The sequence below is a fragment of the Euphorbia lathyris genome, chromosome 3, assembly GCF_963576675.1.
Source record: "Euphorbia lathyris chromosome 3, ddEupLath1.1, whole genome shotgun sequence".
In the NCBI taxonomy this organism is placed as follows: Eukaryota; Viridiplantae; Streptophyta; class Magnoliopsida; order Malpighiales; family Euphorbiaceae; genus Euphorbia; species Euphorbia lathyris.
In genome coordinates this window covers 100,172,725-100,304,036 of record NC_088912.1, presented here as the reverse complement: position 1 = coordinate 100,304,036, position 131,312 = coordinate 100,172,725, and the positions used below count along the sequence as shown (strand labels likewise).

Sequence of the window (131,312 nt, the reverse complement as noted above, 5' to 3'; positions counted from 1 at the left end):
GTGTTTTTCTTCCTGGGACGAGAAGACTCCGTATCTGCATTATTCTTTCGCTTCCTAGTTAAAGGAAGGTCCTCAGAAACAGAAGTGGGACCTTGTGAAACGGAAGCGATTGGAAGGGAAGCCGCCTCAACAGAAGGAGCCGCCCCCACAGGAGAATTCGCCCCTGCAACAGAAGTTGTTCCCTCCATCCGCTTCTTCCTTCTTGCTAGAGCTTTCGCCTCCCGATCTGCAGCGAGTTGAGATAAAGGATCACCCCTGCAAAGGGTTAAAAGAAATCATCAACTTGGAAATGAAAAAAAAGAAAAGTACCTTGAACAAAAACGCGATAAGGGATATAGACAACGCGATCTCCCTCGCGGTAGGCAATCGCCACTCGGCTTCTTAGCATGTGGAAGGCCTGATCATACGTCCATACAAAAGGAGGCGTACTCTTCAAGAACTTTATAACAGCGGATTCTTCCTCACTGGGGTAACCGAAGTTCAAACTCTTTACATTGGGCCGGCCCCAGCAGCGAAGGAAGTTTGGATTCCCTTCATTAAACTTGATAAAGAAGTAAGATCGGTCCCACTCGCGGATCTTGTTCAGCTTCTCGTCGAAACCATAGTAACCGCTCTGACGGATGAAAGTGAAATACCCTGCCGAACTCTTGAAATGATGAAGCTTGGAGAAAATTTTGAGCGAGAAGGGAACCTCCAAACAATCCGCCAGAAATTTATCCAGAGTTAAGTCGGCCCATCCATTGGGATGCAATTGACCGGGTGCGATTCTGTAACCGCCCAGGACGGAAGCAATCTCATCCGCCAGCGGATACGTGAAACCGCAGATAATCTGGGCGACGAAAATGGTGAAATACCCCTTTGGGTAGTCGCCCGGTCCTCTATCCTCCCCGGGAATGATGGTCTCGAGACCTTGAAGCCAAGGATACTGCTCCCGCAAATCATCAATTGTCTCGCGACAAACTAGGCTTCCTGACCGGTCCTTCTTCGGTAATAAACGGGGGGTTGGGACAGGTGGCGGAATCAACTTCTTAGGGTCAAAACCTAGACCCTCATCGGTTGTATTCGCTAGGTGGAGGAAGTCGGCGGGATGGGAATCAGACCCAGGAGAGCTGGTTGAAGCTTCATCAACCATCTCATCGACCTCATGAGACACCTCGCGGACGTAATTTTCGTCGAACGGTGCGAAATCGAGGTCAAGGTTCGACATATTGATGAAGAAAAATGAACAGAAGTAAAGAGCCGAACGAATTACAAGTAACGGAAAGGAAAACTTACATGTGGGAAAGAATACAGAGAAGAACGAACACTAAGGGGTTGACGCTGGAGAAGAAATGACAGGAGAAGGAAAGAACAACTTTCGAATTTTGAAAGAACAACTTTCGAATATCCAGACAAAGACGAAGAGTCCCCTATAACATGTGAAAAGACCCTAAATGGCTCTTGCCAAACTAAAGGGGAGGCATGTGATGATCCGCGAAGCCAAAACGGGCCGAATCATAAACACGGGCCCAATCTACACTTAGACCCATGGTCCAAGATCAAACGGGCTCCGAATAAAGGAAGCGGGTAAAGCGAATAACCACCCCGACATCCTAAACGGAGCATTAAAACTCCCACTCAAACACGTTTGTTGCCACGTAAGGGACGTGGCCTAGAAGGAGTAACCGCCCTCGGCGGTTACTTCAGAACACTTATAAAAAGCCATAAGGCCAGAGGGGGAGGTACGTTCATATTTTTCCAGCAATACTATTATCAATTTACCAACCCTCCTACAAAAACTGACTTGATCGTCGGAGAGTTTTCCCGGAGATCCTGTCTCCGGTTCTGTTTTGCAGGTAACTACGGTGGAGATCATCTAATCGGATCCAGCAAGTTATCACCGTTGCTACCAATTTAGCGGTCATAGGAGTAGGGAGGCAGGGACAATCACCCTAGATGGGAGAGTTGTTCAGGCTTCGGATTGCTTCCGGTATTTAGGATCTATTATCCAAACGGATGGAGAAGTAGATGGAGATGTTGCTCATAGGATTAAAGCTGGTTGGTCGAAGTGGAAGAGTGTTACGTACGGGTTTCCTTTGTGACCCCGGCATGCCTAATAGATTGAAGGGAAAATTCTACCGGACGGCAATTAGACCAGCATTGTTATATGGTACGAAGTGTTGGGCAGTGAAACACTTCCACATCCATAAGATGTCGGTGGCGGATATGCGTATGTTGAGATGGATGTGTGGTTATACGAGAAAGGATCGGGTGAGTAATGAAATAATTAGGACAAAAGTAGGGATCACATCTATTGAGAATAAAATGAGAGAAAACCGACTAAGGTGGTTTGGCCATGTGAGACGTAGAGCGCTTGATGCGCCGGTTAGGAGAACCGAAGAGTGGCAAAGGGATGTAGTGGTGAGGGGTAGGGGAAGACCTAAGCAAACTTGGAGGAGGATGATCGAGAGTGATATGAGTTTGATGGGAATTGAGGAAAATATAGTAGTGGATAGGACGGAGTGGAGAGAGCGAATTTGTGTCGTTGACACGACTTGATTTCACGGTTTGATATGATGGTTCATGTTAGCCGATCCCGGATCATTTCGGGACTAAGGCTTTGTTGTTGATGTTGTTTATTGGTAAAAAGTATCATGAATGAAGCCCGAATGATTTTTGTCATTATTTTGTGTATTAAACTGTTGATTTTTTCAATGTTTTAAAAATCGGACCGGCTGTCGAACCGGTGTGATAAAGGTTCAGGGATCAATGGGTTTAACCGGTTGATCCGGACTGATTGAACCAGAAATAATATATAAAAAAAATATTAAATATATATATAAAAAATAAATGGAAAGTTCGACCAAACCAGCAAAATGTTAAAATTATTGGCATTCTTATTTTTATGACTATCTAACTAGATTTGTGATGCTTTAAAAAAAACAGAGGTTTCCATGAAAATAATTACAGCTGCAAAATCACATCAAGTAGTCATTAAAACTAGATTTTGATTCAAATTTGTAAATACATCCCTAAGCACTAATATCTTCAAACTCTCATCAAGATCAAATACAGAAATCTCTAAATAAACGGGAAAGAGAAATCGAAGGAGAAACCGGGAAAGAGAAAATGCATCTAAAGGAGTAATGAGCGACGCTGCTGGCCGGCTTTGAGGCTGCAACAGTGACGCCGGTGCCCGGGGAAGATGCAGAAGCCCAAGTCTAGGGTTCGGCGTTTGTGTCGCAGGGCAGGGGAAGAAAGCAAAACGAAAGAGAAAGAGAGAGAAAGGAAACTGGCCGGCTAATTTGGGTTTTGCAGTGAGCTGCTATACCGCCGTTAAATTCCTTTTCACCGCCACTTTTGGACTTTTATGCCATTCTCATAATTTTGATCAAAAACTGAAAATTTTCTCTCCAAAATCATAAACCCGAACAACAATAATTGAAATTTTGAAAATAATTGATGTGTGACAATCCGAACTCCGAAAATGGATGATTACGAGTCGGAGACATTAAGATTTACATCTTTTTATCAAAGAACTCATGAAAATAATACATATTTTTCATGACGATTTTGTATTTTTCGTCACAAAAAATAGGAGAATTTTTAATTTTTCCTCACAAAAAATTGAATGATTTAGTATTTTTCGTCACTAAAAATTTTACGATTTTGCATATTTCAAAATTTAGCCTAAACGGATGCGGCATTTGTACCCGCCATGGTGCGGCATACCGTTCCCACCATGGCGGGAATGGTATGCCGCATCCGTTTAGGCTAAAATTTGAATTTTCTCTCGAAATTTTTTTTCCCCAATTTTGACAAATTTTTTATGCCAAGGGCAAAATGGTCCAATGAGTGCAGTGATAATGAATTCGGGTGCGGTATATAGCAATACCCTTTTTAATTGAGTGTAATATGGGTCTTCAAATTTTTAATTCAGATTGTTTAAATAAACCCGGGTGAAACCGGTTTCGCCCGGTTTGCGAGGGTCACTCCTGTATATATAGGATAACCGAACTGGATGCCTAGCCGGTTCCGATTAACCCGGTCTGATCAGCCGGTCTGGTCCGGTTTTTAAAACCATTGATTTTTTATTTAAACACATTAAACATCTGATCATTTATTTTTGTAATATTAGACCCTTACTTATCAAATTAGTTAATTGTAAATATCTAATTCAGTTAAAAAAGTTCATAAAAAAAATCAGTTTAAAAAGAGTTATATATTTTAGGGTAAATTTCAAATAAAGCCTTTATGGTTTCACTAATTTTCAGATAAAGGACTATGATTTACTTTTTTTCAAAGTAAGGACTGAGGTTTTCAACTTTAGCAAAATAAGGACTTTTTCGATTGATACTATTAAAATCACCCTTGACGACTTCAAAAAAGACATATTTTAAGAACTACTAATATTCTAAACAACTTTAATTCTTCAACTTTTTTTATTTTGAGATTATTTAGATGATGTTTAGTAAAGAGAGAGAAAGTTAATGTTTAGAGAGAGAAAGTTCCAAAAAAATATGATTTGCGAAGATCGAAAATGTAGTTCTATAGCAAATATGACATTGAACAACTTTAATTCTTAAAAATTTTCATTTTCAGATCGTTAAAGATGGTTTAATAGCATTAATCCAAAATGTCTTTGTTTTCTTAAAAGTGTGAAACATCAATCCTCGTTTTGACAAAAAGTAAACCATAGTCCTTTATCTGAAAATTAGTGAAACCACAAGGATTTTATTTGAAATTTACCCTATATCTTATTTATGTTTGAAATTATATTTTTTACAACTCGAAATAAGGGTTTTACATTTTTTATAGTCATATTACATATATTAAAAATTGTTTTGAACTGTTAAAATAAAAAATTTGAAAGCATGTGAAACGAATAATACTTTGTTAGCTGAGTTTTATATTCAAAAAATATACAGTATTTTGTATGAGTTGGACAAAAAAAAAATTAAAAATTTCACCGAATTTAAAATTATTAATCTCTAATTTAATTATTAAATTTGAAAATAACAAATATGAAATTGGTGTAAAATAATGAATAAATTATGTACGTTGTATAATGATGTCTAAAATTGTCTCAACTTACCAATTATTAAAGGTAAAATTATTTTTGACGGTCAATATGAAGGATAAAATTGTAACATTTTAGACGTTAGTGATAAAATTGTTTATGAATATAAACGTCAGAGGTATTTATTTCATAGTTTTGAATTTTGAATTGTGGAAAAACAAAATTAGTTTTAGCTAATTTTTCAAATAATGTTTTGGCACTTCAAATTTGAAACGTATACCAAGATTGGTATGATATTTAATGAAGATCTAAAAGTTTTCAAATCACGAAATGTAATTTTATTACAAATTCCAAAGATTGAGGAGAAAAATGTTGTTAGCTCGAGGTATGGAACTAACTAAACTGACACATTTTAAATTTATATGTCCGAAATAGCAAGCGTGAAGTCCACGCGCAGCTATTTTAATATAAGTGTCTCCTCCGACCATGGTCCTATTATACAGGACTAAGGTCTAATGTCGTCCTCATTGTCTGCTACTTCCTCTCTTTTCGCATACTTTCTCTCTCTACACTTCAATTTTATGATTTTCTAAACGTTTTTAAACCCGAACCAGTGTTTGGTTGCTCATTTTCATGTTTCTATTTGCTTTTTTATTTAAAAATGAAGAGTTTTATGTACTCCCTCCATTTCAAAATAATTGTCACTTTTAATCAAATTTTTCGATTTCATATTATTTGTCAGGTTTAGTTTCCAATGCAACTTTTTCCTATTTTACCCCTATTAATTACACTTTTTACTATTTTAAGTTTTCAGTGTATGGAGAGAGGTTCAATTTAATGAGAGACACAAAAAATGGTAATTATTAATGAAGAGAGATAGAGGGTATTCTAGTCCATGTTGCATAAATTTAATGCAAATCAATCATTTCCTTAATATGTGTGCTTTGGTCAAATGTGACAATTATTTTGAAATGGAGGGAGTATTTGGTTAGTGACCTCTCGTTTACTTTTTACATCTGAAAAGCAGCATTGAGTGTTTGGTTAGTGATCTCCTGTTTGCCTTTTATACCCGAAAAGCAGCCTTTTACAAAAGCAGAGAATATATGCTTTTTGGAAAAACAGTTTTTTCAAACAGCAAACAGCAAACCGTAATAGCAACAGCAAATAACAACCCGTAACAGCAAACAGCAAGCAGTAGGTAAAACAAACGGACCCTTAAAAAGGATGAGGTACTAAAATAGTCTGTGGTTTTTGGGAAGTATCAATTTAAATTTCACGTATAAAATGGTACAAATGTAGGTTTAGGGGGTGTTTGGTTGCTCCTTTTCATGCTCCTTTTTGCCTTTTCATTTCAAAAGGGAGAGTTTTATGTGTTTGGTTAGTGATCTCCTGTTTGCCTTTTACATCTAAAAAGCAACATTAGATGTTTGGTTAGTGATCTCCTGTTTGCCTTTTACACCCGAAAAGCAGCTTTTTACAAAAGCAGAGAATCTCTGCTTTTTGGAAAAACAGCTTTTTCCAACAGCAAACAGCAAACCGTAACAGGAAACAGCAAACCGTAACAGCAAACAGCAACAACAAACAGTAGGTTAAACAAACAAGCCCTTAATGTTTTAAAAAAATAGTACTAATTTAGGTTTTGATAACGAAATGTGACACGTCATTCATATTATTTCGTTAAGATTTGTCAATTGTATGTGAAGAGATAAATAATAACTTAATGGAATAATATGAAAGATTTGTCACATTTTGTTATCGAGACCTAAATTGATACTTTTTTAAAATATTAAGTTTATATTGGTGTTATTTTTGTACGTAGAGACTAAATTGATACTTTTTCAAAACCATAGACATATTTTGGTACCTTATTCCTATTTAAAATTGTGCAATTTTATTTATAATGTTCGCAGTCAAGAACATTTGTGCAATTTTATTTATAACGTTCGCAGTCAAGAACAATTTTACCCCTAACATTAATAAGTTAGGTCAATTTGAGAAATAATTTATCAAATTGTCTTATCTATCATGAATCTTATCATCTACGTTTCTTAAATGTCTAAAATGGTACAATTTTATCCATAACTTTGACAGCCAAGAACAATTTTACTCCTAACATTAATAAGTTGGGTCAGTTTGACAAATATTTTATCAAACTGTCTTATTAGTCATGAATCTTGCCACCTACACTTCCTACGTGCTTCATTTTTTTTATCACTAATTAGTAACAAATCACAAACATATGATTAGATGTGAAGAAAAATAAGAAAAATTAAAGAAATATACGGTATTTTGTATGAGTTGGACAAAAAAAATTAAATATTTTACCGAATTTAAAAATATAAATCTTAAATTCTATTATTTTATTTTTTTTAATAAAAATGTCATATATCATTCCATTAGATTAAAAATACAGATACAATGAATAAGACCCCTCATCCATATAGGCTACAGCCAGTACAAGATCCATAAAGGGAATAAAAGAGACTAGAAAGAGCAATAAAAAGACTATAAAGAGCAATAAAACAAAAAGTACAAATACAATAAAAAATAGAAATCATATCCTTCTCGTAAGTCAAATCTCGTTGAAAAAACGTTGTAACCCATACATCATTATTTAGGCTTTCCGGACGTTCAGATCTCGTTTTTTTTTTTTTTTGCAACCACATAGATATATAAATCTACAGACGAGATGGACTTTTTCCACTCTTACTAAGACAAACAAAAAAATAAATAAAAGAAATATAGCTAACAAGTGTAGATTTGACGGAAAAAGAAGTTCAATAAGGAATATAAATTTCAAGCTAACAAGAAAAAGTAGATCTGAACCTAAAAACTAAATCTAAACCTAAATGCTTCCTTCTTCTTCCTCTAAGAGTAAACCTGGTTAACAAGCAAGATCAGAAACATTGAGCGGCAGTGATAATGGTAGGAATCTGAAAGAATGGGATATTTAGAATAGAAAAAAGGCAGAAGATTACCAAAAATCAGAGAGAAGCTCTCTCACTAGAAATGTGAATATCTCAAATTCTATTATTAAATCACAACAAAATATGAATTTTTTTTAGGAACAATGGTTATGCAACTGGTGTAGCATAAAGAACAAAATATCTATGTTTTATAATGATGTCTAAAATTGACCCAACTTGTCAATATTAGGGATACAATTGCTCTTAGCTGTCAATATTATGAGTAAAATTACATCATTTTAGATGGTAGGAGTAAAATTGCATTATTTTAGATGTTAGGGGTTCTGGTGAGTGTCTCGGAAAGGAACGTGATCGCTCCCTACCTCGATACTACCCTCAATTGTATTCTGGCGAGCATCTCGACGTGGTTGTGATCTGTCACGATTTTGAGGATGTTCAACACCCATCACGTTGCTAGGCGCCGCTTTTTTCCTACGAGGACCCTCTGGATCATGGAGCAATCGCCTTGGCATAACGGCATGTCTCGTCTCTGTGAAAGTGGCATTCATCGTACTACGTTGAATTTGAGAGCTCTCTCTTTGCTCCAAAAAAGAAGAAAGATGAGCCCCTGTTCCCAATATAAATCCCTAGGATCCTGGATTTGTTAGGTCATCCTAATGCCTTTGGTTATTTCCAGCTCCAAATTGTCCTCCATGGCCATAGGCTGGGGGTCTGCCGCTTATTGCTCCTCCTACGGGTGGATTTGCCAACATTAATCTTACATGTTCGGCGGCTTGGTGACCCAAATTGTTTGCTATTGTAACGACTTGTTCATGGAAGGATTGAGGTGAGAATTCATGTGTTGGTCGAATTACAGGGTCCTCCGGGAGAGTGTGATTCCCTATGAAATTTGTATTATTCCCAGCAGAGGGTGGAATGGTAGTCCCACCAGTGGAAGGGGTCGGTCCCTCCGAGGTCATTATGCTCGTGGTGAAAACTCTATTAAGCTTAGAGCTCCACCTTCACCGCACCAATTGATATTCACAGAATTTCCTTTCACCAGAATGCTTCCATGTGAGGCGTTGTTAGTTTCGGCCGGGGACACTTCGATGCTTAAGTCAGTAATGATTCTAGAGAGAATAAACTATAAGCACAAAATAGAGATTTAGAAAGTGTACCTTGAATATTTCGTAGTAGAGGTATTTTACTAAATTCCATAACCATCAAAGCAATCCTTCATTTAATGCCCTTTAATGTGTCTTAACGCTACATTCTTTATGTCAGACCGTTAGTGCTTTTAAGGAACCATTTAATACTATTAATTGTGACGGTTTCCTTGATAACAACTTGGTGACATTAGAAACAGATCTACTTCGGATGGCGTGTTTATGTCTGCTTGGCGGATGTGGATCCTTTATGGCGAATGGTATTTACGAGACGTATCCACGTGGCAAAGACTTTATGGCGTATGGCTTCTGGCGTATGCCTTGACCTGACGGATCTCCTTTAGTGACATAATTGATTCTTCTACTTGTGGATTTTTATGGTTTTGCCCCAAGGATAATATCTGGATGTTATGAGTTAATGTTAACATACTAATCTAAAATGACATAAAATATTTAAAAATGATACCAAATCTTTTTTTACTCTTATATTTTTAAAAGTTATTATTAATATATAGGCATGAAAAATGATAATTACAAGTAGATGTCATGTGGTTACATGGATTTGCAGATGGATACCTATGATATTTTTTGTTACAAACATAATCCTATGGTTTGTAAAATTTTCATTTTTTGTACTCTTCCAAATTTAGCAGCCAACGAACTCAAAATGATTTTTTTAAGAATTAAACTTGTTTAATATCATAGTAAGAACCATATTTTTAATTTTTCAAAATCATCATTTTTGGAGTTTTCTCTCTCTAAACGTTATCTTTCTCTCATAAAAAAAACATTTAAATGACCTCAAAACTAAAAATTTGAAGAATTAAAGTTGTTTAAAATATCATTTAACTATTGCGAATTTTTATTTTGAGATCGTTATCGGCCAAATTTGGCAAAATAAAAAAATTGAAAATTTTACAAACCATAAAACATAAGGTTGCGTTTGTAATGAAAAATACTACTAGTATCCATTTGTAAATCCGTGTAACCACAGAGGATCTACTTATAATTAACCCTAAGAAAATTACATGTAACAAAAAAATACGACACGAAATCGACATTAATCCGAATAGGTTAATCCGATTGTAACACGAAAGTTTTTTATTGAGTTTGAATCTACTCTTTTTAATACGAACCAAAAAATAACACGATATAAGTACGACGGTTTTGATCACATGGACCTTAATGACCATACAGTATTTAGTCATTCACCATTAGGTCTAGACTCATTAGAATCTTAAGAGCATCTCCAACAGCCTCTTAAATTGGCTCTTAAGTTAAACTTGTACTAACCCCAGCCCCATTTTCACACTTCCAGCCCCCGAAAAAGACGTAACCGCCTTTAACCAAAAACCAAAAATTTGAATCCCTCCCAAACTCTCTCAAAGTCTCCCAAATACATTTTCATCCGATTCAAAGACAACACGTTTGATGGAAGACAATCCGTTATCACCGAGAGGAGACGGGAGTGATGCTGTGTCTGAATTCGAGGTATTTTTCCGATTCAACATCCTTGCATTTCTGAAATTTCAATTTAAAAAAGATTGCTGGTTCGGCACTCGGGCGTGTGAGCATCACGCCTCGCCATATGGTGAGGCGTATGAACATCACACCCCACCACATGGTGAGGCGTGATAGCCCCACGCCCGACCATGTGGTGAGGCGTGATGTTCAAACGCCCCACCATGTGGTCGGGCGTGATACTCATACGCCCCACCATGTGGTGAGGCGTGATGCTCACACGTCCGAGCATAGTTGTGGCTGTTTTTCGGTTTTAGACACCGAAAGTGGTAGAAATGTCACGTTTTGGAATGTAATGCTCGTTATTTATCATGTACAGGAGGCTTCGTGGGAACAATTTGACGGAAACGGCATAGATTACAGCTCGCAGCTTTTTTCCAAACAAACGTTCCAAACATATAATGAAGCTGTTAACTGGGCAAAACAGACGGCAATTGGGATCGGGTTCGAGTTAACCACAGCATCGCACAAGACGGGGCGTAAGTCAAAGTGGATATTGGTTAAATGTGCTCGTGGTGTTAAGAATTATAAAAGGCAAAAGGAGATGGATGAGGATGTTATACTTAGGAAGAATACAAAAACAAAGTACTGTGGTTGCAAATTCCAGATAAAGGTTATGGAAATCGCTGAATTGGGCGGTTGGGTGGTGAATGGGATTCCTGGAGAGAGAGGACAGCACTGTCATCAGTTGGCTGTATATCGTCAGGGCTACAGACAGATGAGCGGACTAAGCCCTGCTTCTAAAAAACTTGTTCGTGAAATGAGTTCAGCTCAAGCTAAGCCTTGTGCTATTTTTGCTGCAATCAAAGAAAAACATCTGGAGGATTGCCCGACACAAAGACATATCTATAATTATAGGGAGAAAATAAGGACTGAGAGCTTTGAGGGTCGGGATGTAATCGGTCAGTTTTATCGACTTGCTATAGCTAAGGACTACATACATTGGACGCAAGCGGTGCCGGGCAGCAATGTCGTGACTCATTTATTTATGGCACATCCAACATCGATCACACAGTTCCGATCTTATTACTTGTTTGTTGGTATGGATTCAACATATAAAACAAACAAGTATAAGATGCCATTCTTTGAAATCATTGGAATGACGCCTTCAAACAAAAATTTCTTGATCGCCTATGCAATCATGAAGGATGAAACTGAGGGTAGTTATATGTGGGTGTTACAAAAATTGAAGCTTTTGCTCCAACCTGATGTGCATCCGACAGCCATTGCTACAGACCGGGAGTTAGGACTGATGCGGCCGGTTCATGAGGTATTTCCACATTCTCATCATTTATTGTGCACATGGCATATTAATAAAGATGTGGAGGATAGAGTAGGCAAGTTGAGTGGAATGAAGAAGTTTGGTGAAATTTTTAAGAATTCCAAATGGAAACGTATTATTGAAGCCCCGATAGTAGCCGAATATGAGGCGGCAGTAGTAGCCATGAAGAATACTACTGGCAATTGGCCTGGTGTGATTAAGTACGTGGAGACCACGTGGCTAGTGCATAAAGAGAAGTTTTATCGAGCATGGACGAACAAGGTGTTGCACTTAGGAAACACCACAACCTGTCGAGTGGAGAGTTCACATGCACAGTTGAAACAGTGGTTGAATTCATCTACTGGTGCACTCGATACAGTGTGGGCGAAGGTGCACAAAGACATTGAGGCTCAGATCGAGGCGATCAAGTAAGACATTTATTCTGTTATTTGCTTTAATCTTTTAAAATTTAATACATTAGTTTTGTAATCCTTCACTGTATATAATCAGATACTCACTCGAGGACTCAAGAAGATGATCTGCGGTGAATCACTGTGGAGCAACTTTTGAGTATCTCGACTTACACATTTCACATTACTGCTTGGCTGTACTAAATGATGAGCTCAAGCGTATGCAGGGATTGAGTATGGATGTGGTAAGTGAATGCGGATGCGTGTTGCCCATGACTCATGGCATTCCGTGTGCATGTGAGCTTAAAACATATATTGACACCGATGAATCGGTCCGTGTTGACCGCATCCATCCTTTTTGGAGATCTCTTGTGTTTAAAGGGTTGAGTGACATACCAGTTATTGCTCCAGAATATGCTGACGGGTCTGAGGATCACCGGTTGAAAAATTAGATCCTTCAATGGTGCGTAGCATATCGATGATGATTCATGATCAGATAAACCCGGAACAAAGTGGCTTCAAAGAACCTGAGGTCAAAGACACCGTTAGGGGTAGACCAAAGGGAAATTCATCAACAAAATGAAATCCGAGTGCATGGGAGTACAATCAGGCACCACGAGGTCGAGCACGGTCCTCAGGATCGAGGAGTAGTCGAAGTCGAGACCGTTCCTCATCCTCATCTGTGCATAACAGCCAAATGCCGGGTATATTTTATTTCATTTATATATATGTTGAAGTTTAAGTAAATATTTTTTTATTGATAAATTTCATATATTAATATTTTCAGTCGGATTTGATGCGGATATCGCCGGTTACCAGCATTTACATCGGGTCCAAAGTCTCATCGTACCATTTATTACTGGATTCCATGATGTTGTAGCAGATGGTAACTGTGGATTTCGTGTTTTAGCCGATGCCATCATCTATAACCAAGAGGAGTGGAAGCTGATGAGAGTGCTCATAGAGAATGAGATGCGGGCAAACCGTGATCTTTATGCGCCAGTGTACGGGAACAGATTTGATGCTGCCGTCACACGTATTAAATGGGCAGGAGCAGGTTGTGGTGAGTCCCACTGGATGGTGAGTCCGGATGACTTATTTGCTGCTGCATCTGCATTGAACGCAATAATTTTCTTCTTTGCTACACAACAATTAGGATGTTGCACTATACTGTCGATGCGTTCGGACGATGGAAGACCACCAGAGCGAGAGATCGTGCTTTGTCATTTGGGGAGTTATCGTCACTACATACGTCTTTATTTACATCCTGCGTTTCCAGTGCCTCCCATTGCCACCCAATGGCGTTTATTTTGTCATCCGAGTGTTCGTCACTTGGAGAATCTATACGCTGAAAGGAGGGAGGCTTGGACTAGATTATATTAGTTTTATATGTTGTGATTAATAATATTTATTAATTTACTTATATTATTTTTAGGTTTTAAGTACAATTCTGTATATACGGGTTTAACGGACTATTTACGGGGTTAACGGACTATTTACGGGTTTAACAAACTATTTACGGGGTTAAAAAGCTATTTTTTTTGCCAATCCGACCCGCGGGCGTGTGGCTATCACGCCTCACCGCGTGGTCGGACGTGACAGCCACACGCCCGACCTTGCGGTGAGGCGTGGGGCTATCATGCCCAACCACACGGTGAGGCGTGATATTTATACGCCCGACCGCGAGGTGAGGCGTGATGGCCACACGCCCGCGTGTCGGATTGACAAAAAAAATATCTTTTCCCCTCCTCAAAACCCATGAAAGGGCAATTTCGTCCTTTTAAAGGGCTAGGGGTGGGAAAATGGGGCTGGGTTTAACAACACCCTTAAACTTTGAGGAGAGAGAGTAAAAATCATCTCCAACAGCTTCTTAGTGGCTTCTCAAACCACTAAGAGCCTCTTCATCATCTCTATTAATAGAGAACATCTCTCCACCTCTTAGTGTGTCATAACTTCATTTTTTTTATCAATAATTTATTATTGAGGTGTCGCTCTCCTCACACCGTTGGTACATATAACAATAAATAATAATCTTAATAATATAATAATAAATAAGGAGTGGATATAGAGAGCATTATTGGAGATGATATATCTTAGTCACTCTTAAATCACTAAGAGTCAATTATTTATATTATTTTTAGAGAATACACTAAGAGTCTCTTGGAGATGCTCTAAGGTGGAGATTCAAAATATCATACGACTTAGATTAAATAAACCTAGATCTATCAGTGAATGAACAAATTCACTTGATCATTAAAGTCCATGTAAATATTAAAGATAAATACAATAATTGTCAAGTCTAATAACAACAAACATGATCCAATGAACCAAACCAACCCTTATTTATATTTTGCATTTATGAAGTATTCAAAATAGGAAAACGTATAGGAATATTTCATACGGTAAATAACACGCAAGATATCTTCCCAAATAAGCCTTTATATCCTAAGAAAAACGTCCGTTTAAACTTGGAAGGACCCACAAATACAATACCTTAATAGGTAAATTACATCCATGACCACTAAATTTTACCCAGTTTAATATTATAACCACTAAATTTCAATTTTTAACGATATAATTATTGAACTTTACACTTTTTAATATCGTTGTCCACTCAATTTTAACTAACTCATCAAAATGACCGTTAAAAATCTCAAAAAAAAATATATATTCAAAAACTAAAGTTGTTTAGAACGACATTTATCATGAAATTACATTTTTTATTTTTCAAAATCATATTTTTGGAGCTTTTACTCTCATAACCAAACAACACCTAAATAACGTCAAAATGAAAATTTTCAAGAATTAACGTTTCTTAAAATATCATTACCTTTTCAGATTTTTTATTTTAAAGTCGTTAACGGTCGTTTTGAAGCGTTGAGTATCCACCAATGTTAAAAAATCTAAAGTTTAGGGGGTGTTTGTTTACCTAATTTTCACATCCTCTTTGCCTTTTTCATTTTAAAAGACAGAGTTTTAGGTGTTTGGTTAGACTTCTCCTGTTTGCCTTTTACAGTTGAAAAGCAGCATTAAGTGTTTGGTTAATGACATCCTGTTTGCCTTTTACACCTGAAAAGCAGCCTTTTGCAAAAGCAGAGAATCTCTGCTTTTTGGAAAATTAGCATTTTCCAACAGTAAACAGCAAACCGTAACAGCAAACAGTAGGTAAAACAAACGGGCCCTTAGTAGCTATATCGTTAAAAATTGAAGTTCAGTAGCCACAATATTAAGGGCCCGTTTGGTTTATCTACTGTTTGCTATTGGAAAAACTATTTAAAAAAAAAACAGAGATCCGCTATTTTTTATAAACTGCTACTTTTAAGATATAAAAGATAAATAAGAGGTTACTAACTAAACACCTGAAACACTCCAAAAAGATACTCATTTGATTCCATTATATAAGTCATTCTAGTAAATTACTAGTTTTTTACCTAAATATAAGTCATTTTAGGATTCCAAAAACTTTTAATTTAGTGTTTTGATCCAAATATTAAATTTTTTGTATTAATATATGTGTTTTTTAATATCCCAATATTTATTACCCAATAGTGACATGAAAGAGAATTTTTTTACCCTAAAATGACTTATATAATGGAATAGAGGGAGTAAATACGAAACACCCCTAAAAGGAGTAAATACGAAACACCCCTAAAATAAGTAAAATTTAGTGGCCATAGATGTAATTTACCCAATAGTAATACGCAAACGTCCGGTTAAAACGACGACGGGACCCACAAATACAATACTACCTCATTTTTTTTTTTGTATTTTCTCAAGAAATTTCTGTTTCCTATTCTGCCCCCGGTCTTTCGTTCTTCTCTCTACACGCTCCTCTCTATGACTTTAATTTGAAAAACTTCCGATTCTCTCTCTGCAATTACGCGGATTTCTTCGCGTTTCTTGTTATTTATTGCGTTACCATTCAATACTCGGACACACATTTACCCATTCTCCTCTCTTTCTCCTCCGTTTCTCTTTGATTTTCCCCTCAATGTCTCCTTCTGCAGCGAGTTCTGGTTTCAGAATCTTCTTCAGAGGTACCTCCCCTTTCACCTGTTGATCTATTGTTGTCTCTATTGGTTCGTTACTTTTGGAATATTCGAGATCTGTTGAAGATTTTTCTGTAGGTTTTGATTTGGGGGTTTCTTTTATACTGAAATTTCGGGAAGTTTAGTTTAGACGATCTTCGTTTTGGACACTTAATGTTTTGATTCTATCGAATTAATGATGCGGTATGGTCTGGATAAGTGTAGTTGAACTGGGTTTTGTTCAGTTTTACTCTATCTTTGCTAATGGAAATTAAAATTTTCTTTTGTCGCAAAAGCTTGATTGGGCCTAAACTTGTAAAGAGTGTTTTAGCACTCTCAAATTGCTTAAACTAACCTATTTGTTACCTGTGTTTTTTTTTAGGGGCATATTGCCCTTCTGAACTTGTGGTATACGTAAAATTCAAAACTTAAAAAATGAATTGCTAATTTGTGATTCTAAATCATTGAAACAAATTAACTTTCTACTTTTTACACCTTTATGGAATTTTTATAGATTTAGAGACTTAATCACACACTTTAAGCAAGTTTAGGGGCTAAGGAGACACTATGCAAGTTTGAGGGCAACTGATGCATGTAAGTTCATGGCCAGTGAAGCTTTTTGGACAAGTTAGGGCAGCTGATGCATTAAGCCTCCGTTTTAGACAAATCATGTTTTGATTCTATCAAATTAATGTTTCGGTATCTTTCGAGTAAGAGTAGTTGAACTGGTTGTTATTTACTTGTGCTCTATCTTTGCTAATTGAATTTAAATTTCTCTTTCCTGTGCTGTGAAAGAGTGATTGTTTCAGTCTTTCCGACATTCTCTTAGTGGAAAAAATCTGTGAGTTGATGTTCATTGTATTTTTGTGTCGCTTGATAAGCTTGCATTGTGTATTATGTTCTATGTTAGACTGAAATTTTGATTTTAGAACGTTTCATGTTTTGGTATCTGTTTTAGAAATCGAATACTTTGGAAACTTGGACTTAATATTCGGGCCACAATTCTGTAATTTAAGAAAATTGGGAACTCTTTTCCTAGAATGTAATCTGTTTTCAGAAGACAGAAGTTCATCCACTGGTGATTGGGGGGCCAATTTTCATCTGCCTATATGAAATTTGTTTTTCCACTCTATCTTCACACCCCCAATCCCAATCTTCTATAGAAAGGGGCAGTAACTATCCCTAAAAGGGGTGATTCTGTCGGTTGTGGGATGGGGCCTCTCTAGGCCCATGTCTTCGCTCCTGAGTTCATCAATGTAAATTCCTAATTTTTTTTAGATCATCTTCTATAAGCTTTCAAAATAAATGATTCTTTTTCTTTTTCTATAACTTGTATGTAATTTTTTTTGTGACGTCTATATATATATATATATTTATAATTAAACAGACATCATTATAATTTTAAAAGTTTATAGATATACCTTTGTATTTTCTTATTTAGACATTTTCCTCATGTTTCTGTTTTCTATAGTTTTTGCAAATATTGTTCTTGGTTTCTGTTACAATTTTCGTATCCATATCCATTTCCATGTTAAATAGATGTTAAGTTTTTCTTTTGTGATGAATCTTGTTAGTAGGTTGAAGAAACACTTGTCAAGACCTTTCAACAAATCAAGCAAGAAGATTTAGTTGGGAAGAAGATTTGTTGGTAAGAGTGGTTAAATTAGCATGGCATCTGCGACTCTGTTTTTCGAAGATTTGCGAATTAAGCCAGAGGTTATTGATCCTCCTCAAAATGAAGACATGTTGGATGTTGAGGAAAGTGTGATTGATCCTGCACTACCAACACTGAAACCAACTTTGACTGTTTCGAGCAGTGTTCGTGAGCTATTGGAGTGCCCTGTCTGTTTAAATGCCATGTATCCTCCCATTCACCAGGTTTGCTTCTAGCTTGTGTTGTTTTCTTGTACCTCGACGTGTCTTTTGTGCACCGAAGACACAATAGATGTATTTACAATTTGGATTCATTGGTCATTCTTTTCCTTTGGCAGTGCATGAACGGTCACACATTATGTTCCGGATGCAAACCCCGAGTTCATAATAGGTGCCCAACTTGCAGGCATGAACTTGGCAATATCAGATGTCTTGCATTAGAGAAGGTTGCTGCTTCTCTTGAACTTCCTTGTAAATATCAGAATTTTGGCTGCATTGGCATATACCCGTACTACAGCAAGCTAAAGCACGAATCGCAATGTGCATATAGACCGTACAGTTGCCCTTATGCTGGATCTGAATGCACTGTCATTGGCGATATTCCTGATCTGGTGGCCCATCTGAAAGATGATCACAAAGTTGACATGCATAGCGGCAGTACTTTTAACCATCGATATGTCAAATCTAATCCACATGAAGTCGAGAATGCAACTTGGATGCTAACGGTATGGTTTAATAATTTGAGCTATATTTCAACTGCAAAATGTCATAGCTTTCCATTGAGCCTGTCTTAACCCTATAATTTCGTTTGATTCATTTAAGTCAGAGTTAGTACGTAACGTAGTACACATTGATTATTTTATTCCTGCAAATTTATGCCTGTCTAAGAATGAATCTTTGAGTTAAACTTTCAAAATTTCATGTGCATTTGTCGATGGACTCAAATCGGAACTAACATCATTGTATGCTAGAATAACCGTGGAAGTTCTTCAAATAGATTCTTTTCCAAAACTATAATCACGAGTGTGCCATTTTTTTTTGTTTTTGACACTTTTATATGTTCCATTTGCAGGTCTTCAGCTGCTTTGGTCAGTACTTTTGTCTACATTTCGAAGCATTCCAGCTCGGAATGGCTCCCGTCTACATAGCATTCTTGAGGTTCATGGGCGACGACAACGAGGCAAAGAACTACAGCTACAGCCTCGAGGTGGGTGGGAGCGGAAGGAAAATGATATGGCAAGGGGTACCTAGGAGCATAAGAGACAGCCACAGAAAGGTCCGAGACAGTTTCGATGGCCTCATCATACAACGCAATGTGGCTCTTTTCTTCTCTGGTGGCGATCGGAAGGAACTGAAGCTTCGAGTTACCGGACGCATTTGGAAAGAACAGTAACTCCTGGACGTTCCCCTACTGTTTTAGGACCAGGTTTTGAGTAGATTGAAGTCTTCGGTTCATGTATTTTTTGAATTATAGGAAGCAAGCAAGCTCTTTTTGCTTTTCCAAGCATTGAATACAGAGCTTTTCCAAGCATTGAATACATGGGTGTGAAGATACTGACTGGTTGCATTATTTTGCATAGAGGATTTAGGTAATTAAGTAGCTGTTTAGTCAGTAATTAGGTGGTAATTACTTGAAGCTTTCTGTTCAGGATTTCATTATTATTGATTTAAATTTTTTGGTAAATCTTGTTCCAATTTGCATCTACTTTATAATTGAATTATGGAACAGTTAGCTATTTGTCGATAATCATGGAGTTCATTTATCATAGGACTGCTAATTTTGGGTTGTTGTCGTCTACTTTTATTGTATTAACTTTCGAGACATTAACTCTTAAACTTGATGATTCGAGTCATAACTTGTTGGGGTGGAACTAGGGAAGAATCCTTTTTGTAGGTGGAAACATCTCGTTTAATGTTGGGTGTTATTGGCGGATCAAAATATTCTGCTATAAACGTTACCTTGATGTTTCAAGTTATAACTTGCTACTTTTAGAGGGAGACAGAGGATCAAGATATTTCCCTAAAACCGAGCAAGATAAGGGATCAAGATATTTCCCACCAATCGTCCCTTATGATTTAAGTCATAACTTTAAATTTTAGGGAGACTTGGGCAAGGTTGTAAAAAACGCTAGGCGCTAGTCGGGCGGACATAGCCCTCGAGGATTAATCAGGGATTAGTCGGAGATTAATCGGCGATTAATCGGATTTGTATTTTTGTATTTTTTACTTATTAACCAACAAATTATTGTATAAATTCAATTAAAATATGTGTTATATTATCTAAAAATCATAATATAAAATTATTTAATATAGAAAAACACGTATATTTGCAACATATATCTTTAAAATTGCACAAACATCAACATTTTAACAACAATATCATTAAAACAACCTAAAAGTGAATTATAATAAAGCAAAAAATAAATTCACAATAAAAAATGCTTTTGTTCATTATCGTTTAGCCGGTACCTAGACGGTCTGGGTGGTGTCGAGGTGGCCTAGGCGGAGCCCAGGCGGTTGAAAATCACATAGAAGTCAATAAAACGCCTAAAGGGACTAATTGTAGAAAATCGGAACGGATTCTCGATTTCGAGCGCCTAGGCGGAGCCTAGGCGTTGCAGACGGCCTTCATTTCGAACAGTGGACTTGGGTAATTATGGAAAGTTGAAATGATAATTTTTAGGGGAAGAGTCCTTTTTGTAGGTGGAAACATCTTGCTATTGGTGGGTTGAGATATTCTCTTACGATGATGATTCAAGTCATAACTTGCTAGGGAATGGAGGATCTAGATATTTCCTTAACATCATCCCACGTTATTTAAATCATAACTCGTTAATAATGACAAATTTTACCAACAATGACAATTTTTAGGGGGACATGTGGTATTATAGAAAGCCAACGTCGCAATTTTTAGGGGAAAAGAGTCATTTTTGTAGTGAAAACATCTCGCTTCTTCGATGGAACGTTGGTGTTATTGGCGGATCAAGATATTCTTCTACAACTATCGCCCTAATGATACAAGTTATAACTTGCTAACAGTGACAATTTTTAGGGGCAGATGGGGAGGTCAAGATATTTCCTTACAACCGTTGTCTATGATGGTTCAAGTTATAACTTGCTAATAAATGACAATTTTTTAGAAAGATGGGAGATCATAGAAAGCCAACGAGTGTTAAACACTCTTCTTGGCATACAAAAATATCTTGAATTGAATTAGACAATGGATGCTATTGACGTATCAAGTGTTTCCTGTAACCGCTTCAGATGATTCAAGTCATAACTTGATAGAGCAAAATTAGGATAATTTTTTGGGGGTCTTAAAGGAAATGAGGCTTATAGAAGGCTTAAGTAGCTATGATCGGAGTGTTGGTGGTTTTTTTTCCAGGGATGACCGGATTCGCCCAAGACTTGTTGGGATTGCGACATGTGTCGCAAAATCTAATGTGGCGACAATGTCAGAATCCCAACAGGTCCTAGAGAGGATCGGTCATCCTTAAAATTTCCCCTATAGGTGGAAGCATCGGTTGTAGAAAGTTGAAGTAGCCATGATTGGAGTGTGAAATAGTTCACATAGTAGGAGGAATCATCTTTTGTATTAGGTGGAACGATAACTGTCGTTGGCGGATCAAGATATTTCCAGTAACCCTTCATGATGATTCAAGTCATAGCTTGATAGTGTGAAACTATGACACTTTTTAAAGGGTGTTAAAAGGAAATGAGGGCTTATAGCGGGTTGAAGCAACCACAGTTGGAGAACTAAACAATCTTCTCTATCTATAGGCGGAAGCATTTCCTCCCTCGGGTGGAACTCCGGGTGTCACTAGCGGATCTGGATGTTTCTTTGAAAATTGGCATTGATTGTCTATTTTTTTTATGGTTTATCTGATTTCTCGGTTTGAGGCTCGTCAGACACTATTTAGATAAATCCTCAACCAATTAAAGTTTTCTACGTATGCTAGAACTCGAACTCAAGATCTCCAACTTAAACGATTTAAGACCCTTAATCACTCAAGTCAATCTTTTTTTTTGGAGCAAAACTCAATAAAATTTCATAAATGAAGCAAACATACATCCGCCGACCGTATGTGCTTAAAAAAGCAGGCTCCGATTACCAGACTGGCCTCACTAGCTAAGCAATGCGTCACTTGGTTAGCTGGCTATAATTAAAAATGACAGACATATCACAACTACCCACAAGAAGTCGTTTACGGGACACGATTAAGACCCCAAACTCGTTTAGATCCTCGTCCTCCATGTGGATGGCAAGCACAACTTCCTTCGCGTCCATTTCAACACCCATTCCCCGTCAACTCCTATCGTGGACGAACTGCAAAGCTCTCTTCAAACCCAACCCTTCCACCATACGAGGCAACAACAAACCCGATTTTGATTCAGCAAACGCGAACAAGAAACGCCCCTCATGGTTACACAAAATACCGCCCAGGCCAAACCGTTGTTGGTCCTATTTGCAAGCAACTTCGATGTCAAGTCAACCTTAATTAGTATTGTACATTTCTTTTAATATATCATTTGCACATAATTTTCAAATATTCTTATGTTGATTAACTAGTTTTATGCAATCAACTCCATAAATAATTAAAGATTCTTTTTGGACAAGTTGTTTGACCCATATAAGCTTAAAGGTCAGTTTGTATTATTAGCTATAGAAAAATTGATAGCCTTATTGGGTGGTCCAAGACTAAATTTCAGTCTTCATTAATGCTTTTGAGATAAGGGTCAATTTTAAGGTTATATAAAAGAATAAAGGTAAAAAAAAATATTTTAAGTAATTTTATCTTTATATTGGATGTGAAGAGAAATTTTACTTCTAATATTGACAAGTTGAATCAATTTAATAAATAATATCAAACCGTCTTTTCAATTATGAATATTGTCATCTACATGTCACATTACGTCATTTTATCACTTATTAGTATTAGATTACAAACATATGAATAGACGTGAAAAAAGTAAACTTTTTAAACAAAATTATACTATATTTTGTACGAGTTGGATAAAAAATCCAAATATTTTCTCGAATTTAATATTCAATTCTATTATTAAATCATAAAAAAATGTATTGATATGGAATAGGTGCAGAATAAGGAGCATTTTTTGTGTGTGTTTTATAATGATGTCTGGAATTGTCTTAGCTTGCCAATGATAGAGGTAAAATCACATCATATTAGACGTTAGAAGTAAAATTGCTACTCATTGTCAATTTTAAAGGTATTTTTGCATCTTATCTCTTTAAAAAATAATCAATTTTCTTCTAATGAAAGAAATTCTAACTTAATTTTTTTTTCTTAACACCTCCGTCGCTTCCTGAATTTGTCCCGTTTTGTCACTTAACCCCTTCTACTTAGGTCCCTCTACTTAGTGACCAATCTATTAGTCATCTCAACTCAATAAATTTAATACTTCGTACCTCTTTATGTGCCTATATGATATTAATTAGTCTTCTCAATTCATCATGTGCATCTTATTAGCTCTCTCAACTTACTAAATATAACACTTCGTGCCTCTTAGGTTTTTATGCAAAGCAATGAAGGAAAAGTTCACACCAGAATCTAGAATGTGTATTATAATGGATACAGAAGGTGTTTTGGGAGGTGTCAATGCCGTGTAGCAGAAATGTTCATATGGACCTTAATGACCAAATTGAATTTGGAAATTCACCGTTAAATATTTATCAACATATATTTAGAAAAGGCAAAAAGTATCATTAGACCTTTGATCTTTCATTTTTTGATTCATTAAACTCTTGATCTTTTATTTGGTATATTAAGCTCCTGATGATTTTTTTTTTGTCTCATTAAGCATTTGATGACCAAATTAGTCAGTTGTGAACATCTAATTCTGTTAAATATACGTTATTAACTTCATCTGTATTTGAAATTATTAAAAAATATATTTTTTACAGTTTGAATTAAGGTTTTTTTTATAGTTTTTCTATAACCACGTTACACATCCAAAACTGCTTTCAAACAGTGAAAAAATACAAAATTCAAATGTAGGTACAATGAATAACAATCTGATAACCGAATTTTATGTTCAAAATTACTTTTTTGGTCATCAATGGTTTAATGAGACCAAAAATAAATGATCATGGACTTAATATATCCAAATAAAAGATCTAAGACTTAATAAACTAAAAAATGAAAGATCAGGAACTTAACGATGTTTTTTGCCTATAGAAATTATAAGATCGAACTAGATATTTTTATTTGATTTGAAGTTGAATTCTCCGCTCCTAAAATTTAATCCTCATCGGATCTATGATTTATTCAAACATTAGGAATGAGTAAATACCCTTATCTAAACCTTAAAAAAAACTAAACATTTATTTAGAAAATTATAAAATGACTCTTAAAAGTAAAATTAGACTATTTGTGCAACGAAAGATAAATATGTGCATTATTTTACCACTCATTAGTAATAGATCACAAACATAGAATTTATACGTGAAAACAAATACTTTCTTTTTGTACGAGTCAGACAAAAAAATTCAAATATTATTCCGAATTTATAAATATTAATATCCGATTCTATTATTAAATCACAAAAATATGATTTTTTTGAACCAACAGGTATGCAATTAATGCAAAAAAAAAAACCAAAATATTTGTGTTTTATAATAATGGCTGAAATTCGACCCAACTTGCTAACGTTAGGGGTAAAATTGCTCATGATTGTAAATATTAGGGGTATTTTTGTACCTTTTAATCCCATTAATTTTTTAAAGTAGTAAGTACCAAAAATACCCTCAAAGTCGTTGAAGAAGTGCTAATGTAGCCACAACATACAAAATAGCACCATTTTATCTTCAACATTCGTGTAATAGTGTAATGTAGTGTAATTATAGTCTCGAGTAATGGAACTTATTTAGTACTCCCTCTGTTTCACAATACATTTATTTTACGATTAAGAAAAAAAATTAAGAAATGTAATTAATTTTAACTAAAAGATTTTGTTACCCTTATGCACTAATTAATTTTTGTCTATTTTCAAATTAAAAAGACGACTTAAATATGAGTATATTTGATAAAATCAATTAATATGCATGTATTCAATCAAAATGTCATGTATTATGGAACAAAAAAAGTTTTATAGACATGCATTGTGGAATGGAGGGAGTACCATTTTACAAACATTGAGACGTCAAATTCCATTATCCAGAGCTATAATAGCCAAGGTTATCAAAACCGGACCGACCCGACCAAAGAAACGGTAAGAACAAAGGGTTAAGGGTTTATAGTTCAACTAGGGTTGAATCGGGGTTCAAAAAGATCCCGTAAAAACTAATATTTTTTTTATGAAAATAAAAACTAATATTTTTAGTTTTATTTAATCTTTTTAACATAGTAAAATATTAATGATATCAATAAAAATTTACACTAATAGTTATAATCATGTTATTTAATACCAAAAAATAAAATAGCATACCAAAATAATAAGTTCATAATAGAAAAACATCAAGTTTAATACCATACTACTAAAATGATAATCAATGTAGTAAACTACTAACTGATAGATAAATGTCTTTATTGACTCGAGCCTTATCATGATCAAATCAAGTTCTACAACTAAAAAAATTTCTCTCGTTGTTTGCAAAGAGTAGATCAAATGAAGCCAACTCAACATTCTAATTGCTAATTTTTTTAAACATGAAACATTAACTCCAAATAATTTTTACTATTCATTTATACAGTTAAATAAAAAATTAAATTATATCAACTGATAAAAGATAAACCTATAATTCATAAAGACATTATTTAAAACTAAAAAGATATTTAAAAAAAGTTGTTGAAATGAATAATTATAAACTAGTATATGGAGAGACCAATCGTTGGTTGGCGCAGTGGTAGCATGAGGCTGCGCTTGGTAGGGAGGTCTTAGGATCGATCCCCCACAACGGCGATTGGGAGGGGTTTAAATACCGTAATCTTTGGACCCGCCCCGAATCCGGATTAATCGGCCTAATGTGGTTCGGAGACCGGATGGTTTAACCAAAAAATAAACTAGTATATGGAGAGAAAAAATTGAAGAAAAAATTTAAAGCGGAGGAGAAGAAGAAATTCATTGGAAAACTAGGAAAGCAAGTAGTTCAAGAAAAGAATGGAAGTCTAAAGAATACCTAAAATCTAATTAATTTTTCAAAATTTCAACAACAACAACGGTTCCCTTAACATTAATTATAATTCTAATTATTAATTAATTCATAACTAATAAATTAATGAGTTAATAATTTAAACTGAATCTAATTTTTTAAATAATAAATTTTGGACCGGTGAAACCCGTTAACCCGTGACCGATTTAACGGTTCACTGGTTCAACCGGCCGATTAAACGGGTTTGAGACATGTGGTTTTTTAGTACATCCGGACCGGTTTACCTACCGAGTTCGGTTCAACCGGGTTGACCTAGTCAGGTCGGTCCAGTTTTTATAACCTTATTCATATCATAATCGTGTTAACCTGTTCAGGTTAGTGTTGATTTCATGTTGTATTTTTCGGGTTACATGTAATTTTGTTATACATATATGTTAATGACAACTTTTAAAAGTATAAGAAATATAATACTATTTTGAAATACTTTATGTCATTTTTAGATTAATAGGTTAACACTAACCATCAAAAAGTCCGTTAATATCATGTTAGCAAGTTATGTAATGTTTTTAAAACAAATTAGAAGATTTGAATCATATTTACAAGTAATTATTACAATTTTATTATCTTTATTAATAAAATGACATGTAAAAATATGAGAGAATATAACAATAATTTTAAATATTCGTGTTAGCACATCAACCCTAACCCAACTAAAAATTAGGAGATTCGAATCATATTTGCAAATAATTATTACAATTTTATTATTTTTATTAATAAAATGACACGTAAAAATACAAAAGAATATAACAATAATTTTAAAGGCTTAATACATCATTTGCCCCCTGAACTTGTCCAAAAAGCTTGATTGGCCCCTGAACTTTCAAAGTGTCATAATAGCCCCCTGAACTTGTATAAAATGTTTAGTTAGCCCCCTGAACTTGCGTAAAATGTAATCAATTGATCACTCGGTCGCAAAAAAGTACGTTAAATGCGGAAGATGTATTCCACGAGTCTTAAAAAATATAAAACGACCAAAATCGGGGTATACAACTCTAATATAAGAGAAGACAAGTTGTATAGTTGAGCAAGTAATAACTTTATTTTTAATTTATTTTTGAATTATGTAATAACTTTCTAAGATGCATGAAATACATCTTCCGCATTTAACGTACTTTTTTGCGACCGAGTGATCAATTGATTACATTTTACGCAAGTTCAAGGGGCTAACTAAACATTTTATACAAGTTCAGGGGCTATTAGGACACTTTGAAAGTTCAGGGAGCCAATCAAGCTTTTTGGACAAGTTCAGGGAGCAAATGATGTATTAAGCCAATTTTAAATATCCATATCCCTTCACGCCCCGCGTACCCCTCTGGGAATCCGAATTCTTCTTGGATTCCCTCCCCCTCTCACCAATAAATAACCTATCCCTCTCCCTCTTCTTTCCTCACTCTTCTACCCACCCATTCCCAACTCCTTCCTCAAGTCTTCCCATTTCACCTCTTCACCATGACCCGAAGCAAACGTGCCGCCACTAACACCCCCCTCGACCAACAAATGCAAGCTCACCGAGCTCGCTCCTCTCGTTCTTCCCGGTCCACACCAGCACAACAACCACCGTCACCCAATCGGGAAGACGCTCCTCCTCTCACCCGCCCTACTAAGCTAAACCCGAACACTAAAATTGTGTGTCGTGTGTACTTTTGCCACCTCTATATTCCTATATTTGCACGCGGACATGTCAAAATGTGTAAAATTAGACCCCGGTGTAGCAGGCAAGCAGTTAGTCTTGTATTCGCCATTGCCCATGTCAAAATGTGCATAAGGTCCTCCATGCTGGAAATAATAACTCTTTTGACCTCAACAATTGAAATTTCAGATTCTTATGAGGAATAAAATTGAGAATGCTATAAATTCAACAGTAAATTCTGCCGATTCTTATATCTGTTATTTGAGTCCTCTAAAAAGTAGAGTTCAACCAGCAAAGTTAGAAGAAGCAAACACAAGCTGAAAAACTAAAAAAATGGTAGCTCATGTTTTCCGGAAACAAAAAACAATACTAGCATTTGAAAACGAAGGGAGGGACGCTGACCAAAACGCATCTCACACGCATTTAGCCAAGTACGCATCCCATCCTTGAAGACGATATTCTCGAGCTGTATCTGCAGGATTTGGGGCTTTTATAATTCCTCGGCCAACAATGATGATATCGCTACCCCTATCGTTAATCACCTGGAAAATCGAGCATACAGTTGTTAAAGCCGAGAGATTAGGGGAGTTTCGCGAAGAAGCAAACAATGAATGCGCTCGGAATTTACCGAGAATGGTGTATTATATTGCTGGCCAAGGTTATCTCCACCGGTCACCTTCTGAACCCCTGGGGTTGCCTGAATAAATGCTGGATTTACCGGAGCCCCTGGCCATGATGCTGGATTAACTGAGATGAAGCCGATTACAAAATCCGAATGTTGTTCTGCGATCTTTACAGCTGCAGCTGTGTACTCTCCGGTTGCAAAGTTACCAGCTGAACTCATTTCAGCAAGCAGTAACAAGCCCCTTCCGCAAGGCAAACCCTAAATTAACATACAAACGAACCATCAAATGTTAGGTACATACAAAGAAGGTATGATCTACATTGCACGGAAACAGAACGTTTTTTCTAAAGTATAGCCTTTAAATGGAAACTGAAACGCAGAAATGCTAATGAAGAGGGGTTTCCGTGCTACAAACCTTTAATTTCAGTCCATCCACTATCCCTGGACCGGATATAATGTGAGCATTAACAATATCAGCCCATTCCAATATATGGAAAACACCACTGTAAATAACAAAGATAAGAACCTCAGGCGATGAAAAAGACACCAACTAGAGAAGGAAAACGTGAACAATGGAAAAGATAAAAAACACATAACAACTGAGTCTCACCTCTCGTACTGCATTGTCACAGTGTTTCCAATGTCTGCAAACTTGCGATCTTCAAAAATTAAGAAGTTATACTTGTCTGCAATCTTCAGTATGCAAAAGACAATAACAAGAAATTAACGACTTCTACGAGCCAAAAATTCCAGACAGTGCCTTTACCGATATCACGTTATATCAAAGGTTAGGTGACAAGATGAAAATTAAATTGAGTAATGGATTATTAGAGACGCGGTGACTAATTAAATATGTTGTAAGCATAGTTATAAAGGCGCAAGGCCCGTTAAGGTTGGACCCCTAAAAAACACTCCATGCCTTATAAATTTGCGCCTAGGTGTAGGCTCAAACGACTGTCTCTTGAACACAGCCTGCCTTTTGGCTTCTCAGGCGACATGCCTCAAGCCTAGCGCATTTAGCACCTAAGACGCACCTTTGATAACTATGGTTGTGAGACGGAGAAAATATGTCAAATGTAGGTTATTTTCTATGCTACGCATAGCAAAAGCACATAAGACCCCAACGATCTAAAAGAATCCATGGACTTTCAAATTAATTATTTCTAGGAACTAAAAAAGAAAAAATGCATATATCATAAGATCATTTTTACATGTAACTGAATACTGATCAAACAAAAATGGAGAAGCAATCAGGAAATGCACCATTAATGCGCCAACTATAAACAATTTAAGAACTATGCTGCCATGATGAAGCAGATGAACTAGATATCATATTGTTAAAGGCGTGCCTGAGGCAAGGCTCAGGGGTCAGCGCCACTGTGTCTGAGGCAGGTGATATCAGTTAGGTGCACGCCTTGCCTAGCCTCGTGCCTTGAGTGGGGCGCGCCTAGGCGTAATTGTAGGGTTCTTTAGGGTTTTTTAAGCTTCTAACCACAGCCATACAAAGTCCTTATGATGAAGGATTCCGATTAAGCTAGAAAAAGAAACAGAACAAGACCAAGAAAATAAGAAAGGAAAGGAAAGAGATGGGCTGGAATTCTAAAGCACAGAAAATGCAAAACAAACAAACGCAAAATGAGACTGAGAATGAGAACCTTGAAGAAGAATATGATGACGGAGATGCTAGTGATGATGGTGATTTTGATGATGAACAGGGACTATAAAGACTAAAAGTTTAGTTTTGCTTGAGGAAAATTTATTATTAGACTAAAAGTTATTAACTTAGTGTCTAGTTGAGGTTGAACTTTGGTCTTTAGATTTAAATTTCATTATGAATTATAATGACATTTTACTAGTTAATTAGAATTTATCTCAAGCATTTTATGATATTGTTATTCGACTATTCGTGTCATTTTAGAAATGTCATCTGTTGTTATTTATAATTTTATATGTTATGTTGTTTTGGTGCCCGCCTTGTGTCGCCTGATTGCGACTAGGCTCCAAGGCCCCCTTGCAGCCTTTCCCAACTATGCTAGACATTCGTCGCATATATTATGTAATGGAAACGGACACTAAATGCAGAAAACAGAGTCAAACAATAATAACTCAAAGAACTTTGTCAAAATTCAGGTAAATAAGAGGTATACCTTGCGAAGCCTAGAACCAAAATCAGAGGTGAAATCAGGCAGTATGTCCACATGAGTTTTCAACATGCATATCTCTGGTCCAACCTATACAACAAATTGAAATTAAGATTCGAAACAAGAAAACAATAGAATTTTAAATTTCTCTAATATGCAAAATCTCACTTTCTCTGCAAGATCAAGCAATTCAGCAGCAGTCCCAACATCAGCAGCCAAACACAAATTACTCTCCTTCTTCACCATCACTTCAAACAATCTCTTCCCCGTAGGATTCTTAGCCAATTTCGCCCTCTCTTCAAACGGCAAAGCTTTAACCCTAACTTTCTCCATTGCCGGCGCCGCCACTTTCTTATTCTCCTCCAGAAACTTCATCACCATTCTCTCCATATCCTCATCCAATTTCCCTTTCTCCCTCAAAATCCTAACCATCTCACTCAATTTAATAATCGCGTGCAATTTAATCCCATTAGCCTCCAAATTCTCCCTCCCACCTTGCTCTCTATCAATCAAAACAACAGCATCCGTCACATTCAGTCCCGCAGCACGCAGAGGAGCCGCCGTCTCGAGAACAGATGTGCCGCTGGTAACAAGGTCTTCAACAATAAGGCAAGTTTGGCCGGATTTGAAGACGCCTTCAATGGCCTTGGCAGTCCCGTAGTCTTTAACCTCCTTGCGGCGCATGACCATTGGGATGTTATTGGAGAGGGAGACGCAGGTGGCGATTGGGAGAGCGGTGTAAGGGACGCCGCAGATGACATCGAAGGAGGTGGAAGAGACCGAGGAGATTAGGGTTTGGGAGATGCTGCTGAGGAGGGAAGGGTAGGAAATGATGAGGCGAAGGTCGATGTAGATTGGGGAGGAGATGCCGGATTTGAGCTTGAAGTTGCCGAATTTAACGGCGGAAATCTCGTGGAGCTTGAGGATGAGAGACTCCATTGACGACATTGGAAGCGACAGAGAAAGTGAAACAGAGTGTGAGTATATGCGGGAGAAGAAAGCACTAATCAAGAAGCTAATGTTTCGATTTCTTTATTTTTATTTGGCTTAATACATCATTTGCCCACTTAACTTGTCCAAAATAATTGATTAGCGCCCTGAATTTTCAAAGTGTCTCGATAGTCCCCTGAACTTACATAAAATATTCAACTAGCTTCTTGAACTTGCATAAAATGTATTCAATTAATCACTCAGTTGTAAAAAAGTAAGTTAAATGCGAAAGATATGTTGCACGCATCTTAAAAAAAGTAAAACGACCAAGGTCGAGATATGCGATTATAATATTAGAGAATAAAATGTTTTATAGTTGAATAAGTAAGAAATTCTTTTTTAACATGTTTTAATCTATTTTGTGAAGTATGTAATAATATTCTAAGGCATTTATAACATATCTTCCGCATTTAACTTACTTTTTTCGAACTGAATGATTAATTGATTACATTTTACGCAAGTTTAGAGGGCTAACTGAACATTTTATGCAAGTTCAAGGAGCTATTGAGACACTTTAAAAGTTCAGGGGGGCAATCAACCATTTTGAACAAGTTCAGAGGACAAATGATATATTAAGCCTTTTTATTTTTATTTTTAAATTCATATTTTTGCTATTTCATTTTGCACCCAAACCTTTTTTTTCCCTTTAAGTTTAGGCTTAATACATTATTTGCCCCCTGAACTTGTTCAAAAAGCTTGATTGACCCCCTGAACTTTTAAAGTGTTCTGATAGCCACCTGAACTTGTATAAAATGTTAAGTTAGCCCCCTAAACTTGCAAAAAATGTAATCAATTGATCACTCGGTCGCAAAAAAAGTAAGTTAAATACGAAAGATGTATTTCACGTATCTTAGAATGTTATTACATAATTCAAAAATAAATTAAAAATGAAGTTATTACCTGCTTAACTATACTTGTCTTCTCTTATATTAAAACTGTATATCCCAATTTTGGTCGTTTTATTTTTTTTAAGGCTCATGGAATACATATTCCGCATTTAACTTACTTTTTTGCGACCGAGTTATCAATTGATTACATTTTACACAAATTCAGAGGCTAACTAAACATTTTATACAAGTTCAGGGGGCTATCGGGACACTTTGAAAGTTCAAGGGGCCAATCAACCTTTTTGAGCAAGTTCAGGGGGCAAATGATGTATTAAGCCTTAAGTTTATGTGCCTTATGAATGTAAACCGAGCGGGCGGAACGGGGTGGGCGAGACGGGAAATACATTTTCCATCCCTGTCGCCCAATTAATCAAGGATTCCTTATCTCTGTCTCTATGAGTTAAACAGAGACATATTTGTCTCTGTTTTCGTCTCCGCATAGATCCTCATCCCCGTTTATAGATATTCAAAATAACATTTTTCCCATTCTACAGAAAATCACTATTTATATTTAAAAAATTCAATATATACTAAAACTTTTAAGAAATACTAAAAATAAATAATCATTCTAAAAATAAAATTGTTTTTATGGCATTGACACCTCTAAGTTAGGAGGAATAAAGATAGATAGAAAAAGATCTCATTTAGTCCCTGGTTAATATTTAGTTTATCACATTTATTTTTTTGGAAGATAAGTTCATTTAATTTAATTTAAAAGTAATAAATTATAATAATTAAAGTTAAATTTAATTATCACGAAAAATAATTAGGGATCTATCGGGGATTAACGGGACATGGATCCTCGTGGGAGCAGGGACAATATTTCTCTTCCCCACCCCATCCCTGCTACGGGGATACAAAAGTATCCTCATCCCCGTTCCATGGGAATTTTTATTGGTGATTCTCCATCTCCGCCGGAACATGTCACCAATAGGGACGAGGAATCCCTACCCTATTTGCATCCCTAATGAGCCTAATGATTAGATATCTCTCTACATTCTATTAGCCCCTCAATTCACCAAATCTAACATTCTGTGCCCTTAGGTTTTTATTTCACGGTGAATATAAGATTGATTTGTTAGGGGCTAAATTTATATGTGTGTGTAAATATTTTTTTTCCTAAATCGAATTCACTCATTTTTTTTTTGCGTATATACAAACTTAGGAAAATTTATTGTATTTATCAAGTTGGATTTTGTGACACAAATTCGATGAGTTAATTAACCATTTCGAACCTTAATTTGTTAGAAACAAGAGGATCAGAATCATCCATGATAGGGACAGTTCCAACAATTCGTGGTAGGGGTGGTTCCAGCGGCCGGGGCTTGGCCTCTCTAGGCCCTTTGTTGTCTTCCCCATTGTTTTTATATCTATTTCAAAGCAACGAAAGAAAAGATACATAAGATGTATTAGAATATATAAAAAAAAAATGTGTATTTGGAGATGTATCCAATCCTATGTAGATACAGAATGGATCAAATATATGATAATATTTTAATTTGGTCACTAAATAGACAGGACTAAGTTATTTATTTTATTTTTTTAAAGAAAAATGCTTGTATTTTCATTACATGATAGAAAAAGTACAACAAACAAAATATAAAGAATAAAACTTCACACAAGTAGAGGCTAAAGCCAATACAAGATCCACGAAGGAATGAAAAAGACTACAAAGAGCAAATAAAACCATAAAAGGTATAAAAAAACATCAAACAACAATATACCATATACTTTTCGTAAATCAAAATCTGTAGAAAAGCATCTGCAATCCAAATTTTATCCTTTAAGCCATTCCGAACATTCGGATCTGAGTCATTTTTGTTGTTGTAACCACGCAGATTTATTGATCCACAGATAAGATAAACCGTTTCCGCTTTTGTTAAATCCGAGAAAGGTATAAACAACATAATAATAGAGAGTAGATACAATTCAGACGGATAAAGAAAATCAGATAAAATATATGATACAGACAAAACAAAAAAACAATAATAACAAAAATTACAGAAACCTAACCTGATAGAAGGAGGAAAAAGGAAGATAAACTTCCTTTATCCCCTCGTAATAGATCAACAAAACAGAAAATTTTGAGTGATAGGACTAAGTTACTAAACGATAGTAGATGTATTAAATATTTTATTTCCTATTTTAAAATAATCTTTTTTTGGTGTCTTTTAAAATAATCTTTTTTATTATCTCAATTTTTTTAAAATAATAATTTCTGACTTTAACTTGTGAAAAATATTAGGATTGCGTATGTTTTTGAAGGTTAAATAATGGAAAGTTAATAATCTAATGGAAAAAAGTATAAAAATATATTTATAGTTTGATTGATTTATAAATATAATTTGCTTGATTTAAAATTGATAAGTATATATATTTTGATGTTGATTCTGTTAGAAAAACAACGATAAATAATTTATTAGTCCATAAGTTTGAACCTATTATATTAGTTAGTCTCTATGTTTTCAAAAACACACTATAAAGTCCATTAATTTTGACGAAAACTAACTATTTGCTCCCTTCATCCATAAATTTTATGTAAATGATAAATTTATCCTTCCACCATTAATTAATCTATATAGATTTTTTTGGAAGAGTCCATATAGATTTTGTTGAATTATTTTTATATAAAAAAATTATTATATTAATACAAATTTGAAAGTAATACTATTTATAATATTATATTATTATTTAGTATATTTTTAATTAAAAATAATCAACCAATTTGTTTTTCATATATTTATTTTATGTGATATTTGTAATTGATGTTTGTAATTGATGTACCATTGTATAAATAATCAAGTAATATATGAAAAAGAAATATTTTAATATATAATTATAAACAAAATGATAAATCTATAAATTATGTTTAATGTTTTATAATGTTGGATAAATCAATATATTAGTAAAAAACTAATAATGTAAAATTTAATTATTTTTTATTAAATCAATTAATGTTTGCTTGAGTGGCTAATAATTTTAAGTTACTTAAATTAGAAATATCGACTTCGAGTTTTAGTTTACATAAAAAAAACTTTAATTAGAAGAGGAGTCACTTAAAGGGTGTCTAACGAATCTCGAACCGAAAAAATACAAAATACTACGTAAAATAGATATTATATGACTATCTATTTTTTAAAATAGTGCATATATAACAAATACCACGTAAAATATATATCATATGAAAGGTGAATTTAAATTTAAATATTAAATTATCATAAAATTGATTATCTATTTTAATTAATAATATAATTATATTACTAATATTACTTTTCACTATTATATCAATATAAATAAATAATATTACTTTTCACTATTATATCAATATAAATAAATAAAAGTATGTAACCTTAAATGAAAGACATTACATTTATTTGGATGCCTAAACTAAAGTTTTAAAGTCAATTAGAACCTAAACTATCAAAATCATTAATTAGGTCTTTGAACTAAGCAAAAATCATTAATTGAGTCCCTATTCTATCCTAAAATCAAAAACCGTGACTATTTATTATAAACTGTAATAATCTCTCTATTGGATCCCTAAACTAATGTTCATACGCCCGACCTATGGTTCCGGCGTGATGTTCATTCGTCCGAGGGTTTTTGAATTTTTTTTAAAAGAAAAATTATATTTACATTTTAATTAAATTGTTAAATGTTTAGATTAATTTGGGGCTTAATTTATATGTGAAATTTTGATATTAATTTGATTATAATTTATATGTTAGATTTTTAGATTAATTTAGTGTAATTTTGTAGATTTTTAGTTAAATTTAATTAAATTTTTATAATTTTTCGTTTGTTTAATTTAGTTTAGCTAAATCTTTATTTTGTTAAATTTAGCTAAATTTTTATTTTGTTAATTCAGGTATTTACGGGATTAATTCAATAGCGAACTAATTTTTTTACGGGTTTAATTCAACAACGGACTAATTTTTTTTACGTAACAGGTATTTACGGGTTTAATTCAATGGCGGACTAATTTTTTTTTTGCCCTCCCGACACGCGGGCGTGTGGTTATCACGCCCCACCGTGAGGTCGGGCGTGTGGCTATCACGCCTCATCGTATGGTCGGGCGTGATAGCCCCACGCCTCACCTTGTGGTCGGGCGTGTAGCTTAACACCGTTAAAAACCTAACGTGGCACATGGGTAAAATTGAAAAAAAAAATCGATTTTTCAATTTTACCCCTGTGCCACGTCAGCTTTTTTAACGGTGTTAAGCCATTTTCCGTTTTTCGGGTGACGGCGTATAACATAGTCCTTTTTTTTTGTAATAACAAACCAGAGGGGTTTTTTTGGAAATATGTGAAATCACAGAGGTTTTTTTTTGGAATTTACCCAAGATAAAAATACCATTTTGAATTTAGGCTTAATACTTTGCAAACCTTCTCAAGTTGTCTTAATACTGTAATTGATCTCATCAACTTAGATTTGTGACAACTAACTCCCTCAACTTGTTTATTTCGGAAGTTTATTTCCCTTTAGTCAATGTATTAGTAGATTATTTAGATGTAACAACTGATATTTTGAAATCTTTTATTCTGAAATAATATTATGTTGAATGTTTTTTTTTTTGGATTTAGGAGTTATTTGCTCAAATTGAGCAATTTGAGAGATTATTTGTTCCAAATAAGCAAGTTGAGACGGTTAGTTGTTACAATAAGTTTGGAAGATCAGTTGCAGTATTGGGACAACTTGAGGGGATGAGAAGCTATTAAGCCTTGAATTTATGATCAGATTTGTCATGTCATCCTTTTCTAATGGTGTTAACAATCTTTGCTAACGAAATGAATTTCAAGGTACGTGTTTGTCAACTTTTAAACCACGCAGATTATAATTGCAAATCCGCCAAACCACAAAGTTTATTTTTATACTTTTTCCTAATCTAATCATGCTTGGAAAGGGTTAAATGCATTGTCGGTCATTAAAGTTTTATGGTTGTTCAAAATTATCACTCAACTTCATTTTGTCTCAGTAAAATAATTCAATTTTAAATTTTATCTTAATAAAGTCATTCTAGGGACTTCAAGAGCAAAAATACCATTAATATGATGCGACTTTCACGTCAACACTAGTCAACTTTCATTGTTGACCAAAACGACATGTGACATCCACCTAGTTGACTGAAACGATACGTGGATACTACCTAGCTGGCATGTGTTGTTTCGGTCGACTAGGCGACAGTCACTTATCATTTCAGTCAGTGGTAAAAGTTGACTACTGCTGATGTGACAACCACATTAGGGGTGTATATTAGTTCAACATCGAACCGAACCAAACTGAATCGAACCGATAAAACTGAATATAGAAATTACTAAGATAATTCACACCGATACCAAATCAAATAACATATAAAACCGAAATATAATCGAACCAAAATATTTGGTTCGGTTCGGTTTTAAACCGAACAAACCGAATTTAATTAAAAAAGAAAAACAATAAATAAAAATCACTATATTTCATCATTAAATTTACATCAACAATAAAAAAGAAATACTTTCAAAATATATTTATATTAATTTATTATCTCAACAACAATAAAAAAAATTAAACTTGAAAATTCAAACATATGTATATATATAAAATAATATAGAATATGTGTAATTTGGTGTGGCTTTGTTTTTCACATTTTTTTCAAACCAAACCGAATACCGAAATGCATAAAAAAACAAAACTAATGCCAAACTGAAATGTAAAAAAAGAAAAAACAAATCGAAAAACCGAATTCAATCGGTTTGGTTCGGTATGCGGATTAAACAGTACCGATCAACAACTCTATTCCCAATTAGCTCTTCTAGTATCAAAACCGCGTCATTTGACTTCAACAAGTAAAAATAAAAGGCAAAAAGCACCATTAGACTCCTGATTTTTCATTTTTTGGTTCATTAAGTCATTGATCTTTTATTTGAATACATTAGACCCTTGATCATTTATTTTTGGTCTTACTAAGCCCTTGATGACCAAAAAAGTAATTTTGAACATAAATTTTGGTTCATTAAAATAAAAACATAAATTTTGGTTAACATATTGCTATTCATTGCACATGCATTCGAAATTTGTAAATTTTCACTATTTGAAAGCAGTTTTTTGATGTGTAATTTGGCTATAAGAAAACTGTAAAAACCTTAATTCAAGTTGTAAAAAATATATATTTTTTAATACATATGAAGTTAATAACGTCTTTTTAACAGAATTACGTATTCACAACTTACTAATTTGGTCATCAAGGGTTTAATGAGACTAAAAATAAAAGATCAGGGGATTAATATATACAAATAAAAGATTAAGGGCTTAATGAACCAAAAATTGAAAAATCATGGGCTTAATGATACTTTTTGCCAAAATAAAATAAAAGCATACTAAAAAGTAAAAATATATATAAAAAAAAACAGGCTCCAGTGAATAGTTCTATTTTTTTTTACCCTCCACAGGCGAAAACGACACCGTTTTGGCTCTTGATGGGCTGGACTGCTTTAAATACGTTTTTTCCCAAGGCATGTTGTGTGTTATCATTTCATAAATTTTTAATCAAAATCGTATTTTCCTTATTTTCCTTTTTGTGGATCTATTTGAGGATTCTTTCTCTCTCCTCCAACAACCGTGTTAGATTTTTTGTATTTTTTTTGAAGTATTTTTTTAGTCGGTGTTCGTATATTTTATCGGATCTTTTTATCTGTTTAAATTGTAATTGCTCTCTATTATTCTGGTATTTACACTTTTTCAGATTTAGCAAGAGCGGAAATGATTTATTTTGTCCATGGATCAATATATCTATGTGGTCAGATCCGAATGTTCTAAAGGACCTAAATGATGAAGATTCGATTCCTATTGCTTTACCACCCTTAAATTCCTTACTACCGCCATCTTTTGACAATTTTATCCTTTGCATAATTTTTGATTCAAAATTTGAGAAAAAAAATTTGAGAGAAAAATTTAAAATTTGGCCTAAACGGATGCGGCATCCGTTCGGCCCATGGTGGGGGCGGACGCGGCACTCCGACCGACCCATGGCAAGAACGGATGGCGCATCCGCCCCCACCATGGGCCGGGCGGATGCGCCATCCGTTCTCACCATTGGTGTGGCGGAGTGCCACGTCCGCCCCCACCATGGGCCGAACGGATGCCGCATCCGTTTAGGCCAAATTTTGAATGTGCAAAATCGTAAAATTTTTAGTGATGAAAAATACTAAATCGTTCAATTTTTTATGACGAAAAATGCAAAATTCCCCAATTTTTTGTGACAAAAAATACAAAATCGTCATGAAAAATATGTATTATTTTCATGAGTTCTTTGATAAAAAAAACATAAATTTTAATGTTTCCGACTCGTAATCGTCCATTTTCGTGGTTCAGGTTGTTACACATCAATTATTTTCATAATTTCAATTATTGTTTTTCGGGTTTATGATTTTGGAGAGAGAATTTTTAGTTTTTGATCAAAATTATGAGAAGGGCAAAAAAGTCCAAATGAAGGCGGTGATAGTAATTTGAGTGCGGTATTTAGCTGCTCACCTTTTTTAGGGATTTGAATTTCCATGAAGTATATGTTTTTTTTTTATGTTTTATACTTTTTATGACTTTTTTTTGTAATAATTTTCATTTCTTTTGTAGATTTTGTGATTTTTTTTACCCATTTCTTGGCGTACTTGTTTTTTCCCATCTAGTAAAGTTATAAGCATTTTGATATAAAAAATAAAAAATATATTTTTTAGACAAAATAAAATATATTCAAAATTAAGATTCATCATTTTATTAATTTTTAAAAAATAAGAGATATATAAATTAATATTTAATTTAATTCTTAATAACTATATTAATTGAGACGTCAGAGAGTGGTTGCGGAGCTGTGGTGTGGGACGAGTTTGGCAGATTTCTGTAGTTCCGTAGCAGCAGAATTACAGGGACCCCGGAGCCAAAGATGGTTGAGGTAATAGCCCTCCGAGAGAGTATAATATGGATGAGCAATAAGGGTGAACATAGAGTTCAATTTGAGACAGATGCTGAGCTACTAAAAAAAACAGTCCTTAGCCGACAGAATTTTTTTGCTTTAGCGACAGTCTAAACCGTCGGTAAAAATGTTATCGACGCTGTTTAAAACCGTCCGAAATGTGTTGTTAATGCTGGCGTTGCAAATGTTACCGGATGGGTCATAATGATGTTAGGAAACAAACAAGTTTTAAGTACACAAATAAATAGAAGGAGAATTGTATAAACCACGAGCCAAATTTTATCACTAACGTTTACAACCAAGAACAATTTTATAAACCTCTGACGTCTAAAATAATAGTACAATTTTATCACCAACGTTGAAATCCAATAGCAATTTTACTCCTAACATTAATAAGTTAGATCAATTTGAAAAAACAGATTCATTAAGCTGTCTTCGCAGTTATTAATCTTGTCGACAAATGTGTGTCATTTTGTCATTAATTAGTAACAGATCTCAAACATACACATATATATACGGCCATGAATTTTTTTTTGTATAAGTTGGAAAAAATCCAAATATTTTGTCAAATTTAAAAATATTAATATCAAATTCTATTATGAAATTGAAAAAAACGCGATTTTTCTAAGAAACAACTGATATGCAACTCATGCGGAATACGCTAGAAATATATGTGTTCTTAATTATGTATAAAATTGATGTTGACCGTAAGGGTAAAGTTCCACTATTTTAGACGTTAAAGGTAAAATTGCTCTCGATGATCAACATAAAATTGCACTCGATGGTAAAGTTCCATTATTTGAGAAGAACAACCATTGGCTACTAAGGATGAAAGCGAAAGAAGAGAGCCCCTTTCCTCCAATGGTTATTTTGAATTTCGGAATCACTAGCCTCAAAGTGTCACTATAAAGCCCCATCAATTGCTCATTTTGGACTTGATAATCAGTGCTGAAATCTAGAGAGAATGAACCTTGAAGTTCCAAAAAGCAAAGCAAAAGTTCATACACATTTACTATATTCATTCGTGTAATAGCTCATAGTTCTTTCATTGTGTTCTGAGTAAGAACAAACTTATCAATAGCTTAATAATGTTCAGAAGCTCTTCCACTACAAGAAAAACGCGTTTTACAAGCGGAATAATCCGTCGGTGATCCGCCAAATTCCGTCGGAAATCAATATTACCGACGGATTAGCAGCGGATCGTATTCCGCTGGTAAAAGGCTCGCTGGTGCCGCATACAGACCACAAATCTCTTTCCGTCTCCGAGATCTGTGCTGACCAAAATTGGGTCGGAAATTTGCGCTGGTAAATTTCAAACACCGACCAACTATTACCGACCCTAATTTGGCCGGTGAATATTTCGACGGATATTTTCGACCATTTTCCGTCTGTGATTAATATTGAAAATTGAAAAAATATATATATTTTTTTTAAAGTAGTCAATTTATTTGGATTGAAGGGAACTCATATATGATATATGTACAAATTTGAGTCTTATGATTCACACGATTACAACTCATGATTTTTATTGCCTTCAGTACATAATTCCTACCATAAATTGACTGAACCTAATAACTTTGTATCATCCACGAAAAATTCAATATAGTTGCTCCACCTTGCTCTTGTGCAATTAACAAAAGGGGCATATCAGAGAGAGATGTAATATGTGGGAAGAATCCACCAATTCCACTTCATCAACCTATCACTAGGAAGTTTGCTGCTCAATTGCAAAAAAACAAACTCCTAAACAAGAAGAAAAGCTGAATAATCATCCATCAGACCCAACAGAATTAGATGATGATGATGATGAGTGCACAATCATAGATGCAGAAGAATTGAAAGCCATTGATGACTTTTCTGCACCAGTGTTTGTGCATCACACAGAAGCAATGCTGGAAGAGATTGACAGAATGGATGAAATTGAAATGGAAGATATAGCTGAGGAGTTGTTGATGAACATAGACGGCTGTGACAAGAAGAACCCGCTTGCAGTGGTTGAATACATTGATGATCTATACACCTACTACATGAAAGTGGAGAAAAGCTCTAGTGTTCCACCAAACTACATGTGTCAACAAGAGGACATTAACGAGAGGATGAGAGGCATCCTCATAGACTACTAATTGAGGTGCACTACAAGTTTGAATTGATGGAGGAGACTTTATATCTTACTGTGAATCTGATTGATAGATTCTTAGTAATTCACGCTATGGCGAGAAAGAAACTCCATCCCTATTGGCTGCTGCTGCAATTTACACTGCCCAGTCCACTCTGGGTGGATCAAGGCAATGGAGCAGGACTAATGAATGCTACTCTACCTACTCGGAAGAGCAGATAATGGAATGTTCAAAGCTTATGGTGAGTTTACATGCGAATGCTGGAATAGGGAAGCTTAAAGGTGCACACAGAAAGTATAGTACATCCAAGTTTGGTTATGCAGCAAAAATTCAGCCTGCTAGCTTTCTACTGTATTCCAGTTTCTAGATTCTAGAGCAGATTATTTAGATTTGGTTGATAGAGAGCAACTCAACTGTTTCCTTTGGAAGAAAAGGTTGGATACCTTACTAGTTTTTTGGGTTTTAATTTTAAATGTTGAATCCTTTCGGGACTAAGGCGAAGGGAAAGAAGAAGAAGAATGTACTTACTTCTTCACTGTGGTGGTTTTTGTGTTCCTGAGAGCAATACAAATGAATGAAATGAAGTTCTTCTTAAAAAAACATTAGAAGCACCTCCATATGCATCAAATTGTGGTTCAAACGTAATTAATTGAAGGTGAGAAAAAACTGAAAATACATACCTCTTTAAATGGAACAAATGCAAAAGGTGCAAGAGCCCTCTTAAGCTGGCCCATTTCACAATTTTGTTGTGAAAACAGGCGGACTGAAATAGTTTGTAATCCATCCTAAATGAAGAACTTTTTTGCTAATTAACCACAAATGTGTCAATTTCCCTACTTCCATTTTTAAACCAACACAAAAATTTGAAATAAAATTATACAGGCGATAATGTCCATTACCTTAAAGAAACTTTCCATAGAATAGGAGGCCGACCAGGGTATTGGAAAACAGCTTCAACCTGCAACAAATGCGTACAAATAAAAGCTTTTCAGATTGTGAATTCACCCAAACAGAAGGAAATAAAATGAGAAAGGTGCATCTGCATTCCATATCCAATTAAGCGTGCAACAATTAAAGAAACTCCGAATGCAAGACAAATATTTAAAATGTAAAGTACAGAAACAAACCATTCCAAGCTAGCAAGGAACTGTACCTTGTCATCTGTCAATATGTAACGACCACTAAATACATCATCTGCTTTTGATGCATAAAATTCATGCATTTCACGACCTCTTTCACTGTATGAGAAGAAGTCTATACATCACAAAGTAAAAGATAGAATGGTCACAAAGAGACAGAAAGGAAAACATCTCATTATTTATATGCATTTCGGTTATAGGTGAATAGCAAGAGAGGTAGATAAATAACTGAGTGTTGAGTGTTAAAGAAGATACTTTACAGATCTCTGTATCTATTGTAAGAGTTTGTGCTCTACTTGTTTGAAAGAGTTGTTTAGTGGATTAAAACCCAAAAGAAGGTATTCTGGGGACTGGATTTAGGCAGGAGGCCGAACCACTATAATTCGCTGAGTAACTATTTCTCCAACCATTTCCTTCTGACTTATTTATATTACTTGCTTCTGTGCTTAAAATCTATAACTTGTGCTTCTCACTATTGTATACAATAGCGTGTTTAACCAAGTCACGCAGAGGCCCTTCCAGTTAACTGGCCTAGTGTTTAAAACGTTCAGAAGCAGAATCAAGCTTTGCCTATGTCTAACGCAACAAACAAAGTTTGCCTCTGATTCAGAGCAGCCTTGTGCTATTGAAGTAATTCTGTGAGAAATCTCATAAAAGTATAATTTTATCAAATAGTTTCATTCATCCCCTCCTTTGGAACTAGATTTTATCTCATAAAGGACCAACACATGCCTATTGTATCACCACACTACATCCTTCCTCCTGAAGCCAAAAGTTTTTGAACCGAAACCTCTTGGCCGTCTGACTGGCCACCCAAACTTTAAATTCAAGAAACAACACTAAATGATCCGAGCTAATTGTAATAAGGTTCCGGAGAAATCGCACTTTGGAAAATTTCCTTCCACTTCACTAGAGCTCTATCAAATCATTCTTCAATCCACCTTTCCGCCCCTCTACTCCGTACCACGTAGAGGGAATATATGTTAATTACATGATTATTTAAGAAGAACAAAATGAGACTCCATATGTAAAATATTGTAATATAAATTTAACGTTTCAATCACAAAGCAATTTAAAACACCATTAAAGAAAAATGTTTCGTCAATCTTGACTCATGTTAAGAGTTTTCCATGCAAGTCATCTATCTCGTGTCTACATGACATACCAACTTGATGAAATAAAGTAGGAAAAATTACAAAACTAGGTCAAATGGGAGACCCATTTACTCAACCTACTACATATCAAGACTGATTTTGGGTGACTTTCCCATAATACCCTCAATATTTATGCACGACTGTCTTCCTCCCATCTAACTTCACAGAGGTTAGCATATGCGAACCCTGCGAAGTAAATATGCGAACCCTGCAAAGCTAATGTTTGGTTTAGTTGATGATTTTAGTTAGCATATGCGAAGTCTGCGAAGCTAATGTTTGGTTTGGTTCATGATTTTAGTTAGCATATGCGAAGCCTGCGAAGTGAATGTTTGGTTTAGTTGATGATTTTAGTTAGCATATGTGAAGTCTGCAAAGCGAATGTTTGGTTTAGTTGATGATTTTAGTTAGCATATGCGAAGTCTGGATGTGTTTTTAACAAAATTCGCTAAGTGTTATATAACAAAAAATGACAAACAACAACGGATTCTAACATTATTTAACAAAAAAATCAGAACATAGATGAATACACCAACAATAATTCAGTGAGATTTATAGAATTAGGCATTTTCTCTGCGTTTCCCAATCTTCCGCCTCACGGAACGAGGTTGTCGTTCGCTCTAAAATCGCCCTCTGTCTTCCATTTTCTCTGTTGTTCGCCTTCTTCCTTGTCTTTTCTCTCACTGTTCACCTTCTTCTACCGTCTGTTCGCATTCTTCCTCTTCTTTGCTCTCACTGTTCACCTTCTTCTACCGTCGTTCACCTTCTCTCACCGTAGTTTGCCCTAAAATCGCCCTCTCGTTTTTCCTCTATCGTCGTTTGCTTTCCTTTTCTCTCACCGGAGTAAGAGTTGCTGGAGAACGCCGTCAAACAACAACAGATTTTGCAGGTTAGATCTCTGTGGAAGGAGGAGGAGCCATTTTGGGTGAAGAGGAAATTGTAAGGAAGAGGAAGAGGAAGATGAAAGATTGGGGATATTATGGGAAAGTCACATAAAACAATCTAGATTTGTAGTAGGTTGAGTAAATGGGTTAAATATGTAAATGGACTTCCCATTTGACATAGTTTTGTAATTTTCCCTAATTTATATCCAGTTATTAAACTTATTTGATTTTGTTCGGTTCTGTTTTAATTATAAAAATAAGTTTAGTTCGGTTAACGGAATCAATGCTTATACTTAATGATATTCGCATCATAAAAACAAGACTTTGAAATTTCTCTTAGTTGAAGTCATTTAAAGTGATCATAAATTAAAATAGACCATTCTTTTTTATTTCACTAATATCTCCAAATTCATATAAAATAAAGACTTGGAAAATAAAGACAATTCATTCCCAAAATATTTCTAACCCCATAAAAAAGCAAGCTTAAGGCTGAGTTTTTAGTTTCCAATAAATCAAGAAAACGACATTTTAATTAGTAAAGAATTTAGTCTCCTATAAAGAATTATATTGTTGAATAAAATAAATTTAAAAACTAAATATCGTATTATTAAAATTTGAGAACTAAACAGTGTATTAGATAAAAAAAATATAAAGACTAATAAATTATTTACCTTTTCCTTAATACATGTCGTAGCAAGCCTTTCTTAATCCCCATTAAGAGATTTTTGAGACTTTGTTCTTTTTCCACTGTGTGAGGAAGGAGTTGTTCATCAAGAGATGACCAAATTTGATGACATCTTCATAGATTAAACTAATGACATCTTCCTTCATTGTTCCAAGAAGCCAAGATGTAAGAAGACCATCGTTAACCACCCAAACATTATAATCAGGATTGACACTTTCATTTCCCTAGGCATCTCTAATTTTTTCTGCAGGTTTAATATTTGATGAGACGTGGTGATAAATACCAAGGCTCCGGATCAAAGGAATAACCTGTGAACGCCATAAGAGATAGTTAGTGAGACTTAGCCTGATGGATACCAAGCTAGAACATTGATGGAACTGTTGAATTGTGAGTGCAGATTCTTTTGCCATTGTAACAAAGAAAAGAAAATGAACAGCACAGACAAGAGTTTATGCAGAAATAATTTTGGCTTTAACGAGTTTAAAGCTCTGATACCATGAGAATATTTCAAGGCAATAACTTTTGCTGATTTTTATTTACTAAGAACGTAACCTTTATACACAAAGAAGAGTTGTTGTTCTGTTATACAACTCTGTAATTCAAATTTAAAAAAGATACAACTAACTGACTGATAAGAGATAAGAGATAAAATAAATAAAGACTTCTATTCTTATCCTTCTTCTATTTGACTATCGTGATCTGTAGAGATATGCTTAACAAATGCAAGTTCTTAATCTTGAAAGAAACCTTTTGCACGGTGGAATACCAGATTGTTGGAGCAGTTGGTCTAACTTGATGATGGTAAAATTAAGCAATAACAAGTTTGGTGGCAATATTCCTAACTCCATTGGAACTCTAAGTTCTCTTGAATCTCTCCACCTTCGCAATAATAATCTCTCCGGTGAAATACCTTCGCATATTCAAAATTGCAAATCTTTGGTCATACTTGATTTGAGTGAAAATAGTTTGGTTGGAAATATTCCAACATGGATTGGAGATGGATTTGGTGATTTGAGCATTCTCAGCTTACATGCCAATAAATTTGATGGCTATTTACTTAAGGAGCTATGTCATTTGGTTTCATTACACATCTTGGACCTTGCTCATAATAGCTTATCTGGCACAATACCAAGTTGCTTTAGTAACTTTACTGAAATGGTTGTTAGAAATGATTCTACCGGCTCATTTATTTTTGCTGACTATATTATACAAATAGAGAGCCTCATGTTAGTGATGAAGGGGGGAGTGATGGAGTATAATACCATCCTTAGATTTGTAAGAATTATAGATCTTTCTCATAACAATTTATCTGGAGAAATCCCCGAGGAGTTAACATTCCTTGCAGGGTTGTTATCACTAAATTTGTCACATAATGCCTTGTCTGGGACGATTCCTAAAGACATAGGTAACATAGAAGGGTTGGAAGTTGTCGACTTCTCTCAAAACCAACTTTCTGGTGAAATTCCTCCAAGCATATCTACCTTCTCAGTAAATTGAACCTGTCACACAACAAATTATTTGGAAAAATTCCTTTAGGCACGCAATTACAGAGTTTTGATGCATCTAGTTTCATGGATAATCAACTTTGTGGGCTTCCTCTCACAGTGAACTGCAGCCGGGATGGTACTGAACCTGAAAATGAAAAACAGCCCGAGGAGAATGGAGTTGAAATAGACGGGTTTCATATGGGCATGGCATATGGATTTGGAGTCGGATTTTGGACCGTAGTATGTTCTTTGATTTTTATCAACAGATGGAGGTGCTTCTATTTTGGTTTCCTAAGTAGATTGTGGGAGAAGATTTGGTGGAGTTGTTACGGTATATTTTTATAAAATCCAATCACATTCTCTCAACTTCATAATGTTGTTACAAATAGTATTAGTTTTGTTGTATTATGTTTTCTCATTGCATAGATCTTATAATAAAATGCAAGGGTTGGCTCGTTTATAGCCTTCTGTAGGTGTTTGTTTGGATTTATTTTTCGTACCTACTTTTTACATTTTCACTCGAAATTACAGAATATAATTATTTAGTTGCCATTTAGATACAACGGGGTTTTAGCTATTCTCGAAGGAAAATTATCTAAGATTATATCAGGTATCAATAGTAACAAACAATTAACAATAAACCTTTAAATATTAAAGTTATAGAGACTTTTGCATATAAGTCTTCCGTTTCCGGCACAAAAAAGTTATTCCAGACATACAAAGAAATAAAAGGCGGGGCGGCAACGCTGAAATGAGTGGAGATCTTCCTTCCCCCTTGAAAATTTCCAAGAACTTCGTTGGTACGGCCTGGCCCTATCCTTACCTCACTTCCCTACTCACTTAACCATTCTTTTGAACTCGGAGTTCTTTCTTCTTCCGGACTACCTTCTATCAGGCCAACCGGATTAGGCGACAAATAGGGAAAGAAATAAATTAGTTTATTATTATTATTAGGTTCTTATTTTCTTTTCCATAACAATATTATGTGGTTCTTATTTACTTATTAGTTTGATTCAAGTAATAGAGAGTGCAATGAATTAAGAGTACCAACAGATTAGACCGATGCCAGGATTCATGTTGATTTATTTGGTCTTCTTAAATGATTCTTACTCAGTTAAATTCATTCAGAGACAAGCTAATGAGGCGATTCATGCTATTGCTTAGTCGGCTCATTTATATCACTATCTTATGTTTTTTTCTAATGTTCCGATATTTGTTCTACTATAATGTTTTATTATTACTTGATTGAAGCGCATTAATAAAACTTTGTGTTTAATGTATATTTGCGGTGATGTTATATTGTGTTTTTTTTTTAATTTTTCCATTTTTTGTTGCATATTTTCATTGATATTAGGGATAAGGTACCAAAATAGGCTTAAGGTTTTTGGGGAAGTACCAATTTAGGCTCAACGTTCAAAATAGCACCAATATAAGCTTAACGTTTATAACATAATATCAATTTAGGCTTAATATTTACAATATAGCATCAATTTAGGCCCCACGTACAAAATAGCACCAATATAGGATTAACGTTTACAAAATAATACGAATTTAAGCTTAACGTTTTATAAAATATATCCAATTTAAGCTAAATGTCACAATTAAATTAACCAAATTATATTCTTTTCCTATTAACTTTATATGTTATCTTTTTATTTAGTTCTATTTTTTTATTTTTTATAATACAATTAATTAGTTTTCTTGCCCATTAAAACCTTATATTTGTTTTTCATCAACCATTCCATTACTCCTAAATTCCATGGCTCGTGTAATATATGCAAATTAAAAGTAATTGAATATCCACAATATTTTAAACACTAGTTAAAATAATATTGATACATGTCAGTGTTCGAAAGATTGTGGATATTCAATTACTTTTAGTTTGCATATATTACATGAGCAATGAAATTTAGTAATCATGGAATCATTTATGAAAAAATGAATATAAGATTTTAATGGACAATAATACTAATTAATTGTATTATAATAAATAAGAATATAGAACTAAGTAAAAAGATAACATATAATGTTAATAGGGAAAGAATATAATATGATTAATTTAATTATGACATTTAGCTTAAACTGTATATATTTTGTAAAACGTTAAGCCTATATTGGTGCTATTTTGTATGTGAGACCTAAATTGATGCTATATTGTAAACGTTAAGCCTAAATTGATATTATGTTGTAAACGTTAAGCATATATTTTTGCTATTTTGAACGTTGAGCCTAAATTGGTATTTTCCCAAAAACCTTAGACATATTTTGGTACCTTATCCCTTGATATTATATTGTCATTTTGGTGTTATTGTCACTAAATATGTCACGTAATGCCTTAACTAGGAGAATTCCCAATGTTATCGACTTTTCTCAAAACCAACTTTATGGTGAAATTCCCTCCGACATGTCTATCTTAACATTTCTCAGTAAATTTTTGAATTGTTAAAAATAAAAAAAATTCTAACGTATGTGAAATAAATAATACTCTGTTAATCCAGTTTTATACTCAAAACTAACTTTTATGGTCACCATGGATTTAATGTGATAGAAAATAAAAGATTATGGACTTAACGTGTCCACATAAAAAATCAATGGCTTAATGCATCAAAAAATAAAAGATCATTATGTTTTTGACTTGATTAATAAATATGTCTAGTTATTTAAATTAGATCAAGAGTGAAAGACGAACATTTTGAATAAGTTATTAAGACGCAAACCAATATTTTGGATAGTTAAAAAACATTGCTTTAAGGCCTATTTATAAGAACGAGATACCAAAATAGCATTAAGGTGTTTGAAAAATTACCAATTTAATTTCAATTGCAAAAATAACATTTTAACCTCAACATTTATGAAGTAGTACAAATTTGGCCATCAGTAATGAACTTGAGACTAAATTGGTACCATTTCAAAAACTTTAAAGTGTCAAGTTCCGTTACCCATAATTAAATTGGTACCACTTCACAAACGTTGGACTAAAATTTATACGTGAAAATTAAATCGGCATTTCCTCAAAAAATGTTGAAATCATTTTGGTACCTTAACCCATATTTTTAAGGGTAAAGTTCAAATAAACCCGCTGTGGTTTCACTAATTTTCAGATAAAGGATTGTGGTTTACTTTTTGTCAAAACGAAGACTGAGGTTTTCAAATTTAGCAAAATAAGGAATTTTTCGATTGATTCTATTAAAATCACCCTTAACAACTTTAAAAATGACATATTTTAAGAACTACTAATATTCTAAGCAACTTTAATTCTTCAACTTTTTTATTTCGAGATTATTTAGATGATGTTTGGTAAAGAGAGTGAAAGTTAATGTTTAGAGAGAGAGAGTTCCAAAAAAGATGATTTTTTAAAATCGAAAATGTAGTTCCATAAAAAATATAACATTGAACAACTTTAATTCTTGAAAATTTTCATTTTCAGGTCGTTAAAGATAGTTTTAATAGCATTATTAAAAGTGTGAAACCTCAGTCCTCGTTTTGACAAAAAGTAAACCACAATCCTTTATCTGAAAATTAGTGAAACCACAAGGGTTTGAACTTTCCCCTATTTTTAACTCTTTCATCCAAAACATTCAATTTGAAATAACTTACAACATTTATAAGAAGATTTAATTAACATTCAATAACAATTAAGTATAAGTTCAAAATAAGTATCAAAATGAATTGTAGCGTCGTAATCATGTTGTGTAATTCATATATTCACACAATTAGATATCATATAAATGCAACAAAAATAACAATCGTGTCAAACGAATCATGTAAATAGATCGTGTTAGACAAGTTGTGCCTCTAAAACAAAAGATACACAAATTTCTAAAATCAATATACACCACATAAAAATTCAACGAGACTTGTCAATTGCTTATATGATAATACGATTTATAGAAATAATCCATTCAACAAGTCCAGTTTGATACAATTATCATTTTTATGACATTTAGATCGCATATAATCATGTGGAATTCATACAAATACGACATAACAATCTGTTTTGACACTCCTAAATTCAACTTCATTAACTACATTCAGATGATTAATCACGTCAAATCAACCAATTACACATCTTCAATGATACACAATTCAACTCGGTAGTATCAATTTCAGATACGACAACACGATTTATCAAGATAACTCAATTGACACAATCTGTATAACATGATAAGCATTTCTATTGCATTTTATCGTACGTAATCATATGGAATATATAAATCGTATAACACCATTATAACACGAGAATCCAATTAATGAAATTACATTTTCAATTTTCTTGTCGAACAGGAATAACAGGCAAGCCTTTGGAAAATCTATTCCTAAACAATTTGTAAAACACAAAACAAGAAATGAAAATTGGAGCAACGAGAGATACACTAATTGGATTTTCTTTACCTTGTCGTAAATAACCATATGAAATCGCAGCCAAAGCCATTTGAACCTTGGCGAAACCTAGTATAACACCGTCGATGAAACTGTAAGGTTTCTTCTCCGAGGAACACGGAACCAAAGATTTCAAACATTGTAAAAAACTCATATTTTCCTTCACTAATCCTCTGTAAATAAGCTCAGCTACACACACGAACATCACTGCTGCAGACAATTCCCACGCAATCAATCCGTATTGAGGAACTTGGATTGAACCCATTCGATCGAAAATCAGCACGAAAATCTCCAGCAGAATGTTTGTAACTATGAATAGTTTTTCCCATTTCAAATTACCCTAAGAAAGAGAATCATCGAATCTGTTAGAAGTTGGATCCATTCTTGATTATGCTTGATATGCGAAATAGGAAATTAGAAATACAATCACAACAACAATAGATTTATATGGTTTGGCTATTTTTGTCTATATTAGCGGGCGGCAAGTTGGTATAATAGTAAGCAAATAAACTCGTGAGACCCGGTTACACCAAAAGCTCACATACATGTACATATTCCAATAGTACAAACTCCAAAATTTCAGCATAAATGAATAAACAAACAACTCTTGCTTATACAAGCCTAAAAGTACAATTTTTTTCGGTTCCAAGTCCTATTCTAATTAGAAAATCAAACTAAATAGGACGATAACAACACCCAATGCAAGCTCGCGCATATACATATCCCAAACACGCTCCAAAATTCTCATTGCAAATAAATAAGCAAACAACATTGGCTTATATGAGCCTAAATTTTTCGATGTCAATTTCTATTCTAATTGATGTTTAGATTCTGTTTAATGTATATCTTGAATTCTATTTAGTTTCAAGTGAGTCTTCCCCCAATTCGTAATCATCATTCCCACCGATTAATTTGATGATTTGATTCTTTTAATGCATATCTAGAATTTTCTTAAGTTTCAATTGAGTTTTCCCCCATTTCATAATTATCAATTGGGGGAAAGCTCAAGTGAAACTAAATAGAATTCTAGATATACATTAACAGAATCAGAACATCAAATTAATCCGGGGAACGATGCTTATGAATTGGGGAGAAACTTAAATGAAACTTAATAGAATTCTAGATATACCTTAACAGAATCAAATCATCAAAAATCAGGGGACGAAGATGATGATGAACTGGGGGAAAACTCACTAGAAACTAAATAGAATTCTAGATGTACGTTAACGGAATCAAAACATTTAATCGGGGAACGATGATTATCAATTGGGGGGAAACTCAATTGAACCTAAATAGAATTCTAGACATACATTAATCAAAACATCAAATTAGAATCAAAACACCAAAGGAGAAATGATGCTAATGAATTGGGGAGAACTCACTTGAAACTAAATAGAATTCCAGACATACATTAACAGAATCAAAGCATCAAATTAATAGCGGGGAAAGAAGCTTACGAATTGGGGGAAAACTCAACTGAAACTAAAATAAATTCTAGATATACATTAATAGAATCAAAACATCAAATTAATCGGGGGAACCATGTGTATGAATTGGGGGAAAACTCACTTGAAACCATAGTTTTAAAAGGCGATCGCCTCTGTCGCCTCAGGCGAGAGGCGACAGGGGCGATCACCGTGCCGCCTTCCAAAATGGAAGGCGGCTTACCTTCAAGAGGCGTTCGCCTCTGGCCCTCAGGCGAGAGGCGGCCTGAGGCGAGAGGCGACCGCCTTTTGAAGGGGAGGCGATAAGTTAGACTTTTAAAAAAAAAAAAATTAAAAAAAAAATAAATCCCTAATTTCTATTAAAGGAAAACACACGAGCCCATAAGAAAAAGAAACATACAGACACAATACAGCCCCCAACTCCAACGGCTCTCTTCTTCTCCTCCTCACCGCCGATAGTTCTCCTCCACACACTACCGAGTTTCTGCTTCTCAACTCACCGGCAGCCGGTCATCAATCATACAGGTATGCTTTTTCTCTTCTTTCCTCTTTATTTTATCTTCTTTTTCTGTTTTGCTGTTTAGGTTTAGGGTTTTTCTTATTCATTAAGAGAATCAAAACATCAGATCAATAGGGGGGGCGCTGATTATAAATTGGGGACAACTCAATTGAAACTATATAGAATTCTAGACATACATTAACAGAATCAAAACATCAAATTAATCGAAGGGGACGATGATTATGAATTGGGGGGAAACTCAATTGAAACTTAATAGAATTCTAGATATACATTAACAGAATCAAAACATCAAATTAATCTAGGGGAACATTATTATAAATTGGGGAAAACTCATTTGAAACTAAATAGATCTACATATACATTAACAGAATCAAAAAATCAAAATCAAAAATCGGGGGGAGGATGATAATGAATTGGGGGAAAACTCAATTGAAACTAAATACAATTCTATATATACATTAACAGAATCAAAAAATCAAAATCGGGGGAAGGATGATAATGAATTGGGGGAAAACCCAATTGAAACTAAATACAATTTTAGATATACCTTGACAGAATCAAAACATCAAATTAATCGGGGGGAACATGATTATAAATTGGGGAAAACTCACTTGAAACTAAATAGATCTACATATACATTAACAGAATCAAAAAATCAAAAATCAAAAATCGGGGAAGGATGATAATGAATTGGGGGAAAACACAATTGAAACTAAATATATACATTAACAGAATCAAAAAATCCAAAATCGGGGGAACGATGCTTATGAATTGGGGGAAAACTCACTTGGAACTAAATACAATTCTAGATACACCTTGATAGAATCAAAACATCAAATTAATCGGGAGGATCTATGAATTAGGGGAAAACCCAATTGAAATATTACCTTGAAATATTTTTGATGATGATGACGAGGGATGGAGCTGATGTTCTTTTCAACTTCTAACTCAGATCCAGAAACCATGGCTGAAAACGTCAGTTTTCTGCTGGGTTTCTGTGGATCTGAATGTTCAAATACAATATTCACAAAATTGATGATTGATTATCGATTTGAGGAGATGAAGAAGAAGGGAAAACCAAGGAAGAAGAATTGAAGAAAAAGGAGGAGAAAGGAAGAGAAGAAATGCGGTTAAAGGATATTTTATTTAGGGTTTCCATGTTTGACTTGGAAATTTTACGAAGTCTTTGATTTCGAGTCTACGATTCATTCAAATGCTGTATTCTATTTTTCTTTTCTTTTCTTTTCTTTTTTTGGATGTTTTTTTTATAATTAGTTGTAAAATAAAACAATTAGGAACCAATTATTTTCTAGGGATATCGGTGGGGCGGTAAATGAGTCGAGTCGCTCATGAGCAGTTTGGTGGTCGGTTTGATTCAATGATTTGTAAGCGAGCTGTTCGTGAGCATGATTCACTGGCTCGGTTCATAGACGAGTCGAGTTTGAGCAGATCAAAACTCAGTTCGAAAGCTTGCAAACAGGCTCGATTAAAACATTTATGAACAAAATATAGTTTTTAGAAAACTATATAGTTTTGTGTTATTTCACAAATATTTAAACTTAATATTATTACATTTTCGACAAGGCTCGAAGACTAGGCCAAAAGCAGACTCGGCGACACGTTCTATTCACTATTAGCGGCAGTTTCAGGATTGTCGAGTTATCCTAAGTTCTAATCCTACCTTTTCAGTATCTTTTGTTAGTCGTTTAGTGAATAGGGTTGCACATTTGGTAGTTATGTAGACCTATTCCAAATACTAGCGATTTTTTATCTTCTGTTGTGCCGAATTGGCTGTCAAACGCTATTGTTGAGGATGCAAATCTTGTTCTTATATGAAATGCTTATTTTGGGTTCAAAAAAAAGACGAACTATTTGTAAGCATCTTGTTTATTTATTTACGAATTTTGCTTGTGAGTTTGTTTATGTATACAATTAAAAAGCTATTTACGAGCAAACTTCATAAATATAATTAACGATTTACTCATAAACAATTCATGGTTAGATAATTTTCTAAATGAACCAAATTCAAAGAGGATTTTGGACTCGAAACTCGTTCGAGCTCGTTTATTTTCTAATGAGCTAAATCGAGCTTGAGCAAGCCAAAGCTTAGCTCGGGCTCGTTAATTTTATATCGAGCCGAGTTTGAGCAGGCCAAAGCTTGCCTCGGCTCGATTACAGCCCTATCCATCAGTAGTATCAATCTCAAATCCTTACCCGTTTATTTTTTTAGAGATAAAGTGCAAAAATACCCTTAATGTTTACAATTAGGAGCAATTTTACCCTTAACCTCTAAAATAATGCAATTTTACACCTTATCCCTATTTTATTTTAGAACTAATTATAAAAAAAATGGATAAGGTGCAAAAATACCCCTAGCGTTGACCGTTATGAGCAATTTTACCCATAACGTTGTTAGTTAAGAGCAATCTTACCTTTAACGTTAGCAAATTGGATCAATTTCAGATATCATTCATCAAACTGTCATCTCAGTTATAAATTTTGTCATATACGCTTTACATGTGCGTCATTTTATTACTCATTAGTAACAAATCACAAACACACGAATAGACGTGAAAAAAATTAAAAATTAAAAATTATAGTGTATTTTGTATAAGGTAGACAGAAAAATTTAAATATTTCGTCGAATTTAAAAATGTTAATCTCCGATTCTATTACTAAATCAAAAAAAAAATGTAAAAACTTTTTTAGAACTGACCGCTATGTAACTGGTGCAAAAAAAAGTAACAAAACATCTGTATTTTATAATGATATATGAAATTAACCCAACTTACTAACGTTACGGGTAAACTTGCTCTTAGCTGTCAATGTTAAGGGTAGAATTGCACAATTTTAGACGTTAAGGATAAAATTGTTCATGATTGTCGTTAGGAGTATTTTTGCACCTTATCCCTTAATAAACCGTAGATAAATAATTCATCTATAAATTTAACAAATATTCTAAATTCTAAATGAACATTAATCAATAAAAATAAATTGGCTTAATGATAGAAGTCAATTGATGAAAGTCAAATATATGGCGAGAACCGAGTAATGGGCACCGTGGGGGTATTCTCATACTTGTCACATGTAATTTTTTTGAGCTCATACCCGTCTCATATCCTTTTATACAGGGTACGAGTTATTCCATTAGGGTCAGATATTGTCGGGTACCTGCAAGTAGCATCCCCGTTGCCATCCATACTATTGTCGTATCCAGATATAGTTGTATTTTATTTTGAAAAAAGTACACAAATAAACATTGTGGTTTGACATAATCGCAACTTTGGGTTTTGTCTCAATTAGGTCATTTCGCCAATTTCAGTGGTTAAAAGCTCGAAATAATGACATGAATGATGCGTCAAAATGAGTTAACCGAAACGAAACATGATAGCCACGTATTGCTTATTTTTATGAAAAAAACTAAATTTTATTTTTTCATAAAAATAACCGACATGTGATAGCTAGGTGACCCATATGTGAATGTCATGTGTTGTTTCGGTCAAATATCTGAGTTGACTTGTGTTGACGTGTCACCTATATCATCATTTGAATGCTTTTTATCACTGAAATTGCCAGAGCGGCCTAACTGAGACAAAATTCAAAGTTAAATGATTTATTAAAATAAATTGAAATTAAGTAATCATTTTAAAATAACCAATTATACATTTAACCCTGTATTTTTTGTCGGCCAGTTCTGGCCTGGCTAAGTGGGGCACATGTCTAGTGTCAAAGGAGGACCAAAAAGAATACGCTTAATATATTATCTGTCTCCTGAACTTGTCCAAAAAACTTGATTAGCCCCCTGAACTTTTAAAATATCTTGTTAACCCCCTAATCTTGCATAAATTGTTCAGTTAGCCTCCTGAATTTGCGTAAAATATAATCAAATGATCACTTGGTTGCAAAAAATAAGTTGAATACGGAAAATATATTGCACACGTCTTAAAGAAAGTAAAACAATTAAGATCGGAATAGTACGATTGTAATATTAGAGAATACAAGGTTTATAGTTGAGCAAGTAATAACTTCATTTTTACTCTATTTTTGAATTATGTAATAATATTCTAAGACACGTGGAATCATCTTCAGCATTTAACTTACTTTTTTGCAACCGAGTGATCAATTGATTACATTTTACGCACGTTCAGGGGGCTAACTGAATATTTTATGTAAGTTCAGAGGGTTAACGAGATACTTTAAAAGTTCAGGGGCCAATTAAGCTTTTTGGACAAGTTCAGGGGTAAATGATGTATTAAGCCAAAAAAATATAAAAGTTAAATCTTAAAGACGCAAATATAAAAATTGTAAGGAGGAAGGAGCTCAAAATATATTTTTTATATAAAAAAAAAATAAGAGCTAAATTTGAATGCGGATTTGATTCTAACGTATAGAATAGTATATATTTAACCTCAACGTTTTTAAGCAAGATTAATTTTAGTCACACATTATCGAAATTTTGAAAATGCTAGTTCTACTGTTACTTAAGGAGCCCAAAAGATATTTTTATATAAAAAAAATAAGAGCTAAATTTGATCGTAACATTTTCAGTGAAGTGCATATTTAATTCTAACTTTTAAAATAATGTACATTTAACCTCGGCGTTTTTAAACAAGATTAACTTTAGCTACACGTTATCGAAATTTTAAAAATGCTAGTTTTACTGTTATTTAAGTTTGCCATATAATTTAGCTACAAAACTTGTTTAACGTATAACCTCAATGTTTTAAGCAAGATTAATTTTAACCACACGTTATCGAAATTTTAAAATGCTAGTTTTACTGTTATTTAAGGAGCCCAAAAGATATTTTATATAAAAAAAAATAAGAGCTAGATTTGATTGTAACGTTTTCAGTGAAGTGCAGATTTAATTCTAACGTATAAAAATAGTGTACATTTAACCTCAACATTTTTAAACAAAATTCATTTTAGCTACATGTTATCGAAATTTTGAAAATGCTAGTTTTACTGTTATTTAAGTTTGCCATATAATATAACTATAAAACTTGTTTAACGTATAAAATAGTGTACATTTAACTTCAACGTGTTGTCAAAAAAAAAAAACTTCAACGTTTTTAAGCAAGATTAATTTTGACCACACGTTATCAAAATTTTGAAAATACTAGTTTTACTGATATTTAAGGAGCCCAAAAGATATTTTTATATGAAAAAATAAGAGCTAGATTTGATCGTAACGTTTTCAGTGAAGTGCAGATTTAATTCTAACGTATAAAATAGTATACATTTAACCTCAACATTTTTAAGCAAGATTAATTTTAGCCACGCGCTAGCGAAATTCTGAAAATGCTAATTTTACTGTTATTTAAAATGCTAACAAAAACAAAAAAACAATAATAAATTTATGTCTGAGCCCGGGTTCGAACCGGGGACCTCTAGTGTGTGAGACTAGCGTGATAACCAACTACACCACCCAGACTTTGTTTTGACATGTACAAGTTAATCCTAAATTTTGTTGTTAATGTGTACGATTTTTATTGTGTTATTAATATAGTTACAAATAATCAACTAAAAATTTATGAAACCTTTGGAAGGTCTAGTGCGACAGTTTAATAATATTCAAATAAACAGTTTCAAATTTTTGGCAACACACGACTAAATTTGATTCTGCTTGAAAATATTAGGGTTTAATTTGTATCATTTTATACGTTAGGACTATATTTGTACTTCTTCAAAAATATTAAGATCAAATTTGATATTTATCCTTCAAAAAAAAATTTGTTACTTGTAGAGCATATTAATGTATATAATTGCATGGACCCTGGTGACCACGTGAATTTAGTCATTCGTTGTTAGATCGAGGCTAATTAAAATCTTAGGATGGGAATTCAAAACATCTTAAGGCTTATATTTAATCAGTCTAGATTCAGTAGTTGAGTACTTAAAGCAATATAAAACATATGGTTTTTTACATGAAACTGAATATTTTTATTAGATCATTTGTTAAATATAATAAAAAAAAAATGTCACTTTCGAGCGGTTTTTATTTTACATAACTTCTACTTGGTTTTTTACATGGACTTATTTATTAAGAATCTCATTTGCTACTTTGGACCTAGACTTCTTTTTTGGTAAGAAGGGAAGAAAAAAAAACAAACAAACAAAAACCTAACCCGGGATCAGTCTAGGAAGACTGACCCCAATCCTATCCTCAAGAAGAGAAGGTAACAGAAAAGAAGGAGGAACGGAAAGGGTAGAAACACCTAACATCCCCCCATGCCCAGCAGATGCCAAGCGATCCGCCACGCGGTTTTGCTCCCTATAAATATGGGAGAAGGTAAGAGAATCGAAGGCAGGACGAAGCCTCAAGATGGCTTTAATGAGATTCTAACTCTTAAGACAAACAGTCTGTCTATCCGAAATCCTGTTGATAGCCTCCAAATTGTCAGACTCCACCGAAAGTCTTTTAACACCCATGCGAATGGCGAGTTTAATGCCAGACAAGATCCCCCAGAGCTCTGCAGTAAAGGAGGAGCCCGTACCTAAGTTATGGGTAAACCCAGCCAGCCAGGCGTCACCAGCATCCCGAAGAACTCCACCAGCAGCAATTCTGCCATTACTAAGGCAGGAGCCATCCGTATTCAACTTGACAACCCCTTCCCTGGGCTTCCTCCAACCAACTAACTGGACCTCTTTAACCGGGGAGGGGTGAACCAGGGGCTCTCCTTCAAAACTCTTTGTAATAACAGAGAGTTTTTTCGAGAAGTAAAACCGGAGGTCAGGAATAAAGACAGTCTTCTCAGCAAATAACTCTTCATTCCTCCATTTCCACATTTAGTGACAAATAATAGCGAAGAGAATAGCCCCGTGCTCCATACTGGCCAACAAATTCCCATTAACGCCTTCAGAGAACCAGTCAATATCAGAGAACCCCATAAAGGAAGGAAGGATGTGGTGAGGAAGGACCCCTTCCCAAACCTTTCTACTATTCGGGCAATCCCTCAAAGCATGGCACAAGGTTTCCACATGGCCGCTGCATCTGCTACAGGCACCAGATACAGCCAAGTGCCTTCTGTGTCTATCTGCATTCGTGAGGAGCCTGTCTTTGACTCCTAGCCATAGGAAACTCCTAATGCGGTAGGGGACTTTAAGGGCCCAAATGGACTTCCAAATTTCCAAAGGAGGATCAGCCCTATTAGGGGTAAAAGCTTCATAGGCCGATTTGCAAGAATAAGAACCATTATTAGTCAAGACCGGTTCTGAATTTTGTTACAAAATAATTTTTTTTACGAAATCAATTAATAGTATTAGTATGGTATGATTAGGGTTGAGCATTGGTTTGATTCGGTTACCAACCGAATCAAACTGTCAGTTAACCGAACTGGTGTTTGTGTAATTTAAATAATTGAGCCGTACTAAATAACTAAAATAACTGAATTTGACCAAACTGAAGATTTCGGTTTGATTCTGTTACCAACCAAATAACCGAAATTTCCATATTTCTAATTTAAATTTTAAAATATTATAAATTATCAAATATGAACTTCGATTGATTTGGAATTGGCAATTTTAAAACCACTTAACCAAATATATGACAGATTATAAATTAATTCAATAATATTTAAAACTAAAATTTTCGACGTTCTTATCAAATTGAAGTATGAAAAATATATAATATAAATAAAAATATATATATTATTTAAACATAACTTCGGTTAAACTATTTTTTTTTTCAAAATAACCGAACCGATAACTGAATACCAAATAACGCAAACTCGATAATCGAGCCGAACCAAATAAAAATTTTAGTTTCGGTTTCGGTTATCGATTTTTAGACTTTTTAGTCAGCCCTAAATATGATATATTAATGCAAATGTTAATCACCACGTTAACAATGTCAATATCTTGCCTTGTTAAAAGTGTAATATATACAGTTTTACCTAGGGATGGCAACGGGTACCCGGCACTATCCGACCCTAATGGGACTACCCGTACCCTGTATAAAAGGGTATGGGACGGGTATGGGATCAAAATCATTACCCGTTATGGGAAGACCCCCTAGGGTACCCGGTACTCGTTACCCGTCATAATTTTTTATATATTAAAAAATATTATTGTGTTTTAGATGTAAGATGTGAGATTTGAACACCAACCTTTTGTTCTTCGACCATTAAGTGATAACACTAAGCTATTTTATTGTTATTGTTTAAGGTTCAATTTGTTCAATTTTTAAATGAATAATTTATTAAATTTATACTTTGTTAAATTTGTAATATTTTTTGTTTTATTTAGTGATTCTTAACGGGTAAGGGTACCCGTGAATTAAATGGGACGGGTATGGGATGCAAAACATATACCCGTTAGGGTAATGGAAGGGTACGGGTAATTAAAAAATAAACGGATAAGGGTTTGGGATTGGCACTACCCGCGGGTACCCTACCCGTTGCCATCCCTAGTTTTACCTCGCTAAAAGTGTAAAATGTACATAGTCTTTTGAGAAAAAAAGATAATTGTTTAATTCGTAGGGGAAAATAGTGCATTTCGTGGTCTGTAATTTTTACCATTGATCTCCTTCATGGTATGTAATTTTTACCATTCAATATAGAACCCACAAGCATCAATCCAAGATTATCACTGTTAGATAAATTATAATTATTATTCGTACCTTTATTTAACGTCTGGTGAAGATTCTTTTACGTGACTTCCAGACCTATGCTCAAATCTTTGTTTAGATTTTCGATTTCAATCGCGATTGGAATTTTGATTATGATCTTCATATTCACTTGATTCTTCATTCTCACGAGTTTGAGAGCCGCTACATAATGTCCGCTTCTTATATTCATGCTCTTCTTCTTGTGAAGCTTGTTGCGGTCCTTGATTAATGGAAACGTGTTAAAGAATCAATCATTATGCTCTGATACCATGAAAACGTGTGAAGAAGCTTATCAAGACGAGCTAAGAAATGAAAAATGAAATTCCACCACTTAACTAACTATACATTACAACTTCAATACTCAGAAACTTAAACTTCTACATACATATATTATAGTTTTAATAAAGTAAAACGTTAACTTTCCTGACACGATGATTAACACGTCATCAAATCAATATGTTACATCAACAAAAGTCAATAATAAAATGTATCAAATTAGTAATCAACGAGTTAAAATATATCACGTCAATATATTATGTTACAAATTCCTTATTTTATGTAATAAAAAATATCATGGTATTTCTGTAAATTTTTAAAACCACAAGGACATGAGTTTTATTTATTTTATATCCTAAAGTTTTATTAAAATTTGTTACTTCATAGATCAAAGCTCTTTTTCTTAAAGCATGAGACGTTTATTAATTTTCACTTTGTACTTTGTAAGATTATACTACTATTTGTTCATTGATCTATCAAAATTTATGTTATTTAATCACTGATTTAAGTCACATTTGGCTCTGACATATCATAATTGATGAAATATCATTCAATTTAGATGAAAATTTGATATTTTGATACTTGGACTTAATAGATTTTAGTTTATAATTTATAATTTATAATTTATTATTTATTTATTATTATTATTTAATCTAATTAAATGTTTCCACGTAAGAAAATTTATTTGGAATTAAAAAAAATATCAATGTATCAAGTTCTGGTGTCAAAATATCATTACATATTAAACATATAATGATTCTGTTAAGTCTCTATTAAAATTGGATGAAATCTAATCAACTGAGATAGATTAAGGGTCAAATATAACAAAATAATAGATTAGAGGCTATATAATAAAATTTTGAATAATTTAGGGATCAATTAATACGTCAAGAGTACTTTTTATGATTAGATTAGAATGGAATAGCTTCGAGATAAAGCAAGGTTTACTTTTTGTTAAAGAAATAAAAATTATTACTATAAAAATTAAAATACCTTAAACTTCAATTGAAGTTTATTCGAATCTAAAAAGTTCCCACTTTTAAAATGTTCCGGTTTTCTGTCAAAAACTGAACCCGAGCCGCTGGCTGGAGACTATTTAATACTTTAGGTGTAACGATTCGGTTCAAAGTGAATGATGTCAATGTAGAAGATTTAAACAAGGAGTGACCTAAGAGATAGCGAGGGGTAGAAATAAACTGAATCCCCATATCAAAAATGGAGAGAGAATGACTAAAGCTTATTAATAAGATAAAAATTCAATACATGCAAACACATTTTAAAATCGTGACGTGAGGTCTAAGATGTTAGATTTGGATAGAAACAGAGAATATCTTTATGGTATTGGATTAATATGTTACACAAGGTAAGATACGAAATGTGAGTGCTTTAAATCTCCACCCTATAATTTTAATAAACTCAGATCTAATGGTGAATGACTAAATATTACATGGTTATTAAAGTCCATGTGATCAAAACTCATACTCATACCCGTGTATTTATATATGTTATTATCTCTTTGGCAGAGAAATACCTTACCATTTTTGCAAATATATAAAATCTTTAAAAAATAACAATTATACATTTATATAAAACTAAAATTTAATATTTATCTAAAAATTACTCCAACCTTTTAGATGCAAAATCATTAATTAATTTTTTTAAAAGTAAATTTAAAAAAAAACCAGTAGTCTCACTTTTTTTTTTTTTGTAGAAAAAAGGTTGTGGTTTTTTTCTTTTCAAATATAGGATTGTGGTTTATTCCGTTACACTATTTACGGATTTAGTGAAGATATCGTTTATTTGCTGACGTGTCTGAAGGGCAAATATGAGTTTTTTTAAAAAAAAAATTGGCGTAAATTTTAAAAAAACCCTGTGGTTTCACTTTTTTGTGGTTTTTTTCTTTTCAAATACAGGACTGTGGTTTATTCCGTTACACTATTTATGGATTTGATGAAGATGTCGTTTATTTACTGACGTGGCTGAAGGGCAAATATGGGTTTTAAAAAAATTGAGCAATGGATTTTTTATAACTATTTTGTGGCTATAATATTTACTATAAAATCTCACATGAGCGCAAGTTCACATGGTTGTTCAAGGTCTTTTATAGTCAATTTTTCTTTTAAATCCATATTTGTCATTCAGCCACGTCAGCAAATAAACGGCATTTTCACCAAATCCGTAAATAGTGTAAGGAATTGATAACAACCCAAATTATTCTTGAATAAGGAATAAGGGAAAATTAATAGAAATAATGGCAAACCATTATTCCCTCTAAAAGAGATATTTATATATGATTAATGTGGAATTAATGATAATTAATGCAGGGGAGAATATGCAAATAATGAGGAAAAGGAAGGAGTCTCTAGCATTATGCCACGCCACGTGGACCATGGCGAGATACGCCATAACGAGATACGCCCGATGAGAGCGAGTAGCGGAGACCCGCCATAGCTCTCAAGGAGAGCGTACATACGCCTTGACGGATCAAAGAATACGAAAAGGGATATTCATCTTACTGACAGAATATTATCCCAAGGACCAAAAGGGATATTCACCTTGAGAACACCGCAAGAAGAACGGGATGGCGGATCTCCACGGTTCAGCTCAGTGAGATCCGCTGGCGAACCTATGAGGCGAATCTCCTCTTTCACCTGATTCATCACAGTAACGGCTAACCGCCGACTCGGCCATAAAGACCATTAATGAGCTATCAATTAGCTAACTGCCAGGTTAAAGGTAACCAGTAACCGCCAGCTTAAAGGTAACCAGTAACCGCCAGCTTAAAGGTAACCAGTAACCGCCATTAATGGAACATTAATGGAGACCTTCTAGTTGTTGAAGGTTACGACTTCTTAGCTATATATAGCCTACATCCCTAGGCTATCAAGGTACACACATTCACTTACTCTTTGTCAATTCAGTTTGCTCTCTTGATCTTCCTTACTGACTTTGGCATCGGAGTGTCCCCGGCCGATCCCAACGGCGCCTCACAGGGAAGTGCTCCGATCAAGGATTTTTCCCCGAGTTATCAATTGGTGTGGTGAAGGTGGATCTCTAACAAACAGAAGATCACAAAATCTTGATTGTATAGAGTTTCACAAAGAACAAAACAATGGAGTCAACGGAATAGAAATCACAATCTCAAACTTTGGCTCAATCAGTACAACAAATCTATCCAAATATACAGTTCTCCATATATTGGTGGGAAAGAGTTTTCTACATTGAATCTGGAATTTTATGATGAAAAAGATAAGTTTCCTCCCCTTTCTTATTCCATTTTTAATTAAAGAAAATTGAGATCTCTCACTCTTATAAAGTGCTATGAATATCATTACATGTTATTATGATAAATCTAATAAACTGTGAAAGATGAAGTTATAAACACAAATCTTTCATTAAATCTTGCATGCTTACTATGCCATCATATTTTTATGCATGACAAGTGTAATATGATATTATCATTGAATTAGTACAAACGCATGTATAAAACCCGTAATCTTGGGATTTACAAAAAAAATCATCCATTCAATGTGATTTTGTCATTTGATATTAAAATATCATAAAAGGGCTCATGTAATTACAAATGATTTAGATCTGGTCGGTCTTTTGGATGAACATGCATATAACTATTAGAAAAAATTACAAAAAAATCATATTTGGTTTTTCCTTGTACAATTCACCATCTATATATGGCTTTTCTCCTATATAGTACTTTTAATATCAAAAATTCATATTTTTGAATATTGTTTTGTCAAACAGTTATTTCATTCCCTTTTTTACAAAGATGTGTCTATTCATATAAAAACTGTTTATTTGACATTGTTAAAATTTCTGTTACCAACACAAGAGACTTGAAAATATTGCGTCTATTTGTAATTATCCTGTAATTGTCCCTAACTATTAAGGCCATTATGGACTGATGAATTACCAAATTGGATAAACAAAACTTTCATGTCCTGAGCTAACTACAAAATAGTGCAAGTGTCGGTTTCGGATCAGAACATTAATTTATGCAAAATTCTTAGGATATACATGAGAATTCCTTAAAGATTGGAGGAGAATCATGGTACATGTATTTTTTTTCTAAAATTACCCTTTCTCTTCTATTTTATTCGTACAAATGAAATAATATAAGAGTAATTTTACATATAACTATATTATTAAATCATCACTTACCTTTCTTTAATTACACCTCATTCAAATGGGGCTTTAATGATCTCTGAATGCCATTAATGTATGGATGCACAATATTAATTGCAAGAAAATAGCAACTATGTAAGATATCTTACCCAATATAGAATGTCATAACTTTTATGACGTTTAAAATAAATATGCTATCTCAGATATTAATGCGCATTGAAATACAAAAGGCCATTATTCTTAAACCATTCTCATTATGTTTACTTATTAAGAATTCATTATGATATTCATGTGCAGTAGCAATCTTTATGGTTATGACCGTTATACGTGATATTATTATTAAAACAAGCACGATTAAAATTCTATTATGAATTTGTTTGACATATAATATTTACTCGGTTTTATCCTTTGACTAAGTTCATTCTAGAGTCAGGGACCAACGCGAAGGAATTATTAAGTTGATTCCAAGATGAACTAAAAATTCCATAAAGAGAATTGCATCATACATGATATTTGCCAACAAGGCAAATGCAAACATTCTTTTGCTATGAAGTATGTTCCATGGATCAAGCCATTGATCCCCAAGGTAAGTGAATAGAGCTTTTATGACTTACCACCATCTTTTAATAATGGACATAGTATGCCCCACTTCTGGAGTTCTTTCAGTGCTAACCCACAGGTATAAGGGAGTTGTTAATACTACAACCAGTGCAAACACTGATATGAAAAATAAAGCTCAATCCAAAGAAGTGTATATGCAGAGTCACTTCAGAAAAATTCCTTGACTATGTCATTGGCCAAAAAGGAGTTAGAGCAAATCCAGATAAAATAAAAAACCTTGCGAGGAAAAAGGTGAAAAGAGCGCCTAAATGAAAACCCCACAATGGGTGAGAAAGATCCAGAGGTTGAACGGGCGGATCATCATACTAGAAAGATTGTCAACAAGCATATCAAGGTATAAAACAATTCCTAGCAGAACCACCCTTGATGAGCAGACCAATCTAAAGGGGAGACCTGCATTTGTATCAATCTATCATGGATAAAGATATGTGCACCGTGGTTATTTAAGAAGAAGAAGCTCAGCAGTTCTCCATCTATTATGTTAGGAAAATGTTGAAGGATGCGGAGACAAGATATCAGAAGTTAGATAAAATGGCTCCCACGGTTGTGACAACATCCATCCGCGTTAAACCATATCTCCAAGCATAACCTCAACATGATCGAGATCAAGATCAAGAACCGGCTTCACCATCATGATTCAACATTGAACACACGAATGATGAGATTGAAAGGCGAGTGCATGCCGCTCTATATAGACAAGAGAATAATGCAGAAAGGTACGCCATCAAGTTAACATGAATTCGCCATTCACAGCACGGATCCTAGGGTACGAAGCGGACAGAATGTTTAAAGCTTCCAACTTGCCACAATATAAAAGAAAAGATTCAATATAAGCGGGACATTACATATCCCGAACCCAAAGGAGGGGAGCATGTAACCGTTGGAAGAAACGCCAAAGCGTACTACAGGTTGGCCACCACATTGGTTGGCCACCACACTGAAGCTTGCTGGGAGCTGGCAAACTAGATAGCTTTGTCCAGAATAACAAATAACAAGATGACAAGCAGAAGACAGATCCCAAAAATAAATTCAAAAGTGTCATTAATGTCATAGCAGATGGACCAGTGTATCAGCCACCCGTGGAAAAAGCAAAAATATCCGCTCTGGATAAAACATCCCTCCATTGCTCCTTTTGCAGAAACAGGTCCGGTAATCTCTCCACATGCAGATGCATTGGTAGTAGCAATGGCGATTCAAGGATGGGAGATAAAATAAAGCAAGTAAAGACACGGGCAGTTCTCGCAATGTCATCACCATAGGTGCATTCGCCAAACTAAAGGTTGATCTGATTCAAATAGAAACAACCATTGTTGACATCATTGGAGTGACGGGTCACACTATCCAGACCAAGGGCCAGAGGTTGCAGCCCTAATTTCCATCCGTCGTCTGACAATGTACATTCCCACCAGCAAAGGAGGAGTAATGATTAGCGGGAACCAAAAGGTGGCTAAAGAGACTTATACTCGGCGTCACTATCAATCCGCCCACAATCCAAAGAGGACGAAGGTGAGAAATATTAACTTGTCACTACAGCTTTGGGCGACACAGAAACGCTCCTTATTGCTGATGGAAAGCGGGTGCGGATCACCAAAGGATTAAAACTTGAGATCAAAGAGGATGTTAAAAAAGTTCTCATTGAGTCTGAAAGCATATTTACATAGGAGAATGAGATCCCCACAGGAGTAAGCCCAGATGTGATTATTCATAAGTTAAACATCATTGAGGATGCGATTTTAGTTGCTCGGAAAAGGCGAAACCATGGGCCTAAAAATCAGTATTTTTACATATTCTTATATGTGCATTAAACTGTTATAGTATCCTACATTTTATAATTTATTCTTTCTCGCCATACTTCTTATATTCATTTGCCTAGCTTTTAATGCTGATATACGCCCAGTGGCTGGCGAATCATAAGTTCCACAGGTGGATCAATTACCTCAAAGATAGGACAATTGATCCCATCACGGGCGGATCCCCTTTCCATAAAGATAAGAAGCACAGACCCTCAGGAGCTTTGAAATGAGCTCAACTCTCTCCTCAAAGACAGGAAAAGGATTGACCACCATCAAAAGCGGGTTAAAATCGTCTCAAACATGAGATCATTACACCCTCAACTTTCTCCTCAAAGATAGGAGAACACTCTCATGGGCGGATCCCTCTTTAGATGATCACCATTCGAGAAAGAGTTAAAACATTCCTTGGACGCAAGGACTTTACACTCTCTCACTCCCTTCCCAAAGAAGGGTTCACAAGTCCTACGGGCGGATCACTTCACCTCAAAGATAGGTAGCAAGTTAATCCCCTGGGCAGCTTTACTTCCTCTAGAAGGAATAGAACAGCTTCTAAACCTTCACAAAGGTTCACACATTGGGGTACGGCTGGCCACCTACCCTAAACAATCGGAGAAATCCTAAACCAGATTCTAGAAAATTACTTGCTAAAAGATATAATGCATTAGTAAAAATAGTTCTGGAAAGCAAAGGGTTCATCTCCAAATAATGAAGCCTCGTCTTCATCTCCAAGTAATGAAGCCTCGTCTTCATCTCCAAATAATGAAGCCTCGTCTTCATCTCCAATTAATGAAGCCTCGTCTTCATATCCAATTAATGAAGCCTCGTCTTCATCCAATTCATGAAGCCTCGTCTTCATCCAATCAATGAAGCCTCGTCTTCATCTCCAAATAATGAAGCCTCGTCTTCATCTCCAAATAATGAAGCCTCGTCTTCATCATCCAATTAATGAAGCCTCGTCTTCATATCCAAATAATGAAGCCTCGTCTTCATCTCCAATTAATGAAGCCTCGTCTTCATCTCCAATTAATGAAGCCTCGTCTTCATATCCAATTAATGAAGCCTCGTCTTCATCCAATCAATGAAGCCTCGTCTTCATCCAATTAATGAAGTCTCGTTTTCATCAAAGTAATGAATCTGCGTCTTCATCGTAGAAATAACAAAGTCTCGCTTCCACAAAATGCACAAAAAGTCCCTAAATGGCTGATCATTCTTACTGATCCCTAAGGGCGGGTCATTCTCCTCAATATGGCAGAACTGAACAAAAGAAGTCCCTAAGGCGAATCATAATCCTATGCGGTAGGAATAAATGGTCCCATAAAGGGCAGGTTATTCCTTTCTAAAGGAAATATAACTCTCAAGAAGCCCCTAGAGGCTAACAATGGATACGGTTGGCCACCTATCCATGAAGAAGCAAAACCCCTAAAAGCGTATCATATCCATATATGATCCCACATAGGGCGGATCTTGTTCATAAGATCCCGCATAAGGAAGCCCCAAAAGGCGCATCATTTCCATATATGATCCCCCATCTAGGGCGGGTCCACTTTCCTCCAATATAGCACCATTTAGACAGCCCTAAAGAGCTTTTTATACCTTTAAGGGGGGGCTTCTGATAACAACCCAAATTATTCTTGAATAAGGAATAAGGGAAAATTAATAGAAATAATGGCAAACCATTATTCCCTCTAAAAGAGATATTTATATATGATTAATGTAGAATTAATGATAATTAATGCAGGGGAGAATATGCAAATAATGAGGAAAAGGAATGAGTCTCTAGCATTATGCCACGCCACGTGGACCATGGCGAGATACGCCATAACAAGATACGCCCGATGAGAGCGAGTAGCGGAGACCCGCCATAGCTCTCAAGGAGAGCGTACATACGCCTTGACGGATCAAAGAATACGAAAAGGGATATTCATCTTACTGACAGAATATTATCCCAAGGACCAAAAAGGATATTCACCTTGAGAACACCGCAAGAAGAACGGGATGGCGGATCTCCACGGTTCAGCTCAGTGAGATCCGCTGGCGAACCTATGAGGCGAATCTTCTCTTTCACCTGATTCATCACAGTAACGGCTAACCGCCGACTCGGCCATAAAGACCATTAATGAGCTATCAATTAGCTAACTGCCAGGTTAAAGGTAACCAGTAACCGCCAGCTTAAAGGTAACCAGTAACCGCCAGCTTAAAGGTAACCAGTAACCGCCATTAATGGAACATTAATGGAGACCTTCTAGTTGCTGAAGGTTACGACTTCTTAGCTATATATAGCCTACATCCCTAGGCTATCAAGGTACACACATTCACTTACTCTTTGTCAATTCAGTTTGCTCTCTTGATCTTCCTTACTGACTTTGGCATCGGAGTGTCCCCGGCCTTTCCCAACGGCGCCTCACAGGGAAGTGCTCCGATCAAGGATTTTTCCCCGAGTTATCAGGAATAAACCACAATCATGTATTTGAAAAGAAAAAAACCACAAAAAAAAGTGAAACCACATAGTTTTTTTTTAATTTACCCTTTTTTTAATCAATTTTAATATTAAAAACTTTTTTTTTTTTGCATATGCAACTGTTACTGTGATGAAGATCAATATATAAAAATTAATCGATACTAGTTGCGGATAAATTTTTTATTTCTGTAAATAGATCAAATTGTAAATTAATTTGATAGCATGAGTGTGTAATTTATGAAGTACAATTGTGATATCTATATAGGAGAAAATTACATCAAATGTCAAGTTTGAATTATATTTTACTTTAATCTTAATTTTTATATCTGTATTTTATCATTTCATGTAAGAAGGGAAAACTCAACAAATTCTTTCATTCTAATTTGACTAAAATATTTCTCACGAATGACTTGAAGATCTCGCGGTTGAGTCATGGTTGTCCCTGGTTCGATGGTACGCGGAAAGCACGCTTCGGTCAGATGTCACTCTCATTGAATTAATCAATGAGGCATCTGTCGTTAGCCTAACATGGTCCACACCTACCAGTCCGAGTATGAAACCTCATGTTTTCTTTCATGCAAAAGGTTTATAATATCTATTCTATTAAGCTAGCTCGAGTTAAGGAAGAACGACTTCACGAGTGCTCAAATCACTATGATCTCTGGATCATAGACGAGTCCCACGATGGCAAAGAGGAAGAGGCAGCCAGCTTCTCCCTTCCGATTCAACTCACTATGGCTGCCCTTTTCCCAGCTTAGATAGAGGGGACAGGATTAAGTGGTAAGATGTTAACCAAGGAAAATTCTCGCTACGCTTCAAGGGCAAATAGAAGAGCAACTTGATCGGACGAGGCGGGGGTCTCTATCTGGCCGGTACTAGTTATCGTTCGACAACAAAACCTAAATCTGGATTTTCCTGGATCAAGACTTCGTATCATAATTGAAAAAGTGTTGTTTATGCCAGCCAGCTCGGCTTTTCTTTCGCATCTCGGTGGTTGGTGGATGGATCTATTTAACGTGAACCCGTACTTTCGACGCTATGGAGCAAAAGACTTTTTTTTTTCTTTAAAATGTATAAGAATTTCATACTTTTATTTCTAGTTTTGTCAAATTTAATTATTAATTAAAAAAAAAAAAGAAAATTAATAAATTTTGACAGTTTTAAATTAGTGATATAATTAGAATTTTTTTTAGCATTGGATATTTTTAAATATTTAATGTAACTAAGTATTACGATTCGAAAACCGAATAGACTTCTGCTCAACCTAATGGGCCAAGAATTAGCCCAATATTGATGAAGCAGGATCCAAGCTCATTTTTCCAAACGGTCCAAGTTCTTATGGCTAGATATACATATAGGCCCAAAAAGCCCAACAAAGAAAGGAAAATTGATGTGATAATAATGAGTAAATTACAAAAGTACCTTCAATTCACACTTTGGTACCTAAATTACATTTTGTCACAAAAAAAACTTTCTTTTTTTTTTTGATAAAAATCACAAAAAAATACTTGAATTATGGATGACCGAACAATTTAATAGTTTTAACAGGCACCAACAAGTCACTTTGAATTTTATAATTTATTTGACTCTTTTTTAGAATTTGACCCACTCCATCTCCTCTCTCTTACGTTCTCCCTCCTCCTCACTCTTCAATTCTATCTATCTCCTTCCATACTTCCAATTTATGCCATTTTGCACCTTCCTGTTTTTTGCAGCTTAAATCATAAATCCCCTTCTCTATATCTTCACTCCCGGTTATCCGATTGCTGCCGATTAGATTACTTTGTTTGTTTTCAATTTTCAGATTTTTTCCCTTTTTTCAACTCATCAATTTCTGTTTTATTGGACAAATAAATTATGGACGGAGAGGGTGGAGCTGCTTCTTTACCGTTGAATCGGGCATGTCCTGTATTTATATGCATTTCCGATGATATATGCATGTCCTGTATTAATAGATAGAGATAGAGAGAGTATGGTGGGTCCAAATCATTATTAAAAATGGTCAAATTTGTGTTGACTAGTTAGTGACCTGGTAAACGTATTAAATTGTCCGGTCACCCTTACTTAGGGTATATTTTTATGACAAAATGTAATTTAGGTACCAAAGTGTGAATTAGAGTATAATTCAGATACTTTTGATGTAATTTACTCTGATAATAATGAAAGAGACAATATATGGAAAAAGCTTAAAACTTTCTTTTTTTAGGGTTAAATACATGAATATCATAATAATTATTAAGTACAAAATTACAACTGAGGTCCTATTTTTTTTACTAAAATTAAATTAACTGAACTGAATGTTACTGAACTGAACTAAACTTAAATTAACTGTACCAAATAATTATAATTATAATAAATTATATATATAATGATATATTTTATATAGGCTTAAAGCACTTTTTGGCCGCTGACCTATCCAAAATTTATGCATTAGGCCCCTGACCTATTATTTGGTCATATTTGGTCCCTGACCTATCAAATTAGATAAAATTCAACCCATATTGAATAAAAAATTAAATGTGTTGGAAAATTAACGGCAGTAACCAATGCAAAAATGACACATAACATATAAATAAAATTAATTTTCACTCTATCGAAACACTAGAAAAAGTTTTTAAGATTTTTTTACTGTGTAAAATAGTTACGTTGCCATCTCTAGTTGAAAATTAATTTTATTTATGTGTCATGTGTCGTTTTTGTATTGGTTACTACCGTTAATTTTCCAACACAGTTAATTTTTTATTCAATATGGGTTGGATTTTATCTAATTTGATAGGTTAGGCGTCAAATATGACCAAATAATAGATCAGGAGTCAAGTGCACAATTTTAAATAGATCAAATGCTAAAAAGTGATTTAAACCTTTTATATATAAATAATGATAAATTATATATATATATATATATATATATATATATATATATATATATAATGATAAATGATTACTTTGTATAAAATAAAGTAAGCATAATATTTACCAATGATATATTATATCCAACATTATAATTATAAAAAAATAAAAAATAATAAATTATATATAAGTAATTATAATTATAATAAATAATGATGAATTATATAAAAGTTATAATAAATAATAATACATTATATATAAATAATTATAATAAATAATGATAAATTATATATCAATATATTATTTAAATAATGATGAATTATATATAAATAATACTAAATTATAAATTATATATAAATACTTATAATTATAATAAATAATGATGAATATAAATAATATTAAATTATAAATTATAATAAATTAGGTATAAATAGTTATAATTATAATAAATAATGATGAATTGTATATAAATATCACTAAACTTAATTCTTAATATGTTATTTTTTTCTATATATTATAATTTTACACCATAATTTAATAATTCTAACTCCAATTCATAAATCGTAAACCCTATAAAATATATTCTAGACTTCTCATTTTAAAATTCTAATCCTTAAAATATATTAAAAATACTGATTTTACTAGTTTGACATAATGACTTGATATAGTTGTAAATAGTTTTTAAAAGATGAATTTCTGTGTAATTTTTCCTTCTTTTTAATACGTTTAAGTGTTTGTTTCGTTCATATAATATATGTATTACCATTGAATAGAATATGATAGAGTAGAAGAAGTATTGTTTAGAATTAATTATTTCTATATTTGATTGATGAAATGAAATAAGATGAAATAATTAGTTTTTTTTTTTTTTTTTAAGGAAAAGAGAATCAATTAATCAAGAAATCAAATCGGAACAAATAGTGTCCTGCAATCAGAGCGGAACAACAAAAACAATAAACTCCCTAGCATTGGAAATGGCATGTCGTGCAACGATATGGACACCCTTATTCGCTAGACGCGGAATAAAAGACACTTTGAAATCATGCCTCATGCCTAAAATAGTTTTACAATCCTAGATAATAGAACCATAATCCGAGAGATCGGAGCCAGAAGAAGAAATACTATTAACTACTGAGAGAGAATCAGTTTCAAACAGAACGTTTACGTAATTTAACTCAACAGACCAAAAAATAGCCTCTCGTAAGACCAATGCCTCCATTGTGCGCACATCCTGAATCAAGCTATCAATTGATTACATTTTATATAAGTTCAGACACTTCGAAAATTCAGAGGTCCAATCAAGTTTTTGCGACAAATTGATGCGGGGCATCTCCTTCTGGGATCGGGTCCGTATGAAGGAAGTCGGAGGAAGAGCGAAGCACGAGACCCGGGGAGAGCCAACCGTGAAAGACGAGGACAAAGGCAACCAGCAGAGCACACGGGGCGTGCCTCCTCGTGCGTGGAGCGTGGAGGGTCCTATTTCTGGAGGACAGTTCAGGAGCTCATGCACGTGGGGCGTGTCTCCTCATACGTGGGGCGCAGATCAGGCATCTGGAACGAGTTCTACCCAGGAGGTCAACTACGCGGTTCATAATACCAGAGACGCCACGCGTGAACCTCATCAACGAAACGCACCAAGTTCAGGAGGTCAATTACGCGTGGCGTAATACTAGAGGCGCCACGCATGAAGCCTGTCGTTGTGAGCCACCAAGTTCAGGAACTTCACCACGCGCGGCGTAGCAAGACCCACGCGGGGCGTGTCCCGCCTGGAGGATACTTCTTCACCAAATTCTTATGATGGAGACCATTTCTGATCTTCCTTAATTACAATCCTGTCACTCTCTATTTACAATCTTTGTAAACCCTAACTTTTTATCAATCAAATATTAATCTTATTCAAGAAGCTTGTTAAGATTTCCACCTTCAATAATGGGGATTTTATATTCCTATAAAACTCGGGATTCACTCCTTCTAGTTTAAGTAGAGAATAAATATTTTTGTTAGTTTACGATTAAAAACTTCAGACGAAACCGATCTGTATCACAAATGATGTATTAAGTTTTTTTTTAAAAATGAATTTATATATAAATTTTCCATAAATATTTAGTTAGTTTGGTACCAACTACCAGCCCATCTCATAATTTCATTTTTGACTTGTTATTTTCGTGGCACTTCCCCCTCTTTAATAAATAATAAATAAATCCAAAAAATAAAAAATCCCAATCAGCTCAATCATTCTCCATCTTCTTCTAATCATAGACATCAATCTTCCCTTTTGTTCCCTTCCTAAAAAAGAAGTCTTTTTTAATTTATTTCCTCTCATTTTTCGTTGAAAAAGTTTCATCCTTTTCCTAATTATTCCGACAAACTTGGAATTTTTCATTTCTTTCTCAGTTTCTTGTCAGAACATTTTTCTTTCTTCTTCTTGGATTTTTTGCACAGGGAAGCAGTTGATCAATCAATCCATTCTTTTTCAAGTAAGAATCTCTCTTTTCAAAATCCCCTTTTCTAAAATGTTGTTCAAAATCCCAATTTCATTTGATACCAATTTCATTTGATGCAGAGAAGGAAGATTATAAAATGGGTATTCTGAGATTGTAGCAGCTTTTCTGATCTATCTTCCTTTATATATATTTGTTGGTGATTTTTCAAAGATGGAGATGTCTGTACGGCAGGATAATAATTCTGATGGTAAGAAACAATGAATTTGTTTAATATCTGCAATTGATTTTATGAATTGGGGAAATCATGTTTTGATGCTTGTTTGGATTTTGTTGATGAATTATTAAGAGATTAACTCACAATTAATCAAGCGCAAGATCATAAAATGTGAATTTAACCTCATAATCGTATCAATCTAATGACGAACTATGAAGATTAGTTTCAGGTTCCCAATTAGAAACTCTGATTTGCAATCACGAGGAAGAAATCCGAGAGACAGAGAGGAGAGTAAGAGTTTTCTGTTTTGTTTTACGGTAACTAACCCTGAAAAAGAACATTATATATATATATATATATATAGAGAATGAAAAGTCATTCAATTGGGTCGGATCCAACCGGATTGGGTCCCATCAAGGGTGACCTGCCGGAAATATCCAACATTGTGTTTCCTATGATTTAATGTTTTCTGTTTGGGGTAAGATGCACAAATTGGGTCTGTTTGGTAAATGTTATTGAACTTCGTTTTGTTTTAATAAAATCGTTGAATTTTACATTTGATTCGAAGATGTTCCGTCTAATTTGTGAATGAAAATTCACTGTGGCATACAAAAAAGTTGATTATATGATTCAAAGTTATTCCATCAGCAAATGGTTTTTATATGTTGTGTTTTTTGTATGATTATGTTTTCTGTTTCGGGTAAAATGCATCTGTCATTGAAGTTTGGGGTCTGTTTCACCAATGTCATTGAACTTGGTTTTCTTTCGATAAAATCGTTGAATTTTACGTTTGATTTGAAGATGTTCCGTCTAATTTGTGAATAGAAATTCACTGTGGCATAGAAAAAAGTTGATTTATGATTCAAAGTCATTCCCTGTTTTGATGCTTCTGCAAATGGTTTTTATTTGTTGTGTTTCCTATGATTTAATGTTTTCTGTTTCGGGTTGCGCTGATTGCGTCTGTTTCGCAAATGTTATTGAACTTCGTTTTCTTTCAATAAAATCGTTGAATTTTACATTTGATTCGAAGATGTTCCGTGTAATTTGTGAATAAAAATCCACTGTGGCTTTATGATTCAAAGTCATTCCATGTTTTGATGCTTCTGCAAATGGTTTTTATTTGTTGTGTTTCCTATGATTATGTTTTCTGTTTCGGGTAAAATGCCCAGGTCATTGAACTTCGTTTTCTTTCAATAAAATTGTTGAATTTTACATTTGATTCGAAGATGTTCCGTGTAATTTGTGAATAAAAATCCACCGTGGCTTTATGATTCAAAGTCATTCCATGTTTTGATGCTTCTGCAAATGGTTTTTATTTGTTGTGTTTCCTATGATTATGTTTTCTGTTTCGGGTAAAATGCCCAGGTCATTGAAATTTCGGGTTTGTGTTAGGGGTCTGTTTCACCAATGTCATTGAACTTTGTTTTCTTTCGATAAAATCGTTGAATTTTACATTTGATTCAAAGATGTTCCGTCTAATTTGCGAACAAAAATTCACCGTGGCATAGTTGATTATATGATTCAAAGTCATTCCGTGTTTTGATGCTTCTGCAAATGGTTTTTATTTGTTGTGTTTTCTATGATTTAATGTTTTCTGTTTCGGGTGAAATGCATTGGTCATTGAAGTTTGGGGGGTTTGTGTTTGGGGTCTGTTTCACCAATGTCATTGAACTTGGTTTTCTTTCGATAAAGGCGTTCAATTTTACATTTGATTCGAAGATGTTCCGTCTAATTTGTGTATAAAAATTCACTGTGGCATAGAAAAAAGTTGATTATATGCCAACTAAGCAGGGAAGTACACCCTTGTGATGGGACCCTCGCTTAACAGGGACGCGTAGTGCACCGGGCCGCCCTTTTTATGCCAACTAAGCATGAGGTTGGCTGAAAACCACAAAAAATTTGTTGAAAGTAACATTCTTGTCCGACATAAGGCTTAGGTGCTGTTTGATAAAACTGAAAATTAAGTGCTGAAAAAATAAGTAACTGAATTTTAAGTGCTGAATATTATAAGTGCCGAAAAGATTGAGTGATATAATTATTATAAAAATATTAGTTGATAATGTTTAGCTTAAATGTTAAGTTAAATAGTTTGACTTACCAAAATAAGTGCTTTTTAACCTAATTTATTAATTTAAGTGGTGGAGAAATAATTGTTATCAAACGCACTTAAATTAAATAAGTGTTTAATATTTTAATTTAAGTCATTAAGTGGCTAATCAAACAAGGCCTTAGTTGCCAAATAATCAACGGTTTTTCGGTGCCACATCAATATTCCGGTGTGTTTATATACACAAATTGAATGAAATGACTATTAGAATCAAATGTGACCTTTATGATCCAAACTCCAAACTCCAAATTTTAGTCAAAATTTCAGTGCTCGTCGGTACAGTTTATATCCCAATGCTCTAATTTGTGAATGATTATGCAATTGAATTTCATTTTTTTTTGTGTCCAAGATATTGTGTTCTTAGAAGAACCCGAACCAGAACCATCACCGTCTCATGCTCCAACACATAAGAGCAAGAAGCATAGACATAAATCTTCTGGTAATCTTCTAATTTCTTCTCAAGAATGTTTCTATTTCTTTTCATTCTCTTAATTAATACTTGAAGCTTGATGGAATCTTGAAATTCACCTTTATTGTAGTATTTAGCATCCTTATATTTTGTTGAGATAAGATGCAAATTTACCCCTAACGTATGAAATAGTGCAATTTTACCCCTAACGTTGTCGAGCAAGATCAAATTTACCCAAACCTAACATAAAATTTACACATACTGTTTTACTGTTATTTTAACAAAAAAACTGCATAAATTGAAGTTCTTGAGCTAAAATGACGCATTGTGCAAGTACAAAAGTTGAGGTTTAACTTTTGCCCTTATACATAGTTTAACCGCACGCCTTTAATCATATCATGGAACGGTTTCAAATAAAAGCTTAAGCTGATAGTTAAAAGCCCAATTCATATTAATATTGGACACACCCCACACGCAAATGCCCACTCGGCTTGAAACGTGCACAACACAGACCCATATTATCATGTTCTGAAATTTAATCAACAAATGAGATTGCTAGAACTCGAACCCTTGATCACTTGATCAAAGAGGCTCTGATACCATATCATGGAATGGTTTGAACTAAAAGTTTAAGCGGATAGTTGAAGGCCAATTTATATTAATATCTGACAGATCGCATGCCTTTTAACAAGGCGTATGCATTGCTAATAGAATCAGGTATAGGTCAAATAAGTTGAAATTGAAGTTCTAGAGCTAAAATGACGCGTTGTGCAAGTACAAAGGCCGAGTTTTAACTTTTTCTCGTATACATAGTTTTAGCACACACCTTTCAACAACGCGTCTGCATTGGTAATAGAATTAGGAATATGTTAAAAATTATATTCTTATCCGACATAGTGCTTAGTTTCCATATAATCATCTCTTTTTGGTGCCACATCAACTTTCCGGTGTGTTTATATATAGACATTGTCTGGAATGACCTTATTGAAATCAAAGGTGACCTTTACGAGACAAACTCCAAATTTTAGTGATCATTGGTGCAATTTACCCTGTCTGTTTTTGTTCAATCCCAATGTTGTAGTTCGTGATTGATTATGCAAATGAATTTCATTTTTATTTTAGGTACTTCTACTTCCCGTGAAGATATTTTGTCCTTAGACCCACCAGCACCGACATCAACACCAGCACCGACATCAACTCATAATAGAAAGAAGGAACGGCATAAATCTCCTGGTAATCTTCTAATTTCTTGTCAAGGATGATTTTATGTCTTTTCTTTCTCTCAATTAATCGTACTTGAGGTAAAGTGACTCATTGTGCAAGCACACGCCTTTTAGTAATGCGCCTGAACTGATAATAGAATCATGTATAGGTCAAATTGTGTCGAAATTGAAGTTGTGGAGCTAAAATGATGCATTGTTGTGCAAGTACAAAGGCCGAGTTTTAATTTGTGCTTATACATAGTTAGCCACACGCTTGTTAACAACGTATAAGTAAAATGTGTTGAACTAAAAGCTCAAGTTGATAGTTAAAGGTCTACTTCATATTAATATCCGACACCCTTACTTATACATAGTTCAACCGCATGCCTTTTAACAACACATCTTCTTTCCTAAATGTGTCGAAATTAAAGTTCTCGAGGTAATATGATGCATTGTGCAAGTGCAAAGACATAGTTTAACCACATCCCATTTAACCATGTGTCAACATTACTAATAGAATCTTGTACGTGTTGAAATTGAAGTTTTGGAGTTAAAATGGCGCATTATGTAAGTACAAAGGCCGAGTTTTAACTTTTTCCCTTATACATAGTTTAACCGCATGCCTATTAACAATGCATCTCTATTGCTAATAGAAGCAGTCAAGGTCACATATGTCGAAATTGAAGTGTTAGAGCTAAATTGACGCATTCTGCACGTACAAAGGCTGAGTTTTAACTTTTACCCTTATGCATAGTAAAACCGTGTGCCTTTTAACAAGGCGTCTCTATTGGTAATAGAATCAAGTACATGTCAAATGTGACCAAATTGAAGTTTGTCAAATATGTCCAAATTGAAGTTTTAGAGCTAAAATGACGCGTTGTGCAAGCACAAAGGCCGAGTTTTAATGTTTGCCCTTATACATAGTTTAACCACACACATGTCAACATGTGTCTCCATTGCTAATAGAATTAGGAATACGTCAATTGTGTCGAAATATGATGAAATTATATAGTTGTCCGACATAGCGCTTAGTTGCTATATAATCAACCTTTTTCGGTGCCACATCAACTTTCCGATATGTTTATAACACAAATTGCCTGGGATGGCTTTATCGAAATAATATGTGACCTTTGTGAAACAAACTCCAAATTTCTCCGACTCTAAATTTTAGTGATTATCGATGCAGTTTACCCTGGTTGTTTCTGTTCAATCCAAATGCTGTAGTTTGTGATGGATTATGCAATTGGATTTCATTTTTCTTTTAGGTACTACCCCGGTCCGCCAAGATACTAATTTATTAGACCCACCAGCACCAGAACCAACACCAACGCCAATACCAACTAATAATAGAAAGATTGAACGGCATAAATCTCCTGGTAATCTTCTAATTTCTTGTCAAGAATGATTTTTTATGTCTTTTCTTTCTCTTAATTAATCATACTTTAAGCTTGATGGAATCTTGAAATTCAGCTTTATAGTGTGTGGTTAACTGAAGTAAAAAGTCAAAATTTGGCATTGTACTTATTGTTTGTCGTTTTGGTTTATGTACTTCAATTTTAGCTCATCAGGGTCCTGTATTTGTCAAAGCTTTCTTTTGGTCCCTCGGCACAGTTGAACCAATCTGGCCCTTAATTCGCTATATTTGAGTTTTCGCTAAGTTGCCCTTCGCTGACAGTAGTGAAATAAATGCACAGTTACATAATTGAAGTACATAGTTGAACCACATTGCCCTCTAACAATGCGTATCCGTCGCCAATAGAATAAAGTATATGTTAAGTGTGTCGAAATTGATGTTCCGGAGGTAAAGTGACTCATTGTGCAAGCACACACCTTTTAATAATGCGTCTGCGTTGATAATAGAATCACGTATAGGTCAAATGTGTCGAAATTGAAGTTGTGGAGCTAAAATGATGCATTGTTGTGCAAGTACAAAGATCGAGTTTTAATTTGTGCTTATACATAGTCTAACCACACGCTTGTTAACAACTTATATAGTTAAAGATCCACTTTATATTAATATCTAACACACCCCCACACGCTTCAATATCTAACACACCCCCACACACGAATGCCCATTGGGCTTGAAGCGTGCACAACGCAGGCCCATATTACCATGTCTTGCAATTAACAAATGGGGCTGCCACGAATCGGACCCTAGACTACTTGGTCAAACTGGCTCTGATGCCATGTCATGGAACCGATTGAACTAAAAGGTAGAGCTGATAGTTAAAGGTCCACTTCATATTAATTTTTGACACCCTTATACATAGTTCAATGGCATGCCTTTTAACAACGCATCTCCATTGCTAATAGAATCAGTATAGGTCAAATGTGTCGAAATTGAAGTTTTTCGAGGTAATATGATGCATTGTGCAAGTGCAGAAACATAGTTTAACCACATCCCATTTAACGATGCATCGACATTGCTAATAGAATCTCGTAAGTGTCGAAATTGCAGTTCTGGAGTTAAAATGACGCACTGTGTAAGTACAAAGGCCGGGTTTTAAGTTTTTCCCTTATACATAGTTTAACCACATGCCTATTAACAATGCATCTCCATTGCTAATAGAATCAGGTCAAGGTCAAATATATCGAAATTGAAGTGCTAGAGCTAAATTGACGCATTCTGCACGAACAAAGGCCGAGTTTTATCTTTTACCCTTATTCATAGTTTAACCGCATGCCTTTTAACAAGGTGTCTCTATTGCTAATAGAATCAAGTATATGTCAAATATGTCCAAATTGAAGTTTTAAAGCTAAAATGACGCGTTGTGCAAGTGCAAAGGCCGAGGTTTAATGTTTGCCCTTATACATAGTTTAACCACACACATGTCAACAATGTGTCTCCATTGCTAATAGAATCAGGAATAGGTCAAATGTGTCAAAATATGTTTAAAATTATATACTCCGACATAGCGTTTAGTTGCTATACAATCAACCTTTTTCGGCGCCACATCAACTTCCAGTGTGTTTATAACACAAATTGGCTGGGATGACTTTATCGAAATAATATGTGACCTTTGTGAAACAAACTCCAAATTTCTCCGACTCTAAATTTTAGTGATCATCGATGCAGTTTACCCTGGTTGTTTCTGTTCAATCCAAATGCTGTAGTTTGTGATGGATTATGCAATTGAATTTCATTTTTCTTTTAGGTACTACCCCGGTCCGCCAAGATACTTGTTTATTAGACCCACCAGCACCAGAACCAACACCAACACTAACACCAACTAATAATAGAAAGATTGAACGGCATAAATCTCCTGGTAATCTTCTAATTTCTTGTCAAGGATGATTTTTTATGTCTTTTCTTTCTCTTAATTAATCATACTTTAAGCTTGATGGAATCTTGAAATTCAGCTTTATAGTGGGTGGTTAACTGAAGTAAAAAGTCAAAATTTAGCATTGTACTTATTGTTTGTCGTTTTGGTTTATGTACTTCAATTTTAGCTCATCTGGGTCCTGTATTTGTCAAACCTTTCTTTTGGTCCCTCGGCACAGTTGAACCAATCCGGCCCTTAATCCGCTTTATTTTTAGTTTTCGCAAAGTTACCCTTCGCTGACAGTACTGAAATAAATGCAGAGTTACATAATTGAAGTACATAGTTTAACCACATTGCCCTCTAACAATGCGTATCCGTCGCCAATAGAATAAAGTATATGTTAAGTGTGTCGAAATTGATGTTTCGGAGGTAAAGTGACTCATTGTGCAAGCACACACCTTTTAATAATGCGTCTGCATTGATAATAGAATCATGTATAGGTCAAATGTGTCGAAATTGAAGTTGTGGAGCTAAAATGATGCATTGTTGTGCAAGTACAAAGATCAAGTTTTAATTTGTGCTTATACATAGTTTAACCACACGGTTGTTAACAACGTATAAGTAAAATGTGTTGAACTAAAAGGTCAAGTTGATAGTTAAAGGTCCACTTCATATTAATATCTGACACACCCCCACACACGAATGCCCACTGGGCTTGAATTGTGCACAACACCATGTCTTGCAATTAAATCGACAAATGAGGCTGCCAATAATCGAACCCTAGACTACTTGGTCAAATTGGCTTCATGGAACCGATTGAACTAAAAGCTCAAGCTGATAGTTAAAGGTCCACTTCATATTAATATCTGACACCCTTATACATAGTTCAACCGCATGCCTTTTAGCAACGCATCTCCATAGCTAATAGAATCAGTATAGGTTAAATGTGTCAAAATTGAAGTTCTCGAGGTAATATGACGCATTGTGCAAGTACAAAGACATAGTTTAACCACATCCCATTTAATGATGCATCGATATTGCTAATAGAAGCTCGTACGTGAAGTTTGGGAGTTAAAATGGTGCATTGTGTAAGTACAAAGGCCTAGTTTAATCGCATGCCTATTAATAACAATGCATCTCTATTGCTAATAGAATCAGTCAAGGTCAAACATGTCGAAATTGAAGTGCTAGAGCTAAATTGACGCATTCTGCACGTACAAAGGCTGAGTTTTAACTTTTACCCTTATGCATAGTTGAACCGCCTGACTTTTAACAAGGCGTCTCTATTGCTAATAGAATCAAGTATATGTCAAATATGTCCAAATTGAAGTTTTAAAGCTAAAATGACGCGTTGTGCAAGTGCAAAGCCCGAGTTTTATCGTTTGCCCTTATACATATTTTAACCACACACATGTTAACAATGTGTCTCCATTGCTAATAGAATCAAGAATAGGTCAAATGTGTCAAAATATGTTGAAAATTATATACTTGTCCGACATAGCGCTTAGTTGCTATATAATCAACCTTTTTCGGTGCCACATCAACTTTCCTATGTGTTTATGACGCAAATTGCCTGGGATGACTTTATCGATGACCTTTGTGATACAAACTCCAAGTTTCTCCGACTCTAAATTTTAGTGATCATCGATGCAATTTAGCCTGGTTGTTTCTGTCCAATCCCAATGCTGTAGTTTGTGATGGATTATGCAATTGAATTTCATTTTTCTTTTAGGTACTACCCCGGTCCGCCAAGATACTTGTTTATTAGACACACCAGAACCAGAATGGACACCAACTAATAATAGAAAGACGGAACGTCATAAATCTCCTGGTAATCTCCTAATTTCTTGTGAAGAATGATTTTTTATGTCTTTTTTTCCTCTTAATTAATCATACTTGAAGCTTGATGGAATTTGAAATTCAGCTTTATTGTAGTATTTAGGGTTTAATGTACTTCAGTTTTCGCTCATCTGGGTCTTTGTTAAAGCTTTCTTTTGGTCCCTCCGCACGTTTAGATTTGTTCTCTTTATGAAGCTCCTTTATGATACAAATTGTTTGGTTAAGATAGAAAAACAGTTGCTGATAGCTAAATTGGAAGGAAAATCAGCTAACGTATATCAGCAAACAACAACAACAAACAATAAATTAACAATAGTTGAACCAATCAGGCCCTTAATCCACTTCATTTTAGTTTTCGCAAAGTTCCCCTTGATTGACAGTACTGAAATAAATTCACAGTTACATAATTCAAGTAGATAGTTTAACCATATTGCCCTCTAACAATGCGTATCCGTTGCCAATAGAATAAAGTATATGTTAAGTGTGTCGAAATTGAAGTTCTAGAGGTAAATTGACTCATTGTGCAAGCACACACCTTTTAACAATGAGCCTCCATTGCTAATAGAATCGTGTATAAATTCACAGGTACTACCACGGTCCGCCAAGATACTCGTTTATTAGACCCACCAGCACCAGAACCAGAACCAACACCAACTAATAATAGAAAGAAGGAACGACTTAAATCTCCTGGTAATCTTCTAATTTCTTTTCTAGAATGTTCGTTTATGTCTTTTCTTTTTCTTGATTAATCATACTTGAAGCTCGATGGAAACTTAAAATTCAGTTTATAGTGTGTGGTTATCCGAAGGAAAAAGTCAAAATTTGGCATTGTACTTTTTGTTTGTCGTTTTGGTTAATGTACGTCAATTTTAGCTCATCTGGGTCCTGTATTTGTCAAAACTTTCTTTTGGTCCCTCGGCACATTTAAATTTGTTCTCTTTATGAAGCTCCTTTATGATACAAAGTGTTTGGTTAAGATAGAAAAACAACTGCTGATGATAGCTAAAATTGAAGGAAAATCAGCTAACATCTACCACCAAACAACAACAACAACAACGAGTAAATAACAACAGTTGAACCGACCAGGCCCTTAATCGGCTTTGTTTTAGTTTTCGCAAAGTTGCCCTTCGTTGACAGTACTGAAATAAATGCAGAGTTACATAATTGAAGTACATTGTTTAACCACATTGCCCTCTAACAATGCGTATTCGTTGCCAATAGAATAAAGTATATGTTAAGTGTGTCGAAATTGAGGTTCTGGAGTTTAAATGACGCATTGTGTAAGCACAAAGGCTGGGTTTTAACTTTTTCCCTTATATATAGTTTAACCGCATGCCTATTAACCGCATGCCTATCAAATATGTCGAATTTTAAGTGCTAGTGCTAAATTGATGCATTCTGCACATACAAAGACTGAGTTTTAACTTTTACCCTTATACATAGTTTAACTGCATGCCTTTTAACAAGGCGTCTCTATTGCTAATTGAATCAACTATATGTTAAATATGTCCAAATTGAAGTTTTAGAGCTAAAATTGTGCATTGTGCAAGTACAAAGGCCGAGTGTTAACGTTTGCCCTTGTACATGTTTGGAACCGTTTTAACTAAAAGCTCGAGCTGATAGTTAAGACCCAATCATATATCTTGTCAGCTATTAATATGAAGTGGACCTTTAACTATTAGCTTGAGCTTTTAGCTAAAACGGTTCCATGACATGGTATCAGAGCCAGTGTGATCAAGTAGTCCTGGGTTCGATTCCTGGCAGCCCCATTTGTTGAGTTATTTGCAGGACATGGTAATATGGGCCTGTGTTGTCACGCTTCAAGCCCAAGTGTGGTTTCGCGTGTGGGTGTGTGTCAGCTATTAATATGAAGTGGACCTTTAACTATTAGCTTGAGCTTTTAGCTAAAACGGTTCCATGACATGGTATCAGAGCCAGTGTGATCAAGTAGTCGACAGCCCCATTTGTTGAGTTATTTGCAGGATATGGTAATATGGGCCTGTGTTGTCACGCTTCAAGCCCAAGTGTGCTTTCGCGTGTGGGGGTGTGACCTTTAACTATTAGCTTGAGTTTTTAGCTAAAACGGTTCCATGACATAACTTATACTATCTCTGACACACACCCACACGCAAATGCCCATTGGGCTTGCAGTGTGCATAACACAAGCCCATCCCACCATATGTTTTTAATTTTTTAATTCAAACGGTTCCATGACATGGTATCAGGTCCTCTAGGATCAAACGATCAAACGGTCGAGGGTTGCGTGTGGGAGTGTGTCAGAGATTAGTATAAGCTATATGATTGAGCCTTACCTAAGAGCTTGAGCTTTTAGTTCAAACGGTTCCATGACAATACATAGTTTAACCACACCAATGCATCTCCATTGCTAATAGAATCAGGAATTGGTCAAATGTATCAAAATATGATGAAAATTATATAGCTGTCCAACATAGCGCTTAGTTGCTAGACAAACTCCAAATTTATACGACTCTAAATTTTAGTGACCATCGCTGCAATTTACCCTGGTTGTTTCTGTTCAATCCCAATGATGTAGTTGTGATGGATTATGCAATTGAATTTCATTTTTCTTTTAGGTACTACCCCGGTCCGCCAAGATACTTGTTTATTAGACCCACCAGCACCAGAACCAGCACCAACACCAGCACCAACACCAACACCGACTAATAATAGAAAGATGGAACGACATAAATCTCCTGGTAATCTTCTAATTTCTTGTGAAGAATGATTTTTTATGTCTTTTCTGTCTCTTAATTAATCATACTTTAAGCTTGATGGAATCTGGAAATTCAGCTTTATAGTGTGTGGTTAACTGAAGGAAAAAGTCAAAATTTGGCATTGTACTTATTGTTTGTCGTTTTGGTTTATGTACTTCAATTTTAGCTCATCTGGGTCCTGTATTTGTCAAACCTTTCTTTTGGTCCCTCGGCACAGTTGAACCAATCCGGCCCTTAATCCGCTTTATTTTTTAGTTTTCGCAAAGTTGCCCTTCGCTGACAGTACTGAAATAAATGCACAGCCACATAATCGAAGTACATAGTTTAACCACATTGCCCTCTAACAATGCGTATTCGTTGTGTATATGTTAAGTGTGTCGAAATTGAAGTTCTGGATGTAAAGTGACCCATTTTGCAAGCACATGCCTTTTAACAATGCGTCTGCATTGATAATAGAATCATGTGTAGGTCAAATGTGTCGAAATTGAAGTTGTGGAGCTAAAATGATGCATTGTTGTGCAAGTACAAAGGCTGAGTTTTAATTTGTGCTTATACATAGTTTAACCACACACTTGTTAACAACGTATAAGTAAAAAGTGTCGAAATTAATGTGGAGGAGCTAAAACGATGCATTTTGCATACAAAGGCCAAGTTTTAACTTTTTACCTTATACATAGTTTAACTGTGTCAGCTATTAATATGAAGTGGACCTTTAACTATCAGCTTGAGCTTTTAGCTAAAACGGTTTCATGACATGGTATCAGAGCTAGTGTGACCAAGTGGTCCTGGGTTCCATTCCTGGCAGCCCCATTTGTTGAGTTATTTGCAGGACATGGTAATATGGGCCTGTGTTGCCATTGCTAATAGAATCAGTATAGGTCAAATGTGTCGAAATTGAAGTTCTTGAGGTAATATGACGCATTGTGCAAGTACAAAGACATAGTTTAACCACATCCCTTTTAAAGAAATTTCATCTCTCAAAGATGAAACTATAACAACTATTAAAGGCGGCCCGGTGCATTACGCGTCCCGCTGAGTGAGGGTCCAGGGAGGGATCCCACCTCAAGGGTGTACTGGGGGCAAGCCTTCCCCTGCCAATTTATTTGGCAAGAGGCCGCTCCTAAGACTCGAACCCGTGACCTCTTGGTCACACGATGTCAGCTATTAATATGAAGTGGACCTTTAACTATCAGCTTGAGCTTTTAGCTAAAACGGTTCCATGACATGATATCAGAGCCAGTGTGACCAAGTGGTCCTGGGTTCGATTCCTGGCAGCTCCCTTTGTTGAGTTATTTGCAGGACATGGTAATATGGGCCTGTGTTGTCACGCTTCAAGCCCAAGTGTGCTTTCGCGTGTGGGGGTGTGTCAGCTATCCATGACACACGACAACAACGTTTGGCAAAAAAATAACTACTACATATTAAAAAAATCGAATAATTACCTTAAAAAACATAAGGATTAACTGTAATTTTTGACTGCTCTTGAACAAATAGTAAGAAGAAAATTATGAAAATATATTATTTGAGTATGAAAAACAAAACTAATACATCATCAAAATTAAAGGTCCATGAGGACTTTATTTATCGGTGGCCAATGAATATAACGGTGGAATACTATCTATGATGCTTTATACACTTCTTGGAATTGTTTTGTGACTTCCTCAATGAAAATCTCCCAGTTAACCACAAGTTGGCTTTTAATCCAATTCTTCAACCATTTTTCAGCCTTTCCTTAGGCAGCATCTTATTGAAATAAGGTGCCCTTTCAAGGATCTCAGTATTCAGATATGCCCCTGGAGTCGGTAAGCTTCCCTTGTCATGCTGGCCAAACAAGGATGAACTACCCTTATCCTTAGTGAAAGATGAAGAAGAATTTTGGGGTGGTTGAGAGTTGTTTTTAACGATTTGGGTTAGGTTAGATAAGTTTTTGATAACTTCCTCAATGGAGAATTGGGATTTGGATTGTTCCTTAAGAATAGAATCAATCCTCTTCTGCTGCACACTGCCTTGATATGTTGTTCAAGTTCTTCCATGGCTTGTGCTCGTTTCGCAGCTCGAGTTCTCTTAGCGGCGTTGCTTACCATATAAGGTAAAGAAGGCTGGAGGAAGAACTATCTGTGATACCCAATGTCAGGACTAAGTTCTGACAGAAGAATTCCAGAATTAGAATAGGAAGAAAAGAATAGAGGTGAGGTCAGGAAGAAGAATGAAGAGATTTAGGAGGTGAGGTCAGGACCACTACACGACAGGTGGCCAACCACTTCCTTGCCCCAACTGCTACACGCACATCTCTTAAGAGAGCTTTTCTTTAGGGAAAACAAATAACAATAAAAGAGCAATCCCACGAAACAGAATTAATTAACAAAAGTAAAATTACTAATTAGGTCCTTCTACTTAATTCGGCGTCTGTATGTGACAGGTGCCACATCAACTTTCCGGTGTGTTTATATACACAAATTGGCTGGGATTACTTTATCGAAATAATATGTGACATTTGTGAAACAAACTCCAAATTTATATGACTAAATTTTAGTGACCATCGATGCAGTTTACCCTGGTTGTTTCTGTTCAATCCCAATGTTGTAGTTGTGATGGATTATGCAATTGAATTTTATTTTTCTTTTAGGTACTACCCCGGTCCGCCAAGATACTTGTTTATTAGACCCACCAGCACCAGAACCAACACCAACACCAGCACCAGCACCAGCACCAACACCAACTAATAATAGAAAGAAGGAACGACATAAATCTCCTGGTAGTCTTCTAATTTCTTGTCAAGAATGATTTTTTATGTCTTCTCTTTCTCTTAATTAATCATACTTTAAGCTTGATGGAATCTTGAAATTCAGCTTTATAGTGTGGTTAACCGAAGGAAAAAGTCAAAATTTGGCATTATACTTATTGTTTGTCGTTTTGGTTTATTTACTTCAATTTTAGTTCATCTGGGTCCTGTATTTGTCAAAGCTTTCTTTTGGTCCCTCGGCACAGTTGAACCAATCCGGCCCTTAATCTGCTTTATTTTGGTTTTCGCAAAGTTGCCCTTTGTTGACAGTACTGAAATAAATCCACAGTTACATAATTGAAGTACATAGTTTAACCACATTGCCCTCTAACAATGCGTATTCCTTGCAAATAGAATAAAGTATATGTTAAGTGTGTCGAAATTGAAGTTCTGGAGGTAAAGTGACTCATTTTGCAAGCACAGGCCTTTTAACAATGTGTCTGCATTGATAATAAAATCATGTATAGGTCAAATGTGTCGAAATTGAAGTTGTGGAGCTAAAATGATGCATTGTACAAGTACAAGGACATAGTTTAACCACATCCCATTTCACGATGCATCCACTGTGCTAATAGAATCTCGTATGTGTCGAAATTGAAGTTCCGGAGTTAAAATGATGCATTGTGTAAGTACAAAGGCCGAGTTTTAACTTTTTCCCTTATACATAGTTTAGCCGCATGGCTATTAGCAATGCATCTCCATTGCTAATAGAATCAGGTCAAGGTCAAATATGTCAAAATTGAAGGGCTAAAGCTAAATTGACGCATTCTGCACGTACAAAGGCTGAGTTTTAACTTTTATGCTTATACATAGTTTAACCGCATGCATTTTAACAAGGCGTCTAATGCTAATAGAATCAAGTATATGTCAAATATGTCCAAATTGATGTTTTAGAGCTAAAATGACGCGTTGTGCATGGTTGCCCACACACATGTTAACAATGCGTCTCCATTGCTAATAGAACGAGAAATAGGTCAAATGTGTCAAAATATGTTGAAAATTATATACTTGTCCAACATAGCGCTTAGTTGCTATATAATAAATCTTTTTCGGTGCCAGATCTGTCAGGGTTTCATATAAGATCTACGATTGGGCCTTAACTATTAGCTCGAGCTTTTAGTTCAAAGGGTTCCATGACATGGTATCAGAGCCTCTTGGACCAAACGGTCGAGGGTTCGAGTCCTGTCAACCTCATTAATCTGTGGAATTAAAAACACATGGCGGGATGGGCATGTGTTGTGCACGCTGCAAGCCCAATGGACATTTGCGTGTGGGGGTGTGTCAGAGATTCATATAAGATCTATGATTGGGCCTTAACTATCAGCTCGAGCTTTTAGTTCAACCGGTTCCATGACAATATCAACTTTCCGGTGTGTTTATATACACAAATTGGCTGAGATGACTTTATCGAAATAATATGTAACCTTTGTGAAACAAACTCCAAATTTATCCGACTCTAAATTTTAGTGATCATCGATGCAATTTACCCTGGTTGTTTCTGTTCAATCCCAATGTTGTAGTTTGTGATGGATTATGCAATTGGATTTCATTTTTCTTTTAGACCCACCAGCACCAGAACCGACACCGACATCAACACCAAAACCAGCTCATAATACCAAGAAGCAACGGCATAAATCTTATGGTGTTGGTACTTCGGCTCTCCACCAAGTTCTTATGTTCTTAGACCCACCATCAACTACACCAGCATCAGCAGTATCTCCAACACCGACACCGACCACAAAACCAACTCATAATAAGAAGAAGGAACGACATAAATCTTCTGGTAATCTTCTAATTTCTTGTCAAGAATGATTTTTTTATTTCTTTTCTTTCTCTTAATTAATCATACTCGAAGCTTGATGAAATCTTGAAAATCAGCTTTATTGTAGTATTTGGCTCCTTATAGTGTGTGGTTAACTGAACTAAAAAGTCAAAATTTTGCATTGTTCTTATTGTTCGTCGTTTTGGTTTATGTACTTCAGTTTTAGCTCATTTGAGTCCTGGATTTGTCAAAACTTTCTTTTGGTCCCTCGACACATTTAGTGCCGAGTTTGTGTTGTTCTTTGAAGCTCCTTTTTGATACAAAGTGGTTGGAAAAAGAAACGACGTAATAGCTAAATTGGAAGGAAAATCAGCTAACATCTACCAGCAAACAACAACAACAAATAATAAAGGGATAAGGTATCAAAATACGCCTATTGTTTTTGGGAAAGTATCAATTTAGGTTCCACGTACAAAATAACACCAATGTAAGCTTAACGTTTACAAAAGAGTACCAATTTAGGCCTCGATAACAAAACATGAGACGCTATTCATATTACTCCATTAAGTTATGATTTCTCTCTCCACATACAATTAGTAGAACTTTACGGAGTAATATGAATCACGTGTCACGTTCCGTTATGGAGACCTAAATTGGTACTCTTTTGTGAATGTTAAACCTACATTGGTGCTATTTTATACGTAGAACCTAAATTGGTACTTCCCAAAAAACCTTAGGCCTATTTTGGTACCTTATCCCAATAATAAATGCGCTTTGTGTTAGTTTTCGCACAGTTGCCCTTGATTGACGATACTGAAATAAATGCAAAATTACACAATTGAAGTACATACAACACATAGTTTAACCACATTGCCCTCTAACAACGCGTATCCGTTGCTAATTGAATAAAGTATATGTTAAATGTGTCGAAATTGAAGTTATGGAACTAAAGTGACGCATTGTGCAAGCACACACCTTTTAGCAATGCGCCAGTATTGCTAATAGAATCAGGTATAGGTCAAATGTGTCGAAATTGAAGTTGTGGAGCTAAAATGATGCATTGTTGTGCAAGTAGAAAGGCCGAGTCTTAATTTTTATGCTTATACATAGTTTTACCACACACCTTTTTACAACGCCTGTGCATTGCTATTGGAATCGGGTATACGTCAAATATGTCGAAATTTAAGTTGAGGAGCTAAAACAACGCATTTTGCATACAAAGGCCAAGTTTTAACTTTTTCCCTTATACATAGTTCTACCACATGCCTTTCAACAACACGTCTATATTGGTAATAGAATCACTATAGGTCAAATGTGTCGAAATTGAAGTTCTCATGCTAATATGATGCATTGTGCAAGTATGAAGGCGGTGTTTTACTTTTTCCCTCACACGTAGTTTAACCACATGCCTTTTAATGACGCGTCGACATTGCTAATGGAATCATATGTAGGTCAAATGTGTCAAAATTGAAGTTCTAGAGCTAAAATGTTGCATTGTGCAAGTGCAAAGGCCGAGTTTTAACTTTTTCCCTTATACATAGTCTAACCGCATGCCTTTTAACCGTCTGCATTGCTAAATTGCTAATATAATCAGATCTGGGTCAAATATGTCGAAATTGAAGTATTGAAGCTAAAATGACGTGTTGTGCGAGTACAAAGGCCGAGTTTTAACTTTTGCCATTATACATAGCTCAACGAAACATTTTTGCATTGGTACCGTAATAGAATCAGGAATAGGTCCAATATGTCAAAATATGTTGTAAATTTTATTCTTTTCCGATATAGTGCATAGTTGCCATGTAATCAACTTTTTTCGGTGCCACATCAACTTTCTGGTGTGTTATATACACAAATTGGCTGGAATGAATTTATCGAAATCAAATAGGACCTTGGTGAACAAACTCCAAATTTCAGTGACTCGAAATTTTCGTGATCATTGGTGCAGTATACCCTATAGTTTGTGATTGAATTTCATTTTTCTTTTAGGTAGTACTACTGTCCACCAAGATACTTTAGACCCACCAGCACCAGCACCAGCATCAGAACCAACACCAACATCAAAACCAACTCATCATAGCAAGAAGGAACGACATAAATCTTGTGGTAATCTTCTAAAATCTCGTCAAGAATGATTTTCTATTTCTTTTCTTTCCCTTAATTAATCATACTTGAAGCTTTATGGAATTTTGAAATTCGCTTTATTTTAGTATTTGGCTTCTTTATAGTTTGTTGCTTAATGTCAGCTATTAATATGAAGTGGACCTTTAACTATTAGCTTGAGCTTTTAGCTAAAACGGTTCCATGACATGGTATCAGAGCCAGGCTGACCAAGTGGTCCTGGGTTCGATTCCTGGCAGCCCCATTTGTTGAGTTATTTGCAGGACATGGTAATATGGGCCTGTGTTGTCACGCTTCAAGCCCAAGTGTGCTTTCGCGTGTGGGGGTGTGTCAGCTATTAATATGAAGTGGACCTTTAACTATCAGCTTGAGCTTTTAGCTAAATCGGTTCCATGACACTTAACAAAAGGAAAAAGTCAAAATTTGGCATTGTACTTATTATTTGCCATTTTGGTTTATTTGGGTCCTGTATATGTCGAAATTGAATTTCTGGAGGTAAAGTGACGCATTGTGCAGGCACACGCCTTTTAACAATGCGCCTGCATCGCTAATAGAATCATGTATAGGTCAAATGTGTCGAAATTGAAGTTGTGTAGCCAAAATGATGCATTGTTGAGTTTTAACTTTTTTTTCTTTTACATAGTTTAGCGACATGCCTTTTAACAAGGCATGTGCGTTGCTAATGGAATCGCGTATAGATCAAAAGTATCGAAATTGAAGTTGAGGAACTAAAACACGCATTTTGCATACAAAAGCCAAGTTTTAACTTTTTCCCTTATACGTAGTTTCACCACATGCCTTTTAATAATGCGTTTGCATTGCTAATAGAATGAGTATAGCTCAAAGGTGTCGAAATTGAAGTTCTCGAACTAATATGACACATTGTGGAAGTACAAAGACAAAGTTTTATTTTTTCCTTTATACTTAGTTTAACCACATGCCTTCTAACAAACGTCAACATTTCTAATAGAATAGCTGATAGATCAAATGACGCATTTTGCAAGTACAAAGGCCGATTTTACTTTTTCCCTTATACATAGTTTAACCGCATGCCTTTTAAGAATGTGTCTGATTACCCTTATACATAGTTTAACTGCACGCAATTGAATTGATTATGCAATTGAATTTCATTTTTCTTTCAGGTACTACTACTCCCGACCAAGATACTTGTTTCTCGGACCCACCGCAAGCAACACCAACACCAACACAAAAACCAACTCATAGTACCAAGAAGGAACGACATAAATCGTCTGGTAATCTTCTAATTTCTTATCAAGAATGTATTTCTATTTCTTTTTTTTCTCTTAGTTAATCATACTCGAAGCTTTATGGAATCTTGAAACAGCTGTTGTAGTATTTGGATTCCTTATAGTTTGTTGCTTAACTAAAGAAAAAAGTCAAAATTTGGAATTGTACTTATTGTTTGTCATTTTGGTTTATTTGGGTCCTGCATTTCTCTGAAATTGAATTTCTGGAGGTAAAGTGACGCATTGTGGCAGCACATCCCTTTTAAAAATGCGCCTGTATAGCACAAATGTGTCAAAATTGAAGTTGTGGAGCTAAAACGACGCATTTTGCATACAAAAGCAAAGTAATAGAATTAGGGTATGCTTGTTTTGGGATTAGAGGACGTTAATTAAAGGAAGGTTATTTAGCTAACCTTGCTTAGGCGGTGGGTTTTTTTGAAGGTTAAATTGAGTTTAAATGAAGCTTAAAAAAGCTTATAAAACCCCCAATTTCTGTCCCTCCAAATCGGTGGGATCCCAAGGTTAGCCAAAACGAGATGACCAAATTATCCTTGACTATTTTATTTATTTTCTGAATCATCCTCATCCTTAATAAATATTAAAACGTTATTAGCAGAAAACATCTCATATAGGGCTGCTGCTCATCTTCTTCCTTTCTTCGACTTCAGTCCTTCAGCCTGCGAAGTTTCTCCAGCTAAAGGTAATCTGAATTCTTACTATTTTGTATATGTACAGCATGCAAATTAAATAGAAATTCGTCTGTGTCAAAAAAAAAAAAAAAAAATTCACCAAAACAGAATGCATGTATTGAAATTTATAAAACCATTCAAAGCACAAGGCAACATTGTATGACATAAAAAATATGTAAACGGATAAATATGTAAAGGCATAAAAAAAACTATTCTTAGGTTTAAATTAAGGGCATTTGGGTAAAACGGGCGGCCTAGTGCACTACACGTCCTGCTAAGCAAGGGTTCTGGGAGGGGTCCCATCACAAGGGTGTATTGGGGGCAAACCTTCCCCTGCCAATTTTTTGGCAAGAGGCTGCTCCTAAGACTCGAACCCGTGACCAATTTATACATTTAACCTTCCTTTACAAAACCTTCAAAACAAGCAGAGTTAATTATTTAAGCTCATAATTCTATTCTATCCCACCCATCCAAGCAAGGTTATTTTAATAACCTCACCTCACTTTAACTCCCCTCCCCTCTCTTCAAAGCTCCATCCAAGCGGACCCAGGTATATGTCAAATGTGTCGAAATTAAAGTTCTAGAGCTAAAATGACGCATTGTGCAAGTGCAAAGACTGCGTTTAACTTTTTCCTTTATACATAGTTCAACAACGTGTCTGTGTCTGAGTATAGGATATATGATTGGGCCTTAACTATCAGCTTGAGCTTTTAGTTCGAGTCCTGACAACCTCATTAATTTGTGAAATTAAAAAACACATGGTGGGATGGACCTGTGCTGTGCACGCTGCAAGCCCAATGGGCATTTGCATGTAGGGGTGTCATGGATTAATATAAGATATATGATTGGGCCTTAACTATCAGCTTCAACTTAAGCTTTTAGTTTAATTGGTTCCATGACAGTCTTGCTAATAGAATCGGGAATAGGTCAAATGTGTCAAAATATGTTGAAAATTGTATTCTTGTCCAACACCGCGCTTAGTGGCCATATAATAAAAAAAAAATTTGGTGCCACGTCAAATTTACGTGTGTTTGTATACGCAAATTGGCTGAAATCACTTTATCGAAATCAAATGTGACTTTCGTGAACAAACTCAAAATTTTAGTGATCAACAGTGCAATCCCAATGCCCTAGTTTGTGATTGATTATGCAATTAATTTTCGTTTAGGTACTACTACTCAACACCAAGATACTTTGTTGTTAGACCCACCAGCAGCAGAACCAACACCAGCACCAGAACCAACACAAAAACCAACTCATAGTAGCAAGAAGGAACGTCATAAATCATCTGGTAATCTTCTAATTTCTTGTCAAGAATGATGTTTTATTTCTTTTCTTTCTCTTAATTAATCATACTTGAAGCTTTATGGGATCTTGAATTCCGCTTTAGGTGCTTAGTTTCCATAATCAAATTTTTTTTTGGTGCCACATCAACTTTCTGTTGTGTTTGTATACACAAATTGGCTGGAATGACTTCGTCGAAATAAAATGTGTCCTTTGTGAAAAAACTCCAAATTTTAGTGATCAACACTGCAATTTACCCTGTTGTTTCTGTGCTATCCCAATGCCGTAGTTTGTGATTGATTATGCAACTGAATTTCATTTCTCTTTTAGGTACCACTATTCTCCACCGAGATACTTCCTTCCCTGACCCACGAGCACCGGCACTAGAACAAGAACCAACACCAACTCATAGTAGCAAGAAGGAACAGCATAAATCTTGTGGTAATCTTCTAATTTCTTGTCAAGAATGAGATTCTATTTCGATTTCTTTTGCCAAGAAGGAACCAGAAGCTTTATTATGGAATTTTTAAATTCTGCTTTATTGTAGTATTTGGCTTCCTTATGGTTTGTTGCTTAACTAAAGGAAAAAGTCGAAATTGAATATCTGATTGTGCCACCAATGCGCCTTTTAGCAATGCACCTGCATTACTAATAGAGTCAGGTATAGGTCAAATGTGTCGCAATTGAAGTTGCGGAGCCAAAATGATGCACTGTTTTACAAGTTCAAAGGTTTGAGTTTTAACTTTTTTTCATATACATAGTTTACCCACACGCCTTTCAACAATGCGTGTGCATTGCTAATGGAATTGCATATAGGTCAAATGTGTCGAAATATGTTGAAAATTATATTCTTGTCCAACACCGCACTTAGTTGCCAAATACAAACAACAACAACAACAACAAAGCCTTAGTCCCGAAATGATTTAGGGTCGGCTAACATGAACCATCATATAAAACCGTGAAATCAAGTCGTGTCAGCGACATAAATTCTCTCACTGCACTCCGTCCTATCCACTACCATATTTTCCTCAATCCCCAATAAACTCATATCACTCTCTCGATCACCCTCTTCCAAGTTTGCTTAAGTCTTCCCCTACCCCCTCACTATTACATCCTTTTGCCACTCTTCAGTCTTCCTAACCGGCGCATCAAGCGTTCTTCGTCTTATATGGCCAAACCACCTTAGTCAGTTTTCCGTCATTTTATTCTCAATAGATGTAACCCCTACTTTTGTCCTAATTTTTTTATTACTCACCCGATCATTTCTCGTATGACCACACATCCATCTCAACATACGCATCTCCGCCACCGACATCTTATGAATGTGACAGTGTTTCACTACCCAACACTCCGTACCATATAACAATGCAGGTCTAATTGCCGTGCGGTAGAATTTTTCCTTCAATCTATTAGGAATGCCGGGGTCAAATAAAAAAAAAATTCGGTGCCACATCAAATTTCTTATGTGTTTGTATACACAAATTGACTGAAATGACTTTATCGAAATCAAATTTGACCTTTGTGAAGAAACTCAAAATTTGAGTGATCATCGATTCACCATTGCAATTTACCCTGTCTGTTTCTGTGCAATCCCAATGCCCTAGTTTGTGATTGATTATGCAATTAAAATTCATTTTTCTTTTAGGTACTACTACTCTACACCAAGATACTATGATCTTAGACCAGCAAGCACCTGAACCAACACCAAAACCATCTCATAATAGCAAGAAGGAACGTCATAAATCTTCTGGTAATATTCTACTTTCTTGTCAAGAATGATTTTTTTTAGTTCTTTTCTCTCTCTTAATTAATCACACTTGAAGCTTTATGGAATCTTGAGTTCGGCTTTATTAGTCTTTGGCTTGGTTATATTTTAATGCTTTACTAAAGGAAAAAGTCAAAATTTGGCATTGTACTTATTGTTTGTCATTTTGGTTTATTTGGGTCCTGCATTTGTCGAAATTCTTTGCCGAAATTGAATTTCTGGAGGTAAAGTGCCGCATTGTGCAAGCACATGCCTCTTAACAATGCGTATGCATTGCTAATAGAATCAGGTATTGGTCAAATGTGTCGAAACTGAAGTAGTGGAGCTAAAACGATGCATTATATTGCAAGTACATAGCTCTAGTTTTAACTTTTATCCCTTAAACATAGTTTTACCACACGGCTTTTAGCAACGCGTTTGCATTGCAAATGGGATAGCGTACAGGTCAAATGTGTCGAGATTGAAGTTCTCGAGCTAATATGACGCATTGTGCAAGTACAAAGATAGAGATTTATCTTTGCCCTTATACATAGTTCAACCACATGCCTTTTAAGAAAGCGTAATTTCTAAAAGAATCATGTATATATTAATCTCTGACACACCCCCACGCGCAAATGCCCCATGCATGCACAACACATGTTTATCCCACCATGGGTTTAAATTCAAAATAAATGAGGTTGCCAAGATTCGGACCCTCGACCGTTTGGTCCAAGAGGCTCTGATACCATGTCGTGGAACCATTTGAACTAAAAGCTCAAGCCGATAGTCGAAGGTTCAATCATAGATCTTATATATTAATCTGCAAATTCCCAATGGGCTTGGGCCGATTTTTGAGTTCTTCCCTTATACATAGTTTAACCGCATGCCTTTTAACAATGCGTCTCCATTGCTAATAGAATCAAATCTGGGTCAAATATGTCGAAATTGAAGTGCTAAAGCTAAAATGACGCATTGTGCAAGTACAAAGGTTGAGTTTTAAATTTTACCCTTATACATACTTCATTCGCTTCCTTTTAACAATGCGTCTGTATTGCTAATAGAATTAGGTATATATATGCCTAGTTTGTGATTGATTATGCAACTGAATTTCATCTTTCTTTTAGGTACTACTATTCTCCACCGAGATACTTCCTTCCCTGACCCACGAGCACCAGCACTAGAACCAGAACCAACACCAACTCATAGTAGCAAGAAGGAACCGCATAAATCTTGTGGTAATCTTCTAATTTCTTATCAACATGAGATTCTATGTGTCGAAATTGAAGTTGAGGAGTTAATCCGATGCATTTTGCATACAAAAGCCAAGTTTAAAATTTTTCCCTTATACATAGTTTTACCACCCTTGTGGTGGGACCCCTCCCCGGACCCTCGCTCAGCGGGGACGCGTAATGCGACCGGGCCGCCCTTTTTTTTTTTTTTATACATAGTTTTACCACGACTTGATTGCATGGTTTCATATGATGGTTCATGTTAGCCGACCCCGAATCGTTTCAGGACTAACGCTTTGTTGTTGTTGTCGTTGTTGTTATACATAGTTCTACCACATGCCTTTTAACAACGTGTGTGCATTGCTAACATAATGAGTATAGCTCCAAGGTCTCGAAATTGAAGTTCTCGAGCTAATATGACGCATTGTGCAAATACAAAGGCAGAGTTTTACTTTTGCCCTTATACTTAGTTTAACCACATGCCTTTTAACAAAGCGTCGAAATTTCTAATAGAATCGCTGATACATCAATTGTGTCGAAATTAAAGTTCTGGAGTTAAAATGATGCATTTTGCAAGTACAAAGGCTTAGTTTTAACTTTCACACTTATACATAGTTTAACCGCACGCCTTTTAACAAGACAATTGTATTGCTAATAGAATTAGATATATGTGAAATGTGACGAAATTAAAGTTGTAGAGCTAAAATGACGCGATGTGCAAGTGCAAAGGTTGAGTTTTAAGTTTTTCCCTTATACGCGTCTGCATTGCTAGTAGAATCAGGAATAGGTCAAATCTGTCGAAATATGTTGAAAATTATATTCTTGTCCAACACCGCACTTAATTGCCATATAATCAAAAAAATTCGGTGCCACATCAAATTTCCGATGTGTTTGTATACACAAATTGGCTGAAATGACTTTATCGAAAGGAAATGTGACCTTTGTGAAGAAACTCAAAATTTTAGTGATCAACAATGCAATTTATCTTGTGCAATCCCAATGCCCTAGTTTGTGATTTATTATGCAATTAAATTTCATTTTTCTTTTAGGTACTAATACTCTATTCTTCTTGTCCGACACCGCGCTTAGTTGCCATATAATCAAAAAAATTCGGTGCCACATCAAATTATTCTTCATATTAATATCTGACATGATTGATTATGCAACTGAATTTCATTTTTCTTTTAGGTACTACTACTCTCCACCAAGATACTATGTCCTTAGACCAACCAGCACCTGAACCAACACCAAAACCAACTCATAATAGTAAGAAGGAACGTCATAAATCTTCTGGTAATCTTCTAATTTCTTGTCAAGAATGATTTTTTATTTCTTTTCCTTCTCTTAATTAATCATACTTAGAAGGTTTATGGAATCTTGAAATTCGACTTTATTGTAGTATTCGGCTTGGTTATATGTTAATGCTTAACTACAGGAAAGTGTCAAAATTTGGCATTGTACTTATTGTTTGTCATGTTGGCTTAATTGGGTCCTGTATTTGTCGAAATTGAATATCTGGAGGTAAAGTGCCGCATTGTGCAAGCACATGCCTCTTAACAATGCGTATGCATTGCTAATAGAATCGGGCATAGGTCAAATGTGTCGAAACTGAAGTTGTGGAGCTAAAATGATGCCTTGTATTAGCCGACCCCGAATCATTTCGGGACTAAGGCTTTGTTGTTGTTGTTGTTGTTGTATATAGCTTTATCACACGGCTTTTAACAACGTGTTTGCATTGCAAATGGGATCGTGTATAGGTCAAATGTGTTGAAATTGAAGTTCTCGAGCTAATATGACACATTGTGCAAGTACAAAGACAGAGATTTACTTTTGCCCTTATACTTAGTTCAACCACATGCCTTTTAACAAAGTGTCGATTTCTAAAAGAATCACGTATAGATCAAATGTGTCGAAATTGAAATTCTGGAGCTAAAATGACGCATTGTGAGAGTACAAAGGCCAGTTTTTTACTTCTTCCCTTATTCGTAGTTTAACCGCATGCCTTTTAACAATGCGTCTCCGTTGCTAATAGAATCAAATCTGTCGAAATTGAAGTGCTAAAGCTAAAATGACGCATTGTGCAAGTACAAAGGTTGAGTTTTAAAATTTTACCTTATACGTACTTCAATCCCTTGCGTTTTAACAATGCGTCTGTATTGCTAATAGAATTAGGTATATGTGTCGAAACTAAAGTTCTAGAGCTAAAACAACACGTTGTGTTAGTACAAAGGCCGATCTTTAACTTTTGCCCTTATACATAGCTTAACCACTCGCATTTCTGCATTGCTACTAGAATCAGGAATAGTTCAAATGTGTTAAAATATGTTGAAAATTATATTCTTCTCCGACACAACGCTTAGTTTCCATATAAGCAAATTTTTTCGGTGCCACATCAACTTTCTGTTGTGTTTATATACACAAATTTGCAGGAATGACTATCGAAATCAAATGTGAGCTTTGTGAACAAGCTCCAAATTTTAGTGATCAACAGTGCAATTTACCCTAGTTTGTGATTGATTATGTAACTGAATTTCATTTTTCTTTTAGGTACTACTATTCTCCACCGAGATTCTTCCTTCCCTGACCCACGAGCACCAGCACTAGAACCAGAACCAACACCAACTCATAATAGCAGGAAGGAAGGGCATAAATCTTGTGGTAATCTTCTAATTTCTTGTCAAGAATGATTTTCTATTTCTTGTACTTAATTATTTTTTATTTGGGTTTATTTGGGTCCTGTATTTGTCGATATTGAATTTCTGGAGGTAAAATGACGCTTTGTGCAAGCACACGTCTTTTAACAATGGGCCTCCATTGCTAATAGAATCAGGTATAGGTCAAATGTGTCGCAATTGAAGTTCTGGAGCGAAAATAATGCATAGTTGTGCAAGTGCAAAGGTTGAGTTTTATCTTTTTTGCTTATACATAGTTTACCCACACGCCTTTTAACAATGCATGTGCACTGCTAATGGAATCGCATACAGGTCTAATGTGTCGAAATTGAAGTTGAGGAGCTAAAACAACGAATTTGCATACAAAATCCAAGTTTTAACTTTTTTCCCTTATACCTAGTTCTACCACATGCCTTTTAACAACCCGTATGCATTGCTTTAACAGATGCATAAGTTTTACCACATGCGCATAGATCAAATGTGTCGAAATTGAAGTTCTGGAGCTACAATGACGCATTATGCAAGTAAAATGGCCAAGTTTTGACATTTTTCTGTTATACATAGTCTAACCGCATGCCTTTTAACAATGCGTCTGCATTGCTAATAGAATCAATACTAGGTAAGCATTGTGCAAGTACAAATTCAACCACATGCCTTTTAACAAGGCGTCTATATTGCAAATAGAATTAGGTATATGTCAAATGTGTCGTAATTGAAGTTCTAGAGCTAAAATGATGCTTTGTGCAAGTGCAAAGGCCGAGTTTTAACTTTTTCCCTTATACATAGTTTAACAACACACATTTTCACAATGTGTCTGCGTTGGTAATAAAATAAGGAATAGGTCAAATGTGTCAAAACATGTTGCAAATTATATTCTTCTCCGACACGGGGCTTACTTGCCATATAATCAACTTTTTTTGGTGCCACATCAACTTTCTGGTGGGTTTATATACACAAATTGGCTAAATATGTTTACCGAAATTAAATATGACGTTTGTGAACAAACTCCAAATTTTAGCGATCAATGTTGCAATTTACCCTTTTTGTTTCTGCGCAATCCCAATGCTTTTGAATTTTTCCGGAAAAAACTAGCCTTGATTCATATCATCAACAGCTGGCCAACCGTGAGGACCCTAGTTTGTGATTGATTATGCAACTGAATTTCATTTTTCTTTTTAGGTACTACTACTCCCCACCAAGATAGTTTCTTCCCTGACCCACGAGCACCGGTACTAGAACCAGAACCAACACCAACTCATAGTAGCAAGAAGGAACCACATAAATCTTGTGGTAAGCTTTTAATTTCTTGCCAAGAATGATATTCTATTTTCTGTTTTTGTTAATTAATCATACTTGAAGCTTTATGGAATTTTGGAATTCGGCTTTGTTGTAGTATTTGGCGTCCTTATAGTTTGTTGCTTAAGTAAAGGGAGAAGTCAAAATTTGGCAGTGTACTTATTGTTTGTCATTTTGATTTATTTGCGTCCTGCATTTGTCGAAATTGAATTTCTGGAGGTAAAGTGACGCATTGGGCAAGCACACACGCCTTTTAACAATGCGCCTGCATTGCTAATAGAATCGGTTATAGGCCAAATATGTTGCAATTGAAGTTGTGGAGCTAAAATGATGCATTGTTGTGCAAGTAAAAAGGTTTCATTTTAACGTTTTTGCTTATACATAGTTTACCCACACACCTTTTAACAATGTGTGTGCATTGATAATGGAATTGTGTCTAAATTGAAGTTGAGGAGCTAAAACAAGGAATTTGCATACAAAACCCAAGTTTTAACTTTTTCCCTTGTACATAGTTTTACCACATGCTTTTTAACAACGCCTTGACATTTCTAATAGAATCACGTATAGATCAAATGTGTTGAAATTGTGTTCTGGAGCTCAAATGACACATTGTGCATATTCAAAAGGCCGAGTTTTGGCTTTTTCCCTTATACATAGTTTAACCGCATGCATTTTATCAATGCGTCTGCATTGCTGATAGAATCAATACTAGGTCAAATATGCCGAATTTGAGGCTTAGTTTTAACTTTTACCTTATACATAGTAACATAGTTCAACCACATGCCTTTTAACAAGGCGTCTGCATTGCAAATAGAATTAGGTATGTGTTAAACGTGTCGAAATTGAAGTTCTAGAGCTAAAATGACACGTTTTGCAAGTCCAAAGGCCGAGTGTTTACTTTTTCCCTTATACATAGTTTAACCACACACATTTTCACAAAGTTTCTGCATTGCTAATAGAATCAGGAATAGGTCAAATTTTTCAAAATATATTGCAAATTATATTCTTCTCCGACACAGTTCTTAGTTGCCATATAATCAACTTCTTTTTGGTGACATCAACTTTTCGGTGTGTTTATATACACAAATTGGATGGAATGACTTTATTGAAATCAAATGTGACCTTTGTGAACCGTCAGAGATTAATATAAGATATATGATTGGGTCTTAACTATCAGCTTGAGCTTTTAGTTCAAACGGTTTCATGACATGGTATCCAAGCCTCTTGGACACCAAACGGTCGAGGGTTCGAGTCCTAGCAGCCTCATTAATTTGTGGAATTAAAAACACATGGTGGGATGGGCCTGTGTTGTACACGCTGCAAGCCCCAGTGCCCTAGTTTGTGATTGATTATGCAACTGAATTTCATTTTTCTTTTAGGTACTACTGCTCTCCACCAAGATACTTTCTTCCCTGACCCACGAGCACCATTACTGGAACCAGAACCAACACCAACTCATAGTAGCAAGAAGGAACCACATAGTAGCAAGAAGGAACGAAATAAATCTTCTGGTAATCTTCTAATTTCTTGTCAAGAGTGATTTTCTATTTCGTTTCTTTCTCTTAATTAATCATACTTGAAGCTTTGTGGAATTTTGAAATTCGTCTTTATTGTAGTATTTGGCTGCTTTATGTTTGTTGCTTAACTAAAGGAAAAAGTCAAAATTTGGCATTGTACTTATTGTTTGTCATTTTGGTTTATTTGATCATGTATTTGTCAAAATTGAATTTCTGGAGGTAAAGTGACACATTGTGCAAGTACATATCAATGCGCCTGCATTGCTAATAAAATTAGGAACGGAATTGAAGTTGAAGTTGTGGAGCTAAAATGATGCATTGTTGTGCAAGTTCAAAGGCCGAGTTTTAACTTTTACGCTTATACATAGTTTAACCGCATGCCTTTTAACTATGCGTCTGCATTGCTCATAGAATCAGGTCTAGGTCAAACCTGTCGAAATTGAAGTGCTAGAGCTAAAATGACGCATTGTGCAAGTACAAAGGCTGAGTTTGAACTTTTACCATTCTACATGGTTTAACCACATGCCTTTTAACAAGGCGTCTCTATTGCTAATAGAATTAAGTATATGTCAAATATGTCGAAATTGAAGTTCTAGAGCTAAAATGACGCCTTGTGCAAGTACAAAGGCGGAGTTTTGACTTTTTGCCCTTGTACATAGTTTAACCACACACCGTTTTACAACGCGTCTGCATTGCTAATAGAATCATGAATAGGTCAAATGTGTCAAAATATGTTGAAAATTATATTCTTGTCCGACATAGGGCTTAGTTTCTATATAATCAACTTTTTTCGTTTCCAACATCAACTTTCCATTGTGTTTTTATACACAAATTGGCTGGAATGTCTTTATCGAAATTGAATGTGACCTTTGTGAAACAAACTCCAAATTTCAGCGACTCTAAATTTTAGTGATCGTCGGTGCAATTTGCGGTGTTTGTTTCTGTTCAATACCGTAGTATGTGATTGATTATGCAATTGAATTTCATTTTTCTTTTAGGTACTGCTACCCTCCACCAAGACCCTGTAGCACCTACACCAACACCGGCACAAACACAAACACCAACACCAACACCAAAACCAACTCATAATAATAGTAAGAAGGAGCATCATAAATCTTCTGGTAATCTTCTAATTTCTTGTCGAGAATGTGTTTCTATTTCTTTTCTTTCTCTTAATATCGTATTTGAAGCTTGATGGAACCTTGAAATTCAGCTTTATTGTTGTATTTGGCATCCTTATATTACTTGTCATTTTGGTTTATGTACTTCAATTTTAGCTCATTTGAGTTTTGTATTAGTCAAAACATTCTTTTGGTTCCTCGGCACATTTAGTACTCGGTTTGTTCTTGTTAGATATTATATGAAGTGGACATTTAACTATGAGCTTGAGCTTTTAGTTCAAATGGTTCCATGACATGGTATCAGAGCCATTTTGATCAAGTGGTCTAGGGTTCGATTCTTGGCAGCCCCATTTGTTGATTTGATTGCAGGACATGGTAATATGGGTCTGTGTTGTGCACGCTTCAAGCCTAGTGGGCATTTGCGTGTGGGGATGTGTCAGATATTAATATGACAGTTCTTTTTTTATGAAGCCCCTTTTGGTTACAAAGTGTTTGGTTAGGATAGAAAAACAGCTACTAGAAGGAAAATCGGCTAATAGGTAGAAAACAGCAACAACAAATAGCTAAATAACAACAGTTGAACCAAACAGGCCCGTAATCCACTTTATTTTAGTTTTCGTGAAGTTGCCCTTTATTGATAGTACTGAAATAAATGCAAGTTACATAATTGAAGTACATAGTTTAACCACATTGGCCTCTGATAACGCATTTCCGTTGCTAATAGAATAACGTATGGATCAAATTTGTTGAAATTGAAGTTAGGGAGGTAAAGTGACGCATTGTGCAAGTACACGCCTTTTAACAATGCGTGTGCATTGCTAATAATCTGGTATTGGTCAAATGTGTCGAAATTGAACTTAGAGCTAAAATGATGCATTGTTGTGCAAGTACAAAGGCCGAGTTCTAACCTTTACACTTATACATATTTCAACCACGAGCCTTTTAACAACGTGTATGCATTGTTAATAGAACCATGTATAGGTCAAATGTGTCGAAATTGAAGTTGCGGAGCTAAATTGACGCATTTTGCATAAAAAGGCCGTGTTTTAAGTTTTGCACTTATACATTGTTCTACCACATGCCTTTTAACAATGCGTGTGCATTGCTAATAGAATTGGTGTAGGTCAAATGTGTCGAAATTGAAGTTCTCGAGCTAATATGACGCATTGTGCAAGTATAAAGGCAGAATTTTTAAATTTTTCCGTTTTAGAGGTCACAGGTTCAAGTCTTAGGAGCGGCCACTTGCCAAAAAAATTGGCAGGGGAAGGCGTGCCCCCAGTACATCCTTGTGGTGGGACCCCTCCCCGGACCCTCGCTTAGCGGGGACGCGTAGTGCACCGGGCTGCCCTTTTATACACAGCTCAACCACATGCTTTTTAACAAGGCGTCTGCATTGCTAATAGAATCAGGAACAGGTCAAATGTGTCAAAATATGCTAAAAATTATACTCTTGCCGATGGCGCTAGCTGCTGTGTTTATGTACACAAATTATCTGTGACGACTTTATTGAAACCAAAAGTGAACTTTGTGAGGCAAAGTCCAAATTTCAGTGACTAAATTTTATTGATCGTCGGTGCAATTTGCGCTGTTTGTTTCTGCTCAATCCCATTGCTGTAGTTTGTGATTGATTATGCAATTGAATTTCATTTTTCTTTTAGGTACTTCTACTCCCCACGAAGATAGTTTGTTCTTAGACTCATCAGCACCGACACCAGAACCAGTACCTGAACCTGAACCTGAACCTGAACCTGAACCTGAACCTGCACCTGGACCTGGACCTGGACCTGGAGCTGAAACTGAACCTGAACCTAAACCTGAAGCAAAACCAGAACCAGAACTTGAACCAGCACCAGCACAAGCACCAAATCATATATCTCCTGGTAATCTTCTAATTTCTTGTCAAGATTGATTCTCTATTCTTTCCTCTTTCTTAATTAATCATAATTGAAGATTGATGGAATCTTGAAATTCAGCTTTAGTGTAGTATTTCGCATCCTTATAGTTTGTTGCTTAACTGAAGGAAAAAGTCAAAATTTGGCATCGTTTTGGTTTATGTACTTCAATTTTAGCTCATTTGGCTCTCTAACAGTCGAACCAAACAAGCCTTTTGTCCACTTTTGTTTTAGTTTTGCAAAGTTTCCTTGATTGATAGTAATAAAATGAATGCGTAGTACACAATTGAAGTACATAGTTTATCTACATTGCCTCTTACAACGCGTCTACGTTGCTAAGTATAGGTCAAATATATCAAAATGGAAGTCCTTTAGCTAAAATAACGCATTTTGCAACGTGTCTGCATTGCTAATAGAATTGGTCAATGATCAAATGTGTCGAAATTGAAGTTGTGGAGCTAAAATGACAAGAGGCCAAGTCTTTAACGTTTGCCTTTATACCCAGTTTAACCCAAAGCCTTTTATCAACACATTTGCATTGCTAATAAAATCAATTACGGGTGAAATGTGTCGAAATCGAATTTGTGGAGCTAAAGGACGCATTGTGCAAGTTCCAAGGCCGAATTTTAACTTTTTCCCTTACACATAGTTCAACAACACGCCTTTTAGCAACGCGTCTGCAATGCTAATAGAATCAGGTATAGGTCAAATGTGTTGAACTTGAAGTTGTGGAGCTAAAATGACGTGTTGTGCAAGTACAATGGTCGACTTTTAACTGCCCTTATACATAATTTAACCACACCTTTTGACAAAGAATCTGCATTGCTAATATAATCAGGTATAGGTCAAATGTGTCGGAATTGAAATTCTTGGAGCTAAAATGACGCGTTGTGCAAGTACAAAGGCCATGTTTTAACTTTTTCCCTTATACGTAGTTTAACCATACGCCTTTTAAAACCGTCTGCATTGCTAATAGAATTGGGTGCGGGTCAAATGTGTCAAAACTGAGGTTCTTGAGCTTAAATGATGCATTGTGCAATTATAAAGGCCATGTTTGGACTTTTCCCCTCATACAAAGTGTAACCACACGCCTGTTATCTACGCGTTTGCGTTGCTAAGAGAGTTTGTTGTGCGGAATCAATGAAACATAAATAAATAAACAATCGAAAATGCAGATTTACGTGGTTCACCAACGTTGTGTTGGCTAGTCCACGGGCAGAAGGAGAATAGTATTTATTAGGAGGTGAAAAACAAATTACAAATTAGGTTTACATAATGGGGTATTTATAATACCCAATCTAACCTAATCCGACTTGGAACCCACGACCTAATCTGACTTGGAACCCACGAACCCATGATGTCCCCACGATGTCGAATCTAGCGAGACCCCGTTGCTTCCTGTCATAGTGTGTTATACTGATTCAAGGCATTACGACAATTGGGTATAGGACAAACCTGTCGAAATTGAAGCTAAAATGACGTATTGTGCATTTACAAAGTCGAGTTTTTACTTTTTCCCTGATACATAGTTTTACCATGTCTTTTAATGACGCGTCTGCATTGCTTTATGCCATTGAATTGCATTTTTCTTTTAGGTACTACTACTTGCCTCCAAGATATTTTGTACTTAGACCCGCCATCACCATCACAATCACAATCGTCATCACGATCACCATCACCAACACCAACAACACATAATAGCAAGAAGGAACGACTTAAAGGTAATCTTCTCTTTCTTTTCTTTCGTTTAATTAATCATACTTGAAGCTTGATGGAATCTTGAAATTCAGCTCTATTGTAGTATTTGGCATCCTTAATAGTTTGTTGCTTACAACAACAACAAAGCCTTAGTCCCGAAATGATTCGGGGTCGGCTAACATAAACCGTCATACGAAACCGTGAAATTAAGTCGTGACAGCAACATAAATTCTCTCCCTCCACTCCGTCCTATCCACTACCATATTTTCCTCAATCACCAATAAACTCATATCACTCTCAATCGCCCTCTTCCATGTTTGCTTAGGTCTTCCCCTACCCCTCACCATTGCACCACTCTTCGGTCCTCCTAACCAGCGCATCAAGCGCTCTTCGTCTTACATGGCCAAACCACCTTAGTCGGTTTTCCCTCATTTTATTCTCAATAGATGTAACCCCTACTTTTGTCCTAATTATTTCATTACTCACCCGATCCTTTCTCGTATGACCACACATTCATCTCAACATACGCATCTCCGCCACCGACATCTTATGAATGTGACAGTGTTTCACTACGCAACACACGTACCATATAACAGTGCAGGTCTAATTGTCGTACGGAAGAATTTTCACATCAGTCTATTAGGCATGCCTGGGTCACAAAGAAAACCCGTATCACTTATTGTTTGTCATTTTGGTTTATGTTCTTCAGTTTTAGCTCATTTGACTCCTGTATTTGTCAAAATTTATCTTTTGGTCCCTCTGCACATTTCGTGCTGGTTTGGTTCTTTTTCTAGCTCTTTTTTTATGTTGTATTTCAAACAGTAGATACAAAGTGTTTGGTTAGGATAGAAAACAACTACTTATACCTATTTTAGAAAGAAAATTAGCTAATATCTACCACGTATGTAATGGAAAACAATCACAACAACAAATAGTAAATAGAAACATCTGAATCAAACTGACGCTTAGTCCACTTTATTTTAGTTTTTTCAAAGTTACCCTTGATTGATTGCACTGAAATAAATGCAAAGTTACGCGATTGAAGTACATAGTTTAATCACATTTCCTTTCAATAATACATTGCTAATAGAATCAGGTATCGATCAAACGTGTCGAAATTCAAGTTCTAGAGCGAAAATGGTGCCTTGTGCAAGTATAAAGGACGAGTTTTTAACTTTTTCCCTTGTACATAGTTTAACCACATGCGTTTAACAACGCATCTGCATTGCTAATAGAATCAGGTAATGTCAAACGTCGAAATTGAAGTTCGGGAGCTACAATGACGCATTATGCAAGTACAAAGGCTGAGTTTTAACTTTTTCCCTTGTACATAGTTCAACCACACGCCTTTTATCAAAGCAAGTGCATTGCTGATAGAATCAGGTGTATGTCAAATGTGTCGAAATTGAAGTTCGGGAGCTAATTATGCAAGTACAAAGGCCAAGTTTTAACTTTTGCCCTTATAAATAGTTTAACCACCAGCTTTATATGCATTGATAATAGAATCGGGTATAGATCAAATGTGTCGAAATTGAAGTTGTCGTGGAGCTAAAATGACGCATTGTGCAAGTCCAAACGCCATGTTTTAACTTTTCTCCTTACACATACATAGTTTAACCACACCCCTTTTAAGTTTTAGCAACACGTCTGCATTGCTCAAGAGAATCATGTATAGGTCAAATGCGTCGAAGTTGAAGTTCTCGAGCTAGAATGGTGCATTCTGCAAGTACAAAGGCCGAGTTTTAACTTTTTCCCGTGTCTGAGTAACATGATTTCCTTCATCATAAATCAGGTCCAATGAAGAAACTGGAGAAACTGCTGATCCAATCCTGCAATAAGGTGTGTGCTGATTGTGGATCGCCAGACCCGAAATGGGTGTAAGTTTTTAATACTGAATTACAATTTCTTATCTTTCGATTTCGTTCACTTTAATCAATATATGAGTTTTTTTCTTCTTTTAGTTGAACTATTCATTTGGTTATATTTTCAGGTCCTTGAATTGTGGAGTGTTTATTTGTATCAAGTGTTCTGGTGTTCATAGAAGCCTCGGTGTACATATATCGAAGGTGCGGTTTTTGCAACTTCACTCTTCGTTTGCTCCGTGATTTCAGATTTTCTGATCTTGTGATGCTATGTTTTGGTTGAAAAGAGGCGTCTTTGGCTCTGGCTCGTGTCATTGGCAAAATTTATTGGACAGACACTATGGCTGGGAGGGGCCTTGGCCTCCCTAGCCAGCCCAAACATACGTTTCAGTAGGGTGGGTGAAAGATTTTGGCCCCCGTCAAAATCTCGAGTTGCCCCCCAGCCAGCCCAAAATTACATTTTAGTATGGTGAGTGAAGGATTTTGGGTCCGTCAAAATCCTGAGTTGGCCCCCAGCCCAACCAGTAACCCCTCTAAAATTTTGGCCCCCCTTGTAACTTTATCTGGCGCTCGCCCCTGCTTGTTTTGATAATTTAACGTTTAGTTCTTTGTACTTGTGTTTTTATGCAACTGTTATCCTTAGTTAACAGGTTAAACGCACTATTGATCATTGAATTTTCATGATTTCTCAAAATCGTCACTCAACCTCAATTTGTCTCAATAAAATCATTCAACTTTGAATTTTGTCTCAATTAAGTCATTCCGGCGACTTGAAGAGCAAAAAGACACCGGAAGACGTGGTTGCCACATCAGTAGTAGCCAATTTTCACCGCTGATCAAAACATGTGGCTGCCACCTAACTAGGTGGTAGCCATGTGTCGTTTCTGTCAGCAGTGTAAGTTGCTGGTGTGGAAGCCACGTCACTTTTCCGGTGTCTTTTTGCTCTTGAAGTCACCGGAGCGACTTAATTGAAACAACATTCAAAGTTTAATGATTTTATTGAGACAAATTAAAATTGAGTGACCATTTTGAGACAACAATGAAAGTTGAGTGACCAACGATGCATTTAACCCCGTGTTGGGCACGAAAACACTAAGTCCTCCATGCATGTCTTACCGGAAATGTATTGTTTTTGGTTCATTTTATGCGTGCTGAATGAATAAAACGAATCTTAGCCCATAGTCACTGATTGATTACTAAGAGAGATGTAAACTATGTTGCACGGAAACTCTTCTTCATATCCGTTTCTGTTTGAGTTTCTTTTCCGTTTCCGTTACCCTTCCCTAACTATAATTTTTTTTTTAAATAATGTTTCCCGGTATCCGAGGGCGAGCCTCGGCGCAACGGTACGTTGTTGTCGTGTGACCAAGAGGTCATGGGTTCGAGTCTTAGGAGCAGCCTCTTGCCAAATAAATTGGCAGGGGAAGGTTTGCCCCCAGTACAGGGGACACCGGTAGTGCACCGGGCCGCCAAAAAAAAAAACGTTTCCTGGTATCCGTTTCAGTTTCCGTGCAACATAGATTGTAATTTTGAATCTTGTTCATAGTTTTGTGCAAGAATTGTCTTGTGTTGTTGATGCTGTAGCTTGGTCTTTCATGTCCCAGGTTCTTTCTGTCAACCTAGATGATTGGGCCGAAGAACAGGTGGCGGCTTTCCTCGAATTGGGTGGAAATAATGCAGCAAACAGGAAATATGAAGCTTGCCTTCCAAATGATTGCAAAAAACCAAAATCGGATGCCTCTATAGACGAGCGCTTGGAATTTATTAGGTAACACTAATACAAAAATAGTCGTACTTCCATACATACGTAAACTCTACGAGAATCTGATTCGGAGTTTCGGAATCTAATAATCTAACAGGAGAAAATATGATCAGCTCGAGTTTTTGAACTCGAATGACCAAATGATCTGTGCTTATCGGCCAAGCAGAAACTCATCATGTTCTGGTTCTTCCACTGATAAGAGACATTACGAGAAGCAGCCAACAACACGACATCGTATTGGACACGCGTTTCGCAATAGTTGGGGTCGAAAAGACGCCGAGATGAAGGCCGTGAAAAAGAACAGCAGCATAATGGTACATACATAAACATATATCTACTTCATTGCGATCTAGTTGAAACGCTTTGTTTTAAGTACTGAATCTTGTTTTCTTTTAGGTCGGTATGGTTGAATTTATCGGATTAATCAAGGTTAATGTTGTCAAAGGAACTAATTTAGCTGTTCGAGATGTCGTTACTAGCGATCCCTATGTTATCCTTGCATTGGGACACCAAGTAAGCCTTTACTTCGTTTACGATCTTAGGTGTTGTTCGGTAAAACTGTAATGATGTACTCATTTCGTCTCTATTACTACGTCTTGCAGTCGGTTAGAACCCGCGTCATAAAGAACAACCTGAATCCGGTCTGGAACGAAAGATTAATGTTGTCTATCCCGGAACATATTCCTCCTTTAAAAGTGGTAATTTCCGCCGAAACTCAATAGCTTCTTGTTTTGTACTATTACTACTAAATCATTGATCTTCCGAAATGCAGCTTGTTTACGACAAGGATACATTCTCGACCGATGACTTCATGGGTGAGGCCGAGATTGACATCCAACCTCTAGTAAAAGCTGCAAAAGCCTACGAAACATCGAACATCAACGAGACAATGCAACTCGGAAAGTGGGTGGCGAGCAAGGACAACACTCTGGTGAAAGATGGTGTGATTACCTTAGTAGATGGGAATGTAAAACAAGAAATAAGCCTCCGGCTACAGAATGTAGAGAGGGGTGTGTTAGAAATCGAACTCGAATGCGTTCCTCTGACGCAATAACCGGCTCGGAAATGCGGGGAACTTGTGGTGTACATGGAAAATGCATAATAGGAAGAAGAATTTTTAGCCTAGTATTCTTGTATCCTCATTGATGATTTTGTGAATAGTTTGTAGAGGTTTCGTGTATTTGTAAACACGTTTCCGCGGTTAAAAAGTTCACGAATGCGAGTTTGAGGTTTCCTCTATTTGCAAAATCTGTTAGTAAATAAGAGGAATTTGAATCATTTGTAAAAGTAGACATTTTCACTAAAATGTTAGTAAACATTTTTATCATTATATCAAGTTAACACGTCACATCATTAACGGGTAAATTACACTCATGACTATTGGATTTTATCCATTTTAACATTGTGGTCACTCAACTTCAATTCTTAACCGTATGGCCACTGATTTTTACATTTTTTTTTTAACACTGGTAGCCAGTCAAAACCTTATAATGATTGTTGACGGTAGGGATGGCAACAGGTATGGTACCCGTGGGTAAAGCTGATCCCAAACCCTTACCCTTTTATTTTTTAATTACCCGTACCCGTCCCATTACCCTAACGGGTATAGTTTTTGCATCCCATACCCGTCCCATTTAATTCGCGGGTACCCTTACCCATTATTAAGAATCAATAAATAAAAGAAAAATATTACAAATTTAACAAAGTATAAATTTAATAAATCATCTATCTAAAAATTGAACAAATTGAACCTTAATTATTAAGAATAAAATAGCTTAGTAGTATCATTCAGTGGTTAAAAAATAAAAGACTGGAGTTCAAATCTCACGTCTTACAGTCTAAAAAACAATTATATTTATTGATATATAAAAAAATTATGACGGGTACCGAGTACCCTAGAGGGTATTCCCATACCCGTCCCATTACCGTAACGGGTAATGTTTTTGATCACATACCCGTGTCATACCTTTTTATACAGGGTACGGGTAGTCCCATTAGGATCGGATAGTGCCGGGTACCCGCAGGTATACTACTCGTTGCCATCCCTAGTTGACGGTCTCAAACTAAAAAATTCGAAGAGTTAGTGATATTTCAAGGAACTTTAATTTTTGAAAATATTCGTTTTGAGATCATTTAAGTGTTTTTTATTAGAAGAGATGTTTTGTATATTTGTAAACACGTTTCCGTGGTTAAAAAGTTCATAAATGCGAGTTTGAGGTTTCCTCTATTTGCAAAATCCGTTAGTAAATAAGAGGAATTTGAATCATTTGTAAAAGTAGACAGTCTATTAAACAAATTCAAATACTCTGAACTATTGAAATAATATTACATAAATTAAGGGTATTGCTATATACCGTAATAGTTTTTTCCACCTACCGCACTCTTTTGACATTTATGCCCTTGTCATAATTTTTTATCAAAAACTAAAACTTTTTTTTTCTCTCTTTTTGATTTTTTTTTTAAATGGATTTGGCTTAAACGAGCAGCGCGCACCGTTCCACCGTACGGTGGAACGAACGGCATGCCTGTTCCACCCGTGGTGGAAACGGCACGCGCCGTTTCCACCGTACGGTGGAACGAGAGCGCCGTTCGTTCCACCGTACAGTGGAACGAACGGCGCGTGCCGTTTCCACCACGGGTGGAACGAGCATGCCGTTCGTTCCACCCGTGGTGGAAACGGCACGTCCCGTCCGTTTAGGCTAAATTCATACGGATTCCGACTCCGATTCGGAGGCGGAGCCCGTGATTTCGGAGTAATTTTAAAAAAAAAAAACTTACGGGAGCATTCATGAAGCCTTTACCCGCTCATGTCTTTGGCGGCATGTCGTTTTAGGCCGGGTTTTTTTAAAATCCAAAAAGCTAGAGAGAATTTGAGAGTTTTGAGTTTTTTGAGTTTAAATTATGAGGAGGGCAAAATTGTCAAAAAAAATGCGGTGGTTGGAAAAAATATTGCGGTAAATAGCAGCCCACTAAATTAAATATAAATCAATATTAAGAGCAATATTAAGAGCACTATAAGGAACAAAACTAATAATATTCAAGAGTGGAGCCGGTGGCCGGGGGCTTCGGTTCCCTGGGCTGGTTCCACCCTTGGATATACTTATAAGAGTCTATCCTTTGTAAGACATGTGTAACTCGTTATTTCTGTTCTTCGTAGCATGCATGTTTTTTTATGGGAGTGTTTTTGCTGCCTAAGGACGTGATTAGGGCTAGAGTTGTAATTGAGCCGAACTGATGCTCGGCTCGTTATAAAATTAACGAGTTCGATCTCAACATTTTGTTCGTGATCTACTCACCAGCTATTCGCAAACTTGTTAACGAGATTGTTCACAAGCTTTGCTCGCAAGCATTTCGTTAATTCAATTTATGAATTTCGTTGCAAACAACTCATTAATTATGTTCATTAATTATATTGATTTGAATTTTTTAACACAAAACTATGTTGTTTTATATTTCCCCATTTATAGAAAATATTATTATTAAAAAAATAATCGAACCAAGCTTGCTCACGTGTTTGTTCATGAACATTGTAATCTAGCTTGCTCATGAGCTTGTTTTTGAACCTATAATCGAGTATGCTCGCTAGCTTTCGAGCGGAATTTCGTCATGCTCAACTTCGGTTCATTTATAAATTGAGCTCAACATGATCGAGTTTTTATCGAACTATTGATAGAAAATGTAAAAACTTAAAATAAGTTAAATACGGAAGATGTATAGCACGAATTTTAAAAAAAGTAAATCGACCAAAATCGGGGTATGTGGTTCTAATATGTAATAACATTCTAAGATGCGTGAAATATAGCTTCTGTATTTAATTTACTTTTTTGCGACCGAGTTTACGCAAGTTCAGGCGGCTAACTGAACATTTTATGCAAGTTCAGGAGGCTATCGGGGCGCTTTGAAAGTTCAGGAGGTCAATCAAGCTTTTTGGACAAGTTCTGGAGGCAAATGATGTATTAAGTCTTAATAATAATATCTTTACATTTCTGAAATTTACTCAATTTTATTTTTTGGAGTTCTACACTATAAATTATAGGGTTAAAGTGCAAAAATACCCCTAACGTTTTGGATCAAGAGAAATTTTACCCCTAACGTCTAAAATGGTGCAATTTTACACCTAACGTTGGAAGCCAATAGCAATTTTGCCCCTAACTTTGATAATTTGGGTCAATTTCAGAAATAATTCATCAAACTGTCTTCTCGGTCATGAATCTTATCATTTACACTTCGCATGTGTGTCATTTTAGCAGTAACAAATCACAAACCTATGTTGCGATGTGAAAGCAATAAAAAAATATACAGTCTTTTGTACGAATTGGACAAAAAATTCACTGAATTTATAAATATTAATCTTCAATTCTATTATTAAATTATAAAAAAACATGAAATCTTTTTTTTAGAACGAACTGATATGCAATTGGTGTAGAATAAGGAACAAAAATATCTGTATTTTATAATATTGTCTGAAATTGACCCAAATTATCAACGTTAAGGGTAAAATTGCTTTTGGCTACCAACGTTATGAGTAAAATTACACCATTTTAAACGTTAAGGTAAAATTGCTCCTCACTCAAAACGTTAGAGGTGGTTTTGCACCTTAACTCTAAATTATAAAAAACATGAAATCCTTTTTTTAGAACGAATTGATATTCAATTGGTGCGGAATAAGAAACAAAAATATATGTGTTTTATAAAATTGTTTGAAATTGACCCAATTTATCAACGTTAAGGATAAAATTGCTCTTGACTACTAATGTTAGAGGTAAAATTGCACCATTTTAAACGTTAGAGGTAAAATTGCTCCTGACTCAAAATGTTAGGAATACTTTTACACCTTAACCCATAAATTATATATAGACGACGAGAAGATTTTGTTTTTTAGGATTGGGAATTTCTGTAATTTGATTAAATCCAGACGCCAGTGATTTAAATCAATTCTAACTTATAATTTCAAATTTTAATTAAAATATATCATTTTAATTAAAATTCAAGTGATTTGAATTGATTTATGCAGAATTAAAATGTCTTTTTTAATTAAAAGGTATCAAAATTAGGTTTAATATATTATTTGTTTTCTGAATTTGTCTAAAAAGTTTGATTGGCTCTTTAAATTTTTAAGTGTCTCGAGAGCCCCCTCAACTTATATAAAATATTCAGTTAGCCCCCCAACTTGCGTTAAATATCACTTGGTCGCAAAAAAAAAATTAAGTTAAATACGATAGATGTATTCCACGCATTTTAGAATGTTATTACATAATTAAAAAATAGATTAAAAATGAAGTTATTGCTTGCTCAACTATACAACTTGTCTTCTCTAATATTAGATCTGTATACTCCGATTTTGGTCTTTTTACTTTTTTTTAAACTCGTATAATACATCTTCGAGTGATCAATTGGTTACATTTGATGTAAGTTCAAGAGACTAATTGAACATTTTATACAGGTTGAGGGGATTATCGTAACACTTTGAAAGTTCAAAGAACCAATCAAGTTTTTTTGGATAAATTCAGGGGGCAATTGATGTATTAAGCCATCAAATTATGCTTTTTTCCTTAGATACATGGCATACACAATTATAGGGTTGGTGAATTTAATATCATGGATTTACTTTCCAAATTTAAAATAAAAAATTTATCTATAAATTAAACAAAAACAGACAAAACAACCAAACAAATTAAAAAATTCCAGTAATTCTCTGAATCTCAACAAAATAAAAAAAAATGGCAATCAAGTTTTCATCGGTGTTGAATTAAGTTGCATTGGTTTTCACTTCATGTAAGTTCATATATATATTTAATTTGAAGTTCTTACGAATTTTATTTTATTTATACTAATTATATATTAATGCAGGTTCAAAAACTGCAAACGGTGCTTATGAGATAGCTAGAGGACCAATAGCAGATTTCACTTGCAATACAACAGCTGACTGTGCTGCTCCGAATCACTGTCTTTGTTCTACTTGTACTTGTATCCAAAATAAGTGTTTTTGCAGCGTCTCTGCATTAGACACAGAAACAGGCATTTAAATCTTAATATGGAATAAAATATGTACGACCTATCGCATATTAATAAAGTTTCTGAGATTTACTCGAATTTGTTGGGGTTTTTTTTTTTTTTTTTGGATTTCTATAATATGAATTATGATAGATGTAACATATGCAACAATTTTAAGACTGAATCAACTTAATTAATCTCCTAAGGCTTAAGGTGTTATTGAGTCTCTGATCTATTCAAAATTTTATCATTTGGCCTCTGATCTATTCAAAATTTTATCATTTGACCTCTGATCTATTATTCGGTCATATTTGGTCCCTGAACTATTCCAATTGGTAAAATTTCACCCAATTTAGATGGAAACTTGACAAAACCGTTACCCCCTCATATGTAATGATATTTTTACATATGAGCTTAACACGTCACACATCTTGAAGTTTATTTGTTATATAAACTCTCTTATAGTTTATTTGTTACATAAACTCTCTTATGCCAAAATAATTAATTAGATTAAAAAAATAAAAACAAATAAAAACAAATCACTAAACTAAAATTGATCAAATTTAAGTGTAAAATTATGTGCTAATAGAATAACAATTATGTCAAAACTCTATTTAAATTGGGTAAAATTGTATAAATTGGGATAGATCAGGGACCAAATATGTCCAAATTATATGTCAGCGACCAAATAACAAAATTTTAGATAGATCGATGGCCAAATAATGGTTTAATCCATATCCTAATAAGAACAGAAAAGGAAAAACTTTCAATTGAAATATATATATATATATATGATATGTTCTGATATTCTGCAATTACATTTTTTCAAAACTTATTTCTATATATATAACAGGTGAATGAATATAATATTAGGGTAAATTACACCCATGGCCACTGAACTTTATCATTTTAACATTGTGACTACTGAATTTTAATTTTTAACAGTATGACCACTGACTTTTACACTTTTTAACATCGGTAGCCATTCAACTTTAACAAACTCCTCAAAATAACTGTTAACGACCTCAAAATGAAAATATTCAAAAATTAAAGTTGTTCGTAACGTCGATTTTAATAATATTCAAATAATAATAAAACTTTGAATTTCATTCAACAATGTTCATTTTAATAATATTCAAATAATAATAAAAGCATAACATTCATTTCATCTCTTAAACAAAAAATTTAAAGTTAATTATAATTTAAAGTATTAAAATCATCAACTAGTTCTAAACTAAGTAAAAATCATTAATTGAGTCATCATTTTATCTCAAAATTAAAAATTGTAACTATGCTAAATGGACTGTATGATCTTTATGTTGGCTTGAAATAGGTTTGGAAAAGAGGGTCTAAGACTGTTTCAACTGAATGATTTTCAGTGAGGATTCAATTGATGATTTTTGTTTAGAATATGGATTCAATTGATGATTTTTATTCAGTTGGATGACCCGATTGATGATTTTGATAGTTTAAAATTCTATTGAAGCTTTAGTTAGAGGGGCGAAATGGGTATTACATATGGGATAAAATATAATTAGCCTAATATACAAATAACCCCCTAAACTTGTCCAAATGTTGCAACTGTCCCCATCAACTTTCAATTGTAACAACTTACCCCTTAAACTTGTCCAATTGTAAAACATAACCCCAAATTGGGAATTTTTTTACCCCGTATTTGAAGCAACCGTAAAAAAGTTTTTCCGGATTCGTATCACGCCAAAGATCTGATTATCATACTCCACGAGCGTTGCAGATTTTGTATTTCACGTGTTTCTTCAATTGCAGTCCATGTCAGCAATTTGGGGTTGTGTTTTACAATTGGACAAGTTTAAAGGGTAAGTTGTTACGATTGGACAAGTTTGAGAGGTAAGTTGTTACAATTGAAACTTGGAGGGGGCATTTGCAATATTTGGACAAGTTCAGAGGGTTATTTGTGTATTAGGCCAATATAATTTGATTTAAAGAATAACTTTTGGTATTTTATCTTCTGTTTGTTTGGCACAATCTGAAAATTAATGGACAATTCAATTTATTTGGAAAGCACAACTCCAACAACATAAATATTTCCAAAATTGCAAATTCACTATTCAGTTTTTATTTGGTAGGATGCTGAATATTGACGGTCAAGAATAATTTTACGTTTAACATTTAAAATAATATAATTTTATTCCTGAAATTCACAGCAAAAAGCAAATTTATCCCTAATATTGTTAATTTGAAAAATAATTTATCAAACTATATTTTTCAGTCATGAATCTTATCATTTACACTTTACATTTACATCTTTTTATCATTTAATAGTAATAGATCATAAACACATGGATATATATGAAAAATATTGAAAAAAATATATTATATTTTTTACGAGTTGGACAAGAAAAATCCAAATATTTTATTGAATTTAATTTTTTTTTTGGAATCAAATGATATGCACATAATAAAAGCTAACATATCTATGTTTCATAATGATCTCTGAAATTGACCCACCTTTGAAATTTTTCACTGTTAAATCACTAAAAGCTATTTGTTGTAATTGTTAGCTATTTCTGTAATTGTTAGCTATTTCTGTTAAGTAGTCGCAAAGCTCATAGATAAACTAAAAGGATATTTGGTTCACTTGTTCTAATTGTTAGCTTTTTTTTTTTTATAAGTAGTAGATGCTAATTGTTTTTTTTTTTTTTTTTTTTTTGTAAAAACAGTTGTTTCGAAAGTTTACCGAACACTTAATATCTCACGTTTAGAGTTAAAAAGAAAAAATCCTTATTTGTTTACCTATAAATTTTGTCCTCTCTGATATTAGACAGAACTTAGTCGTTTTACTTTTCCAAAACACGTGCAACACATCATGCAAGGCCATGTTCTTTATTACTTAATTTCAGTAAGTTCAGTAATTAATTCAGTTCAGTTCAATAATTTATCACTACTTATTATAATCATAATTATTTTTTATAATTATTTTTTTCATTATTACTATTATCATTATTATTAGAACCGTTATTATTTTTTTCAGATTTTTATTTTAATTATTGCTATTTTTAAAGGATTATATTATTGTTTCAGTACAATTCAGTTCAGTTTTTTTAGTCATAAAGAACAGAGCATGTTTTACAACCTGGTGATTAATTAACTACATTTTACGGTTCGAAAGGCTATTAGGACATTTTAATCGAACTTTTTAGACAAATTTAAGAATAAATGATGTATTAAACCTAGTTTAAATAGTTCCATGACATCACGAGAAGGAACAATTCAACATATTTGCAACAATTTTACTAGTTCTGTCAATTTTTAACGCCACACGAAAAGAAAAAAAAAACGCATCAAAATAAACCATCCGTTTGACACGATTATCACGTGCAACGTATAAAGATTGTGACCCGATAACTCATTGGAAATTTTAGCAAGTGAGACATCCATCATTCCACAACTATTCCCTGCAGTTCCGGAAAAGAATGTCCAAATGAAAATGAACAAGTAGTCACAACTAAATCAAGATTATGTACCTGTTTAGTTCTCTAAACAATAGATATATAAAATAATGGTCAATAGATAACTAATAACTATCCGCTACCGACAACAACAAACACTGAACAATAGCTGAACCAAACAGACTCTCTATTAGTGTTCGTTAATAGCTAGCTAATAACTATCGGCTACCGACAACAACGAAAATACTGAACCATAGCTGAACCAAACAGACGCTCTATCAGTGTTCGCAAGTGAGATGGGAGAATCCTGTGAGGGATCGAATTAAACTGCCATCGAAGGGATGCTGATTCTGGAGGTGAGAGTTAGTACTTGATAACGAGACTCGGATCACGAAGCAGAGTCGACTTAAAGGTCTGAATCAGTGGTATTAGATAATATAAGAAATAGGGCAGGGTTTTAACAAGAATGATCGTTCTTTGGAGAAGAATCTTTCGTTTTCACACTTAGCCACAAGCGAAGCAAAAGGATACGAGCAAAGCAGTGGTAGGGTGAGATGAGGTTCCACGCACAGCACGTCTTTTCACGCTCATAAAAAGAAGAAAGAGAAGGTTTAGGTGCCAATCATATACAGTAAGCCAACCCCATAAGCCAATCTAGTTAATAACTGGAGGCTATCCACGACAACAAACACTAAACAACAGCTGGACCAAACAGACGCTCTATTAGTGTTTGTCAACAGCTTGCTAATAACTATCAACTACTAAAAACGATGCGAACACTAAACATCAGCTGAACCAAACAGAGACTCTACTAGTGTTCATCAATAGCTAGCTAATAACTATCAGCTTCCTTTTAGCAGCTACTTCTTATTATAGATATAAAATGTACGGTTATAATTGAGAAACAGTTACCAATAGCTAGCTAATAACTCAGCTACCGACAACAACAAACACTAAACAACAGCTAAATGACAACAACAATTACCAAACAACGGATAAACCAAACAGACACTTTATCAGTGTTCGTCAATAGCTAGCTAATAACTATCAGCTTGCTTTTTCTAGCTATCTTTTACTGTTTTACGCTAAACAATAGATATAAATGTTTGGTTAAATGTTTGGTTATAATTGAGAAAAACAGCAAATATTAAACAACAGCTGAACCAAACAGACGCTCTAGTAGTATGCGTCAATAGCAATCCGCTACCGACAACAAGAAACACTAAACATCAGCTGAGCCAAAAAGACGCTCTATTGAAGTTCGTCAATAGCTAGCTAATAATTATGAGGTACCGACAACAACAAACACTAAACAACAGCTGAGCCAAAAAGAAGCTGTATTAGTGTTCGTCAATAGCTAGCTAATAACTATCACAGCTATCGACAACAACAAATACTAAACAACAGCTGAGCCAAGCGTCTGTTAGTGTACGTCAATAGCTAGCTGCTAACCATCAGGTACCGACAACAAAAAACATTAAACTACACCCGAACCAAACAGACGCTCTAATAGCTAGCTAATTAGAAAGGTGCATTAGTGGTTAATACGTTGTAATTGGATAAGTTATTAGGAATATGACGGAACTACTATCAGCTACCGACAACAACACAAATACTAAACAACAGCTGAACCAAACAGACCCCCTCCATTAGTGTTTGTCAATAGAGGCTCTAATAACTACGAAAACAGAAAACAGTAAACAACAGATGAACTGAACAGACGCTCTATTAGTGTTCGTCAATAGCTAGCTAATAACTATAGGTTACCGACAACAACAAATACTAAACAACAGCTGAGCCAAACAGGCGCCCAGGTACTGACAACAACAAACATTAATAATACCAAAAAAAAAGACACGCTCTATTAGTATTCGTCAATAGATAGCTAATTAGAAAGGTGTGTTAGCAGTTAATAAGTTATAATTGGATAATTTAGTAGGAATATGACGGAACTACTATCTACTATCGAGGGCGAGCCTTGGTGCAACGGTAAACGTTGTTGTCGTGTGACCGAGAGGTCACGTGTTCGAGTCTTAGGAGTGGCCTCTTGCCAAAATAAATTAGCAGGGGAAGGCTTGCCCCCAAGACACCGAGAGGTCACGTGTTCGAGTCTTAAGAGCGGCCTCTTGCCAAAATAAATTAGCAGGGGTAGGCTTGCCCCCAAGACACCCTTGTGGACGGACCCCTCCCTGGACCCTCGCTTAGCGGGGACGAGTAGTGCACCGGGCCGCCCTTTATGACGAACTACTATCAGCTACCAACAACAACGCAAATACTAAACAAAAGCCGAACCAAGCAGACCCCTCCATTAGTGTTTATCAATAGAGGCTCTAATAACTACGAAAACAGCAAATGGTAAACAAAAGCTGAACCGAACAGAACAAGAGTTGTTCATAACATTCATTCATATCGAAATTGCAAGAGCTGTTCATCATAACATTCATTTCATACCGAAATTGCAGAAAAAAAAGCATCAATTGTAGAAGATAAGACAGGAAAAACTTAGGGAAAAAAAAGACCCCTTTCTCATTACAATCATGATTTGCACATTAGCAACCCTAAGTTGCATTGCATTTAGTACTAAATATTTACATAGCAAAAAGGAGATACTTTCTCCTCCTGTAAGAAAATACTAGCATAACACCAAACCAAACCAAGTTTTGATGTTTCCACAATACAAGACAGACTCTTATTCCTCCACGAAATGAAACACGGATTCGGTCCAGGGACGGAACCGGTGATCATTCAGTAAGAAAATGGAAAACAAACTAAACCCATGAATCCAAACTGAAGTTTAATACATCATCCACATTCATACATACAGAACAAGCAGGGCAAATCATATAATGTAAAAATCAAGAACAGCACTCAGGGCAACGAATTAACCCGTTTTCGTTGCATTCCAAGCATCTCTTTAGCACCTCTTCATCTTCATCAAAGATCTTTCTACTGCCACTACAATTCCCACAAGGTTTAAACCTTGCATCCCCGCACCCTTCACAAAGGGACACGGAATCTCTCTTTGGAAATCCGTCTAGAATCTTAGCCAATTCACCAGTTTCATACATTTGCTTAATCACCTCTGCTCCACCCATGTGTTTCCCCTTTATAAACACTTGTGGTAAGCTAAAATGTTTTTCCCCCAAAACGCTCTGCAATTCCTTCTTATAAGCTGAATCCATTGAAATATCTCTCTCATCAATCCATACCCTAAACCCTCTGAAAATCATCATAACTGCATAACAATCTTCAAATGTCCTTCTAATCCCTCGTAAACTGGTTAAATAAACCACAATTCTATCTTCTGTACCGGCTAATCGAATTTCATTGAAAGGGTACCTATGATAATCAGCTCCCATTGATTTCACGGACTTGAGCTTGTTTGATTGAGATATCAATTGGGTATGCAATTCTGTGGTACTTGATTTAGCCGATTTCGAGGCTTCGAAGATATTACAGAGCTTTTTAACCTTGCCTTTCATGGATTCTAAGGAATTGTAGAATCTAGAAGGGGAATTAATGTAATCTCTTTGGGAATTTTTGGGTGGAGAACGAATTGTGAAAGAACGGCTAAACAAGGAAGGAACCATCGTGTTGGGTTTCGCTTTACCCTTGAATTCCACGTTATTTTCGAATCCTGCCATCGACCCAACTCACAAAGCAACCGGAATTTCAACGAATCGAACAAATTAGGGTTTTCCAGATCAAGATTCAGACGATCTTGACCTTTCAATTTTTGGGGGCAGAAATGATCAAAAAAATTGAAAGCTAATATAAATTTTCTTTCTCAATCAACGAAAACCCAAAAAGAAGGAAGAAAAAAGCAACCCTAACCGTTTGAATTAGAGGCTGCAACAAAACCGGATGATGTTTGCTTGCAGGCGAAGATGAGAAGAAGATAACCGGAGGCGAAAAAGACGGTGAAAAGGTGGAGGAGGGCGGTGGCAGCTGATCAAGGAAGCGAAGGCGGTGAAAAAAAGTTGATTGAGTTGGGTTTTGATTTTTCTGTGTGAATGGGTTTCGTTTTTTTGCAGAGAGATTAAGGGAAGAAGACAGGTAAAACAGAGAGAAATTTATGGGCTCTGTTTGGATTTCTGGTTTTATTGCTTTTAAGCTGTTTAGCTTTTGAGGAGATAATAAATGTGGAGGAGCTGATTTTGGAGGCTTAATTATAAAGCCAAGTATATTTATTTTTATTTTTTAATTCCTTTTATGTAAAATAATATTTTATTTTATTTTTTTGAAAAAAAAATTGAAGTTTTTGAGGTTTGGTAGTGATGGTTGGGGCCAAAGTCATACCCTACACTTTCCTTTTGCCTTCAAAAAGGCGGTTTGTTTGAATATTGATTTTGATTGATGTTTTTATTTTTACTACTTTTAACTATGATTAAAAAATTAAAAAAATTAAAAATTACAAAATTGGAAAAATAATATCTTGATGCCTATCTTTTTTATTTTCTAATATATTATAGATATATTGTAATATTTGTTATTTATTGTTTCCTGTTAATTGTTACTTTTGTTTGTTCGTAATGTGAGAGCTTGCTGAGTCCATTAGGTGATGTAGATTGAAATCGATTAAAGGTTTTAATCGTAAACCAATAAAGAATACAATCTTCTCTAGCTAAACTAGAAGGTTAAGTAAACCCAAGAATTGATAATCCAAGCTCTAATGGAGGTTTTTAGTTTTAATTCATTCAAAGTTAAGGAACATTATAAAGAGGAGGGTTTAAATACTCTCCAAAATAACAAAGATAAAGACCAAAAACCCATGAATAGGGTTTTGGGCATAGCATGTGCCTAAGGGTATGATGGGAAAGGAAAGAGTCCATGGTAGTTTAGTAAATAAGGGTTGGTGGCAAAACAGTAAATAAACACTGACGGTATTGGTCCCCTCTTGATAAGAACTTGGAGGAGAAATATTCCCTCAGCAGTCCACGCCCCGCGTGGGTCTTGGTACGCTCCACGTAACGCGGCTCCTAATCCGGGAGAATCTTCGCGGAGGACTTTACGCGTGGGATTCCTGGAGTCACGCCCCGCGTATTGGAGCTTCTACTCCCGGTGACCAGGGGTGGTGAACTTCACGCGAAGCGTCTTCGGGACTACGCCCCCGCGTGCTTGCCCTCCTGGGTTGGTTTTTCCTCCAGCGCCGAATCCATGCCCCGCGCTCCTGAGCTTCTAGGCAAATCTTCGAGACTTAGTTCCTTCACGCCTCGCGCCTTGGCGAGCACGCCCCGCGTGCTAGGCTGGTTTCCCCGGTTTTCGATATTCTCGTCCCTTGGCTCCGGGCTCGGGCTTAGTGAAAGGATGCCCTCATCATTCTCCCCTTCTTCGAAAGAGTCGGACTCCGTCCCCGATGCCTTGGTTGGCAACGTTCCCTCCGGCTTCCACAAGCTAAGATCCTGCACGTTAAAAGAAGAAGACATTATCCCAAGCTAATTGGGAAAGGTTAGTTGATACGTGTTGGCACTAATCTTCTTCGTGATCCGGTAAGGGCCATACTTCCTCGGCCTCAGCTTACTACTTGGGGTATGCATAAGACGTTCTTTGCCCAAGTATACCATCACCTTGTCCCCCACCTCAAACTGTACATCCCGTCGGTGCTCATCCACCTTAGTTTTGACCTGGCTATTCTTCTCCTTAATGCGATGTCGCACTTCTTGGTGCATTCTATGATAGTCGTTGGCCAAGTTATGTGCGGCTACGCTCTTCTTCTCCCTCTTGGGAACTTCGCTCAAATCAAGTGAGTGGTTGGGTGCCTTGGTGTATACTATCTCGAAAGGGGACTTCTGTCACGTCCGTGTCTAAATTTTTAAAATTTATACCTTGATAGTAATATATATGATAATTATTAGGTGTGTGATTTTTATTTGGTGCTATGGGAAAAGTTTGGAGTTAATTTGATGGTTTATGTATAAATTAAAAGTTTAGGGTAATTTTTAAAAGATTATATAAAGATGGAGGACCAAACCAGATATTTTTCAAATTTGAGATATACAGTAAAACCTTTATAAGTTAATAATGTTGGGACCATGAAATTTTATTAATTTATAGAAGTTATTAATTTATCGAGTATAAAAGATATGATCCAAATCGGGACCGGAAGAAATTA

The 131,312-nt window shown here is 35.1% G+C and overlaps 4 protein-coding genes, 1 long non-coding RNA gene, 1 other non-coding gene and 1 pseudogene across 21 annotated transcripts; 3 read left to right on the top strand and 4 right to left on the bottom strand.

Annotated features, from left to right (window-relative positions):
• The first annotated feature begins 16,141 nt into the window (after positions 1–16,141).
• LOC136223984 (E3 ubiquitin-protein ligase DIS1-like) lies at positions 16,142–19,691 on the top strand. Of its 2 annotated transcripts, none has more exons than XM_066012183.1 (4): positions 16,142–16,300; positions 17,869–18,169; positions 18,283–18,669; positions 19,017–19,691. In XM_066012183.1, exons 2-4 carry the CDS (start codon positions 17,960–17,962, stop codon positions 19,335–19,337), a joined length of 918 nt encoding a protein of 305 aa, XP_065868255.1. In that variant the 5' UTR covers positions 16,142–16,300; positions 17,869–17,959; the 3' UTR covers positions 19,338–19,691. The 2 variants fall into 2 exon arrangements, with proteins under 2 accessions (XP_065868255.1, XP_065868254.1); XM_066012182.1 differs by having other exon boundaries at positions 17,866–18,169.
• An 8,273-nt stretch (positions 19,692–27,964) lies between these two features.
• Positions 27,965–31,527, bottom strand: LOC136223981 (uridine 5'-monophosphate synthase). Its single transcript, XM_066012180.1, has 6 exons — positions 30,679–31,527; positions 30,517–30,600; positions 28,980–29,062; positions 28,785–28,872; positions 28,373–28,627; positions 27,965–28,286 (listed from the first exon to the last, which is right to left on the bottom strand). The coding sequence occupies exons 1-6, from the start codon at positions 31,456–31,458 to the stop codon at positions 28,158–28,160; spliced, it is 1,419 nt and encodes a 472-aa protein (XP_065868252.1). The 5' UTR covers positions 31,459–31,527; the 3' UTR covers positions 27,965–28,157.
• An 8,779-nt stretch (positions 31,528–40,306) lies between these two features.
• LOC136222824 (cyclin-B2-3-like) lies at positions 40,307–42,674 on the top strand (annotated as a pseudogene).
• Positions 42,675–51,956: 9,282 nt separating this feature from the next.
• LOC136223979 (uncharacterized) lies at positions 51,957–55,364 on the bottom strand. The gene is made up of 2 exons (XR_010686228.1): positions 55,032–55,364; positions 51,957–52,519 (listed from the first exon to the last, which is right to left on the bottom strand). It is a non-coding gene; the product is annotated as an uncharacterized lncRNA (long non-coding RNA).
• Positions 55,365–59,504: 4,140 nt separating this feature from the next.
• TRNAV-CAC (transfer RNA valine (anticodon CAC)) lies at positions 59,505–59,578 on the bottom strand. Its single transcript has one exon. It is a non-coding gene; the product is annotated as a tRNA-Val (tRNA).
• Positions 59,579–77,125: 17,547 nt separating this feature from the next.
• LOC136223978 (uncharacterized) lies at positions 77,126–117,108 on the top strand. 15 transcript variants are annotated; one of them, XM_066012164.1, is made up of 32 exons: positions 77,126–77,367; positions 77,454–77,581; positions 80,005–80,094; positions 81,187–81,297; positions 82,532–82,642; positions 84,422–84,532; positions 86,262–86,360; positions 86,954–87,058; positions 88,963–89,085; positions 91,730–91,858; positions 93,447–93,668; positions 95,634–95,750; positions 96,908–97,018; positions 97,626–97,712; positions 98,870–98,992; positions 99,316–99,426; positions 100,631–100,735; positions 101,854–101,964; positions 103,147–103,251; positions 104,506–104,616; positions 105,810–105,920; positions 107,306–107,437; positions 108,442–108,564; positions 110,223–110,444; positions 112,052–112,177; positions 113,947–114,031; positions 114,145–114,220; positions 115,621–115,784; positions 115,876–116,092; positions 116,175–116,291; positions 116,381–116,476; positions 116,551–117,108. In XM_066012164.1, exons 2-32 carry the CDS (start codon positions 77,545–77,547, stop codon positions 116,830–116,832), a joined length of 3,870 nt encoding a protein of 1,289 aa, XP_065868236.1. In that variant the 5' UTR covers positions 77,126–77,367; positions 77,454–77,544; the 3' UTR covers positions 116,833–117,108. The 15 variants fall into 15 exon arrangements, with proteins under 15 accessions (XP_065868236.1, XP_065868242.1, XP_065868239.1 ...); XM_066012165.1 differs by having other exon boundaries at positions 77,127–77,367; positions 97,629–97,712; XM_066012170.1 differs by lacking the exon at positions 84,422–84,532.
• A 10,586-nt stretch (positions 117,109–127,694) lies between these two features.
• LOC136223968 (uncharacterized protein At5g39865) lies at positions 127,695–129,348 on the bottom strand. The gene has a single exon (XM_066012152.1). It carries the CDS (start codon positions 128,842–128,844, stop codon positions 128,056–128,058), a length of 789 nt encoding a protein of 262 aa, XP_065868224.1. The 5' UTR covers positions 128,845–129,348; the 3' UTR covers positions 127,695–128,055.
• Positions 129,349–131,312: the final 1,964 nt, after the last annotated feature.

Coding starts and splice junctions, on each gene's coding strand:
- LOC136223968 (XM_066012152.1), bottom strand. CDS start 128,844: ATGGCAGGATTCGAAAATAACGTGGAATTCAAGGGTAAAGCGAAACCC.
- LOC136223981 (XM_066012180.1), bottom strand. CDS start 31,458: ATGTCGTCAATGGAGTCTCTCATCCTCAAGCTCCACGAGATTTCCGCC. Junction 29,063..30,516: donor TTGGTTCTAGGCTTCGCAAG/GTATACCTCTTA, acceptor TGCATACTGAAG/ATTGCAGACAAGTATAACTT. Junction 28,628..28,784: donor TGGATGGACTGAAATTAAAG/GTTTGTAGCACG, acceptor ATGTTAATTTAG/GGTTTGCCTTGCGGAAGGGG.
- LOC136223984 (XM_066012183.1), top strand. CDS start 17,960: ATGGCATCTGCGACTCTGTTTTTCGAAGATTTGCGAATTAAGCCAGAG. Junction 18,170..18,282: donor TGTATCCTCCCATTCACCAG/GTTTGCTTCTAG, acceptor TTCCTTTGGCAG/TGCATGAACGGTCACACATT. Junction 18,670..19,016: donor ATGCAACTTGGATGCTAACG/GTATGGTTTAAT, acceptor TTCCATTTGCAG/GTCTTCAGCTGCTTTGGTCA.
- LOC136223978 (XM_066012164.1), top strand. CDS start 77,545: ATGGAGATGTCTGTACGGCAGGATAATAATTCTGATG. Junction 110,445..112,051: donor ACCAAATCATATATCTCCTG/GTAATCTTCTAA, acceptor TTTTTCTTTTAG/GTACTACTACTTGCCTCCAA. Junction 116,093..116,174: donor AAAAGAACAGCAGCATAATG/GTACATACATAA, acceptor GTTTTCTTTTAG/GTCGGTATGGTTGAATTTAT.